Raw genomic sequence first — 143,106 nt, 5'->3', positions numbered from 1 at the left:
CAAGACAACACAGGAGTGGCTTCGGGACAAGTCTCTGAATGTCCTTGAGTGGCCCAGCCAGAGCCCGTACTTCAACCCGATCGAACATCTCTAGAGAGACCTGAAAATAGCTGTGCAGCAATGCTCCCCATCCAACCTGACAGAGCTTGAGAGGATCTGCAGAGAGGAATGGGAGAAACTCCCCAAATACAGGTGTGCCAAGCTTGTAGTGTCATACCCAAGAAGACTTGAGGCTCTAATCTCTGCCAAAGGTGCTACAACAAAGTACTGAGTAAAGGGTCTGAATACTTATATAAATGTGATATTTCAGTTTTGTATTTTTTATAAATTGGCAAACATTTCAAAACCTGGTTTTGCTTTGTCATTATGGGGTATTGTGTGTAGCTTGATGAGGGAAAAATCTATTCAATCAATTTTAGAATAAGTCAAGGGGTCTGAATACCTCCGAATGCCCTGTATATACAGGACATTTTTAAAAAGTCAGATCCAATACCATATTTACATGTGCAGGGATACTGGAGTGATGGAGGTACTGTAGATATGTATAGGAGTAAGGGGACTACGCAACATGATGCAAGATAAACCGAGTAGCAGCAGCTTGTGGGTATGTGGAGTCAGTGTGAGTGAGCAAATGATGGAGTGAGTGTGTGTGTAGGGCCCTGTGAGTGTGCATAGAGAGTACACATATTGAAATAAAAGGTAAATAAAGATACAAGAGAAACTCAGTCCATATAGCTATTTATCAGTTGCTTGGGGATAGAAGCTGTTCAGGAGCCTGTTGGTGTCTTACTTGATGCATCGGTACCTCTTGCCGTGCGGCAGCAGAGAAAATAGTCTGACTTTGGTGGTTGGAAAAACGATTGTAACCATTTCCTTGTTTGACCGCTAGGTTTTATGGGTATTATGACTCATACCGCAGTACTCTATTAGTCCTTATTCCTGTGACTAATCAATTTGGCTATTTAAGCTCTGAATATCAGCTACCCAACTTTATCAGGAGTTATCGTGAGCCTATTTGCAATGTGTCAACACAGCGGGAAATGCAGAAGTATTTTCTTTTTCGCTATGATCAGCTTGTCAAAAATGGACAGATACCACTGATCTTGACAATGGGGTGAAACTCCTGGACAACAGTTGTGTGTCATAGTCGTCATCTAAAAAGGACCAAGGCGCAGCGTTGCGAGCGAACATATTACTATTTATTTAAACGTTCACACGAACAAAACAATAAACAACGAAAACGTGACGTCTAATGGTACAACACGAAACCACACGAACAAAATCCCACAAACACAAGGTGAACACAGACAGTTTAAATATGGCTCCCAATCAGAGATAACGAGCCGACAGCTGACACTCGTTACCTCCGATTGGGAGTCATTGACCAAATAAGGAAACACAAAACCAATGACCACCCAACCAAAACAAAACACAACCAAAAGCGAACACACCCTGGCTCAAAATACAAAGTCCCGGAGCCAGAGCGTGACAGTACCCCCCTAAAGGCGCGGACTGGGACCGCGCCTCAAAACCCCAAATAGGGGAGGGCTGGGTGGGTGTTGCTCCTCGGAGGCGGCTCCGGCTCCGGGCTTGACCACCACCCTACTTCAATCCCCGCATAACGGCCCCGATCCGATCTGACCCAGCTGGCTGGATCAGGACTGACGACCGCGCACCCCTGGCTTAGCGCGTGAGGCAGGAACGGACCGGACCTGGCTGACGATACGCACCCTAGGCTTGGTGCGTGGGCCGAACGGACCTCACCAGGCTGACGCCTCGCACCCCTGGCTTGGTGCGAGTAGCAGGAATGGGCTGGACCGGGCTGACGACTCGCACCCTTGGCTTGGTGCGAGTAGCAGGAACAGACCGGACCAGGCTGACGACTCGCACCCTTGGCTTGGTGCGAGTAGCAGGAACAGACCGGACCAGGCTGACGACTCGCACCCTTGGCTTGGTGCGAGTAGCAGGAACGGGCTGGACCAGGCCGACGACTCGCTTCCCTGGTTTGGTGCGAGTAGCAGGAACGGGCTGGACCAGGCTGACGACGCGCACCCCTGGTTTGGTGCGAGTGGCAGGAACAGGCCGGGTCGGGCTGACGACGCACACCGTAGGCTTTGTGCGTGGAGCAGGGACAGGCCGGGCTGGGCTGGCGACGCACACCGCAGGTCTGGTGCGTGGAGCAGGAAGAGGCCGGGCTGGGCTGGCGAAGCGCACCTCAGACTCGGTGCGGAGCGCAGGAACGTGCCGGGCTGGGCTGGCGACGCGCACCACAGACTCGGTGCGGAGCGCAGGAACGGACCGGGCTGGGCTGTCGGCGCACACCGTAGGTTTGGTGCGGGGAGCAGGAATAGACCGGACCGTACTGGGGACACACACCACTGGCTCTACACCGGGATCTGGAACGGGCCGGACCGGACTGGCAACACACGCCAGTACCTCTCGCCGTGCCTCTACACCTACCATCCCCTCTTCTACCAGTGGCCCCCCGTAACCTGGCGGCCTCCTCTGCAACCCCGCTGGACCGCTCCATAGCGGCCTCCTGCTGCCCGACCGTCGTGAGCCCCCCTAAAAAATTTCTGGGGGTCTCTCCAGGCCTCAACATTCTCTCCCATCTCTCGCTCCTCTGTCTCCAACCCTCTTCACTCAGCTCCTCCATGGGCTTGACCCAATCGAAGCTGCCACGGAGATCTATTAGCGATGGCTCTTGGACACGCTGCTTGGTCTGGTCTTGGTGGGATTTTCTGTCATAGTCGTCATCTAAAAAGGACCAAGGCGCAGCGTTGCGAGCGAACATATTACTATTTATTTAAACGTTCACACGAACAAAACAATAAACAACGAAAACGTGACGTCTAATGGTACAACACGAAACCACACGAACAAAATCCCACAAACACAAGGTGAACACAGACAGTTTAAATATGGCTCCCAATCAGAGATAACGAGCCGACAGCTGACACTCGTTACCTCCGATTGGGAGTCATTGACCAAATAAGGGAAACACAAAACCAATGACCACCCAACCAAAACAAAACACAACCAAAACGAACACACCCTGGCTCAAAATACAAAGTCCCGGAGCCAGAGCGTGACATTGTGAATGGCCATTCTATATTGTCCATTTTACTTTGACATGTCCTGTTTTTAGGATATGTTGTTTGTTAACATGACACATTTTTTATTGATTGGGTGCCATTTAGGTTAGGCTATTTGATCAGATAAACCTGCATGATGTAAAAAGTGTCAGTCTCATTGTCATACATTTTATCTCCAGCCTGTAGTCTACAGCAAAGGCCACATACTCTTTCTGCCATATCCTATATCTGCTACATGATTTATGTTAGATTATTTTTTTGATGGAAGGTTGGTGGAGTGCTGCAGGGATGGCTCTTTCCAACAGCACCCTGAGGCGCGCTGGGAATGGACAAGCAAAATATTTTGGGCCCCTGCCTTTGACAAAGTGGGCACTGCTTATCACAGGGCGGCATCAGCGCTCACCTAAAAAGCCCATATGCCACTGGTTGAGAGAAATTGTCATTGTTTTGGGGAAGAATTATGATGTTTTGTGTGTTGTTTTTGAAGGTGGGTCTTGGTCAGTTTACCTCAGAAAATGCCACCCTCATCAATCTGCCACTATAAACGGCCGCCTAATCCTGCCTAATGAGCGGCCGGCCGTGCTCCCCATTGAGTAGACTGTATGTATCAAGGTGACATCTATATGGCTATCAATATTAGTTATTTATTGTGTAGGCTGGTGCTAACATACTTAAAATAAAATAATGGGAGGGCGGGAAAAAAAGTATTACCGCCGCGACACGAACGTGCAGCTGCGGAGTAGGAAGCACCTCGAAACAACAGCGGTGCACTGGTCGCCAGTTTATCGTCGTGCAGCCCAATCAGCCACACTAAACGATGTCCAGTGCCAACAAATCTGGCCAATAGCTGATTCGCTTTCCATATAACCACCCCTTTCGACACACCCACTCGCCCATACTCCGGTCGCCAGCTTTGACTGCATTTTCGACTAAATTCTTACTTTCGTGATCAGACGATTTCTGGGGGTCTGTTCTACCGAAGTTGTTAACTGTTTTTGTGTTTGCCAGTTAAGAGCAGTTCTCAGCTGCTAGCAGTTTCTTACTGGCAATAAAAACGGATGATTGCCATCATTTTTTAAGTCATTACTGAATTATTGAATGTAACAAATCAAACATTAAACCAAAGATTATTATAACTAACCTCATTGTTCTATCTGTGATTAAACCATGTGTGGATTTTTGTCTCCATTTAGCTTTGTTTCATCTGGCTGTGAACACGTTGGACAATAGTGCAATATTGCATACAGAGTTTTTAAGGAGACTTAAAAAAGCAAGTCTGCTGAAACTTTTGAGGTCTACTTGGAGATACCTGGGCACCCTACTCTGCACTAGGGCATTATCTGAGCAGACATTACATTTACGTCATTTAGCAGACACTCTTATCCAGAGCAACTTACAGTTAATGCATACATTATTATAAATTTTTCATACCCCCTGTGGGAATCAAACCCACAACCCTGGCGTTGCAAACGCCATGCTCTATCAACTGAGCTACATCCCTGCCGGCCATTCCCTCCCCTACCCTGGACGACGCTGGGCCAATTGCGCGCCGCCCCATTGGTCTCCCGGTCGCGGCCGGCTATGACAGAGCCTGGATTCGAACCAGGATCTCTAGTGGCACAGCTAGCACTGCAATGCAGTGCCTTAGACCACTGCGCCACTCGGGAGACTTCTGCCTACAGCTGCTTTCATCCTTCCACTTGACATTGTGCTTTAGATGTTTTTGGACTACTGCCAAACTTGAACTCCACTTGGTTTAGACTACTTGGATTTACTTTTTTTTTTTACTTTAGCACTTGCCTCCCTCCGAGCTTCCACCGGCCTGTACTGGAAACTACTTACCCCCCAAGGTGCTTCTCTCCTGGCTATCATACTGGTAACACGGACTCTTTTGCATTGCTGTTTTGATGGGCCCCAGCATTTAATCACATTAAGTCACCGCTCTCTCCTTGCTGTTGTTATGCTGGCGAGTATTGTGCCTTGGTTGTGTTTATTATGGTTGCTGGCTTGATTCTAGTCTGATTGGGTTCTGGCTTGCTGCCTATAACTGTGGTGATCCTACAAACTGTGTGACTCAATCTAACTAACTATCACACTGTGTGGATTGATTGACTTTTAGCTGATTCCTCGCCAACCTATTTTATTTGTGTGGATTTTAACGGACTTTTTCCAAAATGGAGTCTAACACTTTCCGCCATACGGGGAAACTGACTTTATCCAGATTGGCGGCTACCACCTTCAGAGACTATGGTGATTGTTTCATCCCATGTAGCAGCTGCACCTATGTTGCACAGTTCCAGGATAATATAGAATGGCCAAATTTCCAATGTGGAAACTGTCAGCTTATTTAGGAATATACTGTATGTCTGAGCTGGACATCCAGAGTAAGCAAATTGAGACTGACGTGGAAATTCACCACTAAGGACTCAAACTCAAAGTAAATGAAGCAATATTTATTAATGCACAGAGAGGTTCACAAACTCAATAAGGTCTTGATGAAAAACTCTGAAGGGGAGGTTCCCTTTCAGTCCCTTTATACAAGTTCTAAGTATGATTTACATAATTCATTATTCACATAGGCGTTGGTTCCTGCATGTGACTGACTTATTCCACACGAGGCTTCTTACCTTGAAACTGAGACATTTTATCACTTCTCTAGTTCCCAGAGCAATGCTCTGGGCGTACTGCCAAATTGCTTATGAGGGATAGTGTGGTTTCCTCCTTTGTGCAGTTAACTCGTCACTCGCATGAACCCAACCAAGACAGGTTACTACAAATGCAGCATTGTGCTAAACATACGATCACATAAACACAAGAGATTTCCATCACAAGACATTGGAGTGTATCCTGGATAGGTCCCATTCTAAGACCTTTTCCTTTTCTACTCCTCAGCATGGTTGTCGTGCCACTACCTTGCCACCATGTCGCCACTCTCCGACTGACTGGCCAGGCCTGCCCTTCTTCTTCTTCTTCTTCTTCTTCTTCTTCAATGTGGTTTATCGGCGCTTGTCATCCAACGTTATAGTGCATTACCGCCACCTACTGTACTGAAATGTGGGCCAGCAACAGGGAGAAACTAAATCCTACCTGCCAACCCTGTTTCTCTTAAAAAATATAACAAAATATTTGGAACTATATCTAATGACGTTCTACTCAATATACTATTTAAACTAATTTCCTGTATCCCCTTCTCCCTCATACTAGATCTCATCCTCTCTCTTTCCCTCTGATACTGCCCACACTGTAGCAATACACGCTCCACTGTCTCTATTTCCTGACAATAATCACACTTTCCTGATGGATTTTTTCCTATCACATTTAATGTCTTATTCAACTGGCTGTGTCCCACCGTTAATCTTATAAAAATAGCCTCCTCTCTTCTGTCCCTTCCTGCCGTCCTCCCCTCCCCGACTTTCCTCTGTACTTGAAATAAATGCCTTCCCTTATTATCTCTATTCCACTGCTCCTGCCATCTCTGCACCATCACTATATATCAGTCTTTTTGCCTCTGCCTTGCTCATTGAAACTTCAACATCAACATCCCCACTACTAAGTGCTTGTTTAGCCTGTTCATCTACTGCCTCGTTCCCCTCCACCCCCACATGGGCTGGGTCCCACGTAAATCTTATCTGAATACCCATCTGTTTAATCCTACCATGGGTTTGTAGCACCTCATAAAGCAGGTCTTGTCTGCTACATGAGTTAAAGGACTGGAGACTCATTAACACTGCGCATGAATCAGAGCAAATAACTACTCTGTCTTGTTTGACTTCCTCCACCCACTGCAAGGCCAACAGTATGGCCATCAGCTCCGCCGTATGTACAGCCAGATGATCTGTAATACGTTTCCTGACTTCCACCCCACATTCCTGCACTACAAATGCTGACCCAGTACGTCCTGTCCTTGGATCTTTTAAACCATCTGTGTAAATGGCCACAAAATCCTGATACACAGTTTCCAGACGTCTCTTAAAGAAATCAGCTGGATCAACCCCCTCCCTATCTTTCTGTAGTCTCGCCAACACTTCTAGATCAACTACTGGAGGCAGGAGTAGCCATGGTGGATTTACAGGAATAGCTACCGTTGGATCAAACTCCCTTCCATACAGTCCCATCTCCTTCGCCTGGGTATTACCCATCCACCCAAAGCTTGTGTTCTGTCTTCGCTCATGTTCCCAGCATGCCTGTAAAATCCCTTTCGCAGGATGACACCCAATGTCCTTGTAGGTTTACCCAATAATTAATTGCCAGCTGCTGTCTCCTAATCTGCAATGGCATATCCCCCATCTCCACCTGTAATGCAGCCACTGGGGACGTCCGAAACGCCCCACTACATATTCTGAGTCCTTGCCCCTGTATGACTTCTAGCCTTTCCAGTGAGGTCTGGGCTGCCGAACCATATGCTATACTGCCATAGTCTATTACAGATTGGATCAATGCAACATACATGGTCTTCAATGAGGAACGCCCAGCCCCCCACTCCTTCCCCGTCAGACAGCGCATCACATTTAGCACCTTCTTACACTTTCCCACCACTCTCTCAATGTGTTCTGCACAGGTCAGTCTAGTGTCAAAGTATACCCCAAGGAACCTGAAAGCCCCCACACTCTCCAAGTTTCTCCCATATAACCTCAAGCATACCTCATCTCCCACCTTCCTCCTGGTAAAGAACACTGTTTGAGTTTTCTCTACAGAGAACCTGAATCCCCACATTAATGCCCACCGCTCTACCTCATCAATTGCTTCCTGTACCTTCCTGACTGTGTATTGCACATTTCTTCCCCTCTTCCATAAGGCCCCATCATCTACAAATAATGACCTCCCCATACCCGGCTGTACCTGAGAGTAAACATAATTGATCATGATTGAGAACAACAGAGGACTAATCACGCTCTCCTGTGGTGTACCGTTATCCACCAAGTAGCTGCCTGATAAAGACTTCCCCACCCTCACCTGGATTGACCTTCCAAACAGGAAATCCTTTATCCAGTTGTACGTTCTTCCTCCTACCCCCATAATATCAAGCTTGATTAACAACCCCTCCTTCCACATCATATCATATACCTTCTCCACATCAAAAAAGACAGCTACAACAGTCTCCTTGTTCACCTGAGCCTTCCTGACCTCTGCTTCTAAGCAGAGCACTGGATCCATAGTTCCCCTACCCTTCCTGAACCCACTCTGATGTGGCGATACTAGCCCTCTGCTCTCCAGGAAGTAAGTTAGCCTCTCCGTAATCATACGTTCCATAATCTTACATACAAGCGATGTTAAAGCTATTGGCCGATAGCTTGTTGGCTTCGTTGGATCCTTCCCGGGCTTCCAGATTGGTACCACTACTGCCTCCTTCCAACTGCCTGGTAGTTTCCCCTCCTCCCACACTCTGTTGTACAACACCAATACCTTGTCCAGTGCCTCATCACTAAGATGGGCCAACATAGCATAGCACACCTCATCTTTCCCAGGTGAAGTTAACCCAGCCTTACCTATTGCTCTTTTTACCTCTGCCCTGGTAAATGGTGCATTCAACGCATCATTTACATCCTCCCTCCTTTCCAGCACTCCAGGATGCTCCTCTCTCGTTCTCTCTCTCCCCCTCTGCCCCTCCTCTGACAGATTTACGGAGCTATGCACTTGGACAAATGCTTTGGCCATCATCTCTGCTTTCTCCTCATCTGTTACTTCCACATCCTCCCGACTCGTCAACACTGGATAATCCCACTCTCTTCTGACCCCACTCATCCTCTTAATCATCCCCCACACTTCTCCCACAGGTGTCGCCCTTCCAATGGTGTCACAGAACCGATGCCAACATGACCTCTTTGCCTGACGGATAGTTCTCCTCACCATGGCCTGGGCCTGCTTATACTGAATCAGATGTTGGAAGTTATGCGTCCTTTTCAGTACTCTAAATGCCCTGTTCCTACTCCTCACCATTGCCCCACATTCCTCCGTCCACCATGGGACTGCTTTCCTCCTCCTCCTCCTCCCTGAACTCTTAGGTATAGCCTCAGTAGCTGCCTCCACTAACGCTGTTCTCACCCAGTTATTCATACTATCCACATCCCCTCTCATATCAACCCGAGCCATCACCTGCTCACTCAGCTCCTGAAACTGATCCCACTTTGCCCTTCCAAACACCCACCTGCCTTCTCCATTCACTGACACCTCCTCCTCCCTCCGGCCTACTGTGCATACTATGGGGTAATGATCACTCCCTACTGTCGACTCCTCCAATACCTCCCACTCACATATTCCTGCCATCGCACTAGATACCAGAGTGAGGTCGAAGGCCGACTCTTTCCCTGTGGCTACATCAATCCTGGTCCCTCGGCCATCATTCAGGCACACCAGATCTTTATTTTCTATCAAATTTTCCATCACTTGGCCATTTTCATCCATCCGTCCACCCCCCCTCCCCCACCCCCCCCGCCCCCCAAAGCGTGTTGTGGGCGTTAAAATCCCCACACCACATTACCTTACTTCTTTCCTGGCCAGGCCTGCAGAGACCCCTCCCTAATGAAGTCACCTCTCCCCTCCCATCTCACCCGCCTTTCCTTTCTAAGCGCTATCGTCGTACTGTTGTCTAGACAGCTAGGGGTGTTGTCAATTGTAATCTTGTGTCCATTCGTTTCAACTCCACTCTTAGATCTGCTATTGTTAGCTTAAAAGAGAAGCCCACTGTGGTCTGCTCACCCAGTGCTTTTAGTTCAAATCTTAATTCCATAAACTTGAATACCCCCTCGGTTTTCAAATCACGTAGAGGGCTTAGGCTGTTTCACGATAGCAACCAAAGCCCATGTAAGTCCATTTATAACATTCCATCATTGGTTACTCTGAGAGTTCCCCATATTGACATTGGCTGCGGCCTCAGACCCTATGGTGCTAAACTTGGAAAAGTAATTCAAATTTCTACTCTCCTTTATTACTAATAGGGATAGACCAAATGGTGCCGTTCTATGAAATCTTATAGCCATACCAACTATATCAATATCAACCATCAGACAGGGCCTGCAACAGTCTATTGAACGTAGCTTGTTTGAGTTGGAGACTCCATGTGACTTTAAAAATCGTAAAGTACTTGGGTTGATGCATCTGAACATTAGGAGCTTACTTCCTGAATTACATCAAGATCTGGGCTTGACTGAAACTTGGATCTCTGGGGACATTCTGGACTCTGATATTAATATTGAGGGTTATAATGTGTTCAGAGCTGACAGACAGGGTAGAGGTGGTGTAGTGGCCATTCTTATAAAAAATAATTTATCTGTCTCTTTACTGAAATCCATTTCCCTTGGCCAAAAATATTTGCTACTATCTTTAAGCCTTTGTCTGGGGCAAAATGTATCCATAACTGTTATAGGGGTCTACCGTCCTTCCTCAGCTAACCTTTGTGCACTCGAGGAGTTAACTAGTTTGTCTTCTTTTATTAAATCAGAAGTTATTATCCTGGGTGACCTAAATTATGATTGGGAAATGCAGGCTTCAGACAATCTAAAAGACATGTTTAATGATCTACCTCCATCACTCCAGTATCCCTGCACATTGTAAATATGGTATTGGAACTGACCTTGTATATAGTATGCTTACTTACTTACTTATTGTGTTCTTCATATTTCTCATGTTTTTTTTCTAGTATTACATTGTTATTGATTATTGCATTGTTGGGTTTTGAGTTTGCAAGAAAGGCATTTCACTGTACGTGTGCATGTGACATAAAAAATTACAACTTGAAACTTGGTTAAGAAGCTAAGATTTAAAGTTGGCTTTTTTTACAGAAACAGATCGTGCCTTTCTCTAAGCAGTAGGAAGCAGATTATTCAGTCAACCTTTTTATCTGTTCTTGATTATGGTGCTACTTTTTATCAAAGTGCAGCTGCTACTACTCTTAAACCTTTGGATGCCATCTACCATAGTGCCCTTCGTTTTGTTACAGGCGACAGTTTGGATACTCATCACTGCATCCTGTATCAAAAGGTTTGCTGGACTTTGCTAAAGACCCGTAGATCTCTACATTACTCAATTTTTGTTTACAAGGCCCTACTTCATAAACTTCCATTGTATCTAACTTTGCTGTTGAAGTATAGACACCTGAGTTGCCTAACCCGTTCACAGGATTGGTTAACTCTTGAGGTTCCTAGGGTCTCCACCGAGCTAGGTGAATCTGCTTTTAGGTTTAATGCCCTGTATTGCTGGAACAAAATTCAAAGTTTAATCTTGATGTTCTTGTGATGTTAAAGCAATTTAAAGTATTGATTGGGGACTTATTTGTGGAGGAATGTAACTGTTTTTCTGGTTGATTTGTGATATTTTATTTGTGCTTCCCATGACTGTATTTTTGAATTTTAAGGAAGGAATGAAGACGTTTCTGGCTAACAACATGGAGAGATGGGCAGCAGCCTGGAGTTCATATCTGGAATGTTGGATGCGTTCGAGTCGACCGCGTGATGTTCCCCAGTCCCAGTGTCACATGAAAAACTGGGTTTATCCAATCTTTACATAGGGGACGCCGTAGTAGTGATCGACCATGCATCTCCGTGGTTATCATTTACACAAGTCTAATTTTTTTTTACACAAATACTTTTTACGTGATCACAGTAAAAATGGTGCAATATTTGCCTGGAAATAATTATTTATCCGTTTCTGTTATTTCCTAGATGCACAACACCCCCCCTGCTTTTACAATGAGATGATCCGAGAAAATGACGAACTTCCTCCATGTTAATGCCATTTTGATCGGAAAGAATAGCGTGTTTATTTTTGTCGCAGGTGTGTTTGAGCGTGACTATTTGCTTTAAATGCGCAGTATTACGTGTATGCTAGTTTAGAAAAACTTAGTTAAGACTTAACGTTAATTAAATTATTGCTTAATTTCAAATTTCTTGGACGAAATTTCAGCTTTTAGGACCAACAAGGCACGAGACGCCGTTAGCTCGTTCAAAGCCACATTGCTAAAGCTAGGTCGATGACACAGCCAGCTAGCTAACCTAACAAAGGAACACTGGGAGTGGGACCGAGGCAGCTTCGTTTGCGTGAATATCTCACGAGCTCTAGCTAGCGAAGTCGTTTAAATACAATTTCCTTTAATCAACTTAAGTAGCGTTCATTTTAACATCTGAACTGATATTTTTTTGGCAAAACCGTGGTGTTTTTTCGGGACTATTTTTGTATTGATCAACTTGTGTGGTTAGCGAGCTAACTTGACATAGCCAGCGCAGTGTTTTTGACTGAGAAAGGGCGTTATTGTAGGTAAAAAATGGCGGAGTTGTACATTCGTGTGGCCGAAGAAGAGAATGAGGAGCCCATGGAGATCCCTTCTGAGGATGATGGCACTGTGTTGCTTTCTACCGTGGCAGCTCAGTTTCCAGGGGCCTGCGGCCTACGATTCAGGAGTCCTGTTTCACAGTGCATGAGAGGGGTCCGGTTGGTGGAAGGGATTCTTCATGCGCCTGAGAACGGCTGGGGCAATCTGGTCTATGTCGTCAATTATCCCAAAGGTATGTTGACTAAGCTATTACATGTTTGTTTTTATTAGTCACCAACTAGTGGACAATTGTATAATAATGTTTACATACTCCATTAATTATTAAACATTGAAAGGTTTCCCGAGTGGCGCAGCGGTCTAAGGCACTTCATCGCAGTGCTTGAGGCGTCACTACAGTCCCGGGTTTGATCCCAGGCTGTGTCACAACCGGCCGTGACCGGGAGTCCCATAGGGTGGCGCACAATTGGCCCAGCGTCCTCCGTGTAAGGGAAGGGTTTGGCTGTGGGGGGCTTTACTTGGCTCATCGTGCTTTAGCGACTCCTTGTGGCCGGCCGGGCGCCTGCAGGCTGACTTCGGTCGTCAGTTGAACAGTGTTTCCTCAAACACATTGGTGCAGCTGGCTTCCGGTTTAAGCGGGCGTGTGTTAAGGAGCGCGGATCATGTATCGGAGGATGCATGACTCGACATTCGCCTCTCCCGAGCCGTTGGGGAGTTGCAGTAATGAGACAAGATCATAATTGGGAGAAAAAGGGGGTAAAATACAAAAAAGATAGAAATGTTCCCTATATACATCATGTGGAATGAGTATCTAACTAGGCAAATGTCAGTCTGAAGTGTTCCCTACCACACTATTGCAGACAACAAAAGGAAAATGGACGAGATTGATGCCGCCTCTGCTGTGAAGATGAAGAGAGGGGACATGAAGACATCTGATCTGATTGTACTGGGGTTGCCATGGAAGACATCTGAACAGGACCTGAAAGATTACTTCAGCACCTTTGGGGAAGTCATCATGGTGCAGGTAGTCTCAAATTTGCGATTTCATTCTTTGCAGATGTGTGCTGTTTTTAGGTACCTTCACTATTATTGTTCTCCCAGATTTAAAGTGGAACTGACACTTAACTATTTTGTAAAAATAAAACATAGATAATCCTATCGGTCAAAAATGTCAATTTCAGTTTATGCTTCAAAACTAACTTTTTAAGAGGTTTAAGAAATCGGTTATATTTCACTCAACATTCCATTGCGTAGAGTAAGGTTTTGTTTGCAGAATAAATGGATGCAGCCAATGAATGATTCATAAAATTCACCAATTAATTGCTAGGTAGTCTAATAAATATTCCTATCAGGTTGTAAATCACAGCTAGTATGTTGTTTGATGCCCCCAGTCATTCAGGGGATGAACTGTTTCCGTTTCATTCACCCAATATTTTTGACGAAAACGGATGAAAAGGGCAGTAATTGGTAGTCTGAACACAATCATATGCAGTATGTTGCTAAGGCTATAGCTTATCTATTTATGTAGGCCTACTTATTTAGCAAGCTAGCAATATGACTTGATAGTCATTTTTCTAGCTAGCTAGAACCTAATGACATGGAGCCTAGTACCACAGAACAATGAGCCAGATATTTCAGTGTGAAGCATCCAGTAGGCGTTTCTACTCACTAGCAAATATGGTAATGAGAGGAAGCCCAGTGGGAGGAGATGGAGCGAGATGGATTTTGGCCATCGATGAAACATTTGATCTCAATACAGTTTTCTGTTCCCAAAACTAGAATATGTTGCTAAGAGTGGACTCAGTTTTGTAGATTTTAACCTTTGCCAAAGTAAAAAAAAAATGCGTTGTTTAGAAGGAGTGCAAGGGTGACTTGAGTTATTGCACATGCGCACGTCACAGAGAATGCATTCCCTAATGGAAATATGCAGATACATGCTAGAACGCGCCAATAGGATCTCGCTAGCTCGTGCTTGGCTCTGCCCCCCACTGACACATTTGTTTCCATTGGAAATGACAGGCTGTGGTCTCTTGGGTTAGTTATAAAATAATCTTAGCTTGTACTGTTTGCTAGCTAGCTGTTGGAAGTGGGTGAGTGGCAGACCTTTCCCTCAAGTTTATTTTTTTTTCAGCTTCGGTGGCTACATCTATTGGGATTGCAGTGTCACTTGGTTAGCTACTAAGACATGTGATTCACTAATTAGTTTAAGATAGCTACTCATTTACTAAAACTTGAACGACTGTTAGCATATCTCTTAGTTGTCAATGAAAATGTATTTGACATCGATCAAATTAGCACTGAGCAGGCAGGCAAGCTGTAAATCCATCCACTTGTTAAAACGTGGGTTATTATGGGACTGGGGGCAGGCCGCGCAGGGTAGTCTACTATTCCTCATCGTATTCACGGTGCAATTTTGACTGAAAAAGTTATCTACTGTCCCCTGTGCTAGATTTTGGCTCATCTGGCTCTGGCTAACATCGTTCTGTTGTGCGTCAGCAACTGAGGGAGAGAGAGCCTACCTGTTGTTGTTTTTTTATCAATGTAAAGTTTCCGAAAGTAAGACTGCCGTGGTGTTTATATATAAACGCACAGCCGCTTTCCCATTAAATCTGTGTCAGTTCCTCTTTAGTGTGCAATGCCTTGGTATGTCTGTGGTGCCTTCACTCCATGCTCCTCTTCACAGGTGAAACGAGATGTGAAGACTGGAAACTCAAAGGGATTTGGGTTTGTGAGGTTTACTGAGTATGAGACTCAAGACAAAGTGATCTCTCAACGCCACATGATTGATGGAAGATGGTGTGACTGCAAACTTCCTAACTCCAAGGTAGGTGTTTGTTTCAGTATGGCGTGTAACGTGGATTATTAATGGCAAGAGCACTTGTTTCAGACCACACTTGTCACCACCCCTCCCGCCTCATATCTTCCCCCAAGCCATATACACTGAGTATACAAACATTAGGAACACCTGCTCTTTCCATGACAGACTAACCAGGTGAATCCAGGTGAAAGCTATGATCCCTTATTGATGTCACTTGTTAAATCCACTTCAGTCATTGTAGATGAAGGGGAGGAGACAGGTTAAATAAGGATTTTTAAGCCTTGACATGGATTGTGTATGTGTGCCATTCAGAGGGTGAATGAGCAAGACAAAATATTGACGTACCTTTGAACAGGGTATGATAGTAGGTGCCAGGCGCACCGGTTTGTCAAGAACTGCAACACTGCTGGGTTTTCATGAGCAACAGTTTCCCGTGTGTGTCATGAATGGTCCACCACCCAAAGGACATCCAGCCAACTTGACACAACTGTGGGAAGCATGGGCCAGCATCCCTGTGGAATGCTTTCGGAACCTTGTAGAGTCCATGCCCCGACGAATTGAGGCTGTTCTGAGGGCAAAGGGGGGTGGGGGGGTGCAACTCAATAATAGGAAGGTGTTCCTAATGTTTGGTATACTCGGTGTATATTGTTGATGTGTGAACCTTTAACATTTTTTGTAAAACAGCAAGGTCCAGATGAGCCCATGAGAAGCCGAAAAGTGTTTGTAGGCCGTTGCACTGAAGACATGTCCGCTGATGAGCTGCGCCAGTTCTTCATGCAGTATGGCGAGGTCACTGACGTCTTCATCCCCAAGCCCTTCCGTGCCTTTGCCTTCGTCAGCTTTGCCGATGACCAGGTAGGTGCCACCGCAAATTCAAAGACCTTGTTCTATTTCCTATCTGCTGAATTGTCCCTTTTAATGTCAGACTGACCCGCATGTTTTCTCTCCAGGTTGCCAGTTCCCTATGTGGAGAGGACCTGATTATTAAGGGGGTCAGCGTGCACATCTCAAATGCTGAGCCAAAGCACGGCAGTAGGCAGATGATGGAGCGAGCAGGGCGGTTTGGAAACGGGTTTGGGGCTCAGGGCTTTGGTAGTAACCGCACAGGGTTAGGGAGCAGCGCCAGTAGTAATATGGCTAATTTTGGCAACTTTAGTCTGAACCCTGCTATGATGGCTGCCGCTCAGGCTGCCCTACAGAGCAGTTGGGGAATGATGGGTATGTTGGCTAGTCAGCAAGGGCAGACTGCCACCTCTGGCACCACCTCCACTGGGCAGACTAGCTCCACCAGGGATCAAAGCCAGGCCTACAGCACAGGCAACAGTAACTACGGCACCAGCTCAGCCAGTCTAGGTTGGGGTACCGGTTCTAACGCAACAACCAGTGGTAGTGGGTTTAGCTCAGGATTTGGCTCCAGTATGGAGTCCAAGTCTTCCGGGTGGGGTATGTAAGTAATAGTTTGATGGTAAGTATTGTGAGACGTCTTTCCCCAAATGTATTTCTGGTGTTATGCGTGTCTGATACTTAAACGCTTTTGTGAAAGATGTTTTGTACATTTGAAAATTTAATTTAGAAAGTGTTTGAAGTGAATTATTGTTTACCAGGGTATTCAGCTTAAGTGCTACTTTTGATGTCAAATTGATTTGTTCTTAAGTTTGTTATATCCTGACTTATTTTCAACTGGATTCTTTGATGCATGCATTGTGAGTTGTGATGTTTCTGAATGCATGAGAAATCACTGGTTCACTATCCATCCATATATTTGACAACAATCTTGCATTGGAAAGAATCTGGTTGAAACTTAAATGTTTTAAGTGCGACTTTATTTGCTGTCTCAAGTTCAATGGAAAAGCCTTCACTACAATCTCTTCTGCAGTTCACCTCTCTTCCATTTTCCCGGGAAGAAGCTTCTCTATGGCAGCATTCTTTGGGTGATGTCAGTATCACTCTTCCATCTGTAAATGCTTTGCCATCAAAGAACGGCTTCACTCCGCATGTTCTAAGAGACGGTGGGTGTTTTAATTTTTATCCACTGTTTAATGGAAAGAACTGCGCAACTGACATTTTAAGAACTCGTGAGTGCGATTGAGGATGGCTTGTGGCGAAGAGTGAATCGATGAGTGAGCGAACGGAGAGAGAAAAAGAAAGCGTGAAACGGACTGGTTGTGCGATGAAAGAGCCCAATTTGACTGCTGTTGTGAGTGTGAATGGGATCTGCAGATGCTACAAGCTCCTCCCCCCTAAATGGACTTTCATTTAATAGTACTTCAAGATCTCTATCTGCAATTTGTCCTACCCTCCTTTTAGTATATTGATCAAGTAGTATATTGATCAAGTGCAGATGTAGTACCCAAATGTCGTGTGGAATGTTGTGCTGAATATATGTCTTGTTTATATAACCTACATGACCTGAATGCTGTATGGTGTGTGTGGTTTCTTTTCTTGTTATTGGTGCTCTCTAAGTGTGAACTTTGATGTGGATGACGCCTGCTGAGGACACTGGGGACGTGAGTGTTGGTGTGAGAACGTGGAGTGGTGTGGTTGTCAAATATTTCCCAGTGTGTGATTCTCCAGTGGGTTTTCAAAGGTGTTTTAGACATGTCAAATGAAGGGAGTTCTCTAATAAAACGTTTGAATAGATGTTTATTTGAATACTGGTTACCTTTGTGTCATTTGAATTGTCAAATCTAATTTAATTCACATATCTAGGGACCTTGGACACTGCTGACCGAGGTTTCCATCTGAACCCAGACTGGAGTCAGTGTCCTGAAGGATGAAGACTGAAGTCCTCACAGGCTTGAAATGGGGCCTTATATTTATGGCAACCTAAAAGGAGTCAGAATTGGGTAGTAAGTTTGGATACATTTATGATCTATTCTGTCAGACATGACCAATGTTCTTTTTTTTGTTCAATGGGCTTCATTTAAAATAAATGTGGATGCATTATTTGGGAAGAAGAGTCTTTTATTATGTCTCAAATGTATTCTTTGGGACATAAGACAAATAATTAACAGGTTATGGTATTTCAGATGTGCACACTGGGAAATAGTGTACATAAAGGATATTACAGAATGCTGAAATTAAGCACCGGATAAACCAAAGTATAGATCTAAGCGTTTGTGGAGATGAAGTTGGAACCGTGCTCTTAAATTTCAGCCGATGAATATACTCTCACTGTACCACTTGATGGATGATAATTATGAGTTATTAATAAATATTTTCTACAAGTTGGTTGAGCCAGTTGATGCCCTTTAATGTGAAATATTATTAAATGTACACATGCTATTACCTAGTAGTGTCTGCATAATATAACATATTCACTTAGTACTAGGGTAGCCTTCTAGCTCTAGCATGTTGTTCCTTCCTACTCCGTAGCCTCTGTATCCTTGTTCTTCTTCTTCCCTGCATTCTTCTTCCTTATGTCTCTGCTGGTTTGTGCTGGCAATCTCTTCACTCTTCTGTGAAGAAACACTAGAAAGGGGAATACGTTTATGTCAAACATTAACAACAGTATCATTGCAAATACTTATGTTTCTGTCAAATTATCCCTTGTGAGGGTGCAGCTGTTACTGGTACCATAAAAACATTCAGTAATGCCAAGATTGGGTTTGTGTATGGTTTTCATAAAACAATACATCTTTCCTGTTCATCAGTCCTGTGATGTTGGCATTTATTAGTTATGACGTTGTAAATTATGAGCCAATACCCACCATTGCTGTAATCTGGCGAGCCGTAAACTTCACATCCTCCACAGATACTGTGCTTTTCTTGGCATGCCTACAATTGAACCCCCCGCAACACATTACAGAAAAATGCCAGTCAAAAATGTTATAAATTGATTTGCATTTTAATGAGGGAAATAAGTATTTGACCCCCTCAATCAGAAAGATTTCTGGCTCCCAGGTTTCTTTTATACAGGTAACGAGCTGAGATTAGGAGCACACTCTTAAAGGGAGTGCTCCTAATCTCAGTTTGTTGCCTGTATAAAAGACACCTGTCCACAGAAGCAATCAATCAATCAATCAGATTCCAAACTCTCCACCATGGCCAAGACCAAAGAGCTCTCCAAGGATGTCAGGGACAAGATGTGTAGGTCTACAAAGGCTGGAATGGGCTACAAGACCATCACCAAGCAGCTTGGTGAGAAGGTGACAACAGTTGGTGCGATTATTCGCAAATGGAAGAAACACAAAAGAACTGTCAATCTCCCTTGACCTGGGGCTCCATGCAAGATCTCACCTTGTGGAGTTGCAATGATCATGAGAATGGTGAGGAATCAGCCCAGAACTACACAGGAGGATCTTGTCAATGATCTCAAGGCAGCTGAAATCCTGCAGCGCCCGCAAGGTCCCCCTGCTCAAGAAAGCACATATACAGGCCCGTCTGAAGTGAACATCTGAATAATGCAGAGGAGAACTGGGTGAAAGTGTTGTGGTCAGATGAGACCAAAATCGAGCTCTTTGGCACCAACTCAACTTACCGTGTTTGGAGGAGGAGGAATGCTGCCTATGACCCCAAGAACACCATCCCCACCGTCAAACATGGAGGTGGAAACATTATGCTTTGGGGGTGTTTTTCTGCTAAGGGGACAGGACAACTTCACCGCATCAAAGGGACGATGGACGGGGCCATGTACCATCAAATCTGGGGTGAGAACCTCCTTCCCTCAGCCAGGGCATTGAAAATGGGTCGTGGATGGGTATTCCAGCATGACAATGACCCAGAACACACGGCCAAGGCAACAAAGGAGTGGCTCAAGAAGAAGCACATTACGGTCCTGGAGTGGCCTAGCCAGTCTCCAGACCTTAATCCCATAGAAAATTTGTGGAGGGAGCTGAAGGTTCGAGTTGCCAAACGTCAGCCTCGAAACCTTAATGACTTGGAGAAGATCTGCAAAGAGGAGTGGGACAAAATCCCTCCTGAGATGTGTGCAAACCTGGTGGCCAACTACAAGAAACGTCTTACCTCTGTGATTGCCAACAAGGGTTTAGCCACCAAGTACTAAGTCATGTTTTGCAGAGGGGTCAAATACTTATTTCCCTCATTAAATTTATAACATTTCTGACATGCGTTTTTCTGGATTTTGTTGTTGTTATTCTGTCTCTCACTGTTCAAATAAACCTACCATTAAAATTATAGACTGATCATGTCTTTGTCAGTAGGCAAACGTACAAAATCAGCAGGGGATCAAATAAATTTTTCCCTCACTGTACTAGGCCGTACGCACTACCCTCTGTAGCGCCTTACGGTCGGATGCCGAGCAGTTGCCATACCAGGTGGTGATGCAACCGGTCAGGATGCTCTCGATGGTGCAGCTGTAGAACTTTTTGAGGATCTGGGGACCCATGCCAAAACTTTTCAGTCTACTGAGGGGGAAAATATGTTGCCTTACCCTCTTCACGACTGTCTTGGTGTGTTTGGACCATGATAGTTTGTTGGTGATGTGGACACCAAGGAACTTGAAGCTCTTGACCCACTCCACTCCAGCCCCGTTGATGTTAATGGGGGCGTGTTCGGCCCTCCTTTTCCTGTAGTCCACGATCAGCTCCTTTTGTCTTGCTCACATTGCGGGAGAGGTTGTTGTCATGGCACCACACTGCCAGGTCTCTGACCTCCTCCCTATAGGCTGTCTCATCGTTGATCAGGCCTACCACTGTTGTGTCTTCAGCAAACTTAATGATGGTGTTGGAGTCGAGCTTGGCCAGGCAGTCGTGGGTGAACAGGGAGTACAGAAGGGGACTGAGCACGCACTCCTTAGGGGCCCAAGTGTTGAGGATCAGCGTGGCAGATTAGTTGTTGTCCACCCTTACCACCTGTGGACGGCCCGTCAGGAAGTCCAGGATCCAGTTGCAGAGGGAGGTGTTTAGTCCCAGGGTCCTTAGCTTAGTGATGAGCTTTGTGGGCACTATGGTGTTGAACGCTGAGCTATAGTCAATGAACAGCATTCTCACATAGGTGTTCCTTTTTCCAGGTGTTCCTCTAAGAAAGTGAAATAAAGCCCTAGACACCACTCTCCTCCCCCCACTGCACCACCCAAACCCCAACCCTGTCCAGCCTCTCTAAACCTTTCACACAATCTCTCCCTATCTACGTCATATAATTCACAAAATATCAACACATGCTACGTTTCCTCCACTAAACACTCATCACACAGACCTGTTTCATCTCTCCATATCATCCACAATGTGGCATTCAAACCTGTGTGCCCAAACCGTAGTCTACTCCATTTTTCATTTATGTCATTTAGCAGACGCTCTTATCCAGAGCGACTTTCAGTTAGTGATTGCATACATTTTTCATACTCCACACAACTTCCTCACCCCTACATCGCAAACTCCCCACTTCTTCCTTTACTGACCGGTGCATGCGATAAAATTGCCTCCCCTTAGTATTAGCATCCCACTCTCTTTGCCAAAGATCGAGCCCTTTTGCCCGGGTTAAGGACTTGACTTCCCTGGAGCCCAGCGGGACCAAAATATCTACCCGCTCTATCCTCACAGCACTCACACCACATCGGCCTTCTCATTACCCTCCACACCCACATGGGCGGGAAGCTTAACACCACTCCCATCAACTCCACAAACAAGTCTCCCCTATCCGACCTGCCCGTCTTCACACTACTCAACACTGCAGCCGAATCAGAGCAGATCAACATTCTGTAGTTTCACCTCCTCCACCCATCTCAAACTTAGAATCATGGCCATCAACTTGGCCGCATACACTGACACATAATCAGTTAACCACTTATATACTCTAACATAAAAAATGTGGATATACACCCCTGCCCCCACCCTACCACTGACTGGATATTTTGAACCATCTGTATATATCCTATTAAAACGAATAAAACCGATTATCTATATATCTCTCCACACACCGTCTCACGACCTCACCCCATTCTCTCCTACCCTCAATCATGTCCACATCTACACTTGGTTTCGGAAACAGCCACGGAGGAACGTTCCCCAATGCAATTGCCGGCCCTATCTCTCTCTCCAGTCCATATTCTACCACCTTCTGCCTGATTGTCCACCCGTACGCCCTCTGCTTACCCACTCCTCGCTCCCAGCATTCCCCAGTTGCCATGACCGCAGGGTGTCCCTTTGAACTCCCTTTCAACTTCGCCTATTACGCTAATGCAAGTTTGTCCCGCCTTCTCCTCAGTGGAAGTTCCCCACTAATCACCTGCAATGCCTCAACAAGGTGTCGTCCTGAAGGCACCCACACACAATATCAGGGCCCTTGACTGTATCCTATCCAGGCGCTGTAGTACCGTTCTGGCTGCCAGTCCATATACAAAGCACCCATAATCCAAAGATGACCTGATCAATGGCTGGTACATATGCAACAGTGTTTGTCTATCCGACACCCAATCATATCCTGTCACTGCCCTCATGAGGTTCAGCTCCTTCCTACACTTAATTTCAATATGCTCAACATGCCTCTTCCACTTAAGCCTCTCATCAAACCACATAAATACTTAAACTCAGACACCCTACCTATATCCTGACCGTATATGTGCAGCCTAACATCTTTAACCTTCCTCCTAGAATACACCATAAAGCAGGACTTGGCCACAGACATCCTAAACCCCCATGTTAAAGGCCAATCTTCCACAACTCCCACAGCTTCTTGCATCTTCCTCATCACATATTTCACATTCCCACCTCTCTTCCATACAGCCCCATCATTGGCATACAAGGCCACACCCACTCCCTGTCCCACCTCCTTAAATATGTCATATATGATCAGGGTGAACAACACCGGACTAACCACACTTTCCTGAGGAGTGCCATTGTTCACTTCAAATCCCATTGACAATTCTGACCCCACCCTCACCCGTATGACTCGATCGAACAGGAAGTCCATGATCCAGTTATACAGACGACCCCCAATGCCCAATGCACTAAACTTGATCCCTTGAAGTTCTTTCCTTCTCGTCCATTGTTGTTGACATTTTCTGCTGACACAGTCATGTTAGGCAGCTAGCTAGTAACGTTAGTGGATAGCATACATAGCGGCTACCACACAGGTTTACTAGAGGAATACACTTCTTCACCAGATTATATTTAAAACAGAAAACGATACAATATGTACAATAGTTTCTAGAGTAATGGGCTTGTTAACATGGAACCATCTTCATGAGAAATCTAATTGCAGTAAACTTGAAAAGTTGGATGGTGTCATTCAATCAAACCAATAGGCCTACAGCACCACCTGCTGGGTTGGGGTATTACAACACGATACAATAAATTAGAATTATGGTCCAGTGGTTTATTCATGGTAGTTGGTAAATCAAATTTATTGTAGATAATCATGGAAGTCACTCAAAAATAACAATGGACATACAAATCCTCGATGCACATCAAGCATATGATTACCATTGCTATTTCTATTAATGTTGTTAAAATGTTGACTATCTTTCTTCAAATTCTTTGGCTACTCAAAGCATGTGTTCCATTAACATATCATATTAGTGATATATTTATGATTGAAGCATATTTAACAAATATAAGGTTGCAGAAATATTATGCAAACTTCATGGTGAAAGCATGATCAAGCACTCTTTTTATAAATTTGCTTGCAGACTTTATCCTCACAGGTGATTTCCTATAAGAGAGAGAAACAATGCATAACAGTTATGCCTAATAATGCTTTGCCAATGTCACCAATGTAGTTAAAAGGTAGATATGAGTACATGCTACATACCAGATAGAGTTCATCTCCTTCTATCCAGTGCGTCCACCCTCTGTTCTTCTTCTCTCCCTTCTGAACACACACTAGTTTATCATGGTCCCAGTTGACCACCGTCTGTTATAAAACAGAGCATTTATCATAATGTGTAGTGTAGACCAGAACTTTCAAACATCTGGGAAGTAGCTGCAGCTGGCTTGAAATAAGCACATGGACAGCTCTGTTACATATTGCCCTAATAAAGCCCACAGTTCAATAAGCAACAAGGAGCAACATAAAATGTTTTTCTATTCATCATGATAATCATGACATAAATGATAAAATTACACGTTTTTACCTGGACTTTTCTGTTATCCATGGCTTTGGTCACCTCCTCAAACTCTTCCCCAATCTTGAATGAGACCGTGTAGTTTTTGAAGGTAGTGAGTGTCTTGATGGTGAAAGAATCACCGTCTTGTTCAATCACTTTCTGAGGTTTCAACATGTTTGCAATCTTGCGCGTTGCAAAATCAATGCCTGTAGGTTAAGAAATTCTGCATGTGATACAAATACATTCAAAGAGACTGAACATTCCAATCCATTCTCAGTAGGCTACTGGTGAGCGATGGTAAGAATCCTAACTCCAAAGACAAGGCTTTTTACAAATTTGAATTCTTCAGAATGTCTTTCAAAAGAAGGTGTCATTCATACTGTATGGAGTTATCATTCATTAGCCTGGTTGCCATCTCTGTTCAGCTATTACATTCCACTCTTTGCCACTTCTGTTATTTGTCAAATGAGTGGCAAAGAGTGGAATGTTAGCTAAAAAGACTGCCAGGCTAATAATTCATAACTACTGATGAAGATAGAAGGTATTGACATCTGAAGTAACTCTGACATTGGTTCCCCCATGTGCCCCCTTCCTTAAAAAAATTATAATCTATCAACCTAAAAAAGCAATCATAGAGTTCCAGACAATATGAATCACATACGTTTTCTTATCTGCAACATTAAAAATGTATTTTGAATTATTGACAGAAAAGTGAAATTAGAATTATGAAATGTTATGGGTTTGAAAATTGATCTAATAAATGAATCAAAGTGAATGAATCAAAGAAAATTCATTTCAGTTGAATGAAACTGCACACTGCCTAATGTCATTATGCATGAATGAATTACCAACAGTTAATTCATGATATAATTACCAACAGCTAATTATTAATCAAGAAATAGGCAATATTATTGTAATCAAAGTCACTTGCCTAAAAACATGAGAAAATGTTTGCTGCAATAACCAAGTAAAAAGAGAACTTACCAAGCGCAACCATGTAACCTTCTAAGTTTTCATTACTAGTCATGTCCCATGTGCCACTGTAGTCGGTAGGCATGGTGGATCCTCGTGTGGCACTGTCAAAACTTCAGTTGAAAGCAGTTGTTAAATGAGCAGATTTAAAGTCTCTGGGATGTGTTGTCCCATGGTGTGTTAATATAGGGCAGGGGTTATCTTTCGTAGTTGGTTGCTATTTTGGACAATAGAGTGGAGAGAGTAGCCCAGTGGAGGGCGGAACATGACTTTTTGCACAATTATATGACGAAATAACATTTGAGATAAGCGCCAGCAAATAGAATAGGCTGTAACGCATCAACCGTATGTGCGCATTCTTTAGTCGCTCTCTTTCCAACAATGTAAAGGGTCACTATAAATTAGAATTATATGCAGTTTCATTCAAGGTCGTTAGAGCGCACGCGCAATCAAAGACAACTTTATAACCCCAGAGCGCACATAAAAATAGACCTACTGTAGCCTATTATTTGCAGTTTTCTGTGCGGACCTACAGTTGTTCAGCGGTCTCGTCCAAGTATAACATTTAGGATGGGTTTTACATTTTAACGTAGTGTTCATGTGAGGAAATCTGATCCCTATAGGCCAGTGAAGGCCACGCATGGACACCCCAGGGTATGATGCAACGCGAGGCTGGGGGATTCATTTCACAGTAGTTAGAACTGGAAAGGATGTGTTATCAAAGCCCATCACCTCTCACTCCTTTGGCAGAGTTTCTTCAAAATCTATGCTGACAATGCTACATTACGCCTTAGTAAACATGGCATATCATACCAGCAGATGGCTTCCAAGGGATCAAAGGTTAAAATTGTAAGTTTTTGAGATGTAAAGGTCTAGTCACAGAGCCATATAGATTGGGTCTGGGTCTAATTTCTACTGCATGTCTATGATAATGAAAACTAGTTATTTGAATGCATTCTACTTTTATTGATTACTTTTCGTGTTGTCAAAAATGATTAGATTTTTTACTATTAAATGCACCATCTGAAGCTGTCAAGACTTCACTCTATATATATTTGATCTAATTTTGTCTTCTTTTTTTGTCTGTATACTGCAATTCAGCTTTTAGCTGATAATGTGTACAAAACAGCCTAACTGATAACAAACCCTTGATTTATGTTTTCTATTGGTGCCTTATTCTAAAAGAGCATGAATCTAACTCCAGTGTTATAAACGTTTTATTTTCAGTCAAATAATTAATGCAATCTTTGTGGCACTAGTTCTCATCCCTCAATTGTATGTGCTAACCAGGTAAGTAAATGCAAACTATACAATATGTCAATATTTTGCTACTAAAATCTTTACATTTGAATTCATTTTGACTGCATGTTACATGTGTAGTACTATGTTAGGTTTCTGATTGAGAGTTTAAATCCTTCAGGCCCAAATCCTCTAGATACTGCCAGCAGCCTCTTCTGAACAATCTCACTGCCTTCATTGTCTTGTCCTTCATGGCTACAGGTAGGCTATAGAACATCTAGTCATAGTATAGAGGGAGTACATCCTGTTTTGTAAACATATCTTGGCAGCTATTTCTAATAGTTTTAATGGGGTGTGCTCCTCACGATTGTTTGACTTTTGTCAAAAACAATGTTTGATCATGTTATTTTAGCCAAGATCATAAGAAGTTGATTTGATTATGATGAAAGAGAGATGGCAGTAGAGATCAGCTTTATTCATTCCCATCTTCCTCATAATTTAATCAGATTGGGATATTGCATTCATTGCAACAATCTAAATGTATTTATGAAGTATGTATACACATTTTAGTTATTGGAAACCACTGATCACACATCTACAAATGGTAAGAGACACAGGTAATTGGCCTGTTTGACGGATGAAATTCTGCCTCCTGACTAGGTTTTGCAGTAACATTCACACTGATAGACCCAGTGCCCCAGTGCTTCAGGGCAGCCTACCATGGGTTTGGACTTGTATCTTTTGGCCAGGGACTGTGCACCATCGCCTTGACTCTGACTGCACAACAGTGTGTAAGTAGCATTTGAGATGATCACAATTGTTCAATAGCCTTACACAGGGATGTGACATCTTTGACTACTAATACAATTATTGGCATTATGGTATGGTCAAGAGGTTTTAATGCTCCAAAGGAAATTATGCATAAAGCATTTGAATATTTCTGCATTCGCAGGCGAAAACAACTCCTGAGCTGTATTATTTGTCCCTTATTCTATCATTGGCTTGTATCCTGAGTACAGGTAGGCCTTCAGCACAACATATTTTCCAATCTCTCTGATCCAGACATCATCTTCCCTTCAGTAGTAATAATGCACATATTACAGAACTGATGCCATTGCTTATGTTTCTTCCCAGCCTTCTTCTTGGTGAAGGGAGGACTCTGGGTAACAACCAATAGGCTACCCAGGCCTTGCCAGAGAGGGAACAATGGCTAACTAGTCCAACCAGTCTACAGCTGCGCCAAGTTGCAATTAGATATGTGCCACAGAACCATCCATCCATAATTGATGCTGTTTCCAGGCTACCACCAGCAAGCGATACTGTTGCACAGTATGGTGACTAGTGTAGTATGTAGTGAATTTACATTTCCCATTTCCTTAATTTGATACACTTGAAATCAATTGGTGTGCATATGTTTGTTTGAATTAAATTACTCCGTTTTGAATATCAAATGAACTATTAAAATGGCTACCACTATCATAAAGGGGCATATATATTTTTCAAGCACCCAACGTTACTGCTTAAACATTCCTTAGTTTGAAATCATACAGTTAAAAATAAATAATATGTGCAGAAAGGGTTGTGAAAGCTGTAGTTTATTTCCTTGTGTTAAAATGGTGACTAACTGTTACATTAATTCCATTTGTGTACAGTATGTAGAGAAATGGTGTTAGGTCCCCAGATGTAAAAATAAATAAAATAAAATACATTTGTGAATCCTTTATTCATAGCCTGTTTGAACTCCAAAGTGATAAGGAACAAACCACACTTTCACTTACAGCATTCAGAATAATCAAGTGCTTTAACATTTGCATGTGCAAACATCAAATTGAAACCGAATTACATCCTTTTTCCAGGCACAATAACCTTCAGCTAATACATATATATTAACATACACCTGTCTGTATAATGAATTAAGGCAACGCAGTGAAGCGGTTTAACTAAACTTCATCAACCCATTTTAAATCTATTTCAATATCCTAAAAAGGCACTTTACGTAAGAGGAACTATCCCCATTCAATCCACAAATAAAACATTTATGAACTCAGTTAGTTACACACTTTGAAATGAAATGTTGTGCAGTGAGCAGATCTGTGTGAATGCCAGTAAAGGACATCTCAAACAAGGGGACTCACAGTATCAAAAAAGTACTTCGTTTGGAAGGTCACAACTTAGTTAAGCATTTCACTGTACTTGTGCAGTGACAAATAAAACGTGAAACATCTAAGACCTCTTGTAAGCACCATTTCACTGACATTAAGAGATTATCTGGTACTTTTGTATACTTTTTAGCCAGTAGTTCTGAAAGTAGCACTCACGAGCCAAAAGTGGTCCCCGAATATTGCATACAACATCACATATGTGCACCACACCATTGGTCGCTCTCTCTTTCTCTGCTGTGTCCACTGAGCAGTTGGGCCCACCCTGCAACCTCATTGGATAATGCCGGGCAGGCCTCTTGCTAGCCGTCACTCAAATACGAGGGGCTGAAGTTCATTGGCTAGAACTCAAATTGCTACGGGGCTGGCCCACGTGAGGGAAATGTAGGGAAAATGGCGCCGCATAGCTTCAAGAAAAACAATCACTTTCAAACTAGGGATTTCGTGGCTAAGACAGTAATTCTGCTCATAGGTTATGCATGTATGAACCACACATTGACACATACAGCCCAAAGCGAGAGGTTTAATAAAAATGTTCTGTTGCCAAAGTACCGGAGCATGTCTTTAAAAGAGGAAGTATTAGGAACTACTGGGCTGGCTCATAGGGAAGAATACACACATTAGGGTCAAAGGCTGTGGAAATTGTACATTTCACATTGATATCAAATAATACATTTGATTATATATATATATATATATTTATCCATGAGTATAGATTAAAACAAAAGCAGCAATGGATCAGATTATGCTTTTTATGTCATTTAATCTACTGGACAGTACATTACATTATGTATTTTTATTTAATTTGTCATTGAGGCACAAATACAATAATACATGACTATAGTCTACATTATATGTCGACCATAGGAGCAAAAGATCCAAATCCATTTACCATAGGGCCACATTTGATTGAATTAGATTTTAACCAAAATGATTGGTCTTTCACAGTTTAAAGTCTCCTTTTAACAATCCTATTCTATGTAGGTTCTGTGTGGAATGGGTAGCTTTATGTGAAAATATACTGTTTTTACAACAAAATAAAATATAGTTAGTCTTGATTCATGATGTGAATAACACACTTCCATATCCACTTTGCTTTCCTGAGATGAAATCATCTTATCATTACTTTACATTCTTGGTCAAAATTCAGCAAAATAGTACAATTACAGCAAATCCTTCATTTCCACTTAAATGTACATAATTTCATTGCTACAGTATCACAGAGCCAAAAGCAGCTGTTTGCTATCCTAAAAGAGCATCATAGTCTATGTACCATACTAGCCTGCCACTGGTCGGCCGGATCCCAGTGACGGGCCACTTTTTTGGGTTGTCCTTGACTCGGCTGAGCTGGGTGACCAGCTCATGTTTGCTCTTACCCATCACCAGCACACCTACTTTCTGGGCCTGGTTGATAGCCTTGAGGGTGAGGCTCATACGCTGGTGAGGCTTGGCTGGGCTCTCGGTGAGGGCTACCAGACTGTCCCCATGGGTGTCAAGCTTGCTGCCTGGGAAGAGGGAGGCGGTGTGGCCGTCGTAGCCCACTCCTAGAAGGACAAAGTGGAAGCTGGAGGCGTTAACCAGCTGGGTGATGTCTCTCTCATAGAGCAGCGCTCCACTATCCTCCTCCACACACAGCCGCTGGTTCATCTGCACAGGCATGGGGTGGATGTTGAAATAGGGCATCTTCACGTGTTGGAGCAGGTGGTCGTGCAGGGTGCGGAAGTTGGAGTCCAACTCTGTGAGAGGCACGCATCGCTCGTCCACCATCCACACATGGGTGTCCCTCCAGGGGAAGGAGTAGTGGTGGCGGGCCAGCCTCTGGAACAGAGCTAGGGGACTGGAGCCCCCGGAGAGGGCCAGGTGGAAGCGGCCGCCCTCCCTTACTGCATTCTCCGCAGCAGCCTGCAGGTCTGCGGCCAGCCGCACGATGAGCTCCTCGGGCCAGGCAGACACCATGTCAGCGCTGCGGTACTTCCCCTGCATCACTTGGAAGCTCTCTGCCCCAGATCCGCCCATGTGGCCTTGGGTGATCATGACCACAGCCTCGTTGGCGAAGGTCACCTCCCGTCCTAACAGTCTGAAGTCCAGCAAGTTGCCATTGTCCGCTCCCCCGGGGTACAGGCGGGGGGAGGTTTTGGCCAGACCGTGCAGGAGAGGTGTCCAGAAACCCCAGGAGGCCAGCAGGTTCTCAGTACTGATAAAGCTGTCCTTCCGGCCTTGGAAGATGTGCAAAATGAGTTCTGTATAAGCCTCTCTCTGCACCGTTGGTGTCAGCACATAGTAGTCAGAGATGGGCATACCTAATACACTGACATCTTTGTGTTCTGTTACCTCCTTCCACTCAGTGTCCATCAGGTCTGGCTTGAACAGGTTCTTACTCACGAGAATGGCTGGGTACTGCAGAGTGCCATGGCCAAAGTAGAACACAATCTGCTTAGGCTTGCAGTGGACGCTGTCATGGCTCTGGACACAGAAGATGTCATTCTTGAACAAAATGCGAGCATAGCCTAAGCGCTCATCCAGCATCTTACCTGAGGTCAGGATGATTGGCATTTTCTCGTACTGGGCTATGTCAACATGCACCATGATACCTGAAATAGAAAAACAAAAAGTATGTTTCATCACTACAAATAATCTATGTATCATATGTTATTACTAGGACTGTCAAACGATAAAATCATTTCATCAAGTTAATCGCAGGATTTACTGTGATTAATCTCAAATTCTGAATTTGCTCAAATTGAGCTGTAATTTAAGATTTATTTTATACAAAAAGCACATATTTACGTCTTGATTTTGTCCGAAAGTAACGGTTAGCAAAATCAGGTAAATTGATAAAACACACTTTTCTAACCTCAATGTCAACTTGTTTTGACATTGCATTGTGGTTTTTAACCTTAGATTATGTATTTTGGATGTTTTCAGTGTATTTTGAATGCTTTCAGACAATGTGATTAATCACAATTTAAAAAGCATTGTGCACTAAAATCACAAAAAAAGTTAACTTGAGTTAACTGATTAACTCTGATACCCCTAGTTATTAGTATATTATAATACAAATTCCTTCTGTTATACAACTGGCAACTTTTTTTATTCATGCACAGGCTCAAAGCGAAACTCCTACAGACAAACGTTCTCATAACACTTACCAGCAAAGGTGGGGGTGAGGCTGTAATACTCCTTTGTTTTGTTCAGTTCTTCCTGTACCTCTAGATTGTAGGTCTGGTACTGACCAATGGTAGCACAGTTCCTGTCCAGGTGCTGCAAGGCACTGAAGATCTTCAGCTTGTTCCTGAGGACCTCCTTCACGTCGCTCAGGTTGGCTGGGAGCCCCATGGTCAGAAGGGTCATGACCTCAGTCAGGTGGTTCTGTATCACGTCTCTGATCACACCGTACTGGTCATAGAAGGGAATACGACCTGTGACAAAAGGAGAGTAAATCAAACACTTCATGACAGGTGATATTACTGGCACCATCACATATTCTTATAGATGGGGTTACTACACTTGCTTAAGTGAACATCAAATGTGAAATGGTCCGTTTTCTGGGACCACAGTACCTCTGGCATCCAGGGTCTCCTTCAGTACAATCTCCACTCTCTCAATGTGGTGCTTGTTCCAGATAGGATCCAGATGCTTGCTGTTCTCCCTTCTGAATGGCAAAATCTTAGAGACAACCTTTTGAGTATAAAAGCAAACAATATAATTAAAACAAAGATCTGCCTCAAGGGCAAAGTTTTCTGTGAATGTCTACGGGGGACTGATAAGGAGCCCTAGTACATCACCTGCTTCCCTAAATAGTGGTCGATCCTGTACATCTCCTCATCCTTGAGGGAGGTACCCAGTTGAGTGGACAGTAGTTGGGCACTACTGAAATCATGACCAAACGGCTTCTCCAGCACCACCCTCAACCACGCCCCGTTGGTCGGTCTGCAGCTGTTGTTGATCTTTTCTGCAATGTCCGCATAAGCGAAGGCTGGCACTGACAGGTAGAACAGCCTGCCTGCCTCCACTATGCCCTCCTGCTTCAGCTGCTCTGTCAGGTGTTTGCCCAGGGCCTGGTAGTCCTCTAATGTCTTCAGCTGCCAATACTCAGCCAGCTTCAGAAACTGCTCCTTCACCAGGGCACAGCGCTCCACAGACAGCTCCCGAGGACAGACCACTCCCTTTAGCGCCTCAAACAGGATCGGCGTGGCCTTATCCTTGGGCAACAGGCCTCCTCCATAAAAGGAGAAACTGTAGCCGCTACTCACCTGGTTAGCGTACAGTTGGAAGAAGCCCTGCCACAGGTACTTCTTAGCCAAGTCACCTGTACCTCCCACTATGACCACTGACACATGCCCCACCTTTGGTGCTCCCTTGGTCTCCTTGGCATAGCCTCTCTGGGCACACACAGTGGCCAGGAGCAGCAGTGCTGCCCACACCACTTTCCACATTCTCTGGTCCAACACAGATCAGCTCCTACAGGAGAGAGACAGAGCAAGACGGATCAGGAATAACTTCAAAAGGTGATTTACTGACCTGGTTTGGATTGCTAAGTATTCAGTTGTTACTAACCCATAATCACAATGGCTGATTCACCGGCTTAAAAACACACATTGATTGCAGTCGTGGGTTGGTTTTCTGCCAATGCAAACAGGATTTCTGGGAGGCAGCCTAGCCTACTCTTAATAATGTGGCATATTTGGTTTGTGGGTGGAAACGGTCAGCTCTGAGCTATACCAGGAGCTACAACATATGGACACCACCACCTTCCTACTACAGTCCCCTCCACCGTCACCCTCCTACATGTCTGTGTCAAAGATAGGTTCATCTAAGTCTTTCTTTTTTTGTGTCAAAGAGAGGCAACTCCTCTGTCAGTAGATAACAGGCCAATCCTGTTCTCTACACATTTCCACCTTCATTGTATTTAAGCGGTTGAACCTTTTAGGCCTACATGTTTTGGGGTTCAAGGTTTGAGACAATAGATCAATGGAGAGACACTGGTTTCTAGACTGAACCCATTCAAAGGAGTAAAGTCAACATTAACAAGATACACAGACGAGGCATCTACCGTAAATGGTTTGCGTAACTTTACCGAAACATCTGAAATCATAGTCTAGTATCGATCCAGTTTACACAGCAAACAACAAAGGTCATTGCCACTGAATTATCCTGGGAATCATACTATTGGTATGGATGGACACTCATTAAATCATTAACATTTTTAGCTGATGCCTGATGGTGAGTCAAGATTTGGGAGTTGTGCTATCCCAAACAACCAAGATCACAGCTCTGACTGCAGGATGTTGACCTACCTACAATGTTAATGTACAGTAGCCTAATACATTTAAAAAAAATAAAGATTATCATAGGCTGGGTCATTCAGTGTGAACATAAATGTACGTTTTCTTTCAACTTTGGGGTAACCAAAGCCTTCTTTAAGACGTTTTGGGCGACCCGACCATATTCACATAGAAATTGGAGTTATAGATCTGTGGTGTACAAGTAGCCTAATACTATAGGCTACATACATATTTTGTATACCACCCTTAAATCATAAGTGCAGCACTAACAAATCATTAAATTGATAATTTTGTGCTGACGAACTAGGTAGCCCCGAGCAGCCTGATGAATAACAGTGCTCACATTGTTGACTCTGAGGACATTACAGAGTTGCAACACAGTCCACCAGATGATCTGAAAGGATGGATTTGGCTTTTCACAAATGTATCATTCTTAAATTATACAGTATTTTAAGCCTTAATACGTAACTTTGTAGAAACTCATAATAACCAATCCTGTGAAAATGTATTGCGCCTTGAAGCCTTCACCCAATTCCAAAACAGTACAACATTATCAAATGACTTAACAAATCCCTTCTGTCTAGTGTCTTTACCCACTTCATCCAAACTATAGGATAGAACTTGAATAATAAATAATAAGCAATAATAGCCAGCTTAAGGATGCTATTTTCTACTATTATTCAATTTTGTCTGATAAACAAAAAGGGACAAAGAAAAGACCCCTCAAATATGATGCACTTGTCATGAATAGTGTCCTCTCTACCGTAGCTTATGCCGCTGCATTATGTCACGTGAAGGGCCTATTGAAAACCATGTGCGCTAATGTGCATGGCCATCACTATCCATGTCCATACAATAGGTCTGACAGTTCCACCTGCTAGCTGTATTACTTTAGCTACAGCATGCCGTTGATGCATACAATGTTACCCAACAAAAGCTTTTCCGACAATTTACAATCACAATAAAGTCAGTTTCTATACCAAATCCCTCTCACTCAAACTATTAAATCAAACATAGTCTGAACATTAAAAATTATATGGAAATGTAGCGTACCTGTTCCCGCAAAAGTCGAGTTCGATGAATGACCGCATAGTTCAATATTTGTGTCAAAATATATGCTACTTCCTAGAGCAGTCACGTGACACCAGAGGTTTGCATAAAACATGCGCTTCACCATAAAACCATGGGCGCGTTTGAGGCTCAAGCAACCGACTGTTGACGAAAGTGGAGATGAAGTTGGGGGAGGTGCATCTGTGACAGCCGAAAGTCGGACACTAATGTGGTTTTCCAACACGGCGCTGCTGCCATTTTTTTATACAAGTGTTTCTTTATAATGTCGAAGTAAACATATCACACACTCACAAACTGAAATCATCTGTGTCTAAGTGAGAGAGAGCATTAAATAGTTCATTCATTTGTATATATACACTGTATAGGCTACAATACATGAATGGCGCCAAAGTTGGTTCCTGTTTGAGTCATGTCTTAGGTCACCTTCGTGTGGGTCAAACAAAAATACCCTAAAGATTAGTTGACAATAGAGCCTCCCACAATGCAGGCAATGGCTGCAGAATGAAGTTGGTGAACTGCAGTCAAAACTTCATGACCTTTGATCACATGATTTTTGTCAAGTTCATGCAGTCGATATCTAGGCGCAAATTGGATAATTTTTATCCCCATAATGCAACACACTTTGAAAGGTGGTGACCAACGATGATCACCAACTTGACTAAAGTGATCAGCTCGAATGCGCCCCATCCCAAATAGCCCATACATTTAATCCAAAAGCACAATTGTTCAGTCTATTACATTTGAATCCTACACAAACAATTAGGTTGGATGCAAATACATTTAAATTGTTCTTCCTGTAGGAAGATTCTTCTGAAAATTTCACAAGAAAAAAAATAGTGTGGTTGTTGACTTGAAACTGCACATAAAAAGTGATGGCTGAGTGTTTGCAGTTTGAAGTTGAAAAGGGGGCAACAGCCTACAGTGCAGGTTGTAATGAAAAAATATTCCCAGACACAGGCGATTGCCGACTGAGTGAAGGACCTACAAATCACCTTGCATTATAAATAACTAGCCTACTCATTATAGAGCTCGCCAGCTTGTAGTCCTAAAAGGGGGAAATTAGTTATCTCTGGTTCGTTCAGCCATCCCTATGTGATACATTTATGGGGAAAGAATAGGGGTTTGGAATAAATGCATAAAATAAGGTCTGAATTAACACAGGCCTAGGAGACCTTACTTTAGGCGTTTATCAAAAACCCTCATTCATTTTCCAATGAACCATGGCGGAGTTAGTACCTACAAAAAGACCCCATTCTCTCTATTTGTCTTTTTCTCGTTTCCTGGTTTTCACACCTGTTTAAGGCTTATGGTCAGGGATACCATGTCCACGATATTCCTGGAATTGGGCTACTGATGGGGAGGGTTGGAGGGGTGTGTGTGTGTTGAGAGCACTGGTTGAAATAGCGCTGCAGCAGGCAGCCGAGTCACATTAGTGAGAGGAGACAGAGCAGCAGCGCAACTTTTTACCATTTCAACGTAGGATATTTAGATGGTCATTATGGAGACACCTATTTCGAACCCTTTCTCCATAAAACGTATAAACGCACTAGAACTGGCGCACTTTAGATACATTCGTTTGGAGGTGGTTTAAAGTGAACTGCATTCAAACTTAGTTTTACGCATGCTGAGTTCTTGGGTCTCGAGCGCTGCGCTTGGGAAATGTTTTAATGGAAGTTATGGAACTCCCCCGTGTGCTTCTGTTATGGGGGAAAAACTCCACAATGAAACTGACATTAAATGTGGAGAATGATACATTTGCATCTGTTGGCCATCAAGTAGCCTATTAATGTATATGCCATTGCAGGCTACTGTAGCCTACCATTTGATATAATACATATGTTGAAATGACGATATTGCTGGAGTCATTGCAAATCAATTTGTGCCACTTGTGTACTAGCCTACCTGGAGCTGGCAAACGGATTTAATAAATAGCCTATAACTTCAATGTATTGCTGTTGTAGCCTTGTTATTATTAATGGCCATGTTAAGTTAATTCAATTGGTAGTTATCAATTGTAATCATGGTCACAGCTCTATCGCAAATGTATCATTCTCCACATTTAATGTCACTTTCCTTGTGGACTTTTCCCTGAAATTAGATGTAGGCCTATCAGGGGCTATATGCTACCTGCATCTAGCCCAGCAAACCATGGCAAAGTTGAATTACAATCATAAACCCAGATTTTAGTCAGTAGCCTATGCCTATTAAAATGTCAAGTCAATCTCGCAAATAGGCCATTTATAACAGTTTGTAGTCTTAACATCTGGGACATAATGGCACAATTGCCAGAAAATAGGCTAACATTCGTATTTTTAAGCGTTTCTTGCGCAGAGATTTCGACATCCCCTGTCCAACTTTCATCACTCAAACTCCTGTCGGATTTATCTTTAGTTATGCAAATGCTCAAACAGGATTCATTTATAATCATAGCAATCAAACAAGTTAAATCGACATCTATTGATGGAAAATGATCTGGCGAGTTTAATAACGGCAAATTATATTTTCCCTTGCCACATATTAACATTCATTTAATGTCATGTTAAGCTTGCAATAATTATTCTTGTTGGAAAAACGATATTCCTTAATTCTCTCGTTAACGTTATGGAAGAAGAGTTTATTGGATAAATGTGGGGCCTAGTTTTCAGGCCAGGTGTGCAGGTTTTGAGTGGTCATTGTGTAGACATTTAGATCAACCTGGCAACCCTGCTTATGGTCTTTTCTCAATAGAAATGGCGCAAAAGAGCAAGTCCTGTTGTTGCGTACCCCCTTGCTCGAATTCGATATGGAAAAAACTGCCGTATCTAAAGCCTCGCACTTTGAAGTCAACCCGGGTTGGGCTGGACCGAATTGCGTTTCCACTGCCTCCAGAATATTAATGATGTCATGTTGCTAGCTTGCCAATGTGACTGTGCTACTAGCTTTGCAAATATATATATATATACTAGCTTCGCTAATGTTGCTAGCTAGCTAGAAATTGTAGAAAGTCATTTGGCTACAACTATCTAGCTATATGTTGAAGAATGTAATTCACCCTCACCACGCTGTAACTAACGTTACCCCATACTCCCGATGCCAGCTAGCCAAATATTTAGCTTGCTAGCTAGACGGTTAGCATCGTTGCTAGCATAACAGCCTAGTTAGCTTAATTCTTAACCTTGCTTGGCATGGCCACAGGTAACCAAATGTTTAGCTTGTTAGCTAGCTAAACGGTTAGCGTCCTCGCTAGCATAACAGACTAGCTAGCGGGCTAACCAAACACCAGACGACAGGTTTGATAGGATGTAGTTAGTTAGCTTTCAATCCCTGCTACCTCACGTTAGATATATAGCATTCAGACAGTCTATGGCGTGCCCATTTGCTAGCTAACAGCAACAAACCCAGACGAGATGAGCTTTTTTTTTGTTTAACCGGATAATTACTTTCGAGGCATCGTAACAAAATGTGTATAACTAGCTCATTGTTCTATCTGTGCCCGTACTGTACAGCAGCTGCGAAAGACCGAAAACACCAATTCCCGGAAAATCCCCCGCAATTTGAACCACCCCAAAGCCGCGCGCGCAGCAAAACCATGAAGAAAGATGTTTATAACTAAACCTAGATAAACCACCACTTGTAGTTCAAATTTGTAAGTCGCTCTGGATAAGAGCGTCTGCTAAATGATGTAAATGTAAATTTGATGTGAACAAATGAGTCATAGTGGGCAGAGCCAATATAGCGATATCCCATTGGCCGCCCTATGGGATTCCAGATCACGGACGGTTGTAATACAGTCCGGGTTCGAACCCGTGTCTGTAGTGACGCGTTGCATTGCCTTACCTCTGCACCACTTGGGAGGTGCGCACATAATTAATTCTACCCCAAAACAATGACAATTTCTCTCAACCAGTGGCAAGTGGGCTTTTGATGCCGCCCTATGATAAGCAGTGCCCATATTGTGAAAGGCAGGGATGCAAAATATGTATCTTGTTAATTCTCAGCGCACCTCTCCAGGGTGCTGTTGGAGAGATGCATCGCTGCCGCACTCCACCAAGATTCTGTCAAAAAAAGTATCTAACATAAATCATGTAGCAGATAAAGCATATGGTAGAAAGAGTATGTGGCCTTTTCTGTAGCCTAAAGGCTGGAGATAACATGAATGACAATGTAATGAGACTGAAACTAATAAATAAATAAACATGTATGCTACAACTGTAAGTCGCTCTGGATAAGAGTGTCTGCTAAATGACAAAAATGGACAATATGGAATGGACAATCAGGCTACTCACAACTGCTGTCCAGGAGTTTCATCCAGTGGGCAAAATTGTCATGATCAGTGGTTTCAAGTTTGTATCTGTACAATTTCTACGAGCTGATCATAGCGAAAAATAAAATACTTATGCATTTCCCCTGTGTAAACACATTGCAAATAGGCTCAGGATAACGCCTCCTGATAAAGTTGGGTAGTTCATATTCAGAGCTTAAATAGCCAAATTGATTAGTCACAGGAAAGCCAATGCAACTGCCTGTTTTATAAACAGTGGGCCTACCACATGGATGGGCATTCATAAAATTATATTGTGGGCTGACATGGTAGGCCACACCCCAGTAAACACGGACCGGCGGCAACGTCTTTTTTGGTCCTGACCGGACGTTTTATCTTTGGTGTTTTACAAACGGTAAGCCTACCACATAGATGGGCATTCCTAAAATTACATTTCAGGTGACACTGTAGGCCAGGGATGGGCAACACCAGTCCTCTGGGGCCTGATTGGTGTCACACTTTTGCCCCAGCCCCAGCTATCACATCTGACTACAATAATCAACTAATCATGATCTTCAGTTTAGAATGTAAATAGTTTCATCAGCTGTGTTGACTAGGGATGGGGAAGAAGTGTGACACCACTCCGGCCCCTGAGGACTGGAGTTGCCCATCCCTGCTGTAGGCAATATCTGGCCTAGGGTGGCAGAATGGCCAGGACCGGCCCTGTCAAATACCTCAGGTGTCAACTGCATGTCTCTGAAACAAACAAAAAAAGAACACACCAGACAGGACACACCAGACAGGACCCACTGGACCTAGAGCCATCTTGGGTGGTGCGCACTCCAGGCTGGCAAACCCGGATAAGGTGTTCTTTGACCTTGACGTGATGTTCCCCAAGGTGACATTCTGGTGAAATCCACCCTACTCCTGGTAATGTATTATGTCTGCATATCATCAGTTTACCATCATTCTATCTACAGTATAACTGCATAATATCATACGAAAGCAAATGTGATGGTTTGCCAGGCTGGGACTCCCTGGGAGAGTCAGTCCAACACCTTTGTCCAGTGGTGTCTAACTCAATTCCTGGAGAACTGCATGTCTATTGGGTTATTTCCTTTGAATTCGTGTTTAATTAAGACCTAGAAAACCAGGTGAGGAGTTCCAAACTAATAAACCAACAGACACTCGTCTCTCCAGGAATTGAGTTTGACACCCCTGCCTTAGTCCTTAAGTCAAGATGTCTGAGCATAACAATACATTTTAAATGCCTGAATTCTGAAATAATTTGGGCTTCCAAAAATAATATGGTTGCTGGGATAGGTTTATTTTGATTGCAGATTTTCTGAAGAAACTAAAAGTTATACGGCCCATCTAAACAGCAGCTGCGCCCCGATTTTAAATCGCAATGAGGAGATTTCACCGGGTGAAAAGTGATTGCATTTGTTTCGAAACCGGGCTGCAGCCTGGGTGTGAGCCGGGTGACATGGCGAAGTTGTCTCAAAACAAAGTGAAATATGTCAAGCACGTGGAGTGATGATTACAACACATGCAAATTGTTTGCGCTTGATAAAAACGCATATGTACTTTATCTGCCTTAAACTAGTTGTATGTTTCTGAACGATGCACCATGCTGCCTTGTTGACAATATGACCTGGTGGCGCAGATTAAAGTTATATTTGAGCAGGGCGCTCCTCCCTCACCGCTTTCGCCCGTTCACGTCATGAGCCATAGCCCGGTGCACACGGGTTCAGCTTAATCAAATCAAACTCCCTCATTCATATGCGGAAACAGTGTCAAACAAGGCATATCCACATCGGCAGTAAATGAAATACACTTCAACAAATATTCAGATGCTGCGATTCGATAAGCTAACATGGAAAGTTAGTGTTAAATAGTTATACTGTGGTATGGCATGAGAAGGAGACCACCTTCCTTCAAAACAAAAACAGTGGACTTTTTTGGTGTTTGTGTACTTTATCTGTAAACCTTTTCACATACCATGGTGATATGAAAAAAATAACAGTAGATTGGATTGTTAAGTATGTGCCACTGCACTATACACTACATAGAATGTATCTTCATGTTGCCTTTTTTCTTTCCAGCTGCCAGGACCCAGCTGTCTGGCTCAAAACCAGTCCTGTCTGGCTCAGTCCACTCCTGCTTCTTGGCTCTCACTGTGCTGGGTAACACAGGGTCACAAACCATAACAGGCTGGAAAAGTAAGTGAATAAAGTTGTCAGTGAGTTTCAAGATAGTAGGTAGCGAGCTAAGCAGCTTCAAAGACAAGAATAGGCACACAAAAAGGGAAAGGACGTAATTTCTAACCAGTATGCCTTCCTACCACCAGGGCACAGGATAGTGGAAGTGGCTTTATACCTGCCTCCATAAGGCTACTGAGTGAGTGCTGCACTCTGTCCACTCTGTCCTCCTTCCACAGTATTAATCCAACCTCATAGTGTGGAAATGTACACTGAGTGTACAAAACATTAGTAACACCTTCCTAATATTGTGTTGCACCCCCCTTTGGCCTCAGATCAGCCTCAATTTGTCAGGGCATGGACTCTACAAGGTGTCAAGTGTTCCACAGGGATGCTGGCCCATGTTGACTCCAATGCTTCCGACAGTTATGTCAAGTTGTCTGGATGTCCTTTGGGTGTTGGACCATTCTTGATACACACGGGAAACCGTTGAGCGGGAAAAGCCCAGCAGCGTTGTAGTTCTTGACACAAACCGGAGCGCCTAGCACCTACTACCATACCCCGTTCAAAGGCACTTAAATATTTTGTCTTGCCCCTGCCACAATCCATGTTTCAATTGTCTCAAGGCTTAAAAAAACTTATTTAACCGGTCTCCTCCCCTTCATCTACACTGATTGAAGTGGATTTAACAGGTGACATCAATAAGGGATCATAGGAAAAATTTAACCTGGACAGTCTGTGTATACAAAACACAGGAAAATCACGTTTTTTACTGCACTGGGCCTTTAACCTTCTATTTTTCAGCGGTGGAAAATGTACCCAATTGTCATACTTGAGTAAAAGTAAAGACAACTTAATAGAAAACGACTCAAGGAAAAGTGAAAGTCACCCAGTAAAATACTACTTCAATAAAAGTATTTGGTTTTAAATATGCTTAAGTATCAAAAGTAAATGTAATTGCTAAAATATACTTAAAGATGCACAATGCAGAAATCGCACCGCCATTTCCTGGTTGCTAAATTTCGAATAGTTTGCCTAATTTCAGTTTATGTGAGAAAACAAGCAGTCATTGTGCAGAGCAGAGTTTCCCAAACGCGGTCCTGGGGCCCCCCTGGGTGCACGTTTTGTTTTTTGCCCTAGCACTACACAGCTGATTCAAATAACCAACTCATCATCAAGCTTTTATTATTTTAACCAGCTGCTAGGGCAAAAACCAAAACGTGCACCCAGGGGGGGGCCCCAGGACCGAGTTTGGGAAACCCTGGTGTAGAGAACCGCTGTGAAATATATTTTCCATAACCAAAAATATATATATATATATAGTTGTTTGAAGCTTGTGTACAAAACAGAAAGTAAAAGATGCAAAAACAAAACTTCAGAACTGGAAGCATAGAAATAGCACACATAGAACAGATTTACCGCTTCTTAGATTTGCTTTCAACAGGAATTAAAGATCTATAACTCACATTTCTTTGTGAATTTGGTCGGGTCGCTCAAAAAGTAACATATGGTAGCTTTAAGTATCAAAAGTAAAAGTATAAATCTAATAATTTTTTTAATCCCCCGGCGTTTTGCCTTTTGGTAGGCTGTCATTGTAAATAAGAATTTGTTCTTAACTAACTTGCCTAGTTAAATAAAGGTTAAATAAAAAAATTAACATTTCAAATTCCTTATATTAAGCAAACCAGACGGCACGATTTTCTTGTTTTATTTTATTTACGGATAGCCAGGGGCATGAGGTCAAGTCATGACATCAGTAATCTTCAGGTCAGAAAGTCGGAGCTCTATAAAGAGGCCCGAGTTCCCGAGTTGGAATTCCAAGTTGGATAACCTTCAAAACGATTTTCCCCAGCCGGAGCTCATTTTTTCCCAGAGTTCCCAGTTGTCTTGAACGGACTGAAGTTGGAGATTTCCAAGTTCCCAGTTGTCTCGAACGCACTGAAGTTGGAGATTTCCAAGTTCCCAGTTGTCTTGAACACACTGAAGTTGGAGATTTCCATGTTTCCAGTTGTCTTGAACGCATTGAAGTTGGAGATTTCCAAGTTCCCAGTTGTCTTGAACACACTGAAGTTGGAGATTTCCATGTTCCCAGTTGTCTTGAACACACTGAAGTGAACACACTGAAGTTGGAGATTTCCAAGTTCCAAGTTGTTGTGATCGTGGCATCAGTAGCCTGTAGTAGGCGTACTTCACTGCTTGCGGCTGAACTGACAGTTATTTAATTGTGAAAGAGGTTAATGGCATTCAAATCTACAGTTACTGCCGAAATTATTGGTACCCTTGATAAAGATGAGCAAAAAAGACTATATAACTTACTTTGTGAGACTGTTTAATCCTGTAATATTGTATAGTACATCTTATATAGTACATCTTATATTTTGTATTTTATTTACTTACTTAGGTAGGCCTATGTATGCTGCAATTCAGCTTTTAGCTGCAAATGTGTACAATTCAAAATAAACCTTAACTATAAATATATATAAAATAAATAATACAAATATTGCGCTATATTGTATGCAAAAAATGTTGGGGAAATGATATTATTTTATACTTATACAATTGCTCAGAGAAATATATTTTGTTTAACAAGTAATAATGTTTTTTCTCAAAAAGATGGGGGTCAAAATTATTTCCCCCTTTGTTTTCAATGTTCTGACACTCTTCCCCCCACGAGGATAGCGTCACTGAGCGTTTTATGATATTGGAGAACACATTGGGAGGGATTTTAGACCATTCCTCTATACAGAATCTTTCCAGATTCTTGATATCCTTCATCTGCGCTTATGGACTGCCCTCTTCAATTCAAACCACAGGTTTTCAATGGGGTTCAAGTCCAGAGAAATGTTGTTTTTTTGTGGTCAATTAACACTTTCTTTGTGGATTTTGATGTGTGCTAGGGGTTATCGTCTTTCTGGAAGATCCACTTTATTCATACAGTTTTTTTTGCCCATCTTTATCAAGGGTGCCAATAATTTCGGAGTTGACTGTATGTTGCCCAGTGCTTGACTTGGGCCTATGCAATAATAGTCAATTATTCAATTACACTATTTATAGATCAAACAAATAATGACAAATGTATACCCTCTAATCTATATTATTTCATTTATTTAATTCCTTGTTCTGTTGGCATCATTCCTGTCAGGGGCGTCAAGCACCCTCAGCATTTTCAGCACCCCTACCTCCCACTGCTTCTTTGCATCCCTGCTCAAATCTGGGTAAAAGATTGAAAGGAATGTGAGTCTTATTTAGTTATTGCTTGCTTTTCTAAAGTCTACCAACCTTGCCAGCAGGCAAGCCAGCTAAGATAGTTAGACAAGCTAGCTACTCTAACTTGATTGATAGCCTGAAATGGCTTCTTGTTAACTAGGTATGAGGTTGGGAGATTGGGAACCTATCTGGGCTAGCTAAAGCCAACTTCATAAAATTGCATGTGGCTAGTAGTATTAAATATATATATTTTGTAAAGGACAAATCTGAGGGAGCACGTTCCCTGTATGGGCATGACTCCTCTGATTCCTGTAAATCCCAGCTGAGTTGACAACTGTGGCCCTTGTCTTCTGAACTCTCATTCCTCCAACTCCTACACATGACTGCCCTCTGCTGGTGTACTACAGTTATTTGGATATCCAAATGAGCTACTTTGGAGAGTCGTTATAGGCTATAAATTATAGAATAATATATAGCCTATAATACAGATAAAATAACAAGATTACAAAATATGGTAAAATTGCCTGGCCTACATTGTATCCATGTCTACTTACATGCTAAGAAATCAACTCAAAATGGCCATACAGTGAGGCCTTTTCTGAACCTAGATTAAAATGTTGGTTTCATATCCTGAAACATTTGTGGCTACAGCAACCCCTGTTTGTACCGCATCAGCTGATCAGCTGCCTCATGCCATCATTCAGTGCCTATGGAACCAAGAGCAGGTGCCCTTTTGGCTAAACAGCCAACTGACTGTTCAGACCACAGTGTGTGTTACCTTATGGGCCTGGGTTGTTGCTTTTTTCAATACTTCCACAGTTGTTACCACATGACAGTTTTTGACTTAGTAATCTTAAATCAACCTCCCTGCACTACTTTGCAACTACCAGACTATGTAATGCAATTGTATCCCCGAAAGCTCCACATTGACTTTCAACCACATGAAGGCTACTTCACAGATTTTCCTTATAAAACTACATTAAACCCTACCAACACACACACACACACACACAAACAGCTGTAGGTCCAGTGGTCATTCCCCAGAGCCCTCCCAAGTAGGCATTCTACTGTGAAATGTAAACAGGACAGAGCTTCCTGAGTGTGTGTGTGTGTGTGTGTTTGTAAGTGAATGGGCCCATGCAGAGCCTGCTAGCCCAGCTGTCGCTGCCATAACCCAGGACATGAGAGGCTGAGCAAGCTCTGCAAGACACATGCTGGAGGGCCACTGTGTGCTATCACCTCCTCCTCCCAGGCCTTCTACCCAGCCCCTGGCTTCCTTCCTTCTCTTTGTTCAGACTTCAGGGCAGCCATCGTCAAGCTGAGCACACAAACGATGCATATGAACGTGTGGTCTCATCTTTATTAGGCCCCCTCGGCCAACACATATCACATTTACTAATGACATTTCACTTTCATTTGTGGTCTGGCTACCCTTCTACATCCATTACCAGATGAGGATTAAACAGATCTGGAGGCTGGGGCTAAACCTAAATACACAAACTGCTACTCATCTTAACATGGAGGTGGCTGTTGGAAGGTACTGATACAAAGGACAAGTGCAACATTTAAAATACATGTCTCATAAATGTGTTATAACCTTTCTTTGAAAACGTAATACTGTGGTATTAAATATAGTTCTCAAATAAAACACTTTACCCTTGAATTACTTTAGAGCTCTTTCATTTGGATTTACTGTCATGTAAAACTTTATTTTATCATTGCTTATGTATTTTGTACAATTGACCGAGGATGGGATTTCAAAATGTTACCCGGACTGACTCTTAAACTTGATACCCACCATGAATGTGTCGTCTTGTCTAAACAGTTCCATCACTCATTCCAGAAGTATTTCATTCTGCTAACCACCAATCAGATGCTGGCAGTGATGAAGACTGTTCAAAGCGTGAAGTCATAGTCAAACTTTTCCCTTGTCGGAGTAATGGTTTGTGTGTTTCAACTGCATACTCACGTTTCTTGCATCCATGGAGTGAAAACATGTCTGAACAGGCTCTTTCCTTTGTTTCTGAACACTACACTCCAAAAAAAGTCCTATGTAAAACACATAGACGCCCGCCCAAATTCCAGTTGTGAGAGGAAGTGTTTTGAGGGGTGGTGCAAAGACTTGGGTTTCAGTGTGAGAAACTTAAGAGGACATTGTAAGACAAACAAAGCTCCTCTCATTCTTAGAGAATACATGGGGTCCTTATTGACAGGTAAGCGACACCCCTCTATACTCTAGATGGAAATCTGGAGGTAGTGATCCATGGACCTAGCCCCTATTTGTTTGACCCGGAGCAAGTGACTCGTGAATAGGGTTTTCTGGTCTCTAGTGCTTTATACGCTTTGTGTGTAGTTTGGTTTTAAAAAATGGTGTCATGAACAGTGGTTTGTTCGTTATGTTCGCCTCACGGATTTGCCTTTACGGCTAACTCTGCCCTCTCGCGGCACAGAACGAGGGCCTGAGACGTGAAACAAACTACCCCAGCTCGCAGTCGGCTCAAGTAGACAACTAGACGCTGCTGACAGTGTGTTTGTGAGATGCAGGACAAAGGGCAATTTTAAACTGTCTACAGACATCCCCTTAACAAACAAAAACTCTGAGATTGAATGTACACCTGGTAAATAGTTGCTTATAGATATGTCAGTCAGGTGGCTAGCTACCAGCAGATACTTCTACTGCATAACGTTGAAGGGCTCTGGCTAGTATTAGCCAGCTAGAAGGATGAAGTAAGAAGCAAATGTTAAACGGAGCTACTAAGTTCTCATAATAATGTTGCTTTACAGAGAGTAGGCTACTGAGACAGACATTGATGTGGTGCTCAGTGGTGAGGCTGAGGCAGGCTGCAATAGAGCCCCACAGTGGAGGTGTCATAATACCCATAAAACCTATCTGTCAAACAGGGAAATGGTTCCAATCGTTTTTCCAACATTCATTTTTCCCATCAGGGATTTTAGAAACACTTAAAATAAGGGCTGGGATTCGTGTTTGTAGATCTACTAAGGTGAATGAACCTACAGCAGCCAAGGTGATAATGGCTGGGTCATTTTTGCTTGTTTTTGCTATTCACCAAATAGCATAAAAAAGTAAAAAAGAATATATTTTGGGGGGAAATTGAAGCTCATTTACTGCATCCGGACCTCACTAAAACACAAACCCTGGTTACGGCCCTGATCAGGAAATAACACAGATAAAAATAAAAACTTTTACGGTGTTAGTTTCATCAGCTGTTGTACAGTATGATAGAAAACATAGGAAAAACACGATTCTGACTGCACTGGGCCTTTAACAATGGCTAAAGAGAATTCAGCAACTAGCACAAACTCTTAATATAAACCACTGACAGAGGCGGGGGCTTAAATTCAGTGTTTCATCACACTGGCAAACCTTCATCATTGACTAACTATGTGTCTGGGCGCCCTAACCGTGAGAACCGTGAAAAACAGTAGGCACATTCATGTGGGCATTACACACAATCCGAGTAGCTTCACAATAGTGCTCCACCTCTCTGTTTGCTGATAGCATGAGAGGTGCAAGAAAAGAAGGGGGTGGGAGAGGCTGAATGACATGGTGTTGATGCTGCCGCTGTTCGCTGACCCTCGAAATGCGGGCCCAGCCCCCAGTGTGAAGTACTTTTGTGTTGGCAGATCCCAAAGAAGCATGGAACCAGCAGAGAGGGGGGTGGGATGGGTACCGGCCGGGGGAGGTTGGGGTTCAACACTCTTCTGTGGCCAGCCATCCACTCTCAACCAGGACGCATGCTCCATAGGAGGATTAAGAAGAATGTATTATAATGGTATTTGCATACTGTAATGTATTTGCATACTTCCAGAGGGTGTTAACCTTTGACACCTCTCTGGCACCACTGACAAACTGACAACACAAACCACCTCATTCAGTATCTGAACATTTCCATACTTGAAACAGATAACATCTTGCAAACTGAAGTGAAAATAACTAGAAGCCTTTTCTGAATGCTCAGATGCAATTTTCTCCATATGCATGGAAGGTCCACATTTCAAAGTTAATCAATCTCTGCATTTTTTAAATTTAAAATCTCATTAATCATTCCCAATGAAATGACACTTGTTTGAAAGAAAAAAGTGCATGCAGATTTTTTAAACATGGCTGTAACTATGTTTCCATTAACTTGGCCAGGGATTTTTTTGTCGACATTTAGAAATAGATGGTGCATTGGCATTTAACTATCTTGGGCCAGTAAAAACAGCTGGACTTAATGACGTCACACACATACAAAAAAACATTGCGCAAAAACCTACAGTGTCGAATAAAACTGAAGTGGTTGAAGAGTTTCCATTACCCATTTATGCAAATTGTGCATTAATAAATTGGCGACAATCTGTATGCCCTCCCACCTATTTGTTTCATGTCTCAGGTAGCCCACGAAAGCCAGCATTGATCAAATGCAATAATGGACTAATATTTGCCATATTCTAATCATTCTCATATCGCCACAGTCTGCCATGGTGAAACGTTCACTCATGTAGACCTGAAATAATTGAATGGTGAAATTTGCCAGCCAACCAGCCAACCAGCCAACCAGAAAAGCAAGGTGAAGCAATTCAGGCATTCTTGAACAGAAACATTATTTTAGAAGTTGAAAAATGGATGTGATGACATCATGCGTCCTGGTTGAGATAATACAAATAATATTTTAAAAGTTGAAAAATTGATGTGATGACATCATGTGTGTGGTCCTCTGTAGCTCAGCTGGTAGAGCACGGCGCTTGAAACGCCAAGGTAGTGGGTTCGATCCCCGGGACCACCCATACACAAAAATGTATGCACGCATGACTGTAAGTCGCTTTGGATAAAAGCGTCTGCTAAATGGCATATTATTATTTATTATTATGTGCCCCCCCCCCCCCCACACACACACCTTCAAATTATCAATCATAATCTATTTGAAAAACACTGTTTCCATCATCATTTGTCGCAATAAAGAAAGTTTGACAAAAGAAAAATCCACCCCTGTCGAACAGATAAAAATGTTGTAGATCTTCAGAAAATATCTCCTATATCCACCGTTTTCATTACACATTTCGCAATAAAACATTTTGCGACATTGCTTTTGTCTAATAAACCTGGGTCAATGTAAACCTGCCTAGTAATGATATACAGGCTCTTATTCTCTCTACATGTTCTATCAAGTGAGCTCAACAGGACCTCCATGTGTGTTTATGGTGCGTCGTAACAGGGATGAATCATGTTATATATGCATTCTGGTGTAATGACTGACAGTCTGCATTCTTCAAGCACGGCCCAAAATACACTATTATAGTCCAATGAGCACTTAACTTGCTAATCAATTTTTACCCAACAATGTTTATTCCATCTGTTGTATGATTCATGTCCATGTATGGTAACATAAGACAAGACAATATCTGTTTTCTTCAGTTGATTTTTCCATGTCTTTGTGAGGATGGCTGTCTGTGTTTGGCTCTCAGCTCAAGGGGCTCTCCTGTCCAAGTACACGCAGCTCCACAAAGAGGACATGACTCTGAAATTCCTTCAGATAAGAGTTGCTAGGTGATGCCATTATTCATGCCTTTTTTGTGTCCCTATATTCATACCCAAATTCTGAGGTTCTTTATCAAGACTGTCTCATTAGTAGTCATATATTCATACCAGTCCACCCCCCACTTGACCCCTCCCTTTCCTAGCGTGGGAAAGATGAATTGTTGAAGATTCTTCCAGCTATTTGTAAGTCTGTCCTCCAGCTTGCTAATTTTTCAGAATTCTAACACATGCCAAGATGATCCTAAGAAAAAAACAATGGTTTCTTGACTCTCATGTTCTCTCTTACTGTACTAATAGTAGGTGAGAAGACAAGTTGTCATGTTATAAATCATGTTATTACTATTGATAAGAATATAATACAGATATAATACATATTCAATCAACACTATTTTGGGGCAGAATAGTCTGTTTGTGTGTGTGTATGTACAAAAAGACAGCACACTATTGTTAATTTCATCAAAAAGCAAAATGTTCGAGGGATAGCCTACAGTCATTTAACTGAATACACATCCTCTCTGCGCAGGTAGTACAGAGTCTAATGACTTGACCCTACCCCTTCAGCATACCATATATGGATTGGGCCCACATTCCAAAGGCGGAGCTCATGACGCCACATGTTTCTCAATGGGACTTTCGGCTGTACCAAGGGCAGTAGACGATAGCGCTCACAGAAATTCGGCGATATTACGAGATCCGCACACAGAGGAATTCCCGTCAAAGTTAAAGAAATGGATTTCCGTCGTATTCGTTGTTATTCTTTGTTTTTGTATGTATTTATTAACCATGTATTTATTACTCTTCAATCGAAAGAACGTAAGTAGAATATTTTTCGTTTTAAAATGGGTTTGTAAAGAGCAATGCTTTGTGGCCCCACATGGTTGTGAGGTTTTATGAGTTGTGGGATTGGGTTGTGACATGGCATTCTTGTAATAGTATTGTGTATATTACAGTGTTAATACAGTGTTAACTTCAGCTTTTCTCCTCCAATATTTTTTATTTCCATTTCAGTGCATTCTTATTCCTATGATAACTTGTCAATATGGGGAAAGACCCCTTCCATAGGCTATTGAACAATATTTAATGTACGGTTTGTTCAGTTTCCTGATGAAGATGATTGTAAGTTCTCTAGAAATTGTCTAAGAATTAGCCTTTGTTGACTTAAAGAAAAGAAAGTCAGTAAATTGTACACAGCAAAATCAGAAGTGTTAAACTCGCTGTAGTGTTCATTTTAACACTTTTGCAGTGTGTATATGCATCCACTCTCAACAAAGTGATTTTCACACTTTAAAAAGTGTTAAAATGTTAACATTTAGACAGTGTTTCTGTAACCCTATACAGAGTAGAAAATTAAGACTGGCTGTATGAAATTCACAATACACTGGAGTGAACTAATTAGTATTTCAATCTACTCTGGAGTAGAGTAAAGCCCTCTACAGAGGGCTACAGCTGTGGTCCTCTGTAGCTCAATTGGTAGAGCACGGCGCTTGTAACGCCAGGGTAGTGGGTTCGATCCCCGGGACCACCCATATGTAAAAAAGTAATGCGCACATGACTGTAAGTCACTTTGGATGAAAGCGTCTGCTAGATGGCATATTATATTATCAATATAATGAAATGGTTTATGGAAGAAAGACACATTTTCATATTTCCCAGGGTGCCTTTTTTGGGGGGTGAATTGTAGAGTTACCACCCATGAATGTATTTGTTAGTGACACAGACATGGTTGTTGAATGTTTTCTTTTAAAATGTCTTTCACCAAATGAGTTTGTGGGTGAATGTCATCATTACAATTCAACTCTGACAATATACATTACATATATCATACATATACCTTACTTTGATGGCCTAGTTTTATCCTAACTCAGTGGTGTTAGGAAACTCCTGCGTTACAGGCCACATCAGGCCTGCAAGTCAGGTAGCTTAGTGGTTAAGCTTAGTAGCTTGGTTAAGAGCATTGTGCCAGTAATTGAAAGGTCGCTGGTTCTAATCCCCGAGCTGACTAAGTGAAAAATCTGTCGATGAGCCCTTGAGCAAGGCACTTAACCCTAATTGCCCATGTAAGTCGCACTGGATAAGAATGACTAAAATGTAAATTATGCTGGCTTGCAAAGTGATGTGTAATTCCTATTGGAATCCAGACATAGTTAGAATATTCAACAGTTGTAATTTTTATTTGCCTGCATTCAGAATGACTCAAGATAATGGAAATTGATAAATGAGACTACCTAAACCATTTAAACTGGAACAACCATTTCAGTAATGAGTGCAATAAATCAAACTAACGGATATCTTTGGCTTTGTGTAGCATAACATTCATAAATCAACCAATGTACATGCAAAAATACAGATATTAAAAACAATCCCAAAAAATCTACCCACAGTAGAGCATGCTGGGAAATATGATAATGATGGGCATGGTTTTGATCGGACTGTTTTACTCACCACAGTGTAAAACAATAACTCTGGTTATTAACACTAACATTGGGGGTTCTTTTACACAACTGAGAGTGAATTTAACTCCTGAATCAACACTAGAAATGTAACAATTGATGTGTAGACTATCTTGGCTACTTCAAACATGCAGTAATGATCATTTTCAGTATTCTTCATTTATAAAACTAGGTAATATTGGTATTTGATCATGATTAAAGAAGGAATATTACTCTGCATGGTTATAACTTATAAGAAGCTTTTAGTTTCAATATTGGAGTGGACAGGATCTTGTCCTGAAGAAAGGGGAGATAGGAGTGTAGGCTGTGTCGGACTTGCATTGGTTCTTAGGGACGATCCCAACTATTTTCACTCCCTTTATCATGCTTTTTAACTTCCCACGCTTTTCTCAGCTTTCTTCATCCAAACACGTAATAATTAATAGTTGACAGCTTATTTGATCAGGTTTGTCATGCCAGGGCATGTCCTCTTCAAAGCCGTGGATGGCATGATATTGGACCTATTCGGGGAATCTAGTTCTGGCTATTTCTAGCAGGCTACTGTAATAATTGTTGGCTCAGAGAAACTAAATCACTTTGATAATCCAGTTGTAGAGTAGTATTACTTGTCCATTGCTAATTATATTGCTAATTACACATGTTCAATTGCTTATAAACACCTTATGTCCTCATATGAATTAAGAATGTTTACTAATAGTGCTCTCTATTTGTCTCTCTGTAGAGGTGTTGCTGGATATGAAAGCTTCTGGGGGAGAGTTGGGCTGGTTGCCCTGGCCACATGAAGAAGGGGTGAGTAGTTATATCATAAAGTGAGAAATTGCTGTAGTCTAACCAGATGGTTGATTAGGCCTCAAAAAAGTGTATTGATTGTAAGATGTATTTCCCCTACTAGTACACAAATGGTGGTAAACATAGGCTAGATGTCACACAATGTTGATTCCAAGCCACATTTTAAGTAGCATAACTTGTGCTTTCCAGAGGAATAGAATGCAAGCTATCTTCTCCGCTCTCATTCCTTCAGAATAGTTTTCTGGGAAAGATGGAATGATTGGCAGCTCACAAAGTTAGCCTTCACTGGTTTTAAGAGCTGCATCTGAATGTACATTTTCTTGCATAGAGCCAACAGGTTATAATTCCTACAGTACTTTTTTTATAAAGTGGCGATATAAATGTGGGAGGTTCCTGTCAGACAGTGTGGAACATAAGACTGAGGGAATGAGAAATGAAGGGAGATGGGTTGTGTGGGAGAGAGGCATCCCTCTATCTATAGTTGTGTGGTTGAGTGTCTAAAAAAAGCAACAGGACGTGGTCAGTGGCAGTGTGCAGACTGCTTTTCTTTTGTGACCATGAGGTTTACAGCTCGTCCAATGCATTCTATTGGATTTCCCCCTATTTTATGATGTTTATCCATTCTCACCAAACTTCCTCAAACTTTTGAAACACATTTCAATTTGACTTTGGAGTGGAAGTTTTAAGAATGCACATTGTCCTTGTCTTTGATCTATATCTATCTTCTCTTCCTTCGCACACTCTGAGTTTCTCTCCTACTGTTGTCCCAAGTCCACAAAACAGACGTGGAATAAAGCCAATGAATATGCCTTTATGGAAGCCGTCTGAGGTGTTAAAATAATTAATGATGGATATTATTTTAAAGCCCTGTGCTTAATTAATGGATGCCTTTAAATACTGCTACCAGGCAAGCATTTCCTTATTTTGTCTCTCTTAAAACAGACTTAATTGCAGCCAATATCACTGCCATGTCTTTTCCATGCGCCTATAAAAAAACATTTAACTGCCATAATGCTTGGTATTGAGTATAAAGAGTATTGGTTTTAGTGTTATGTCTGCCTCACACAGGCACCCACATCTGTTTGTGGAAACCACCCACGTAGTGAGCACGGCACATGTCCAGATCAAATCCTTCCCTGGCGTGTGGAAAAAAGTAGCAGGAAATTAAGCTTGAGCATTTATAGGCTTTTCAGCAGGCAAACAGTGGTTTCATGGATAAAACAGAAAATTGATCCTTGACGAGAACAGAACCCCCTTAACGTTATTGTAATTCTCTTAAACCCCCCCCATTCCCTCACTTTTTGTGTCTTGCTAACAGTGGCCCTTGTCCTGTACATTGTGTTAAACTAAACCTCTGTTCTCTCTCTGTTTCAGTGGGAGATAGTTCAGACAGTGGTGAATGGCTCCCTCCTCTACACCTACAGTGTGTGTAACATCGACGCGGGTGAGCAGGACAACTGGCTCCGGACCACCTTCATCCAGCGGCGCCCAGGGACCACCCGCGTCTCTGTGGAGCTGCGCTTCGTCATGCGGGACTGCAACACCTTCGACGGCGCCTCGCTCGCCTGCAAAGAGACCTTCAACCTGCACATGTCCGAGGCTGATGCTGACGTGGGTACCATCTTCCGTAAGGGCCAGTTCCGCAAAGTGGCCACCATCGCGCCGGACGAAATCACGAGAGGCCGCGGTGCGCTGAAGATCAACGTGGAGACACGGGCAGTGGCCCCTCTATCCAGGAAGGGTTTCTACCTGGCCTTCCAGGACATGGGGGCGTGTGTGGCACTGCTCTCTGTGAGAGTGTACTACAAGACGTGTCCGTCCACCGTGCAGAGCCTGGCCGCCTTCCCAGAGACGGTGGCGGACGCCCTGAGGGAGGTGGAGGGAACATGTGTGGAGAACGCCGTGAGCCAGAACACCCCACGCATCTACTGCACAGCTGAGGGAGAGTGGGTGGTGCCCGTGAGACAGTGCCAATGCCGCGCAGGCTATGAAGCTGTCGGAGACTCCTGCCAAGGTAAGACTACAGCCAGGCTTCACATAATGCATCTCTCCACACACCCCAATAATGCATCTCTCCACACACCCCAACCCCCTACCTGTTGTAGTGTTGGCCTAAAACAGGCCCTGTTGTATTGGGCGTTAGTTTTAAACAGTAGCTGTGTTTAGAGCACAGGGCCTAACCACCACCCTGGCTGGGTTTGAGAAATGACTGCATGGGAATGTTAATTGTAGTTTCTTCAGTGATTTCAAACACCTCACAAACAAAACCAGTGCATTTTTCTGGTGAACTAGGTCAGATATAGAAGGATTTATAGGAATGAATTTAGAGAAAACAGGGGAAGGTATTTGGACATATTTTTGTTTGTTTTGTTTTGATTAAGTGGCTCTCTATAACAGCAATAACACTGGCAGAGTTTTAGGATTTTAACACTATTTCCAAACATATTATGGGAGAGGAACAGAGAGAGGGACTGTCTGGGAGAATGTGGCAGAGATAAAAAAAAGCATAGAGGAAGTCTTTGAACGTTTTGACTGCGGTTAAGAGGTCTCCTGGTAATCTTACCTGTTGCTGTTGGCCAACACATTCTTTCCACTGTGTTTGTCTCTCATACTTAGGGATGGGGTGGGTGAGGAGGATACTGTTTTATGGACAAGGGAAACCTGACTATAGAAGCATGAGGCTTAAAAGTGTGTTTGTTGTTTAAAAATGTGCAAATGCTTATAAAACGTCCAGTCAGATTTTTTGAGGCGAGGGGACTGGTAGAATGAGAGACATTAGCATGTTTAAATGTTCTATTTGAGAAAGACACTGAGTATGCCTAGAAAGAACACACTACGGTAATGTATTGGAATTGAAATGGGATGTTTGCTCACATTGTTTGTATGGAAGTTGCAATCTCTTTGGTATTCCGGGGTGTGGTGTGTTGAGCTATCAGGAGGAAACATGGGAGGGAGGAGGGAGGGAGGAACATTATATGACTGTATGCTCAGTGAACTGTGGGGATTTCTGAAAGGAATTCTTTCACCCTCACGTCACCTCCCGTACTGATTGACTAAGGAGAGCAGTGTGACTCGATGTGCCAACTGAATAGTACCTGAGTGTTGTGTCTTCTCCACACAGCTATTTGTGTGCGCCCGTAGCCATGGTTGCGGTGAACCACAGATTACAGGGACTGTGCCGTCACGCCCATCTCAGTCAGGAAGGGTATACTGAGTCAGTCTGTGGTTTATGACGGACAAGAGGCTCCCTTGTTGTACCGCCAGAGATCCTGGTCATCTTGAATGGCAGAACTAGTTGGATTGTATCTCTTTTACTCCATATTACAGTAGTATATAGACCAGAGGTATTCAACTCTTACCCTACGAGGTCTGGAGCCTGCTGGTTTTCTGTTCTACCTGATAATGAATTGCACACACCTGGTGTCCCAGGTCTAAATCAGTCCCTGAACAATGAAAAACTGCAGTGGAACTGGCTTCGAGGTCCAGAGTTGAGATTGAAGGATATGGACCATTAGTACAGTATTTAGGCCAGGTAACCAATTTAGCTCATAGTTTGACATATCGTTACCTTACAACAGAGAAGAGACATTTCCATTTATCTTAACATTGAGAAAGTAGTCCACCATAGCTCCAAGCCTGAGGAACAGTACTTCAAAGGGGCCGATAGTTCCAGGCGAAGGGGGAAGGCCAAGCTCAGGAATGTTCCAGGTCCATGACCGTTGGCAGAGGCAGAGGCAGAAAACCCCACCTGAAGCGGAAGTTGGCAGGGAGTCCTGGAGAGGATAAGGGAATATTTTAATACCAGGAAAAAGTCAGATTCCAAACCCTGCTGGACAACCTTGTGATCAGGATACAGGAAACATGTTTTTGTCACCTTTGTAAAGAAAAAAGAGAGAGGTTATTGTACAGCAGTTGTCATAACGCCTCAAAGCCTGAGGCCAATACTTCCAAAAAACTAAATTAGGGCATTTTGGGGGGAAACTCAATTGTCATAATACCTATAGAGCCCTGGGCCAAAAATCTAATGTCCAGAAAATTGCCAAAAAGGGTTGACATGACAAACCTGTTCAGTTAATTATTACACTGATTCATGACACTGAGTCATATCCTAATTCTCTGTGTAGTCAAGCAGAAACACGTTCCTGTCCATGATAAGGGATTTATGAGATTTCACTGAAGGTCCTCTAGAGAACATCCGCTGGGAACGAGGAATTAAAGGGGAATGTTGGGCCAGGCTGACTCAAATAAGCAGGTTGTCTGTGACTCTGTGTGAAGTCTTGAGGGAGGGGAGTTAGTGGATAGTTGGTGGTCGCATGAGAGGTTGGTTAGTTAGATGCATGGGACCGCCGGGTGCTTACTTAGGTGTGGAGTGTAATTTAGTCAAGAGGATTAGTGTGGAGCAACAGGACAGCTTTTAGAGGATGACATGCCCTGCTTCACTCCATTCATCCGGTCGTTAACACACACAACGAGCTCTTTAATCCTTGTTCCCACTCGTTAGAACAATGGGCCGACACAAAGAGCAAAACACATATTCAATTAATAGAAGCATTACTGCCACTAGAACTCCATTCATTCATAAAGAGCACCACCGCACATAAAGAGATTGACCAGGACAATGTGAGGAATTATTTCAGGCCAAGATCCCACTTTTAGTGAGGCATTATTTGAGTCAGATATTTTCATGTCCTTAGTTTGTAAGAATATTTAAAAAATGACACTCTTAACACAATGCATCAATAACAAACAACCACATTAGTACATGTGTAATAACACAAATATCTTTCAAATACTTTTTAGTCCGCTTAAGTTTTACCCACTGAGATTTTAACATTCCCAGGGTGATCTTGAAAGATTTCTCTCATGCCACTGATATATGCAGCGCACATGCCACCATTTTAGGGCTCTAATGATTAAACGCAATTTATTTATGGCACCACTCAATCCAATCCCAGTCACAATAGATGAATAGGGGTGGGGGTGCGTTGATACGTGACAGGAGTCCTGCTGCTCCTTCTCCAGATGAAATAAGCTGGCCTCCTTTTCTTATGCGTGAGGGGCCCTATACACCCCCACACTCCCCGGGTGACTCCCCAGAGAGAACTTCTGTTGGTACTTTAGACCCTAACCCCATCCCCCATACATCCATCTATTCATCTCAATCCCCCCTACTCAAACTCAAAACTTGTCCCCATTCTTCTATTGTGGGGCTGGTTGTAACGCAAAGGTCCTTCGGCCATAGTGGTTAAGTCACCGGCAGATCCCTCTTGTCCATCACAGTTCACCCTCTTCCCTATAGAGGCCAGATGAAAGACTGATCCCCTGGGGAGACATGAGAATAAAGGGAGAGAGAGGAGATAGCTCAAAGGAGCCATTCTTACATGTTCTTAAAGTAAACAGTCTTCATTCCCATCGATCCCACACAAAAAACGTGCGTTTAGGCTCCAACAACACGGTCGGTCTACAACATCTCCCCTCTAGCAGTTCTTCCTCCAGACTTCCTCTCCCCTTGTTCCATCCTGGCATGTTGTCATTTGCCATCAGAGGAAGCAAGGGAGGAAGGAAGCAAAACTTTATACTTGCATTCCTTGCATCCTGGTTTCTGTCCAATACACACACACACACACACACACACACACACACACACACACATATACACACACACATACACATTAACCCCCACAAGCTCCTCAAACAATAACCACATCTGCATTCACAGTGCTGATTTTATAGTTCAAACGGGATGGGAAGGACAGAGTGATTATCTGCTGTATTTAGTGTTTCCATGGCATCCAGTTGACAGTGTGACTTGAGGATGGAAATTGAGTTGAAAAGGACAAGTGGAAGCAAATCGTCAGGAAAATCCTATTCCATTCTGTTTAAATACAAAGGTTTGGTTACAATTTAACCACAACCTGAGTTTCCTTCCAAACCCCAGGGCACTGACAGAGATACCGTTTTATTGTATTGTAACTGAATCACTCTTGTCCCATTGTGTGTGTCTATACATAGAATACTAGAACTAATAAGCACCCTCCTTTCTCTTTCAGCGTGTGCGCCAGGCTCCTATAAAGCATCCATGTCCAGTGAGTCCTGTAAGGTTTGTCCGGAGAATACTGAGCCATCTACAGCCGGCGCCCCCCTTTGTCCATGTATGGAGGGATTCTACCGCTCCCCATCAGACCCTCTTACGTCAGCCTGCTCTGGTAAGAACCATGGCCAGATAGTCGGCTACAGCAAGGCGTATCACTAACAAAGGGTTAGCCACTTCTATGGCCTTTCCTTCAATGATTCTGTGTCCAACCCATGGTTACCTCATACCCTCATACAATACATTGTCTTATATCATCATCATGGTTGATAGAGGGATCTGAGTATTGTTCATTGGGTGTATTAGCATGTTGGAATGTCTCATAATAACTCTGTCTACTGTTTGCCTCCTCCTTTAGCCCCGCCCAGTGCTCCTCGTGACCTGGCCTCCACCACTCTGTCAGCGGAGGGCAGGCTGCAGCTGTCCTGGAGCCCACCGCTGGTGACAGGAGACCGCCGGGACATCTGCTACAGCGTGGTGTGTGAGCGCTGCGCCGGGGCCCTGTGTGTGCCCTGTGGGGAGAAGATCCGCTTCGAGCCCAGCCCCACGGACCTCCAGGACACTGTGGTGACTGTCAGCGAGCTGGAACCCCACCTCAACTACACGTTCACTGTAGAGGCCCGCAGCGGAGTGTCCCAGTACAGCAGCCAGAGACCCAGCAGCACCATCACCACCGCTCTGCACTTCACTGATCCCCCCAAGGTGACGTCCATCCGTCTGGATGAGCAGAGCCCCACCACTCTGTCTCTGTCTTGGGCTCTGTCCCGCCGAGCACCATCCCACATCAACCACCGCTACGAACTCATGTACCGCAGGAAGGTAAGACAGACATAGGCACACTTCACTCCTCTCGCTTTCTCTTCCATCTCTCCATGTCAGTCCAACATGAAACACAGCATATCTAATAGTATTAGTATATCTCTATAGTGAATCCCTTCTCAGTGCTCCTCTCTCTCTCTGTCCCGTGCAGGAGGACGACAGTGAGCGTGATGTCACTACATACACAGTCCTGGTTCTTGAGAAGAGTTCGGTGCAGATCAGTGACCTCTCCCCTGGCACGGCCTACGTGTTCAGAGTCCAGGCTCTCAGCCCAGAGGGAAAACCAGGGAGCTACAGCATGGAGCATGAGTTCAAGACCCTGCCCATTGGTAAGTGCCCTAGAAACTGGAGACTGTTCGTCTCCACACTATCTTTTTCTCCAACATCCAGACAATATGTTTTTTGCCATTTGAGTGTGTTGTGGTCTAACTGTGTTCTTTGTGGTTGTATTTCAGCGGAGTCTCAGATCCAGAACAACTCCACGGTGGTCATGGGAGCCGTAGTAGGAGGAGGAATCATGCTGCTTGTTGTCGTAGTCGTTCTACTGCTACACAAACGGTTAGAACACACTACTGCTATCATATCCCCCTGTCCTAAGATAGTATATAATTATGAGTGGCTCACAGGCCAGAGCTGATTGAGAATGTAATGCCATGTCATCTCTAAGATGGTTTTATCAGTAATAGCCAGAGTAGCTGTTGAAAACTGTATCTGGAGCTGACTGAGTCTGTGGCTGAAAATGACCTTGCCCTTCCTGATACGGCAGCCTGCCTGTGATAAAATGGGTTTTAAAAGCATGATGGACACTGTTCAACCCTGAGAGGGGATAGAAGAAATGAAAAGCCACGTCGTGTCTCTAGCTAAACTTGTCTAGACACCACAGGAAGCACGCTCATGGGTCTCTAGGCTATTTAGTTATTGATGCCTTAATATGAATGTCTTAACATTGCGTATTGTCTGACCAACCCTAATAGTTACTGTGCTTCCTAACAGGAGACTGAAATTCCGTCACAGACAGAGATCAGAGGACCCCTACTTCTCCAGTACTGGTAAGAACCACAGCACCCATGAAATATGTACCTATATTAGATGACAGATGTGCCCTACCAAAGAGATGATCTCCCATCTCCACCGCCTTCACTAATTGTCTTTCACACTTCCTCAGATCAACTGAAGCCCCTGAAGACCTACGTTGACCCACACATGTACGAGGACCCCAACACGGCTATCCTGAAGTTTGCCAGTGAGATTAATCCCAGTCTTGTCACTAAGCAAAAAGTAATTGGAGCAGGTAAATGTCAAAACAGTTTACAGTAATATTTTGAACATATCTCTCTGATCCCCTACCCCAAGATGATGTATTAGTATTAATCTCTGTGTGTGTTTCTGTTTCTCAGGAGAGTTTGGTGAGGTGTACCGCGGTCTAATGAAGGCTCCAGGGAGAGGAGAGGTGGCGGTGGCCATCAAGACGTTGAAGCCAGGCTACACAGAGAAGCAGAGGCAGGACTTCCTGAGTGAAGCCAGCATCATGGGCCAGTTCTCCCACCAGAACATAATTCGCCTGGAGGGAGTCGTCACCAAGTGTGAGTCCCTGCTCTTAGACACTGGTAGCGTCTCAAATGACACCCTATGCCCTATATAGTGCACTACTTTTGACTAGACCCCTATGGGCACTAAAGGGAATTGTGTGTCATTTGGGGCGTGGCCACTGACTGACTACGGATTGATCCTCTACTCATTCACTGAATAGTTATTTGTTAGTTATTGTCTAGTAGCATCCATATCTCCCATCTCCTATCCACTGTGCCGCTTTTGTTGACATGAAGAACTAAAATTGCCCCTTTTTATTTATTTCTTCAAGCAGTCAAGCATGCCATGATTGTGACGGAATACATGGAGAATGGGGCACTTGACAACTATCTAAAGGACCATGATGGGGAGATTTCATCATACCAGCTGGTGGGCATGCTGCGTGGCATCGCGGCGGGCATGAAGTACCTCTCTGACATGAGCTACGTGCACCGAGACCTAGCTGCCCGCAACGTTCTGGTCAACAGCAACCTTGAGTGCAAAGTGTCTGACTTTGGCCTGTCCCGTGTGCTGGAAGATGATCCGGAGGGCACCTACACCACCAGCGTGAGTCAAGCTTCCATAGTACTGATGTTAATGTATGGGAACAGAGTGGGGGTATCATAATCTACAATGTGCTATGCAATTTGTAGCCTAGTTATGTCTTTACATACTATGGGGAACAACTGATAAATAATGCCATCAGTGAGCCTTCTAAGCCTTTATATTAGTAATAGCAATACATGCTTCTAGTGAATACATTCCCTTCAGTCTCATTCTTATGATTTCTTCTTGTTGCTGTTCCTTCAGGGAGGGAAGATCCCCATCCGCTGGACCGCCCCAGAGGCCATCGCCTACAGGAAGTTCACCTCGGCCAGCGACGTATGGAGCTTCGGCATCGTCATGTGGGAAGTCATGGCCTTCGGAGAACGACCCTACTGGGACATGAGCAACCATGAGGTAGGTCCTATGCTTAATCTGTCACGTCTGTCACGTTTTAGGGAAATGACAGAGTGCTGTAGGCTTGGTTAAACACAAGGCCTCTGTGATGCATCACCTCTGGGTATTTATCCTGGGTGGATAGTGTTTAAAACAACCCACTCAGGGCCTCTAAGTCAAAATAGTTCCCACAGTCCTCTTCACATAAAACTGTTAGTTAACACAAAACATATTCTTGGAGTCTGTTGGCCTACGGTCCTTAAGACAACAGTGGGCTATATCATAAACACAAGATCTGTGAGAACACGGTCTAAACCCCTCTGCCTCCTCTTCCTCAGGTGATGAAGGCAATTAACGAGGCCTTCCGGCTGCCGGCACCCATGGATTGTCCATCCACCGTTTACCAGCTGATGCTGCAGTGTTGGCTCCAGGATCGCTCCAAACGACCCCGGTTCCCTGACATTGTTAACATCTTGGACAAACTGCTCCGGAGCCCAGAGTCTCTGAAAACCATCGCTGACTTTGATCCCCGGTAAGATGCCAATGAATGAAGCTGATCTCCCCTGGACTTGACAGTTTATCTTGTTCAATCACATACTGTGAATATAACGCTTACTTACCAATATATTTCACTGTTCTTACCACACAGTGTGTCCATCCGCCTCCCCAGCACCAGTGGCTGTGATGGTTCGCCCTTCAGGTCCGTGCCGGAATGGCTGGAGTCCATCAAGATGAGCCAGTACACTGAGAGCTTTGCCTGCGCTGGAATCACAACCATGGAGCAGGTGCTGGCCATGAGGCATGAGTAAGTACTACAGACATGTTCAGTAACCACATGGCACAAATGCATTATCCTCACCACATTGCAGGGCTTAGTTGGCACCCTGCCACATTTGAACATACAGTAAGAGTATTCAGATCTTTGTTAAGCATTTGTTGTCCGGTATGCCACACTCTCATCGATGGAATGCAACACTCTCATTCACTGAATGCTGCACTCAACCCCCCGCCCATCTCATTCCCACCATACCATTCCTCACTGCCCCACCCTCAATAACATAATTGTACTCGGCTCCAACGGAATATATGACTTTGAATATTTTGCTGTGTCATGTCCAAGTAGGAAGTTGCAAATGCAATAATATTTTATGTTCATGTGCTACCAATTGGTTTTAATTTGAAAAACGTTTCCCTAACAACTCCTCTCTTTATCTGTCTTCTCTCTCAGGGACATCAGGAACATTGGCGTGCGGTTACCAGGTCATATGAAGAGAATCGCCTACAGCATCCTTGGACTTAAAGACCAGACCAGCTCACTCAGTGCTTGCAGTACAGTGTTTGCAGTGTGAGACCCCCAACCTGAGATTCCCCAGAATAAGACTGCACTGATCATCTCATTTCACTGTCACACTGAATAGGGAAATGGAACAAGTTGGGTTGAACACGGTTGTACTAATGGTGGAGCTATGCTGCTTTAGACTGGTCAGTGACATGACTGAAGACGACCCTGCCTGCCAGCCACTCAGAAAAGACTGACATGTAAAACATTGAAGTACTTCATGACAAGAGACACTGAGAGATGTGGTAAAAGTAATGTATAAAGAACTCTTTACTGTATAATACTGTATAATGGCAGATAGGAAACTACAGCCTTTGAAAAAGCTGTGTGAGACCTGAGAAGAGGAAGGATGGCTCCACTTTGTATTTTTCTCTCAACTGAAGGTCTGAAAAACAAGAGACATTCAAGCTAAGGCACTCCAGGACCGGGGCTACCTCCTCTTCAAGCACTCACTTATTCGACCAGTGACTTCTGGACTCTTATTAGTTTTATAAAGATTTGAGGCTTTGAAATAACAGAAGGATAGATGAGAATGCCTGTCTACTCAAATGACAGGTTTGTTGTTCTTCGGAATATTTCCGCTCAGGGCAAGAGATCAGATACTTTTTATCTTTCCATTTGATTTTGTAGGTTCCAATCTGTCTGCAATCCACCTCATATACTTTTCTCATACATTTTGAAATAGTATTTTTCTTTAGTTTACAGTTTGTCTCAATCTAGTCTTACAGGGGTTCTTCCATTATTATTTAATATTTATAGTATTTTATATTTATTATATTTGTTTAATTAAAAAGACACTGATCTGGCACATGTTTATAAAAATGTATTTTTCAGTCCAATAAAATCAGTGTTGCCTTGTGACTGAATAACTTGTCTGAATTCAATCAACTAGCAGAAAATACATTTTGGTACATAAAACACATGCAACATTTTGATTTGATTAAAAAGAGGCAAGAATGTTTGATTGAAATAGATCAATTGAAATGGGGTTTTCCTCGACACCCACCCTCCAAATCAAAGTTTATTGGTCGTGTACACATTTTACCAGATAGCAGAGGTGGGACAAAGTCATTGTTATGCAAGTCACAAGTAAGTCTCAAGTCTTTGCCCTCGAGTCCCGAGTCAAGTCGAGTCAAAGATGAGGCAAGTCCCAAGTCGAGTCAAAAGTCAAAGCCATCAAGTCTCAAGTCGAGTCCAAAGTCCTACATTTTAGTTTCGAGTCATTTCAAGTCCTCTTAGCAAGCCTTTGCAAGTCATTACAAGTCCTCGTAGCAAGTCTTCTCGAGTCATAAGGCGCAAGTCCAAGTCAAGTCACGAGTCATTGATGTTAAAGTCCAAGTCGAGTTGCAAGTCTTTGTACATTTTGTCGAGTCGAGTCTGAAGTCATCAAATTCATGACTCGAGTCTGACTCGAGTCCAAGTCACATGACTCGAGTCCACACCTCTGCCAGATAGTATAGCAGGTGCAGTGCAATGCTTATTTTACTAGCTCCTAACAGTGCAGTAAAATGTCAAACAAGTACACAAATAATCCAAAACTAAAATCAAGAAATGTCAGAACGAATCCAATTAACATCCCAAATAACACAGTTAGCTAATACAGTTGTCGATAAGCAGAGTCAGCTTCGATGTCAATTGATGATTGTACCATGGTAGTCTGAAATGTCACATCTCCACTCCACTGTACTTCATCAAATATGCATCATCAGCTACTGAGCCCCTGCTAAATTCCCTCACCCTGTATCTGGGGCTTCATGTTCATTCCTCTTCAATTAACAATTCACTCATAATTTTGAATTGGACAGCAATTACAGAATGTCTCTAAATGTAACATTGAGTATTAACACATACAGTATGTTTATCGATTTAAACGTTCCATATCCACCATGTTTATTTTGCATGAATCTATATACTATCTCAAGCCTTTATTAATGTCCAGCTGTATGAACTAATTGATTATTATCATGAATTTACATTTACATTTTAGTCATTTAGCAGACGCTCTTATCCAGAGTGACTTACAGTTAATGAGTGCATACATTTTTCATAATTTGTACTTCTTCAAAAAGAACATGCAGTTTGTGCTCTGGACGGACCTAAATGGCAAATTAAGATAGATGAATAGAGGAGATAGGGGTGTATGGAACGACAGCCACTGGCCCCCAGCTCTCGTTCTCTCTCCTATGATAAATATTGCACATGGTTATCCAGGCAGCAAAACATTCACCCACCCTGACTCACACACACCAACAAAAACGGACTCCCTCTCACACACAGTACAAAGGACAGTACGCGAGGACAAAAGATAGGGCTGATAGTGGAGCCTGTAGTGGACAGTGAAGTCTCCTCACAGTAATGCATTGGATGGATTAATACAGTGGAAACTACTGAATATTTACAATTTCCACCATTTACCTCCTCACGTCAACTGCACTCAAAATCCTGCATGGAGCGAACTCAAGGTAACTTCACACAATATTTAGGATCTTCCTCACACTGTTCCAACAATAACAACAAACTCGCAGGTCCTTTCTGAAGATTTGTTGTATTATCTGTGCTATGACTAACTTTACAGGAGATATTGATAAGAAATAGAGTGGTTTATGTAATACTACATTGTGGTGAGGATGAAAACTAGCTGCAATGTGAGTGCGCATCTGGGTGACAGAGGATGGCTGTTATTTCCAGACCACTCTCATCCTACGGGAAAGATCCAGTCGATGGGAGACATGTACCTGTTCACAGTGGATGTGAGTGAGTTCTCTCCAGAGGATGTCATCATCACATCGTCAAACAACCTTATAGAAGTCTATGCGGAGAAAGTGAGCTGAAGTTCCGGAACATCAAACACTTGTTGTGTATAAGTTATTGTTGTTACCAAATGTACATCTATTCTTATTTGTTTACCTCACTTTCCTCCTCTTGTCATGTTCTTGTCTCATAATTTGTTCCCACCAGCTAGCAGAGGATGGCACGGTTAGGAACACTTTTGCCCACAAGTGCCAGTTGCCGGGGGACGTGGATCCAATGTCTGTGACAACCTCATTGGAAAAAAGTGGTGACTGTCTGACTCTGACTGTCAAAGCCAGAAGAAATTAGTCTTCCATAGGATGTGGGAGGTGTGGAAAAGTTTAAACACACACACAGCAATCAGGTTGCATTCATTCAGATGATTATATTCAATTAATTATTTTAATTTAATTCACATTAAATTCTAACTTGGGGAATGGGGAGGGGCATAATGTCCCTAGGACAACATCTATTCTTGAATGAGGCCCCTGGGAATGGTGCTCCCCAGTGCCTAATTTTTATATAGGATTTTAATATAGCCGAATGTTATTATTAATTATTTTTATTTTTGTAACTTTGTTTTTGAAATTTTTTAAATAATTTTTTTATTTTATTTTTATTTATTTTTATTTTGGGGGGGATGGATCAGCTTAATATTGCAGATAGATTGTATCTTCTATCAATGTAATTGTCTGCATCACTTCCAATCCCCCATGTTTTTTATATATATACTCCCCTTTATTACTTTTCAACCCCGCCATCCTTTCCCTACTTGGAGTAAATTAGTGAACAACAATGCCCAGGCCTCTACTTCCGGTCTATACTTACTATCTACACCTTATGGACAGAGTTAATTTTGCAATAATTCTATTATATATATATATATATATATATATATATATATATATTTTATATTTTTTTTCTTTGCCCCTGAACTTCTTCTACTCTCAACCTCTCTGATCATTTTCATGATGTCCATCCGGTTTGCTTCTATATGCCATATCTTTCTAACTGTGCTCTTTCCCAAAAGCTCCCAACTTACAACCTATATACTTATTATGGACACAGTATGCTTACATTATTAGCTATCTTTGTTATTATTTGTTGTTATTCGCATCCTTCAACTCTATTCAATACCTCCCATCTATCTCTTAACACCATCCATATAGGATTTCTATTTGCCATATATATTTCAACCGTACTGTGATGTTTTACAAAAGTTCTGAACCTTTCTATTCTCATTGCTTCTACAGATTGTGAATTAAAAATAAACATTTTTGCTAAAAGTATTATTATGTTATTGATTGATTGACTATGACTTTTCAGATCACCCAGTAATGCTATCTGCAAGGTTAGCTCCAGGTAAATATTGCAATCCTTTAGCCATTCCTGGACCTGTGTCCAAAAACAAGCTACAAATGGACAGAACCAAAACAAATGATCTAATGATTCTGTCTCTTCACAGCAAAATCTGCAGAGCTGGGAAGATTGTATCCCCCATATAAATAACATTATATTGGTAGCAATAATTTAATATAATAATTTAAATTGAAAGATTCTAATTTTTGAATCCGGTGTCGTTTTGCGTGTCAGTTCATAAACACTATGCCATGGGATCGGTACTCAAAGATCTCTTCCCAACTATTTTGCAATCTATATGGGACGGCTGTCAATCCTTTGGTCCTTAAGTGAAACTGATATACTTTTTTATTTATCACAATATAGCCGAATGTTTGTTTATTATTTCATGTTACATCTGTGTCAGTTCCTCTAAGATAATTTCCAGAATAAACTAATCAAACACCAGCAGTGGAAGTCAATGCAATTGGAAGTTGATTACTTTAACTTTGAAAGTAACCGGAAGTTAAGTCTTTTTTTTATTTGCCGGAAGCTGATTGTCATCAGCGTCACGGCAGCAAGACGGTTTTCGGATATTGCCTTCAAAATAAACGTCCATGGTAAAACGCCATGTGTATGATACGAAATCAATATTTCTTGCAGCTTTGCATAGTTCATAACGTAAAAAATATATAACTACATGGGGAAAAATCTAAACTAAAGAGAATTACTACTTTATATCAGATCAAGAATATTATAAGGTGGAGCACATTGAGAAATGGTTGGAGCTTAAGTAAATGAATGTAAAGAACATAATAAATAGCCTAATGGTAAAAAATATAGGCTTGTTAATTTACTGGTGCTATTTTTCAAGGATGCATTTTTTAAATGTAATGTTTAAGAAAAGTCTTACTGTATTTTTGTTGTATTGCACAAACAACCTGCACTGTACAGGAAAAACGATTGATTGTGTGTCCATAAAACCAGAGTCCAGTCTACTCACTAGAGTCCCTAGAATACAAAACAGATGAACAAAAAGTAAGGTCATAGGAAGTGTTGCTGGACTTTTACTGTGGTCAAACAGCTTAAAATGGGGTGCCTGGACACTATATGGTTCAAATATAGCACTGCATCATAGGACACATTGTCATACCAAAATACATTTAATGTAAGCTACTAATAGCTTATTATCTTCCTTCTGGTGGACACTTAGGAAAATATACAACATACAATATGTTTATTCAAAAAGTCAAGAGAAATGCAAGTAAATTTGGTCAAAAAAAGCACACTTTATTCATAACTATGGAGTTGGTGGAGTAGAAAGTGTTGCTGGGTATTTAGACCAGTCCCCAATGAAATAACATCATATATAGATTCTACAGACCCTACTGAGTATTCCCAACCCCACTTTTACATCGGCACATATAATACTTGTTTCTCTATAAGCCATATGTGTTTCAAATACAGTGTTTTGCATTGGAGGCATTTGTTTGACTTTGAAAATGTTTTAAAACCAACATTTAATGCAAATGTCACATAAATATGAACAAATATGAATAACTGTTAATGTTTAGACAATAATGTTTTATATATTATGAATAAATATAAGTAAATTACACTTTTCTACTACAGTGGGGGAAATTCCATGACCCGGTAGTACTTTTTTTAATGTTGATGACGAGACGCTGGTCTGGTTGTCAAGGTAAGAACGCTTCCTTTCAGTCTCCGGTTCTCTGTTATCGTTGAAACATTTCAAATATCACAATTTAGTCGCGCAGCGCTACGGTAACATCAATAAGTGTCTAAATAGAATCCATGAACTTCAAAAGGTGCAGGTGGTCCGGTCGGGTACTCACGCAGGGACCTCGGTATCGATTCGTAGACGTACACAGAGCTGATGCTTTATAGCAGTCACGCCAGTGCGTAGTCGAACCACACAATATGGCACAAGTCCTCGATTCTGGGTCGGTTGTTGTAGCCGACTGGCACCGAAGTGCAGATAGCAAGGAGTTCTTCAGCAGGATTCTACACAAGAAAAGACGTAGAAACTTTGGTATGTTTCTTGACTTAGTATCTGCTAAATTGCCCTACTTGTATATCATACATAAATCATACTGTACACAGTTAGCCTTATATTGATTCATTAACTTTACATTTGAATACAAAAAAATATAAATATATATTTTTCCAGGTCTTCTGGAGGCTCCAGTGATGCCCCCAAATGTGGCTGTGGACACTGTTCACTATAAGATTTTCATAACAGGAAAGAGTGGGGTGGGGAAGACTGCTCTTGCTGCACGTCTAGCTGGATTGAATATTCCTAACATGCACTATGAAACTACAGGTAGGCCTAGTGCAGCTGTGAACATTTGGCATAATACAGGTAGGCCTAGTGCAGCTGTGAACATTTGGCATAATGCCTGCATATTATGGGTTAAATTAACATGTGTTACAGCACATTTCTCAAGTAACACACCTGTTCTTGTAGGTATTGAGACCACAGTGGTGTATTGGCCCGTGAAGTTGAGGGAGAGCGGTCGTGTTCTGTTTTTCCGCTTGCAGCTATGGGATTGTGGAGAGAACGCCTTACGCCGATTTGACCACTTGCTTCCGGTATGCTTGAAATATCACAAGCTTCACTTAGCACAGGAAAAAAGAATAATAGCATTAAAAGCTGCACAATGTTTTGGTGATTCATATTAACAAAAATGATTAAATTCCCTTTCCCTTTTCATGTGCGTCTCAGTCCTGTAAGGAACAGGTGGATGCCATCCTCTTCCTCTTCTCCTTTACTGACCGAGCCTCCTTCGATGATCTGTCCAATCAGATCGCCAGAGGGTCTGAACCTTGCGACAGAGTTGTGAAATTGGTTGTTGGCACCAAGTATCCTTACATCGTTCCCTGTGGGGGTGTAGTTGACCGTTTGTGACCGATTAATATCCACTACCCAGAATTCTTTGTTCTTGACAGCGATCCTCAGATTTGACCTGTTCATGCACACAGACGTGACGGAGAGAGAGGTGTCTCGGTTCCAGGAGGTCTGGGGGTTGCCTGTGTTCCGTATGGGGGGTGACGTCAGCAACGTCAGTAACCTGGGTGAGGTAGCTCCCCTACTGAACTGCCTGGCAGAGCACCTGTGGCACCAGGACTGTGTGGCTGCCAGGTCTACCATCCTCCCAGTCTCCACACAGTCAGAGGCTGCTACTGTGGTACATGTAGGAAATCAATAGGTTGAGACACCACTGCTGTGGGACACTCAACAGAGCTGTCCTGGATTACCTTCTCACATAGGACTGTGGAGAAACAGAAACTGCATCTGAGTTTTTTGGTTCTTTGAACAACATGTTTTTGTAGAAAACGAGTTCTGTCTGAATGAATATGATAGACTTAATTTATATTGAACTGAGGGCAGGAATAAAGTCTCAAAATATAACTACAGAAATATATGAGCGATTTCAGCAGAAAAAGGTCAACATGATTTTAAAAAAAGACACTATTTATCATGCATAAAATGTACGTACAAATTCAAAACCGCTATTTCCTAAACTCAATTGTGAGCTGGGTAACTGTGATGTGGCCAAGTCATCAATGTGCAAACAAGTGCTGTGGTGTGTGGTCCATCAAAATAACCAAAAGGAAAACCAATACAGTGGAACAGACTGAACATCAATTGAAACTGTGCTGCATCACCTTGTGCAATATCACAAGCTGAAACGTGTCAGTAAAACTGTAAACATTATTTTTCCAATGCAGTAACACTGACTGGCAACTAAAACACTGCTGCTCTTCCAGAAAAACATTAGATCATAATACATCAGACACGTGTCACAGGATCTTCTGTGTTCCCATTGACTTTGTGAGGACAGAGCTTTCATCCAGGCCTCTTTGTCTGACCTGTAAATATATACACATGGAGTCATTTTGTGAATAAGGTGTGAGGGGACAAAGGAATTTATAACAAAATTCTTACCTGGTAGTGGTATGTGGGGTGAGTATAAAGGCAGGGGCATGCCCAGTGTGGTTCTGGGAGAGGCGCAGTACGAAGGACTCTAGGGGCAGACCAAGGGCCTCTGTTTTCAGCTGCTCAGTGTGCACATACAGTTGAAGTCGGAAGTTTACATACACCTTATCCAAATACATTTACACTCAGTTTATAACAATTCCTGACATTTAATCCTAGTAAAAATTCCCTGTCTTAAGTCAGTTAGGATCACCACTTTATTTTAAGAATGTGTATTGTCAGAATAATAGTAGAGACAATGATTTATTTCAGCTTTTATTTCTTTCATCACATTCCCAGTGGGTCAGAAGTTTACATACACTCAATTAGTATTTGGTAGCATTGCCTTTTAAATTGTTTAACTTGGGTCAAACGTTTCGGGTAGCCTTCCACAAGCTTCCCACAATAAGTTGGGTGAATTTTGGCCCATTCCTCCTGACAGAGCTGGTGTTATTGAGTCAGGTTTGTAGGCCTCCTTGCTCGCACACGCTTTTTCAGTTCTGCCCACACATTTTCTATAGGATTGAGGTCAGGGCTTTGTGATGGCCACTCCAATACCTTAATAATACCTTGACTTTGTTGTCCTTAAGCCATTTTGCCACAACTTTGGAAGTATGCTTGTGGTCATTGTCCAGACAGAACGCGTCTCCTTCCTGAGCGGTATGACAGCTGCGTGGGCCCATGGTGTTTATACTTGCGTACTATTGTTTGTACAGATGAACGTGGTACCTTCAGGCGTTTGGAAATTGCTCCCAAGGATGAACCAGACTTGTGGAGGTCTACAATTATTTTTCTGAGGTCTTGGCTGATTTCTTTTGATTTTCCCATGATGTCAAGCAAAGAGGCACTGAGTTTGAAGGTAGGCCTTGAAATACATCCCTAGGTACACCTCCAATTGACTCAAATGATGTCAATTAGATAAAGTGAATTATAAGTTAAATAATCTGTCCATAAACAATTTTTGGAAAAATTACTTGTGTCATGCACAAAGTAGATGTCCTAACCGACTTGCCAAAACAATAGTTTGTTAACAAGACATTTGTGGAGTGGTTTAAAAACTAGTTTTAATGACTCCAACCTAAGTGCATGTAAACTTCCGACTTCAACTGTAGGTGGGGAACACCGCTTGGTTCCACCACACTGAAACACAGCTTCCTGATGGTTGGAGGAGACCGTAGTAACACATGACAAAGAGAAAGTGGTACTTTGTATTTAACAAGCATAGTGCTTGGATGTAGTGCTTGTAAATATTTTTCATAGATGTATGAGGATGTGGAAGCGTACTTTTTCAATGAGATAAGCAACAGGTCATTGTAAAGGTGCAGGTAAAAGTCCATGTAGGAAATCCTGGAACCCGGCACATAGCCCTCTGGAGTGAGCTGTTTTCAAGGGACCATCATGCACCAGAAACCGGCCACTTGTGATGAGAGGAATGGACTGAAAAGAGAAACACTGAGGTAAATGGTGAATCACAATGCTGGGGTTTGCCTTTGAGGAACCACTGCCACCTATAGGTTAAACAGGGAGAAGAAGCAGGCTGTCTTTTTAAAAAATCTATCTGCACTTATTAATTTTTCATAGTTGTGATCTTGGTAAACAGAAGGGATACAATTAGTAGCCAGTGTTGGGGAGTAGTGAACTACATATAGTTAAACTAGTCATTTAAGTACAGTTTGCAGTAGCTTGGTGGTAGTTTAACTAAATTCATATCTAGGTATTGTTTTCAGTAGTTAATTACATTTTTTTGCCATGTAGCAGTGTAGCTAACTACTGGAACTATACACAAGTTTCTTTAGCAAAAATAAAATATGGGTGAAGTAGGCAATAATTTCCTTTTCCGGCATCAGACCTGCCTAATTCTCACTTGAAACAGTTTGTGTGTTTTAAGCCAAATTACACATTCTGTTAACATCTGACTCCAGAGTGATCTGTTCTTGCAATTTGTAGTCTATGACATTTCAGATTTAGATATGATCATTTATCATTTAGTTTGGCTGTAGTGAACAACTTTTTCAAACTAACTTCAGTTAAGAAAACTATACTTTTCTAAAGGGTAGCATTAGTGTAGCTTAACTTCTTCCGGTGTGAAGTAATTTGTAGCTTGGTAAACTTTATTTTCAGAGTAGCTTCCACAACACTGGTAGTTGCACACACAATGTCAAACCTTGACATTGCCAAAATCCATGAGCTTGTCCAGGTACACCAGTTGCTCAATTTGCTAATCCCCCTCATCACACTCCGTCACTACCTGGTCTCCACAGAACATTGGAGGATAAAAAGAAGGTTGTAGGCTAACCATTCGACAATTGACCTCTACCTTGTGTACAGCTTCAATGACCTCTTTCAGACAAGGGATCTGAGTCTTGCTCAGTCAGCTTCAAGATTCTCTGCAATGACATCAGAAACTCCCTGCATTAACCTCAACATGAAGTCTGTTGCATGAAAATCCTCTATACCAAACCCCAACCAGTGGAGTCAGGGACTTGCACCACCCGATACTGCTACTCCTCCTCTGCTGCTGTAGACTCCTTTCTCCGAGGCCTGCTTACCTCCATGATGATCTTCAGACAAGACAGAGACATTACTGACAGCAGTAGAGTGACGAGGGCCTCCTGGTACATCATGTTGGTCACATATGGCACGTAGAGGGATCATAACATAGGGCAGTGATGGAGCAAGAATCTCTCCAACCTGAAAGATCACCACACTTCCCCCAGACGCAACTCCAGGCCCAGCAGAAACCTGCAGGTATCAGAGCAGTCACTCAGCCTAAAGCCCCATAACACACAAGTTGGTATAAAATGTCAAATACATGGAGACTATGGAGGATTTTAGTCCTGTCATTTTACCAAGACTGACATTCAACACAATGGCCCAATGAGAAACCTTGTGGGTCAAGTCAAGCTTGGTATCATGCCAGTCTGGTCTGTCCTGTAAAGTCTAGTCCATTGGCAGTCCTTACCCTTAATTTGTTTCCCTTCATACTGTGCAGTTTGGAGAATAGGATGTGATGCTTCATGCAATGGAGGGTCATTTTCAGTGACTTCGATGCAAAGAAATGATTCACAGCTACCCCCAGGCTTTTCAGGTAGGAGGCCTCAGTACCAGTCATCTCAAACATGGCCTTCAGAGCAAAAACAGTTGCTATTTTCATAGATTACGTCTATTTAGTTCTATTAACTCTATCCTGCAAGCCTCTATTCCACATGAGCTCGAATTGTGCCACTCTGCCCTTCTGTCACCCACAGCTTTTCAATATTCAAATAATAATGCATTCGATTCTTCCACCATCCCAACGATGGAGGATCACTTATAATATAATATATATAATAATAAGCCATTTAGCAGACGCTTTTATCCAAAGCGACTTACAGTCATGCGTGCATACATTTTTGTGTATGGGTGGTCCCGGGGATCGAACCCACTACCTTGGCGTTACAAGCGCCGTGCTCTACCAGTTGAGCTACAGAGGACCACTTGATTTCCAGTTTTTAAGCGAAAGTTTTTTCAAAATGATTGACGAGAAAAATATGGTCCAATCCATTGTGTATCTCACCTCACCCTCATACACTATCAGATAAAGTCTACAGGTGGTGCCGTCTGCCCTATTCATGACACTTCTGCCCATTCATAGTCAGGTTCCCCTCACCCTGCCATAAGGATAGAGCCGACATAAAAACAAGTCTGCTTACTTCACTAACTCATATGTTTGCATAATATGCAAAAGCAACTATGAGCAAAGAATAACAAATATAAAACAGATGAGCAAAACATGGCTTTAATTACAATCTTTAACACCATTCTTTAGAAATACCATAAACCACACAATCACACACATACAATACAAATAACCAGGTTTACTTTATTTGGGAGTTTAAATTGAGTACAAGATAAAACTAAATAATTCGACCTGCCACGATGTTGTTGGTATATGAATATGACCCAGATAATACAATTAAAAAACCAAAGTTGATAATGGATATATGAATAAATGAATGAGCAAATGATCTGACAGCTGGATAGGGTAGACTTTGACTGTGGGAGAGATTTCCAGTTGAGTAATTCTACATGTACAGTTGAAGTCGGAAGTTTACATACACGTAGGTTGGAGTCATTAAAACTCGTTTTTCAACCACTCCACAAATTTCTTGTTAACAAACTATAGTTTTGGCGAGTCGGTTAGGACATTTACTTTGTGCATGACACAAGTCATTTTTCCAACAATTGTTTACAGACAGATTATTTCTGTTATTCACTGTGTCACAATTCCAGTGGGTCAGAAGTTTACATACACTAAGTTGACTGTGCCTTTAAACAGCTTGGAAAATTCCAGAAAATGATGTCATGCTTTAGAAGCTTCTGATAGGCTAATTGACATCATTTGAGTCAATTGGAGGTGTACCTGTGGATGTATTTCAAGGCCTACCTTCACACGCAGTGCCTCTTTGCTTGGCATCATGGGAAAATCAAAAGAAATCAGCCAAGACCTCAGAAAAAAATTGTAGACCTCCACAAGCCTGGTTCATCATTGGGAGCAATTTCCAAATGCCTGAAGGTACCACGTTCATCTGTACAAACAATAGTATGCAAGTATAAACACCATGGGACCACGCGGCTGTCATACCGCTCAGGAAGGAGACGCGTTCTGTCTCCTAGAGATGAACATACTTTGGTGCGAAATGTGCAAATCAATCCCAGAACAGCAGCAAATGACCTTGTGAAGATGCTGGAGGAAAAATGTACAAAAGTATCTAAATCCACAGTAAAACGAGTCCTATATCAACATAACCTGAAAGGCCGATCAGCAAGGAAGAAGCCACTGCTGCAAAACCGCCATAAAAAAAGCCAGACTACGGTTTGCAACTGCAAATGGGGACAAAGATCGTACTTTTTGGAAAAATGTCCTCTGATCTGATTAAACAAAAATAGAACTGTTTGGCCATAATGACCATTGTTATGTTTGGAGGAAAAAGGGGGTCGCTTGCAAGCCGAAGAACACCATCCCAACCGTGAAGCACGGGGTGGCAGCATCATGCTGTGGGGGTTCTTTGCTGCAGGAGGGACTGGTGCACTTCACAAAATAGATGGCATCATGAGGAAGGACAATTATGTGGATATATTGAAGCAACATCTCAAGACATCAGTCAGGAAGTTAAAGCTTGGTCGCAAATGGGTATTCCAAATGGACACTGACCCCAAGCATACTTCCAAAGTTGTGGCAAAATGTCTTAAGGACAACAAAGTCAAGGTATTGGAGTGGCCATCACAAAGCCCTGACCTCAATCCTATAGAAAATGTGTGGTCAGAACTGAAAAAGCGTGTGCGAGCAAGGAGGCCTACAAACCTGACTCAGTAACACCAGCTGTCAGGAGGAATGGGCCAAAATTCACCCAACTTATTGTGGGAAGCTTGTGGAAGGCTACCTGAAACGTTTGACCCAAGTTAAACAATTTAAAGGCAATGCTACCAAATACTAATTGAGTGTATGTAAACTTCTGACCCACTGGGAATGTGATGAAAGAACTAAAATATTAAATAAATCACTCTACTATTATTCTGACATTTCACATTCTTAAAATAAAAGTGGTGATCCTAACTGACCTAAGACATAGCATTTCTACTAGGATTAAATGTCAGGAATTGTGAAAAACTCAGTTTAAATGTATTTGGCTAAGGTGTATGTAAACTTCAACTGTATGATAGATATCTGAAAGTGAACAGGAACTACCAAAACCCCTCTATAAATGACCATATCACATTTCCAAAGATGTTCCTATTACACATGCTGTTATAGTTGAAGACTTCCTTATCTTTTACCTGCACAATCTCACACTGACAATTTCCAGAAATACTAAATACTCTCATAACTCCTTGGTGATGTTGATGTTCCTCTATCAAAAAAGTAGTGTCGAAAGTAAAGGGTGGTGCTGCTTCATTTATTTTCTTGTGCAAGCTGTCTAAAAATGAAAACACCCAAGTTCCCCAAGATTGGCAATAATCACATGACTGAGAAAATGTCGTATTACAAAATGCTAACATCAGCAGAAAAAGACAAAGATCAGCAGTTAGCAATGCTTCTTAAATGCAGTAATTTCCACAGTGTAATATGTTTTTGACTGTCTGGTGGGTTTTATCAGCATAATCTGAGTTGAGTTAAAATCAAACATCAATTTAAAACAAATAAATTGTTTAGCAGAGCAATAATACTCCTCACAAATCTGACATTTTAACATACTATTTTAGGTTATATTCGGCCCTTTAAACAAATGCCATTCAACATACAAATGTAAACATTTACCAACATTTTCTCATTAATGGGGCAGTTCAATTGTGTTTAGAATAAAATATGTATATACAGGGTTAAACAAAGGGGGGGGGGGGGAAATGAAGGAAATCAATCTACTAAATCCCATCTATAAAATCCATGAAACAGGCACCAACTGCTGCATGCAAACACAACTCAGATCATATCGGCTCAATCTAGGAACAAATAAGTTGTTGTTGTATGGTCTGTGAGAAACCAAGAGACAAAAAGCATGAAACCGATGTTGACAAGAGGCTGGGACTCCCATATGATTGTAATGTTGTGAGTGTCTAGGTGGGCACAGTGATCTTGCGGGCCAGTAGTGCCAGCAGAGCCAGCTCCACACTACCCTGGGCCTGTTCCAGTGCCTCTGCAGCCTCCCTGGCAGAGAAGCCAGCTGCCTGGATCCTCTGGATGTGCTCAGCCGGAAACTGTTCAGTAACGGGATGTGGAGCAGAGAAGAGTGGGGCTGTAGAGGAGGAGGAGGAGGAGGGGTGGTGGTGGTTGCCCAGGGCCTGAGGAGGTGAAGTGCGGGGCGAAACGCCAGAGTTGTCCTCAGGTGAACCCACAGCCATGGACAGGGGGCTCTGCTGTGTTGGCTCAGGTTGGAGGCCGAGAGTGTCTGGGTTGTCAATAACAGAGGCTCTCCCGTCTGCCACACCCCTCCCCTGCTGCCCCTCAGGGGGCTCCCTGAACTCCAGGTCTGCTTGGAGTGAAGAGGGAGAGGGACCCTGGACCTCAGACACAGTCCCTCTGCTTTTACTGGCATCTAGCCCATACCTGTCAGCCCTCCTTTCCCCCCAGGAGCTGTCTGGACACTGTGGTTCTAGTTCTCCCTGTCCCTCTTCTGGTTCAGCCTCTGCCCCGTCCCTAGTCTCCAGGCTCTGCTCCTGGCCAGAGGTGCCTGGCAGGACACAGTCAGGAGGAGGCCCTCCGTCAGACACAGCAGCAGCATGGTTGGCTTTGGCATCGCATGGTTCTGCACCAGCTATAATGGCAGTAGAGGGGGATGGTTGTTTGGTGTTTTCAGGTATCAGGGTTTGGGGCTCTGCGGTGGGGTTGTGGTTGTTGTGCAGTCCGTCAGCATCCTGTCTGTGTGAGGGGGAGCAGCTGGCACTGCGGTCCTGGGGGGACAGGCCACAGCTGTTAGACACCAGCAGCTCATGGAGCTCCCGCAGAGCCTGGGCCAGAGACGGGATCTGGTCTGAGTTGGGACAGCGCTCCCCCTCTGGCTGGTCCCGCTCTGATTGCGCAGTGCTCTGGGAGGAGGCAGGGTGAGACTCCATCTCCGCAGATGTGGATCCAGAAAGACAGGGCTCCAGGGTGAGTGATGGGAGATTGGAGATGGGATGGTGGGAACCCCCTTCACCCTCTCCACTCTGCTGACTCGGGGTACTCAGACATGTCCGGGGATCTGTGGTGGTGACTGACATGTCCTCCTCCTGCTCCATGGGCTGAATTGAGAGGGGGGACAGGGAGCCATTCTCTGCCTTCTCAGAGCCATACCCCATCTCTGGAGGGATCTGACTGTCTGAACCTCCCAGGGTGGGAGTGCCAGTCACAGACTTGTCTGCAGGAGGGGCGCATGTGGACAGATCCTGAGCCGGGGGAGTGGGGATGGTGGGTAGGAGTGGCTGGGTGGGGTTGGTAGGGCTTGGGTCTGAGAGAGGAGACTGTTGGGCTGTAGGTGCTATGTTCTGGGCCTGGGATGAGGGCCCAGGGATGGGGAAACCCAGGAAACCAGGCTGGGTTTGGCTCTGGCTCTGCCCTGGTGTTGGGGCCCCGGCCTGGCGCATGTAGGCTGGAGCAGACTGAGAACGGTCCAGGGCAAGGCTCTGGGGGTGGCCGGTGGTAGAGGTGGAGGACAGGGGCATGTTGTTCAGGGGTCTGGGTGTTGGGAATAGTGGGGATTCCGGTGAGGTAGTTTGTCCACCTGCAGTGTGATGGTAGAGATCAGTTTTAGAATAAACAGTAGTTGAACAACAATTGAAACTTGCTACGGACCAAAACACTCTTGCACACAACATGCATAGTTTGTCCATGCCAGCTTCTGAAATGAAACATGAAATTGAAATGCAGAGACCTTAAAAGGGATAATTTGAGATTTTGGCTACTTCCCCAGAGTCAGACAAACTCGTGGATACCATTTTTATGTCATTGTGTCCAGTAGGAAGGAAGTTAGCATTAGCGCAATGACTGGAAGTCTACAGGGATTGCCAAAATCTCTAACTACCCCTTTTAATCAGTGATTGCATCCTATGCTTTTTAAAATAAGTTGAAAAACATGGTAAATACTATTGCCTATTTATTAAAGGATGTATTACTAATATCGTACCAATATTTATTATGTTTTTTCAATAAGCCCAAAATAAAATTTTGCAACAAAATCCCCAAATAAAGAAGAGAATATGGGTGATGGATTTAGCATTGATTCTCTCTGTAGGTTTGCAGTACCTGGTTGGTAAGGCCCTCTCCAGCTGTCTCCCCAAATGCATCAGTGCTGTCCTGCTCAGGGTTAGGCCACACACCACACATCATGCAAAGGGACGCAGAGAGTTAGCACTCGCACACAAAGCATGCACCACGCTGTCAGACTGTTCACATAGTGGTGAACAGTGTCAGCCAAGATAACTTTATTTGACCTATGACCCTAGAGGTCACAGAGTGATCACATGACCTGTCATCTAACCTCCTCCATGAGCTAAATTGGTCCGCAGAGGGATTTCATTGTCTTTTTTACTTAAAGAAGAACGGTTAAACCAAATACATTTACAGAACCAAACAAAGACTAACACCAACTAGACTAAATCCAACCACAGGTCAGATTTTGATTTCATACCTAGGTCTGATTTATAAAGCTTATTTTTCATTGGCTGAGGTGATTACATGCAGTGATCATGTATGTGACAGAATCAGGGGTTGGAACCGGTTCAGGGAACAGAACCGAAACAGATTTTTATTTCAAGGAACAGAAACGGAACCTGGAAGGAAAGTGATCCATACTGTCCCGGAACGGAACCGTTATTTTAAAAGCATGGGAACCGGTTAATAACGTTATTTTACATTCCAGAATTTTTTTTCTAGTCCCACAACAAAACGTAACAAAGCGCCTATGCAAGGCCATCACTCTGTCACTCAGAAACGTATCCAGCGTCTGCCTGCAAGCTGGAAATCTTTGCCTGTGTGTGTTTAGGCTACCTGCCCATCCGAAGCATAAGCTACTGTACTGACATTACAAGCTTGATTCAGAAGATAGGGAGAGAGATTTTTAATTAGCTAGAGAAGAATGGATTAACTTTTTCAATGCTAGTTAAGGATACTATAGGCCTAGTTATCACTTTTCACAATGAATTTATTACCTACAAAAAGGTAAGATATGTTTTTAATTCTGGTGTCGCTCTGCACACACAAGCTTGTTAGCTAGCTAGCTCAAGCTTGTTAGCTAGTTAGATCAAAGGACATTTAAAGTTCCTCCATAGAAGCCGCTCCTCTTAGGTATAATTCTGTGGGCCTAATTCAGATAATGAATGTCATAACAAGATGCCTTCAAGCCTCCTCCTCAGCCCTCTTGCTCGCTCCCCACCTGCAATATGTATGTTGCACCTTTCGCCATAAGCAACACTTGTCTGTCCATCACGCATGTAAACAACTAGCTTGCCTGCTCTATCCGCACTGATTGGTGAAGTAATTTAATGAGCCAAATGTAAAAAAACGGTTGATTTCACAGATTAAAAAAGGAACAGAAAGGAACCATATAAACCAGTACCTTTATTTTGCTGGTTGGAACACTGGAAAGTAACAAAAACAAAATGGTGGTTCTGTTCAGAATGAAACGATTTGAAAAAAAAAAGTGGGTTCCAACCCCTGCTGAGAATGCAGATGACTGTAGAAACAGGGTTCAGGGGTAACGAAGCTAAATGCAAATGTGCTTTCTGGCTCATGTCTCTGCTGCAGTAATGTCCACTACTTTAGAGTGTGCAGACAGAGAGCTGAGGAATCACTATAGCCCTCTCCCAGACCGCGTTCCTTACCACCCTCCTGTACAGATCTCTGAAGTGCCTCCGCCAGCTCTCGGTCTGCGATCTCGTCTGGCTGGGCATCCTCACGCCCCTCCGGCCCGTATGCCAGCCGGGCACACTCTGGCAGCTCTGCCTCAGGCAGGAAGCAGGTCTCAGTGCCCGTTGTCCCGATCAGCAACGTGTTCTTCTTCAGGTCAATTGAACACTGAGGTAGCAGGATATATAAACAGAACAGTAGTTTACACACAGGGATTAGTTTGGATGTCATTTACAGTGCATTCGGGAAGTATTCAGACCCCTTGATTTTTTTCCACATTTTGTTACGTTACAGCCTTATTCTAAAATTGATTAAATCGTATTTTTTCCTCAATCAAAAAATTAATAAATAAGCTGAAATATCACATTTACATAAGTATTCAGACCCTTTACTCAGTACTTTGTTAAAGCACCTTCGGCAGCGATTACAGCCTTGAGTCTTCTTGGGTATGACGCTACAAGCTTGGCACACCTGTATTTGGGGAGTTTCTCCCATTCTTCTCTGTAGATCCTCTCAAGCTCTGTCAGGTTGGATGGGGAGCGTCGCTGCACAGCTATTTCCAGGTATCTCCAGAGATGTTTGATCGGGTTCAAGTCTGGGCTCTGACTCGGCCACTCAAGGACATTCAGAGACTTGTCCCGAAGCCACTCCTGCGTTGTCTTGGCTGTGTGCTTAGGGTCATTGTCCTGTTGGAAGGTGAACTTCCGCCCCAGTCTGAGTGCGCTGGAGCAGGTTTTCATCAAGGATCTCTTTGCACTTTGGTCTGTTTATCTTTGCCTCGATCCTGACTAGTCTCCCAGTCCCTGCCGCTGAAAACCATCCTCACAGCATGATGCTGCCACCACCATGCTTCACCGTAGGGATGGTGCCAGGTTTCCTCCAGACGTGATGCTTGGCATTCAGGCCAAAGAGTTCAATCTTGGTTTCATCAGACCAGAGAATTTTGTTTCTCATGGTCTGAGAGTCCTTTAGGTGCCTTTTGTCAAACTCCAAGCGGGCTGTCATGTGCCTTTTACTGAGGAGTGGCTTCCGTCTGGCCTCTCATCCATAAAGGCCTGATTGGTGGAGTGCTGCAGAGATGGTTGTCCTTCTGGAAGGTTCTCCCATCTCCACAGAGGAACTCTGGAGCTCTGTCAGTGACCATCAGGTTCTTGGTCACCTCCCTGACCAAGGACCTTCTCCCCCGATTGCGTAGTTTGGCCTGGTGGCCAGCTCTAGGAAGAGTCTTGGTGGTTCCAAACTTCTTCCATTTAAGAATGATGGATGCCACTGTGTTCTTAGGGACCTTCAATGCTGCAGAAATGTTTTGGTACCCTTCCCCAGATCTGTGCCTCAACACAATCCTGTCTTGGAGCTCTACGGACAATTCCTTCGACCTCATGGCTTGGGTTTTGCTCTGACATGCACTGTCAACTGTGGGACCTTTATATAGACGGGTTTTATGCCTTTCCAAATCTTCCAAATAAATTAGCAATCATTTCTAAAAACCGGTTTTCGCTTTGTCATTCTGGGGTATTGTGTATAGATTGATGAGGATTTATTTGTATTTAATCAATTTTAAAATAAGGTTGTAACGTAACAAAATGTGGAAAAAGTCAAGGGGTGTGAATACTTTCCGAATGCACTGTATATGTGGTAGTGTTCATGGATTTGGAGGGATCTGACCTGATGTCTCTTGAGCATGTCCAGTCCAAGCAGCATGTCCATAGGTTGGTCCTCCAGGATAGAAAAGGAGCAAGGCAGGAAGTCCCCTTCTATCTGGACCTGAGCTGGGTAGGGAAACACACACACACCTCTCACCTTTAGCCATTATCAGATACAGATGCTACCATCAACATTTGCTTGAGGTTTGAATATATTTTCTTTCGACAGATTGGATAAAACAAGGAAAACATCTCAGGACCCACTTGACTTGTGTAGAGGAACACCATGTTCAGTTTTTTCCACTAGCGCAGGCTGTCGGCTATACAGTTGATTAGACTCATTTTCAGCCGGGTACTTTTTCCACTTAAATTAACTAGGCTACATATAAATTAGCTAGTCAGAAAAAGTCTGCCAAGCCCTCTCCCACTAGAATGAATGATATGCATCTTCTATCGATCTATTGATAGGACCGGTGCTTGTCAGTCACAAAGTGAGCGATGACAGGGAAACACTGCTGGTTTGACAGTCTGCTGTCTGTCCCGCCTCTCGGTACGTGGGTGTGCGTGTTGTGGTTGCAGTCAAATTTCTTTACACGGAGAGAGAGAGTATGAATTTGCACATCCCATATAATGTGGTAACGATGAGTCGAAATCCACTTAGCATATTGTTTTCAGGCACATTCATGTATTTTCTTTCGCGTGCAGGGACAACATTAATGATGGCCCGCTGGCCCAGGGCCAGTAAAAACCTGTGTTGGACCAGTGGATCTTGTCAGTCACTGGTCGAGGGCCAGTAAAAACATGTGTTGGACCAGTGGATCTTGTCAGTCACTGGTCCAGGGCCAGTAAAAACACGTGTTGGACCAGTGGATCTTGTCAGTCACTGGTCCAGGGCCAGTAAAAACACGTGTTGGACCTTTGGATCTTGTCAGTCACTGGTCCAATAGAACCAGTAACCTATCAGCGCATTTTTGCATTCCAGTTCAGCATTTACCTGCTCTGTCGCTGTCTACCATTGAAAACCATTGAAGACTACACGTGTAAATGTCATGCTATTTGTATTTGAGCAATACAATTGGCCGTTCATTCAAGCACCACCACACTCCCGCAAGTCAACTTCCGAGTACGCGAGCAGTACATGAGTTGATGCCTTCACACCGCACACGTGAGCTGTCCAGAGCAAAAAGAATCACCCATCAATCTACTAGCTGAGCTTATTCATTTTAGGGAAAGTGATTTACAAAAGTAAACCTTCAATAGTGAACATACAGTGAGGGAAAAAAGTATTTGATCCCCTGCTGAGTTTGTACGTTTGCCCACTGACAAAGACATGATCAGTCTATAATTTTGATGGTAGGTTTATTAGAACAGTGAGAGACAGAATAACAACCAAAAAAATCCAGAAAAACTCATGTCAAAAATTTTATAAATTGATTTGCATTTTAATGAGGGAAATAAGTATTTGACCCCTCTGCAAAACATGACTTAGTACTTGTTGGCAAAAACCTTGTTGGCAATCACAGAGGTCAGACGTTTCTTGTAGTTGGCCACCAGGTTTGCACACATCTCAGGAGGGATTTTGTCCCACTCCTCTTTGCAGATCTTCTCCAAGTCATTAAGGTTTCGAGACTGACGTTTGGCAACTTGAACATTCAGCTCCCTCCACAGATTTTCTATGGGATTAAGGTCTGGAGACTGGCTAAACCACTCCAGGACCTTAATGTGCTTCTTCTTGAGCCACTCCTTTGTTGCTTTGGCCGTGGGTTTTGGGTCATTGTCATGCTGGAATACCCATCCACGACCCATTTTCAATGCCCTGGCTGAGGGAAGGAGGTTCTCACCCAAGATTTGACGGTACATGGCCCCGTCCATCGTCCCTTTGATGGGGTGAAGTTGTCCTGTCCCCTTAGCAGAAAAACACCCCCAAAGCATAATGTTTCCACCTCCATGTTTGACGGTGGGGATGGTGTTCTTGGGGTCATAGGCAGCATTCCTCCTCCTCCAAACACGGCGAGTTGAGTTGATGGCAAAGAGCTCGATTTTGGTCTCATCTGACCATAACACTTTCACCCAGTTCTCCTCTGAATCATTCAGATGTTCATTGGCAAACTCCAGACGGGCCTGTATATGTGCTTTCTTGAGCACAGGGACCTTGCGGGCGCTGCAGGATTTCAGTCCTTCACGGCGTAGTGTATTGCCAATTGTTTTCTTGGTGACTATGGTCCCAGCTGCCTTGAGATCATTGACAAGATCCTCCCGTGTAGTTCTGGGCTGATTCCTCACCGTTCTCATGATCATTGCAACTCCGAGGTGAGATCTTGCATGGAGCCCCAGGCCAAAGGATATTGACAGTTCTTTTGTGTTTCTTCCATTTGCGAATAATCGCACCAACTGTTGTCACCTTCTCACCAAGCTGCTTGGCAATGGTCTTGTAGTCCATTCCAGCCTTGTGTAGGTCTACAATCTTGTCCCTGACATCCTTGGAGAGCTCTTTGGTCTTGGCCATGGTGGAGAGTTTGGAATCTGATTGATTGATTGCTTCTGTGGACAGGTGTCTTTTATACAGGTAACAAGCTGAGATTAGGAGCACTCCCTTTAAGAGTGTGCTCCTAATCTCAGCTCGTTACCTGTATAAAAGACACCTGGGAGCCAGAAATATTTCTGATTGAGAGGGGGTCAAATACTTATTTCCCTCATTAAAATGCAAATCAATTTATAACATTTTTGACATGCATTTTTCTGGATTTTGTTGTTATTCTGTCTCTCACTGTTCAAATAAACCTACCATTAAAATTATAGACTGATAATTTCTTTGTGAGTGGGCAAACGTACAAAATCAGCAGGGGATCAAATACTTTTTCCCCCTCACTGTATTAGCAAATTGCTGGCTACTGTTGCAAAAAGAAAGCTACAAAAAGACACCTAGCATTCATCTTGGCTAGCCTACTGTAGCCATGTCGATCTCTCTTTTGGAACGTTTTTCTTTAAGGGACAGCATCCTATTTTCACATCTTCTCAAAATAACATACTATAGAAACAAAAACGAATGCAATTAATACAATGCAATTCTAATGAATAATGACATGCATTGCTAAATTATATTAGCTTTTTAATACAATAATAACCAAATGTAGACAATCAATAGCTGGATATAGAGAGAAAGCATGCCAATCGATAGGCCCTGCATGACCCTAATGCATTTAAGAACTACTCCATGTACGGGCCAGTATAAATTCTGTTCGGCCCAGTAGATTTTTGGCCAGTGAGATTTTTTTAAATGTTGGACCCTGGCGTGTTTCATATGCAGCCAATTGTGGTGGAGCATAGGCTATTTACTGTGCTTTAATTGACGAACAGAAAGCTTGACTAGTTTATAGAAGGTGTCGAACTGACTGATCTCATATATCCTTGCAATTCATAAACCATACAACGTAGTTATATGTCCATGGTATCACATCGTGACAAGTTACTTAAAGATCTTGTTTGTATCAGGACTTGCCAGACAGTGCCTATAAAGGGATATTTTGGGATTTTGGCAATGAAGCCCTTTATCTACTTCCCCAGAGTCAGATGAACTCACAGATACCATTTTTATGTCTCTGCCTCCAGTATGAAGGAAGTTAGCTGTAATTTTGCGAGCCAATGCTAACTAGTGTTAGCACAATGACTGGATGTCTATGGTATCTACTAGCATGCTAGCAGTTACCATAGACTTCGTCATTGTGCTAATGCTAGTTATTGCCAAAATCATGAAGTATCCCTTTAAAGTGAGTGACTCATCAGTAGCCAACCGAATCTCATCTGTAAGAGAGCCATTCATTTGTCTCCCTAATTTGCATACTGGTAATTATCTGCAGATAAATTATTAAAATATTTGATGAAGATGGGGAATAAAAGATAAAAGAAAACATATTGAAGTGTTTTAAAAGCTAATGATACTTACAGTGCCATGAAAAAGTATTTGCCCTCTTTCTGATTTTCTTTATTTTTGCATATTTTTGATACTTAATGTTATCAAATCTTCAACCATAACCTAATATTAGATAAAGGGAACCTGAGTTTACAAATAACAAAAAATTGATACTTATTTAATTATGCAACACCCAATTCCCCTGTGTGAAAAAGTAATTGCCCCCTTACACTCAATATGCAAGCACCAGTTAGCCTCGAGCTAGCCTAGAGCCAGGCCCATATCCCGGCTATCTACCTCTCGGTCTACCGGACGGGAGTAGCCAGCTAACTAGCTACTTGCTATCAGCTACCGTTAGCGGTTTTTCACCATTGTCTGTGGCCTGCACCATCTACCAGCCAGCTCTAGCCTGGACTATTATTCGGCCAGTCTGCACTGTCTGCACAGCGCGTTATCGACCCAGAACATATCAGTTTTTCTGCCGGAATCACTGAATCACTGGACCTTTAACTCCGGATTCATTGCTACCAACTAGCTGCAACAAAATGGACGTTGTGGTTTGGCTAATCATCCTGAGCTAGGCCCATCTCCCGGCTATCTACCTCTCTGTCAACCGGACGGGACCACCTAGTGTTGACACGGAGCCCCGCCGATCCAACACGACTGGTCTGCCGACGAAATCGTCTGATGTGGTTACAACAGGCTTCCCGTTACGACGTCGACCACGAAGATTCCATCTGCTAGCCCCGGCCCGCTAGCACACGCTAGCCGTGGCCTCTTGCTCGCTAGTGCTTTAGCAGCCCCCGAACTACCTCCGAACTATCCTATTGCTGTTCACCGGACCTTATGATAACTCAGCTATACAGCTGATGCCTGCTGGACTGTTCCTTTTTATGGTACCGCATCCTGTTTATGTTTAGCCTCAGCCCAAACTGTGTCGTCATTACCAGCTGTTGTCTTAGCTCTCTCAAATTACACCTGTGATTGCTTTATGCCTCTCTCCCATGTCAATATGGTTAGCTTATTGTTGTTTCGGTTATTTCTAATTGTACTATTTCACTGTAGATCCCCCAGCCCAGCTAAACCTGCCTTAGATAGCTCCTTTGTCCCACCCCCCATACACGCGGAGACCGACTCAATTGGTGCCTCCAGTGATGCCATCTCTTTCATTGTTACCCAACGCTTAGGTTTACCTCCACTTTACTCATATCCTTCCATATCCTTGTCTGTACATAATGCCCTGAATCTTTTCTACAACGCCCGGAAATCTGCCCCCTTTATTCTATGTACCCAACGCACTAGAAGACCAGTTCTTAAAGCCTTTAACCGTATCCTTATTCTAGTCCTCCTCTGTTCCTCTGGTGATGTAGAGGCTAACCCAGGCCCTGCAGCCCTCAGTATCACTCCTACTCCCCAGGCGCTATCATTTGTTGACTTCTGTAATCGCAAAAGCCTTGGTTTCTTGCATGTAAATATCAGAAGTCTACTTCCTAAGTTTGAGTTATTCACTGCGTTAGCACACTCCGCCAACCCTGATGTTCTAGCAGTGTCTGAATCCTGGCTTAGGAAGGCCACCAAAAATTCTGAAATTTCCATCCCCAACTATAACATTTTCCGTCTAGATAGAACTGCCAAAGGGGGTGGAGTTGCAATCTACTGTAGAGATAGCCTGCAGAGCTCTATCATACTATCCAGGTCTGTGCCCAAACAGTTTGAGCTTCTACTTCTAAAAAACTTTCCAGAAATAAGTCTCTCACTGTTGCCGCTTGCTACAGACCCCCCTCAGCCCCCAGCTGTACCCTGGACACCATATGTGAATTGATTGCCCCCCATTTATCCTCAGAGTTCGTACTGCTTGGTGACCTAAATTGGGATATGCTTAACACCCCGGCCATCCTACAATCCAAACTAGATGCCCTCAATCTAACACAAATTATCAACGAACCTACCAGGTACAACCCTAAATCCGTAAACATGGGTACCCTCATAGATATCATCCTGACTAACTTACCCTCTAAATACACCTCCGCTGTCTTCAACCAGGATCTCAGCGATCACTGCCTTATTGCCTGCGTCCGTAACGGGTCCGCGGTCAAATGACCACCCCTCATCACTGTCAAACGCTCCCTAAAACACTTTAGCGAGCAGGCCTTCCTAATTGACCTGGCCCAGGTATCCTGGATGGATATAGATCTCATTCCGTCAGTAGAGGATGCCTGGTTGTTCTTTAAAAAGTAATGTGCATCCTGTAGCACTAACTCCAAAAAGTTTTGGGACACTGTAGTTTTGGGACACTGTGTGGTCCTCTGTAGCTCAGCTGGTAGAGCACGGCGCTTGTAACGCCAAGGTAGTGGGTTCGATCCCCGGGACCACCCATACACAAAAAATTAATGTATGCACGCATGACTGTAAGTCGCTTTGGATAAAAGCGTCTGCTAAATGGCATATTATTAATATTAACACTGTAAAGTCCATGGAGAATAAGAGCACTTCCTCCCAGCTGCCCACTGCACTGAGGCTAGGAAAAACTATCACCACCGATAAATCTACAATAATCGAGAATTTCAACAAGCATTTTGCTACGGCTGGCCATGCTTTCCACCTGGCTACCACTACCCCGGCCACCAACTCTGCACCCTCCGATGCAACTTGCCCATGCCCCCCCCCCCGCTTCTCCTTCACACAAATTCAGACAGCTGATGTTCTGAAAGAGCTGCAAAATCTGGACCCCTACATATCAGCTGGGCTAGACAATCTGGACCATTTATTTCTAAAACTAGCTGCCGAAATTGTCGCAACCCCTATTACTAGCCTGTTCAACCTCTCTTTCGTAACGTCTGAGATCCCCAGAGATTGGAAAGCTGCCGCGGTCATCCCCCTCTTCAAAGGGGGTGACACTCTAGATCCAAACTGTTACAGACCTATATCCATCCTGCCCTGCCTTTCGAAAGTATTTGAAAGCCAAGTTAAACAGATCACCGACCATTTCGAATCCCACCGTACCTTCTCCGCTATGCAATCCGGTTTCCGAGCTGGTCATGGGTGCACTTCAGCCACGCTCAAGGTCCTAAACGATATTATAACCGCGATCGATAATAGTCAGTACTGTGCAGCCGTCTTCATCGACCTGGCCAAGGCTTTCGACTCTGTCAACCACTGCATTCTTATTGGCAGACTAAATAGCCTTGGTTTCTCAAATGACTGCCTCGCCTGGTTCACCAACTACTTCTCAGATAGAGTTCAATGTGTCAAATCGGAGGGCCTGTTGTCTGGACCTATGGCAGTTTCTATGGGGGTGCCACAGGGTTCAATTCTTGGGCCGACTCTTTTCTCCGTGTATATCAATGATGTCGCTCTTGCTGCTGGTGACTCTCAGATCCACCTCTACGCAGACGACACCATTTTGTATACATCTGTCCCTTCATTGGACACTGTGTTAACAAACCTCCAAACGAGCTTCATTGCCATACAACACTCCTTCAGTAGCCTCCAACTGCTCTTAAACACTAGTAAAACTAAATGCATGCTCTTCAATCGAACGCTGCTGGCACCCGCCCACCTGACTAGAATCACTACTCTCGACGGGTCTGACCTAGAGTATGTGGACAACTACAAATACCTAGGTGTCTGGTTAGACTGTAAACTCTCCTTCCAGACTCACATTAAGAATCTCCAATCCAAAGTTAAATCTAGAATTGGCTTCCTATTTCGCAACAAAGCCTCCTTCACTCATGCTGCCAAACATTCCCTCGTAAAACTGACTATCCTACCGATCCTTGACTTCGGCGATGTCATTTACAAAATAGCCTCCAACACTCTACTCAGCAAATTGGATGTAGTCTATCACAGTGCCATCCGTTTTGTCTCCAAAGCCCCATACACTACCCACCACTGTGACCTGTACGCTCTTGTTGGCTGGTCCTCACTACATGTTCGTCGTCAAACCCACTGGCTCCAGGCCATCTATAAATCACTGCTAGGCAAATCCCCGCCTTATCTTAGCTCATTGGTCACCATAGCAGCACCCACCCGTAGTCTGCGCTCCAGCAGGTATATCTCACTGGTCATCCCCAAAGCCAACACCTCCTTTGGCCGCCATTCCTTCCAGTTCTCTGCTGCCAATGACTAGAACGAATTGCAAAAATCTCTGAAGCTGGAGACACTTATCTCCCTCACTAACTTTAAGCATCAGTTGTCAGAGCACCTTACCGATCACTGCACCTGTACACAGCCCATCTGAAATTAGCCCACCCAACTACCTCATCCCTATATTGTTATTTATTTTGCTCTTTTGCACCCCAGTATCTCTATTTGCACATAATCTCTTGCACATCTAGTATTCCAGTGTTAATACTAATTGTAATTATTTTGCACTATAGCATATTTATTGCCTTACCTCCATAACTTGCTACATTTGCACACACTGTATATATATTTTCTGTTGTATTTTTTGACTTTGTTTTTTTACCCATATGTAACTCTGTGTTGTTGTTTTTAATCGCACTGCTTTGCTTTATCTTGGCCAGGTCGCAGTTGTAAACGAGAACTTGTTCTCAACTGGCTTACCTGGTTAAATAAAGGTGAAATAAAAAAAATAAAAAATTGGTTGTGCCACATTTAGCTGCAATGACTGCAACCAAATGCTTCCTGTCCTTGTTGATCAGTCTCTCACATCGCTGTGGAGGAATTTTGGCCAAGTCGTGCATGCAGAACTGCTTTAACTCAGTGACATTTGTGGGTTTTCAAGCATGAACTGCTCGTTTCAAGTCCTGCCACAACATCTCAAATGGGATTAAGTCTGGACTTTGACTAGGCCATTCCAAAACTTCAAATGTGTTGCTTTTTAACCATTTTCATGTAGACTTGATTGTGTGTTTTGGATCATTGGTCCTGCTGCATGACCCAGCTGCGCTTCAGCTCACAGACGGATGGCCTGACATTCACCTGTAGAATTCTCTGATACAAAGCAGAATTCATGGTTCCTTCTATTAAGGCAAGTCGTACAGGTCCTGAGGCAGCAAAGCATCCCCAAACCATCACACTACCACCACCATGCTTGACCGTTGGTATGAGGTTCTTACTGTAGAATGCAGTGTTTGGTTTTCGCCAGACATAAATGGGACCCATCTCGTCCAAAAGGTTGACTCAAGTTTGCCAAAAAGCACCTAGAAGTACCTGGATGATCATCAAAACTCTTGGAAGAACGTTCTATGGACAGATGAGTCAAAAGTATAACTTTTTGGACGACATGGGTCCCATTATGCCTGCCGAAAACAAATGTCACTGAGTTAAAGCAGTTCTGCATGCAAGAGTGTGCCAAAATTCCTTCACAGCGATGTGAGCGACTGATCAACAACTACAGGAAGCATTTGGTTGCAGTCATTGCAGCTAAAGGTGGCACAATTACTTTTTCACACAGGGGAATTGGGTGTTGCATAGCTTTGCTAATTAAATAAATGACATTTATTTTGTTATTTGTAAACTCAGGTTCCCTTTATCTAATATTAGGTTTTGGTTGAAGATCTGATAATTCAGTATAAAAAAATATGCAGAAATAGAGAAAATCAGAAAGGGGGCAAATACTTGTTCACAGCACTGTATATGGTATTTTCAAAGATATTGATAAAGGTTTACTGATTTAATCAAAGTGTTGACAATGGAGTAGTCAACTGCTGCTTTCTGTGTAGCAAAGCCCATGTTTAACACCTGCTTAATTCTTCAATCATACCTGTATTGCAGATAGCTGAAGAAATACACGACATGACCAAAAGTCGAACACCTCATTCCACAATCATGGGCATTAATATGGGGTTGGTCCCCCCTTTGCTGCTATAACAGCCTCCACTCTTCTGGGAAGGCTTTCCACTAGATGTTGGAACATTGCTGCGGGAACTTACTTCCATTCAGCCACAAGAGCATTAGTGAGGTCGGGTACTGATGTTGGGCAATTAGGCCTGGCTTGTAGTTGGCGTTCTAATTCATCCCAAAGTTGTTTGATGGGGTTGAGGTAGGGCTCTGTGCAGGCCAGTCAAGTTCTTCCACACCAATGTTGACAAACCATTACTGTATGGACCTCGCTTTGTGCATGGGGGCATTGCCATGCGGAAACAGGAAAGGGCCTTCCCCAAACTGTTGCCACAAAGCTGGAAGCACAGAATCGTCTAGAATGTCATTGTATGCTGTAGCGTAAAGATTTCCCTTCACTGGAACTAAGGGGTCTAGCCCGAACTATGAAAATCAGCCCAGACCATTATTCATCCTCCACCAAACTTTACAGTTGGCACTATGCAGTCGGGCAGGAGGCGTTCTCCTGGCATCCGCCAAACCCAGATTCGTCCGTCGGACTGCCAGATGGTGAAGCGTGATTCATCACTCCAGAGAACGTGTTTCCACTGCTCCAGAGTCCAATGGCGGCGAGCTTTACACCACTCCAGCCGACGCTTGGCATTGCGCATGGTGATCTCAGGCTTGTGAGTGGCTGCTCGGCCATGGAAACCCATTTCATGAAACTCCCGACGAACAGTTCTTGTGCTGACGTTGCTTCCAGAGGCCGTTTGGAACTCGATAGGGAGTGTTGCAACTGAGGACAGTCGATTTTACGCACTACAGCGGCTTCGCGGCTGAGTCATTGTTGCTCCTAGACGTTTCCACTTCACAATAACAGCACTTACAGTTGACCAGGGCAGCTCTAGTAGGGCAGAAATTTGACGAACTGACTTGTTGGGAAGGTGGCATCCTATGACAGTGCCACGTTGAAAGTCACTAAGCTCTTCAATAAGGCCATTCTACTGCAAATGTTTGTCTATGGAGATCGCATGGCTGTGTACTCAATTTTATACACCTGTCAGCAACAGGTGTGGCTAAAATTGCCGAATCTACTAATTTCAAGGGGTGTCCACATACTTTTGTATATATAGTGTACCTCTTAAAAGGAAGCTTGAAGCCTGTGGAAGTCAGCAGACTCTTACAGGATTCTTTAAAGGCCCAGTGCAGTCAAAATTAAGTTTTTACAGTGTTTAAGCTATTTCATATCGTAAAACAGCTGGTGAAACTAACATTGGAAAAGTGTGAAAAAATTTGATCAGTGTTCTTTCCTGATAGTTGCTGGTTGAAAATACAATCTAGCATTAGAATGTACCAGAGGGCACCAAAACTTTCGTAACCCCGGGGGGGCCTGTCTGGAAACTTTTTCTATTTGGCTGGCTACTCCATGTGCTTGTGGAAAACACTGCCATGTCGTGCATCCTTAGGAAAGGTAATCTCTGAGACATGACTTATACCCACCCAAGTGGACTCTGCCAATGATCTTCTGGGTGCCCACTCCCTTGGCGATGCCGGCCCACCGTCGGTCCACCAGACGCATTATGTTACAGCGCTTGGCACACGCCTGACTCATGATGGTCATCTGGGCCCCTGGATGAGCGGGAGCAGGCAACGGGAGAGAGAGGGGTGAGAACAAATAAAAGGAAGAGCTCTACCGACTTTTATTTGGAATGGCAAACCAGTTAAAAGTTAAACAGGAATATTTATATAATGAACATGAGTTTGGAGGGTTAAAACATAAATATTAAGGCATTAAACCTCCCTCTTAAAGCCTCCATTATACCAAAATTATATCTAAACTGGTTTTCCAGCAGGCTACTAAAGCCTTGTTCACATTGGCAGTTTTAGGTGACTCAAAATCCTTTTTTTTGCATATCTGTTTCTTTTTCCTGCAGTCTGAACAGCCAAAAAGCACATGGAATCCGATATTTCAAGCCACATTTCAAACCCCCTTTGTAGGTGGTTTGAAATCAGATACAAATCTGATTCCTGGCCATTCGACTTGTCTGAACGGTCAAATCTGATTTATTTGCCCTCAAGTTGTTTTTAGACTTATTTGGCATATCTTGTTGCTTGCTTGCTACTGTGGCAGCTAACTAGCTTGTTAATTGTTTACAAACAAATGAGTGAATGTGCTAGAAAGCTAAACAGCTACCTAGTTGACTGCTATGGCTAGCCAAAAAGGACTAGTTTTGAAAGTTGGATCATCTTATCCTTTGAGGCTTTAAATGTGTTCTTGCACTATGATTATTACATTCAAAGCAACTGGAAAACATCCATGGCAGGCATTGTTGTCACCGTTGCTTGTTACATAACTTCCGAGATATAGGAAGCACGAGCACCACCACCAATCAGCCTACACCACTGTGCACACAGCCGTCATTACTATGACAACGAGAGTAGATGTCACCAAATGACTGCTGTCTGAACACACACAAATCCGATTTGGTCACTTGTAACTTGCTGTTTGGACAGTCAGTATCCCAAACCGGATTTGAAAAACAAAACAAGGCTTAAGAGAGGCACATCCAATGTTCAAAAGGGGGGCTTTTTGCCATTATACAGATTAAAACCAACCATTTCCGGTGAATTGAAAATGGATTCCTTTTTAAAGTATTCAACTCCAATTTCATCCTCCAGAAGAGGCAGAACAAATATTACAGCAAATAACACGACTAAACTCCAATGTACTGATAGAGGAAATACCAATATATTTGGGGAAAAATGTATAAAGGACGGTATCATGTTTAAAAATTACACTGTAAATAAGGATGGTAAAATTGTCACACAAGCAATTAACAAATGTGTATGGAGATGTATGCTCAATATAAAAGTATAACCAACTCATCGCAGCTCTGCCACAAAAATGAAAGAGGCAAATGCTCAAAAGAGAAATAAATTAATTGGTTTGTCTGCCTCCAATGAAAAACTATGCATGGCTTAAAATGACTAGTACGAATGACTAGTACGAATCGTAAAATGTATCAGTTTCACTTAAGGTCGAGAGGTTTGACAACTATGCCGCATTAAATTTAAGATAGTTGGGAACAGATTGTTTATGTCCCAATACCATGCATGGCATGGGGTTTATGAACTGATATAAAAAATAAAATAAAACAATTGACACATCAATCTGTTCTTTTCAATTTAAACTATTATATAAAATTCTCGCTACAAAAAGAATGCTCAATATATGGGGCATTGAACAGTCAGCCCTGTACAGACTGCCACAAAGAAACAGAATCAATAGATCATCTCTTTTGGTACTTCAGTGGCTCACTTTTGGAGTCCGGTCCAAGAGTGGTTGCTCAGGAATCAGATGTGTGGAATAAATTTGACTAGTTGTGGAAAATACTAGAGGTCAAGAAAAATAAGGTGAGGAGCTAGTGCTGCCTATTACATGTGCCAAACAGGTGCTGTTAGATTACAATATAATTGTGACTGTTTGGGACACTTTAAACACTACATTATAAGCGTACCAGAGTCTGTAGTAATGTTGTAGTTGTTTTGCAAAGACTAAAAACAGTCGTATGCATGCGTGAATGCAATTCCCAAAATGGAACGGTTGATTTATTGTTTATGCTAATTTTTCAAGGGTCGCTTTATTTTGTCAAAACTAAAATGCTTGATTGCATTTTAAAATCATGAATGACTCATATGCTGTGTGATTTCATGAACAAATGAATGATTGATAGATACAGTAGCCTGTACAGGGGGGGGGCAATGTACGGCCCGCCGGGCACTTCAATCCGGCCTGCGAGACATTTTATTAATGTATTAAATATATTTGAGTTATGATTTTTGGCCTATAATTACTCATTCCATGACATACAAACAACCTCCAATAGATGGCGCTGTAGCCTGGCAGCGCGCTCTGTATTTGGGCCTACAGTCAGATTCAGAATGCGCTCAGTCATCAAAGCCACTTCAATGCTTGATGACTTTTGACGTGAAAAATTAGTGCTGCGAAAATGAGAAAAGTAGACTCTGAATGTCGTGTGTTTAAAGAAGAATGGACAGCAAAATACTTTTTTACCAACATTGGACATAAGGCTGATATGCCAAGAAAGTGTTTCCGTTTTTAAGGAATATAATCTCAATCGTAATTTTTCAAGCAAACATGCTAAAAGTGTGCTAAAGCTGGAAAATGTTGTCAAAGTGGTTGTAAAACTTCTCAACTTTATACAGGCAAGGGGGCTTAACCATCATCAGTTCATTCAGCTGCTCAATGACACAGAGGCAGAGCACCAGGCCTTGTTGTACCATTCAAATGTGCGCTGGGAAAAGTATTTTGCTATATGTGGGAACTGAGAGGGGAGATGGGTACATTCCTTGATACGGTTGGTAAAGCTGACGACTTCTCCGAGTTGAAAGACAGACTGGCTGGGCGACTTTTCTTTCAGTGTGGACATATTGGGGCATCTGAACGATCTACATGTGAAATTGCAGGGAAATTGTGTTTTTGTGCATGAACTGTATTCCAACGTGAACACATTCAAGGCCAAACTTATGTTGTTCTCCAGATAAATGAGCATTTTCCGACACTGGCCGCACTGAACGAGCCCACATCGCAGTGCCGCACTGAGACATACAGTAGCACTTTGATCAACCTGCATGCTGAGTTTTCCCACCGCTTCTCAGACTTCACCAAGATTGAGACTGAGCTGGAGCTTGTATCATGCCCCCTGTATTTCGACAGTGAGAAAGCACCACCAGACACACAATTGGAGCTCATCGACATCCAATGTGACAGTGCTTTGAAGGAGAAGTACAAAACAGCAACAATAGACCAGTGCTATGCTATGGCACACTGAATGAAACAACGTTTCCAAACATTAAAAAGCACGCCCAAAGGATGCTTGTTTTATTCAGGTCCGCGTGTGTGAACAAACGTTCTCAGTCATGAATTACAACAAATCCCGTCACAGGTCAAATTTAACAAATGACCACTTGTTAGCTGTTCTGAGAATCTCTACATCAAAGATGACACCAGACTTTGATGCCCTTGCCAAGAGAGGTGACCAGACCCATTGTTCACATTAAGACTTGAATAACCGTGACTGGGGTAGGCAAGGATTATGCTTTCTCATGGTGATGGTTATGCAGTGAGAATTATCCAGCAATGAACATGGATACAGGTAATAACTAATCAGTCAGATTTGGGCTGAGGTGATTGGATAACTGTAAATATGGCTCACAATGGAGATGAGAATTGTTCCTTAATATGCTTTCAAAAACAGACCATTCCAAATGAAATGGATGCTCTTACCATATGTTTAACTCAAATTTTAGAATAGTTATTTTTTTTCTTCACATCTGCGGTTATATTTTGCATATCTCCAGTCATATAATATATATATTTTAAAATGTGCATATTGTGACTAAGTTTGATTGTACTTTACAAGGGTAGAGATGCAGGATCTCTGTGTGCGTTTGACTGTGTCTGTGATGTTATAAATTATATCAATTTTGTGAAAAATGTGTTCACAAAAAAACAAGGGTAGAGATGGTACAAGGGTAGAATTGTTCTGCAAGCATATGTACACCTACAGTGCACTAGTAGTTGCGTGTCAATGTGAAAATGAATAAAGGCCTCACATGTTTTGTCACGCATATAGTATGTGGCCCTTCACTTGGTTTCAAAAACTCAATGTGGCCCTTGAGCCAAAAGGTTGCCCACCCCCCTGCTGTACAAGTATTGAAATATAGGCCTAAGTATGTCATGGTATTAAGACTAACCAGGATGCGCTCTTAGGCCTAGAGCTCGTTGGTGGTTATACAAGGCTGCTATACTAAGCCTACTAATGATAACGACATTACTTATTATTATAATGATGATCATAATAATACAAATAAGAAGAAGGAGATCAAGAAAAAGGAGGGTTGTTATTATAAATATAATTTGTCTGACAATTTAGAACAATGTAAACACTAAAATTATAGGTAATCCCAGAGAAGCTGTTCTAACGAAAAACAAGTTTAAAGCCTTTATTACAGCATAGCAAAGACAAAAAACGTTGTGAAATCATGTGGCTGCGTGAGGCTTGGTGCTCACGGAATCAGTAGGCTATTAAACACTCAGGATCTGTCTTATTTTTTAAGATACAGTGGCTTGCAAAAGTATTCATCCCCCTTGGCGTTTTTCCTATTTTGTTGCATTACAACCTGTCATTTAAATTGATTTTTATTTGGATTTCATGTAATGGACATACACATAATTGTCCAAATTGGTGAAGTGAAATGAAAAAAATAACTTGTTTCCAAAAATGTTAACAAATAAATAACGGAAAAGGGGTGTGTGCATATGTATTCACCCCCTTTGCTATGAAGCCCCTAAATAAGATCTGGTGCAACCAATTACCTTCAGAAGTCACATAATTAGTTAAATAAAGTCCACTTGTGTGCAATCTAAGTGTCACATGATCTGTCACATGATCTCAGTATATATACACCTGTTCTGAAAGGCCCCAGAGGCACCAAGCAAGCGGCACCATGAAGACCAAGGAGCTCTCCAAACAGGTCAGGGACAAAGTTGTGGAGAAGTACAGATCAGGGTTAGGTTATAAAAAAATAGAAACTTTGAACATCCCACAGAGCACCATTAAATCCATTATTAAAAAATGGAAATAATATGGCACCACAACAAACCTGCCAAGAGAGGGCCGCCCACCAAAACTCATGGACCAGGCAAGGAGGGCATTAATCAGAGGCAACAAAGAGACAAAAGATAACCCTGAAGGAGCTGCAATGGATGGCGCTAAATACAGGGAAATTCTTGAGGGAAACATGTTTCAGTCTTCCAGAGATTTGAGACTGGGACGGAGGTTCACCTTCCAGCAGGACAATGACCCTAAGCATACTGCTAAAGGAACACTCGAGTGGTTTAAGGGGAAACATTTAAATGTATTGGAATGGCCTAGTCAAAGCCCAGACCTCAATCCAATTGAGAATCTGTGGTATGACAAAGATTGCTCTACACCAGCGGAACCCATCCAACTTGAAGGAGCTGGAGCAGTTTTGCCTTGAAGAATGGGCAAAAATCCCAGTGGCTAGATGTGCCAAGCTTATAGAGACATGCATCTTCAAAGTGGTAGGCATGTTGTGTAAATCAAATGATACAAACCCCCCAAAAATCAATTTTAATTCCAGGTTGTAAGGCAATAAAATAGGAAAAATGCCAATGGGGGGGGGGTGAATACTTTCGCAAGCCACTGTATATATGGATGATTTATAAAGCCAGGCACATTTAACAGTTAGGCTATTGATTAGAGACCTAATTAAGTTGGGGTTTCACCTCTCCTCACTTTTCGTAGACAATTAAGGCAAGGGCTGTTTTCTCGTCTCCCAACTCTGCTGCTGCCTCCACCGCATTGTTCTCAACAACAATATGCTGGCTAACTTTGCTATTATGCACATAGCAACATTTTCTAGGAAAAGGCACCAATTCAACAGCACACTGATATTTCAGAACCACGGACAGCGACCGCTATCAAACGCAGAGAAAAGTCTGGACTTGAACCCGATCTAACATCTTTGGAGAGACCTGAAAATAGCTGTGCAGCGACGCTCCCCATCCAACCTGACAGAGCTTGAGAGGATCTGCAGAGAAGAATAAGAGAAACTCCCCAAATACAGGTGTGCCAAGCTTGTAGCGTCATACCCAAGAAGACTCGAGGCTGTAATCACTGCCTAAGGTGCTTCAACAAAGTACTGAGTCTGAATACTTATGTAAATGCGATGTCCATTTTTTTTATTATATCAATTTTCACAAATTTCTAAAAACCTGTTTTTGCTTCGTCATTATGGGGTACTGTGTGTAGATTGATGAGAAAAAAAAAACAATTTAATCAATTTAAGAATAAGGCTGTAATGTAACAAAATGTGGAAAAAGTCAAGGGGTCTGAATACTTTCCGAATGCACTGTACACACTGAGTGTACAAAACATTGAGAACACCGGCTCTTTCAATTACAAAGCCTGACCAGGTGAAAGCTATGATCCCTTATTGATGTAACCTGTTAAATTCACTTCAATCAGTGTAAACGAAGGGGAGGAGACAGGTTAAAGAAGGATTTTAACCCTTGAGACAAGGTTTGTGTATGTGTGCCATTCAGAGGGTGAATGGGCAAGACAAAATATTTAAGTGCCTTTGAAAAGCGTATGGTAGCAGGTTCCAGGCACATCGGTTTGTGTCAAGAACTGCAACGCTGCTGGGTTTTTCACGCTCAACAGTTTCCTGTGTGTATCAAGAATGGTCCACCACCCAAAGGACTCCCAGGCAACTTGACACAACTGTGGGAAGCATTGGAGTCAACATGGGCCAGCATCCCTATGGAATGTTTTCGACACCTTGTAGAATCCATGCCCTGACGAATTTAGGGTGTTTTGAGGGCAAATAGGGGGGAGGGGGTGCAACTCAATATTTGGAAGGTGTTCTTAATGTTTTGTACACTCAGTGTATATGCACACTGAACAAAAATATAAATGCAACATGTAAAGTTTCATGAGCTGAAATAAAAGATCCCAGAAATGTTCCGTACGCACAAAAACATTTACTCTAAAACTTTGTGCACAAATTTGTTTACATCCCTGTTAGTGAGCATTTCCCCTTTGCCAAGATAATCAATCCACCTGACAGGTGTGGCATATGAAGAAGCTGATTAAACAGCATGATCATTACAGAGGTGCACCTTGTGCTGGGGACAATAAAAGGCCACTAAAATGTGCAGTTGTGTCACACAACACAATGCTACAGACGTCTCAAGTTTTGAGGGAGCGTACAATTGGCAGTACACGTCCAACCGGCCTTACAACCGCAGACCATGTGTAACCATGCCAGTCCTGCACCTCAACATCTGGCTTCTTCACCAGCGGGATATTGTAAGACCAGCCACCCGGACAGCTGATGAAACTGAAGGGTTTGCACAATCGAAGAATTTCTGCACAAACTGTCAAAAACAGTCTCGGGAAAGCTCATCTGCATGCTCGTCGTCCTCACCAGGGTCTTGACCTGACTGCAGGTCGGCGTCGTAACCGACTTCAGTGGGCAAATGGGCCACTGGCAAGCTGGAGAAGTGTGCTCTTCATGGATGAATCCCGGTTCAACTGTACCGGGCAGATGGTAGACTGCGTGTATGGCATTATGTGGGGGAGCGGTTTGCTGATGTCAACGTAGTGAACAGAGTGCCCCATGGTGGCGGTGGGGTTATGGTATGGGCATATAAATATATAAAAAGGGGGATTAGAAATGATGCAGGTAATGTTATTTGATAGACTTCAATTCTATCTGCTAATTTCATAGGAAGGGGGGCAGGAGAGGAGAAGTAGGGAAGGGCAGGCAAAAACAGATGGGGCACATGTATGGAGTGTGGGCAAGCAAGTTGGAGGGAAATATTTTTTTATCAAGAGATGTCAGAGGTGGTGTAGAGAGAATATGAGCATGTGGATGAAAGAATGGGAAACAGGAGGGAGGAGCCAAGAAGGTTTACAGCTGGGCGGCAAAATACAGACAATTGTAAAATATGGAAGACTGAATAGTAGTGGATATAGCTAGAATATCATCATGAGAGCAAAGCTGTCAAACCTAGCCAAGGCAAACTATACTAGACACCACAAAACAAAAGACAAACCCTTAACTGAATTGTCTCCCTATTGCCCTAGTCAAAGAAGCCTTTGCTTTGCACTGAGGAAGAAAATAATAGCATTCATTACCTGAGTCAACAAAAGCTTTCACATGGTACCCGTTGACTATACAGTTGATGTAGAGCATAACCACCTGGCCAAAGCTCTCTGGGGCCTCCTCCATTGCAATGGTCATATTCTCCTCTACGTTGTGCTGCCTGAAGTACAAATTGTGTGTGATTATGTAAGGAAAGCAACATGTACATGAATACCTACATTTCTCAAATAGTTCAGACAGAGGGCATAAGTCAATACGTAAACTAGCACGTTGTTTCCAGAAGAGACCCTGACTGATGCCGTCTCCCTTTCCCCTCTTGGCTGTGTGAGTGTGTGGGTACCTGATGTCCTCCTCTATCTTGGCCTGGGCCTCCATGTCAAATGGGTCGGCAGTCAGAAGCCGGATCCTCTCCTGCTCTCTGCGAGCCCGATCCTGCTGCTGCTCCAACAGCACTTTGGTGAAACGCTCTACGGGAGGCAGTCAGAAACATGGTTAGAGATCCTAGTTGAACACTTAAAGGGATACTTTGGGATTTTGGCAATGAAGCCCTTTATCTACTTCCCCAGAGTCAGATGAACTCATTGATAGCATTTTTATGTCTCTGCCTCCAGTATGAAGGAATTTAGAGGTAGTTTCGCCAGCCAATGCTAATTAGTGTTAGTGCAATGATTGGATGTCTATGGTATCTACTAGCATGCTAGCAGTAACCATAGACTTCCAGTCATTGTGCTAATGCTAGTTAGCAATTGCACTAATGCTAGTTATCAACTTCCTTCAAACTGCATACAGAGACATAAAAATGGTATCCACGAGTTCATCTGACTCTGGGGAAGTAGACAAAAGGCTTCATTTCCTAAATCCTGGCGTTTCCCTTTAAGGCCCATTAGTCGCATTGATATCTAACCAAAGCCTTTATAATGACAAGATATTAAACACCGAAAGAGAAGGTTTGATGCTATCCCCTATCCCCACTTCCACTCACCCAGATCTCCACTCAACAAGGCCTCAGCCAATGGCGGATTGCGCTCCTTGAGCAGGGACAGCTCGTGTGGATTGGCCAAGAGCATCTGCTGCAGTAAGGCAGGGTCATCCAGACCCTGAGGAGAGGAGGCAGAGCCCGGTAGGGATGGGGGTGCAGCAGGGGGTGGAGAGCGCTGCTGCTGTGAGGTTGAGGCCTGTTGCTGCTGTCTACGGGTGAACCGTTGACTGGAACCAGAAGAGGTGCCGGGGACTGTGATGGAACTGAAGTCAATACGTGGCATACCTGGAGTAGAGAGAAGAAACAGGGAGGGTAGAAGAGTGTCAGCAGGACAGTGGGTTCCAGGTTCAGTGAGATGATGCCAGGTTGACAACTGGGCTGAGATAATAAAATAGTGAGCCATTACTGAGGACCAATAAATAACCAAAATAGTGAAAACTTAAGTGCAGGGTTAATAGATCTGTTAAACACTCCGGCACACCAAACTCTCACTAGAGCAGCCGGACTCCTCCCATAATTCAGACCTTGTAACAGGGCAGGGATCGTTTTCACACCTGTTCTGTCTCGCCCAACAGCGTTGACCTTACCTGGGAAGGCTGATTGTGCTGGTGGTGGCCTTCTGTCTGCCTGTCTAAGCACCACCACATCTCCATCCTTAAGTCCATAGGTCCCTAAAGCACGGGTCAGGTCTTTCAGAGGCTGCTCTGCATATGTGATCTGAAGAGAGGGAAGGGAAGGGGGAAAGGGAAGGGGGGGGGAATGACGCAAAATAAACATTCCCTTTCCACACTGGCCGAAAAATAATGGCCAGACTACCTTAATTGGTTAGCTAGGTGGTTAATCAAAAGGTGGCAAGCAAACCAATGGTCAGCTTGACAGGTAATGTTATATGAGTCAGTAGAAGTTGTTGTGTTCTTAGACTGTTGACACATGATCATAGGCTAGCTAAGTTAGCTAATAACTAACGTTAGCTAGCGACCAGACGAATAATACAGTTAATTCTGACTAGCTACGTTAATTTATTATTTCTAGCTAGCTACTACTGTCAAGTCTGTCTGGATAATTAAAATGTTGAATTAGCTAACTGGCTGATATAAAAAAATTCTAGATGTAACGTTAGCTGCTAACACGTTTATGCTAAGCCAACTAGTTAGCATGTTTTAGCTAGTGGTTCACCTGAATTTCCCCAGCAGGGATTCCTGATTCTAGTTCACACAGAGCAACAAAATCTCTAAGTTCAAGCTCTGGAGACACATCAAGAGCAAATGTGATTTCCGAGCGGTCATTCGGCGCGCAGAAAACGGTTACCAGCATCGCGCTTTTGGGCAGGGTCACTTGAACCCGCTAGTCACTTGCAGTTTGTTGACACTAGCTAGCGTGTTAGCAAATTTTCCGTGGCTAGAATTTCAGTATCGTTGTGAACGCACACACTTCTGTTTCAGTCAAAAGCTCAATGAAGATAATCTAATATGACATTTTGAAGTATTCACGGACAGTAGCTAGCTAGGTAAATAAACGGAGGACTGCTGTGTCTTATCAAATACTGATAGCTTCTTCTTCTTCTTCGGTGATGTTTAACGGCGGTTGGCATCCTAAATGTTGTATTACTGCCACCTACTAGACTGGAGCATAACTCCCTTATATTTTGCGTAAAAAAATGTTATTTTATTTATTATTTTTTATTTATTATAAAATACAACAAATACCCTACCATCTAATACTACACTCACACAAAAAAAATGTTTTTACCATTATACTTTTTATAACTACCATACTCCACTATTTAAATTATGTATTCCTACTTCAGGCCAACAGCCTGAAGGGCTGGGACTCCACCACTTAACAGACCCTGTAACTCTTTTGATGTCAAGTCTCACACACCCAAATACCTCTCTGCAGCTGCCACCCCTGCAGTACAGTTGATAACCATTGCTATAAATGCCAAAAATCAAATCTTACTGAAACATATATCACTTGTTGGTTTATCCCTCTGTACTGGTACATCTCTACTACTCACACCATTCCTCTCAGGATCCCTCCCCCTTGACCCATCTTCCTCTACTTTCTTCACTGCCTCAGCATATGACAACTTCTGCACTACTCTAACCCTGGAAACCTCAACCTGCCTCCCTCGCACCGGACATTTCGGATCCCGAGCCCCATGGGCACCCCTACAATTAACACATACCACTACTTTCCCCAATGCTAGACATTCCTTTGTCTTATGCCCTTCTTCACACCTAGGAACCTCCCTCCTACACACTGCTGCCACATGCCCATAAGCTTGACACCTGTAACAACGTAATGTAATCGGCACAAAAGCTCGTACCGGATAACTTATATATCCTAACATGACTTTGTCGGGCAAAGACTCAACATCAAAACTCAAAAGAACAGACAATTACTATTCTGTTTCTCCACTAACGCCAACCTGTCTGCGTTGCACCAAATGACGAGCATCACAAACACCAGGAATTTTTCACCCACCCTGAAACCACAAATGGATCAGCCAAAAGCCAAGGAATCACTTTTTCCAAAAACTTCACTCCTACTGTCACAGACTCATCTTTATCCTGACCCTCGGTGCAAAGCTCGGGCTCCGAGAACTTCACCACACCTACCACCTACGATACTTCGCCCTCATTCACTTCCATTTCTCCTCCTGTCTTCAACTCACTCTGTTTACACTTCCTACCATTCTTCTTTAACAAACCATCTCCCCTTTCCCCGCCATTTTTTACTGACTCAAACTCACCCTCTTCCTCCCTATCTCTCTTAGACCTCCACTGCCTCTCCTTTTCCCGCCATTCCTCCTATGTATTCTAAGTATGACTCCTTATGATAGTACTTCTCCTGACATACATTTAGTTATTGCCTTGTCAAGGGATGACATTTCTGTTATGTATGGTACGACATGCTGTACGTCGTACTGTACGTTGTTATGGTTTACGACAGTGTGCTGAGTTACGGATGAATGGGTTGTCAGAATGTGTGGCACATGTCATTAAACGACAGAGTGATGTACAATGTGAAACTGTGCAGATGTCCGTTCTTCTACAACTAGGCTAGATATAACATTGGCGACGAGGATGGCTGAATTCAGTTTACCACCGCCAGCACCATTCCTCGCCGTGCCTGGCGAACCTCCAGTCCCGTGGAATAACTGGCTTGATAGTTTTAACACTTATCTAGAAGCTATGGACTTTTCTACAATCTCCGACAAGCGGAGGACAGCACTGCTCCGTCACTGCCTTGGTACAGAGGGACAGAGGATTTTCAGAGCGCTTGGATCGGCTCCTACATTCACTGCTGCAGTCAGCCTCTTACGGAACCACTTCGCGGGGAAAGAGCGAGTGCTCCTCCGACGCTACCGGCTACGGAAGAGACACCAACGGCCGGGTGAGTCCATTCAAAGCTACGTGGCTAATCTGAGGGATTTGGCTAGCTCTTGTAACTACGGGACACTTCAGGACGAGATCATCAGGGATCAGTTGATAGAGGGACGTTATGTGAAAAGACAAGGGAGAAACTGCTTTTGGAATCGGATAATTTACAACTAGATGGAGCTATTAAAATAGCACTCCAGGTTGAAGCGGCGTTGGAATGCTCTTCTATGCTAACAGACAGCTCTGCAGCATACACTCGGCCCCCAGCCATTCTCACACAGCAGCTTCAGCCCGAGCAGGCGCACTACAACGATCACGCGCTGCGCACGCCCTCCCGCGTCGATAGCTGCATGGACACAGACACCGACATGCCCGTGCAGCAGGCACACAGACAAACAAACAGAAGTAGCTGTGGCAACTGTGGGGCTAGCTCTCACAATTCAAGGGCTTCAAACTGCCCAGCCCGTGGAAAAATATGCAAGAACTGTTCAAAATACAATCACTTTGCGAAAGTGTGTCATTCTGCCCCTGCTACTAGCTCCACCCAGAACAGGCCCTTAGTTTCATCTCACTCTCAACATGAACACACGGAAATCCGAACCGTCTCCACCAACCATGTGTCATTCAGGACATGCACTGTGCAGCTGGGTGAGGTGGGTTTGCCTTTGCTGCTGGATACTGGCGCTGCGGTGTCGTTGCTCAACCTTGCCACTTACTACAAGTTTTTCAGTCACCTACCACTCCAACAGCCCTCCACTGCCCTGTGTGGGTACGGTAGATCCAAGATAGACATTGTAGGCACCCTCCAGGTCCCAGTACACTACGGCACCAAACATCTGCCATCATTCACATTTCATGTTGCAAAGCGGGGTGCCAACCTCCTGGGCCTCGACCTCTTCACAGGCTTGGGATTCACACTGAGAGATGACAGTGGGTCAGCTATCTACCAGGTTACCTGCACATGGCAACAGAACTGGCCGACTCTGTTTGATGGACTGGGCTGCCTCACAGCCTTTACTCACAGGCCCCTAGTGAATCCGGAAGTGACCCCCAGTCATGCAGCCCCTGCGGCGCATTCCCTTTGCACTGCGTGATGACGTCACAAAAGATCTCCAGTCACAGTTGGATGCAGGCATCATTGAGCCAGTCAACGCTGCCCCCTGGATTTCAAACTTGGTCATTGCAACCTAAATGTCCGGTGGAATCCGGACCTGTGTGGATCTCCGTGCTGTGAACAAGGCCGTTGTCCCGGATAAGTATCCCTTGCCTACAGCTGAGGAGCTGACCGCACAATTCCATGGCTCCACGATCTTCACGAAGCTTGACCTTCGTCAGGGTTATCTTCAGGTACCCCTCCATGCAGCTAGCAGAGACCTCACGGCCTTTGTCACACATGCTGGCGTGTTCAGATATACACGCATGCCTTTTGGACTTAGCTCCGCCCCCAGCTGCTTCCAGAAGGTGATGAGCACCATCCTCGCTGGAATACCTGGGGTGGCGGTCTATCTGGATGACATCGTGGTCCACGGCCCTGACCTCCACATCCATGATTATCGACTCCACAGAGTATTCAGTGCTCTACTGCGGAACAACCTGACCCTTAACGGTGGAAAGTGCACCTTTGCAGCTCCAGCCATCGAGTTTGTGGGCTTCCGCCTGTCGGCCAAAGGCATTGCCCCACTCATGTCGAACATTGAAGCCGTCCACCGGATCCCGGAACTGACCTCAGCCTCTCAGGTGGCCTCATTCTTGGGCATGACAGCTTACTACCTCCGGTTTCTGCCCCACTACTCTCAGACCACAGCGCCCCTTCGCCAGCTCCTCAAGAAGGATGAGCCATGGGCCTGGACGGCAGCCTCCTCAGACGCGGTCCGCTCACTGAAGAGCCAGCTCACCACAGCCCCAGTCTTGGCTCACTTTGACCCCGTCTGCCACACCATTGTCACATGTGACGCCTCAGCTGGAGCACTCGGAGCTGTCCTCTCACAGCTGCAGAATGGCATTGAGAGGCCCGTCGCCTTCGCCTCAAGGGCCCTGAGCCCCACAGAACAACGGTACTCTGTGGGCGAACGAGAAGCACTGGCCTGTGTCTGGGCGTGCGAAAGGTGGCACCTCTACCTATATGGCCGTCTGTTCACACTCCGAACCGACCACCAGTCCCTCACAACGCTACTGTCAGCATCAGGAACTGGCCACAAGCCACTTCGGCTGCACAGATGGGCCGACCGCCTCAGACAGTATGACTATCAGCTGAAGTTCACTCCGGGGAGGGATAACGTGGTGGCAGACCTCCTCTCACGCTCCTTTGACGCTCCTACTCCGACCGTCTTGCCAGACGACAACGAAACAGAGCTTGTACAAATGCTCTACGCTCCTCTTCAGTCAGTCGTCTCACTGGAGGAGCTGAAGCAAGCATCGGAACAGGATCCCACACTGTCTACCCTGCGCACCTACATACGCACTGGATGGCCAGCACGTGTGCCGGAAGAGCTGGCGACTTTCGCCAGAGTGAAGCACGAACTTTCTTGCTGGGAAGAAGTCTGTGTCTCTCGAGGGTTTTGCACTGTGGTCCCGAGTGGCCTGCGTGCGCGTGTTCTATCCATGGCGCACGAGGGTCACTTGGGCATAGTGAAGGTCAAACAGCGATGTCGAGACCTTGTGTGGTGGCCAGGCATCGACCACGACATTGAAGCCCTGGTCAGGGATTGTGCTGCATGCCTCCTCAGTGGGAAAACAGGACAGTCCGCCCCACCCCCCCTGCAGCCTCTCGCATGGCTGTCCCACCCCTGGGAGCACATCCAACTGGACATCTGTGGCGAGATCCATGGACACGCAGTCCCTCACCATCAGCGCTTCCTGGTGGTGGTGTATGACCTCCACTCTAAGTGGCCAGAAGTGGTTCCTGTCGGAACTGTCACAGCACAGGCCATCGTGGACATCCTAGACAGCCTGTTCACAAGGTGGGGCCTACCCCTCACCCTTACCACGGACAATGGGCCCCAGCTAACCTCTGCCGAGTTCTCCTCATATCTCAGCAACAAGGGAATCAAACACATCCGCACGGCCTACTACAACCCACAAGCTAACGGAGGGGTGGAACGCTTCAACCAAACGCTGAAGAACGGCATCAGAGCGCACCTGGTCCAGGGGTGCACGTTCCAAAATGCTTTGAATCAAACGCTAATGCACTACAGAGCAAGCAAACACACAACAACACAGGTCTCCCCGGCATCCCTCATGCTAGGTCGTGAGATGGAACTGCCACTGGACAGACTCAGAACACAGAGAGTAGCAGAACCGGCGACTAGGCGCACCCAAGAACAGCAGGCAGTGACCAGGCACCAAATAGCAATGAAACAGCGTTTTGACAAGGCACACAGGGTGAAGAAGTCGATCATCCAAGTGTCAGACTGGGTCCGAGCCCGACGGCCTCAGCGGTGCAACAAAATGGCCTCATTCTGGTCGGACCCCTTGCAGGTCAGTCGACAACTGGGGCTCTCCACATTCATGATGAGCAATGGATCACGCTGGCACGCCAGCCGCCTCAGAAAAGTCCCTGCCCCTCAAGGAACACGAAGGCACACAAAACAGACATGCAGGCCAGAGACGCCACCGGATGGACCTCCTCCACCACTACCACCTGAGCCCCAGCCTCTGTGGGTTCCCCAAGGGCCAGAGCCACAAGCGGTGGCGGTTGAAGAAAGGCCTATGCGGGCACGAACTCGCCCTGCTTACCTGGGGGACTACTTAACCTCTTTTCATTCTTAGGCTCCGTTAGGTGTCTTAGTCAAACTCCAGGTTAATGGACTGAACTGGCTAGTTTGGAGAGTCCATCCGTTTAAGGGTTAATGTTTATTTCTTACAGGTATCACTCTAGGTTCTTGCCCTATGGACATTTTATATATGGTACCAGTCCCTGGTTTTGGAAAGGGGGGGGAAATGTTATGTATGGTACGACGTGCTGTACGTCGTGCTGTACGTTGTTATGGTTTACGACAGTGTGCTGCGTTACGGATGAATGGGTTGTCAGAATGTGTGGCACATGTCATTAAACGACAGAGTGATGTACAATGTGAAACTGTGCAGATGTCCGTTCTTCTACAACTAGGCTAGATATAACAATTTCTCCTCCGACTCCCCCTACTCTTCCAATTTCCCCCACGTCCAATACGATAAATTGTACTGATTTCTTCATTATGTAGACCCTCAAACGCTGAAGTCAGACATGTTTGTTTTCATGTGACGCGCATCAGTCATCCTACTGATAGCTAGCCTATCTGGTTCCTTTACGAACCAGTTTCTCATTGCCTTATTCTTCTTCTTCGTGTGAATTTCTGGCAGACTAGACGCTGTGTTGCGTATTGCTGCCTTTCACAGGTCGGAGCGCGGGATTGCACATTTTGGGAATGTGAAAATCTTAAATTGCACCACCATCTATCCCTGCACCTACATTGAACTAAAATGTAAACGCAACATGCAACAATTTCAACGATTTTACTGAGTTACAGTTCATATAAGGAAATCTGTCAATTGAAATAAGTTAATTAGACCCTAATCTATGGATTTCACATGACTTGGAATACAGATATTCATCTGTTGGTCACAGATACCTTAAAAGGTAGGGGTGTGGATCAGAAATCCAGTCAGTATCTGGTGACCACCATTTGCCTCATGCAGCAGGACACATCTCCTTCGCATAGAGTTAATCAAGCTGTTGATTCTGGCCTGTGGAATGTTGTCCCACTCCTCTTCAATGGCTGTGCGAAGTTGCTGGATATTGGCGGGAACTGGTACACGCTGTGGTACACGTCGATCCAGAGCATCCCAAAAATGCTCAATGGGTGACATGTCTGGTGAGTATGCAGGCCATGGAAGAACTGGGACATTTTCAGTTTTCAGGAATTGTGTACAAATCCTTGCAACATGGGGTTGTGCATTATCATGTTGAAATATTAGGTGATGGTGGCGGATGAATGGCACGACAATGGGCCTCAGGATCGCGTCACGGTATCTCTGTGCGTTCAAATTGCCATCGATAAAATGCAATTGTGTTCGTTGTCTGTAACTTATGCCTACCCATACCATAACCCCACTCCAACCATCAGCAAACCGCTCTGCCACACGACACCATACACGCTGTCTGATACAGTTGAAACCGGGATGTGGCCATCGAAGGTGATAATTTGCCCACTGAAGTCGGTTATGACGCTGAACTGCAATCAGGTCAAGACCCTGGTGAGGACGACGAGCATGCAGATGAGCTTCCTTGAGACGGTTTCTGACAGTTTGTGCAGAAATTCTTCGGTTGTGCAAACCCACAGTTTCATCAACTGTCAAGATGGCTGGTCTCAGGTGAAGAAGCCGGATGTGGAGGTCCTGGGCTGGCGACGGATACACTTGGTCTGCGGTTGTGAGGCTGGTTGGACGTACTGCCAAATTCTCTAAAACGACGTTGGAGGCGGCTTATGGTAGAGAAATTAACATTAAATTCTCTGGCAACAACTCTGGTGGACATTCCTCCAGTCAGCATGCCAATTACATCTGTGGCATGGTGTCGTGTGACAAAACTGCACATTTTAGAGTGGCCTATTATTGTCCCCAGCACAAGGTGCACCTGTGTAATTATCATGCTGTTTAATCAGTTTCTTGATATGCCACACCTGTCAGGTGGATTAATTATCTTGGCAAAGGAGAAATGCTCACTAACAGGGATGTAAACCAATTTATGCACAACATTTTAGAGAAAGAAGATTTTTGTGCATATGGAAAATGTATGTGATCTTTTATTTCAGCACATTAAATATTGGACCAACACTTTACAAGTTACGTTTATAATTTTGTTCAGTATACATAACGCCTACTACCTCTTGTGCTTACAAATAAATATATTAAATGAGATTGACGCATTGATGTAATTGACAGTTGTAAACATATTTTGAAGCTATACTTTGTTCACTCAAATGACAACAGAAACAGAAACTACCTACAACCTTACCTTTTACTTTATGATAAGCATAAGGCTGTGTTTACACAGGCAGCTAAATTCTGCTCTTTTGTCCTATTGTTAACCTAACGTAGCAGGTGTAAAGAAAACACCTGAGTGAAGTTCTCACATCCGGTTTTCAGCGGAAAAGTAAGCTAGGTTGAATTGGCTGTATCCCTGAAAACCGGATACATCCAGTTGTTGGCAATTTCGCCAAGGGTGCCCTATTATTGGCCAAAAAATGTTTAGTGATCCAATTGACATTTTAGCAGACGCTCTTATCCAGAGCGACTTACAATTAGTGAGTGCATACATTTTTCATACTGGCCCCCCTTGGGAAACGAACCCACAACCCTTGCGTTGCAAGCGCCATGCTCTACCAACTGAGCTACAGGAGGGCCAGGAGAGCTGATTTGATTTGTCTGAAGACCAATTAGTGGCAAAAGATCAGAATTGGTCTGCCTGTGTAATAATGCATTTACATTACTAATTTAGATTTTATAACTATTGATTTGTATTTATTTAATTTTAATTTATAAGTATTCATCAAGAATCAATGGGTATTTCTCAATTTAAAAGACTATTGCACTGCAGCAGTAAATATCCCAGATTGTTGCCTTTAATCACAAGGATATACACCTCTGTTTCTACTTTTTGTTCATTTGTTATTATAATTGTTTTAATGTTTTAAGATGAGCTATTTAGATGATGAACTACAAAATACAATTCTCTATAATTTGGTGGCATGTTTTATTTGAGATGTTCCTGTATGGATGGTTGATTGATTGTATATGCTTTATCTGTTGCTAATCATAGAATAACATCAGAATTTTTTATAATGGCTGATAGAGAAAACACAACATTTTGAGTGTACTTCCTCAGGAAGATGCGTGGTTGTAGGCCTATCTTGCAGATTAGCAAGAAATGCGGTTATTTCCGTCTGTAAAAGCAATCAAAATACTGGCACTCCCTGAACTTACTGGAAAAACATATGGTTAAACAGCACAGTTTCCATGAATAGGCCCACAGTCCCTGACATGTATTTCCCCAGAAGCCATCTCCTCATTTTCTCCGCCTTAATGTTCTGAATACAACAATTAGGGAAAAACATAAATAGGGGCAGCTTGGTGTTACATGGTGATCAAATGATCAAATGTACAGGGCCATATCCTACCCGTTCACCATGAGCTCATCTAACAGAATAATAACCACCTTGGGTCAAAGAGAGAGCCAGGCGGAGCTTAGCTTCAGCACCTTACTGGTCCAAAGAGGAGTAAGATAGAAAGTAGGCTAAAAATACTAACCCTAACCCTAAAATGGTAATACATTGTACTCAAAGCAGTAACCCTAACCCAAGCCACAAACATAACCCTAACCCTAGGTCCATGTCCACACCCTGGTTTAACCCTAGCCATAACCCTAACCCTAATCTTGACATAACCCTAACCCTAGCCCTCTTCTGCAAATACTGTACATATACATTTTAACTTGAGAACCTCATCATAAAGAACATTCAACTGGGTGGTTCGAGCCCTGAATACTGATTTGCTGACAGCTGTGGTATATCAAACTGTATACCACGGGTATGACAAAGCATTTATTTTTACTGCTCTAATTACATTGGTAACCAGTTTATAATAGCAATAAGGCACCTCTAGAGTTTGTGGTATATGGCCAATAGTCCACGGCTAAGGGCTGTATCCAGGCACTCAGTGATGCGTCGTGCTTAAGAACAGCCCTTAGCCGTGGTATATTGGCCATATACCACACCCCCTTTGGCCTTATTGCTTAATTATATCACTATGCAACAATGTTGAAATGAATATGAATGTCTCTTCCTTCTAGTCATGCCAGATAGCATATTATCAGTAGCATTATTTATGCATTGTTTTATTATGCAGAGCTTTTATTGTTTTGATCAACCCATAACTTTAACACAGTGGATGATACCACAGTACTTCCGTGTCTCTCCATGAGTCTGTTAGATGTGGTAGAATACATACACTGAGTGTACAAAACATTAGAAGCACCTTCCTAATATTGAGTTGCACCCCCTTTTGCCCTTAGAACAGCCTCAATTCGCCAGGGCATGGACTACAAGGTGTCGAAAGCGTTCCACAGGGATGCTGGCCCACGTTGACTCCAATGCTTCTCACGGTTGTGTCAAGTTGGCTGGATGTCCTTTGGGTGGTGGACCATTCTTGATGCACACAGGAAACTGTTGAGCGTGAAAAACTCAGCAGCGTTGCAGTTCTTGACACATTCAAACCGGTGAGCCTGGCAGCTACTACCATGCCCCGTTCAAAGGCACATCATTACTTTGTCTTGCCCATTCACCCTCTGAATGGTACACACACAAAACATGTCTCAATTGTCTCAAGGCTCAAAAACCCTTCTTTAACCTGTCTCCTCCCCTTCATCTACACTGATTGAAGTGGATTTAACAGGTGACCTCAATAAGGGATCATGGCTTTCAACTGGATTCACCTGGTCAGTCTATGTTATGGAAAGAGCATGTTCATATTGTTTTGTACACTTAGTACATGAAAACCATGCAGATAGTAATCTTGGTCAATGCCTGCATGCAGTGGAATCATCATGGAGTGTTTTGCAGAGGGTAGGGAAGGAAATTATGTACAATATATTTTTGAAGATTCAATGTTTCTGGTTGTTTTTCTTGCCAAAATGTCAACTATAGCATGTACAGTACCAGTCAAAAGTTTGGACACACCTACTCATTCAAGGGTTTTTCTTATTTTTAAAAACTATTTTCGACATTGTAGAATAATAGCGAAGACATCGAAACTATGAAATAACAGATATGGAATCATGTAGTATCCAAAAAAGTGTTCAACAAATGAAAATATATTTTATATTTTAGATTCTTCAAAGTAGCCACCCTTTGCCTTAATGACAGCTTTGCACACTCTTGGCATTCTCTCAACCAGCTTCACCTGGAATGCTTTTCCAACAGTCTTGAAGGAGTTCCTACATATGCTGAGCACTTGTTGGCTGCTTTTCCTTCACTCATCCTAAACCATCTCAATTGGGTTGAGGTCGGGTGATTGTGGAGGCCAGGTCATCTGATGCAGCACTCAATCACTCTCCTTTTACATTTACGTCATTTAGCAGACGCTCTTATCTAATTAGTAAATTTTTAGAGTATATTTAAAATTTTCATTTGTTATATATATATATATATATTTTTTTAATAAAATGTGTATTATTATTATTATTATTATTATTATTATTATTATTATTTATTAATTTTTTGTAGGGGTGGGGTGTAGGGTGGGGTGGGTAGAAGGATACCTTTTATACTATCCCAGGTATTCCTTAAAGAGGTAGGGTTTCAAGTGTCTCCGGAAGGTGGTCTGGAGAAGAGAGGAGGGGATAGGGTCAAGCGGGCAGGTTGTTGGGCGGCCGGCCATCACAAGTCACAAGATTTCATCTGGAGAGAGAGGGGAGAAAGAAGTCAAAGCATAGGGTAGGGCAGTGAGAGCAGGACCAGAGGTGTCATTTGACTTAACAAATGAGGATCGGATGTCGTCAACCTTCTTTTCAAAATGGTTGACGAAGTCATCCACAGAGAGGGAGGAGGGAGGGGGAGGAGGAGGCGGATTCAGCAGGGAGGAGAAAGTGGCAAAGAGCTTCCTAGGGTTAGAGGCAGAGGCTTGAAATGTAGAGTGGTAGAAAGTGGCTTTAGCAGCAGAAACGGAGGAAGAGAATGTAGAGAGGAGGGAGTGGAAAGATGACAGGTCCTTCTTGGTCAAATAGCCCTTACACAGCCTGGAGGTGTGTTGGGTCAATGTCCTGTTGAAAAACAAATGATAGTCCCACTAAGCGCAAACCAGATGGGATGGCGTATCGCTGCAGAATGCTGTGGTAGCCATGCTGGTTAAGTGTGCCTTGAATTCTAAATAAATCACAGACAGTGTCACCAGCAAAGCACCCCCACACCATCACACCTCCTCCTCCATGCTTCACAGTGGTAACCACACATGCGGAGATCATCCGTTCACCTACTCTGTGTCTCACAAAGACACGGCGGTTGGAACTAAAAATCTCAAATTTGGACTCATCAGACCAAAGGACAGATTTCCACTGGTCTATTGTCCATTGCTCATGTTTCTTTGCCCAAGCAAGTCTCTTCTTATTATTGGTGTCCTTTAGTAGGGATTTATTTGAAGCAAATCGACCATGAAGGCCTGATTCCCGCAGTCTTCTCTGAACAGTTGATGTTCAAATCAAATGAAATTGTATTTGTCATATGCGCCGAATACAACAGGTGTAGACCTTACAGTGAAATGCTTACAAGCCCTTAACCAACAATGCCATTTTAAGAAAAATAAGTGTTAAGTACACAATTGATAAGTAAAAAATAAAAGCAGTAAAATAACAGTTAAAAAAACAGTAGTGAGGCTATATACAGGGGGTACCGGTACAGAGTCAATGTGCGGGGGCACCGGTTAGTCGAGGTAATTGAGGTAATATGTACGTGTAGGTATAGATAAAGTGACTATGCCTAGATCGTTAAAAGAGAGTAGCAGCAGCGTAAAAGAGGGGGTGGGGGTGGGAATGCAAATAGTCCGGGTAGCCATTTGATTAGCTGTTCAGGAGTCTTATGGCTTGGGGGTAGAAGCTGTTAAGAAGCCTTTTGGACCTAGACTTGGCAAGAGAGAACAGTCTATGACTAGGGTGGCTGGAGTCTGAACATTTTTAGGGCCTTCCTCTGACACCGCCTGGTATAGAGGTCCTGGATGGCAGGAAGCTTGGCCCCAGTGATGTACTGGGCCGTACTCACTACCCTCTGTAGTGCCTTGCGGTCGGAGGCTGAGTAGTTGCCACACCAGGCAGTGATGCAACCAGTCAGGATGCTCTCGATGGTGCAGCTGTATAACTTTTTGTGGATCAGAGGACCCATACCAAATATTTTCAGTCTTCTGAGGGGGAATAGGCTTTGTCGGGTCCTCTTCATGACTGTCTTGGTGTGTTTGGACCATGATAATTTGTTGGTGATGTGGACACCAAGGAACTCTCAACCTGCTCCACTACAGCCCTGTCGATGAGAATGGGGGAGTTCTCGGTCCTTATTTTCCTGTAGTCCACAATCATCTCCTTTGTCTTGATCACATTGAGGGAGAGGTTGTTATCCTGGCACCACATGGCCAGGTCTCTGACCTCCTCCCTATAGGCTGTCTCATCGTTGTCGGTGATCAGGCCTACCACTGATTTGTCGTCAGCAAACTTAATGATGGTGTTGGAGTCGTGCCTGGCCATGCAGTCATGTGTAAAAAGGGAGTACAGGAGAGGACTGAACACGCACCCCTGAGGGGCCCCCGTGTTGAGGATCAGCGTGGCAGATTTGTTGTTACATACCCTTACCACCTGGGGGCGGCCCGTCAGTAAGTCCAGGATCCAGTTGCAGAGGGAGGTGTTTAGTCCCAGGGTCCTTAGCTTAGTGATGAGCTTTGAGGGCACTATGGTGTTGAACGCTGAGCTGTAGCCAATGAATAGCATTGTCAAAAGGTGTTCTTCTGTCCAGGTGGGAAAGGGCAGTGTGTAGTGCAATAGAGATTGCATCATCTGTGGATCTGTTGGGGCGGTATGCAAATTGGAGTGGGTCTAGGGTTTCTGGGATAATGGTGTTCATGTGAGCCATGACCAGCCTTTCAAAGCACTTCATGGCTACAGACGTGAGTGCTACGGGTCTGTACTCATTTAGGTAGGTTACCTTAGTGTTATTGGGAACAGGGACTATGGTGGTCTGCTTGAAACATGTTGGTATTACAGACTCATGTTGAAAATGTCAGTGAAGACACTTGCCAGTTGGTCAGCGCATGTTTGGAGTACACGTCCAGGCAATCCAACCTGCGGCCTTGTGAATGTTGGCCTGTTTAAAGGTCTTACTCACATTGGCTACGGGGAGCGTGAACACACAGTCGTCCGGAACAGCTGATACTCTCATGTATGCTTCAGTGTTGCTTGCCTAGAAGCGAGCATAGAAGTGATTTAGCTCGTCTGGTAAGCTCGTGTCACTGGGCAGCTCGCGTCTGTGCTTCCCTTTGTAGTCTGTAATAGTTTGCAAGCCCTGCCACATCCGACGAACGTCGGAGCCGGTGTAGTACGATTCAATCTTAGTCCTGTATTGATGCTTTGCCTGTTTGATGGATCATCGGAGGGCATAGCGGGATTTCTTATAAGCGTCCGGGTTAGATTCCAGCTCCTTAAAAGTGGCAGCTCTACCCTTTAGCTCAGTGCGGATGTTGCCTGTAATCCATGGCTTCTGGTTGGTGCATGTACGTATGGTCACTGTGGGGACGACGTCACCGATACACTTATTGATGAAGCCAGTGACTGATGTGGTGTACTCCTCAATGCCATCGGAAGAATCCCGGAACATGTTCCAGTCTGTGCTAGCAAAACAGTCCTGTAGCTTAGCATATGCGTCATCTGACCACTGGTGCTTCATGCTTTAGTTTTTGCTTGTAAGCAGGAATCAGGAGGATAGAATTATGGTCAGATTTGCCAAATGGAGAGTGTGGGAGAGCTTTGTACGTGTCTCTGTTTGTGGAGTAAAGGTGGTCTAGAGTTTTTTTTCCTCTGGTTGCACATTTAACATGCTGGTAGAAATGAGGTAAAACGGATTTAAGTTTCCCTGCACTAAAGTCCCCGTCCACTAGGAGCGTCGTCTCTGGATGAGCGTTTTCCTGTTTGCTTATGGCCGTATACAGTTCATTGAGTGCGGTCTTAGTGCCAGCATCGGTTTGTGGTGGTAAATGGACAGCTACAAAAAACATAGATGAAAACTCTCTTGGTAGATAGTGTGGTCTACAGCTTATCATAAGATACTCTACCTCAGGCGAGCAGAACCTCGAGACTTCCTTATTGGATTTCGTGCACCAGCTGTTGTTTACAAATATACACAGACCGCCACCCCTTGTCTTACCGGAGGCCGTTGTTCTATCTTGCCGATGCAGAGTAAACCCCACCAGCTGTATGTTATCCATGTCGTTGTAAAGCCAGAACTCGGTAAAACATAAGATATTACAGTTTTTAATGTCCCGTTGGTAGGATGTTCGTGATCGTAGCTCGTCATTTTGTTATCCAATGATTGTACGTTGGCTAATAGGACTGATGGAAGAGGCAGATTACACACTCGCCGTCAGATCCTTACAAGGCAACCCGACCTACGTCCCCGATATCTCTGTCTCTTTCTCCTGCGAATGACGAGGATTTGGGCCTTGTCGGGTGTCTAACGTAAATCCTTTGCGTCCGACTAGTTGAAGAAAAAATCTTTGTCCAGTATGAGGTGAGTAATCGCTGTCCTGATATCCAGAAGCTCTTTTCGGTCATAAGAGACGATGGCAGAAACATTATGTACAAAATAAGTTACAAATAACGCGAATAAACACACAAAATAGCACAATTGGTTAGGAGCCTGTAAAACGGCAGCCATCTCCTCCGGCGCCATTAGAGATGTGTCTGTTACTTGAAAACTGTGAAGCATTTATTTGAGCTGCAATTTCTACGGCTGGTAACTCTAATGAACTTATCCTATGCAGCAGAGGTAACTCTGGGTCTTCCATTCCTGTAGCATTTCATCATAGCACTTGATGGTTTTTGCGACTGCACTTGAAGAAACGTACAAAGTTCTTGAACTTTTCCGGATTGACTGACCTTCATGTCTTAAAATAATGATGGGACTGTCGTTTCTCTTTGCTTATTTGAGCTGTTCTTGCCATAATATGGACTTGGTCTTTTACCAAATAGGGCTATCTTCTGTATACCAACCCTACGTTGTCACAACACAACTGATGGGCTCAAACACATTAAGAAGGAAAGAAATTCCACAAATTAACTTTTAACAAGGCACACCTGTTAATTGAAATGAATTCCAGGTGACTACCTCATGAAGCTGGTTGAGAGAATGCCAAGAGTGTGCAAAACTCATCATTTTGATTTGTTTAACACTTTTGGGGTTACTACATGAGTCCATATGTGTTATTTCATCGTTTTGATGTCTTCACTATTATTCTACAATGTAGAAAATAGTAAAAATAAAGAAAAACCCTGGAATGAGTAGGTGTGTCCAAACTTTTGACTGGTACTGTATAATATAGAACAATGGACAACAATGAGTCATCCCATAACAAGAAATGAGATCACTTTAAGTGGACCTAATGAGAAACTAACATAGTGGGATGAGATGACATATCATGCAAGAACAATAAAATACTTTCTTGTCTGAAATATTTAGATATTTTGCTGTCAATAAAACACAACAATACATTATATTTCTACACCTCAACTTATCTTGAATCTTAAATTCTTTACATAATAAAGCCTAGGAGAAGGTGGGTTATGCTGAGATGTAGTATACATGGCATGTCCTACCTACCTCTCACAAACATAGAGGAAAACAACAGTTTTAAATGACTGGAAGTGATCAATTTATCGGCTGAAGGAAATATAATGAATCTTGAATGACAGAGGATTTTCAGTTGAAAGAATTAGAAAAATATAATTGATTTACCAGTCTTGGGGCGTGGATAACTTCAGAGGGACAGGAAATCATGATTCATCACAGAATGTTAACGCAGACATGGTACAGCTGAACTACACCACATCAAATATCAATATAAACTGTAGATATAAGTGAGTCGTTTTCATTTAGTTTCACACCCTCCCTCTACAGGTTGACAGACAGGAGATACCCTTTCTATAGGGAGAGTGATATGATGATCCTGTCTAAATTCTGGGTGCTCATCTATTTATGTATTTTTACTTGTAATGGATTTTTAAATCCTGTGGCGGCTGCTTACCAATGCAAAAAAGGTAAAGTATGAGTTATTGAATATTAAGGGCTATTGTGTAGCTTCTCTCTATGTTTTGCTGGGAATTATACTCTACTAAGTAATGCCGATGAATGTAGATGTAGACTTATCTTGAATATTTTTTTATTTACCATTGATACTATTAAGGTTACTCCTAATTTGTTGATACTTAGAATAAAATAATGACTCTGGCCGATATTAAGAAGAATTACAGTACAATGACAATAATGTGATTGATATTATCAAGGTGAGAGGATAAGTAGGTCTAGACATAACAAGGAACTGTGTGAACCGTGCCCTGACGAGTCCTTCCAGGCAGTACCAAATGAATCTCAGCAATGTCAACCCTGCCACTCCTGCGTTGAGGGTAAGTTATAATTATGCAATAAGAAGTTATAATCAATATGAATACATTATGTAAACAATAACCTGTTGATGTGTAAATCATGACAGAAGAGGATATTTTTTAAATGTATAATGATCCCACACCAAATCTTGAGTTGAATCTAAATAGCCATGAAACATGCCAGCGTAACCCACAGACAATATGATTGTTTCTATGCAGACACTGGGAGTGAGGTAATATCAAAGTGCTCAAAGACTTCTGATGTTATATGTCAGTGTCGTAGAGGATTCACTAACAGGGTCAAAGACTCTTCGCGATGCAAGTGTGCCACGGGTTCTGGGCTGGATACATCAGGTAAAGCGGAATCACATAATACTGATGCTTTTTAGTGGATTGATTAGTAAATCTGTAAATAACTGGCATGCTGCCTCATTTCTTGATTCAGGAATAATACCAGTATGCCGTGAATGTGAGCATGGATTCTTTACTACCGGCATGGACTCTACATGTGCGAAATGGCGAGAGTATGTAGAACAACTAACTAGCATTTGTCCGATTTTTGCTATTTGCAAAAAAGTATCAAGCAGTCTACTTGCATTTACAATATAACGTTGGACTTTCTGTCATCCTCTGCAATTGATTTGGAATCATTTTAACTGCAGTTTGACTCAGCTATGTATCTGCCTGTGTCTTAGATGTAGGAGTGGAGTGAAGATTCCGGGCACTACGATGTCAGATGTGATCTGTAATGAAGAGTCCGAGCCAGAGGGGAAGACCCTCCCATCCATGCAGCCCACTTCCCCCTCTGGCTCTATCCAGACCTTATCTAAGTCATTGATCCAGAACCAGAGCCAAGGGTCATCTCCTCATCCCAATGTCCCCACTGTAACACCAGCCCTCACTGGTCACAAGTCCTCAACGGCAGACTACAGCCAAGGTTGCATGCTGTTCTTGACTCTAGGGCATGACATTATAGATCCATGTATAACATTGTGTTACAGTGGATAGTGGTATGGCATTGTATGACTAATTACTTATTTCTAACTTTCAGTTATGACACTCATTGGAATTGTCCTGCTGCTTACTTTTCTACTTACCGCTGTGACCTACAACCTGGTCATCATTCCTTGCATCAACAACTACAAGAACCCGGTTGTCAGAACAGGTATGTGCAAATGTTAGTGAAATTATTATGAGAAGTGTTATGTTTGTTTCTTTAGCTATTATGTGTGTTGTAGTTTGGAATGTCATCTGTGTATATTTTGTGTGTTGTTTGGTTTGGGCATACTGACTCTATTATTCTACCCCAGCTCAGGACTCAATGTGCCGGAGGCCAGTTGAAGAAAGTGGGGACAGCAGTCTCTCTTCCCTGGTAAAACCACCAAGCTTGGGGGAGCCATGAAGAAAATACCTGTCTGTCTGTCTGTCAAAATGCTGTAGTTATTCTCAATGATACTCAGAATAAATGTATTTTAAACCAGAAACAACTTCAAACACCTGTTTGAACATTTTAAAATGCGGTCAATATTTGATTCCCATGTAATCTCTTATTATGGAAAAGCATGCCTCCTTATCAACAAAATGGTTGTTCTTTGCTGCTCTGGGAGATCTGCATGATGTTATTTTCACAAATGGGCTACTGACAAACTTCTGAGAAGTAGGCCTACTACTTCCTTCCTGTGTCTGGTTAAGATTTAGAGGAAAGATAATGTGATAATATTGCCAGTCTGGCAAAATAATGTGAAATATTGTACAATGTGTATTGTGTTAAATGTGGTTGTCTTTTATGTCTTTGCAAATAAAACCTTTTAACATTTTACATGATCCTAATGCCAATGTGCCATTCTTAAAAATTAAGACATTTGCATGCGCTATGACTCAGCAAGAACAGTACCAGGATGTATAGAATGTACAAGAAAGACTTTAGAGACACTGACGCTGGATCGGGGCTTCCCCATGTGGATAGGCTATACCGTTGCCTCTTTTTTTCCGTGAGAGAGATACTTCCACTCAGTCTATATGACTTCCACTCACGTTTTCAATCAAAACCATCAATTCAGACACAGAGGCTGCTTCCGTGAAAGACATCATATGTTGTTGATCACTGTTCTGATACTTCAGCTCAAAATTTCCCCTAATGCAGAGGTGTTCACCCTAACGTTTGGGTGGAAACAAAAGGTTCCACTAGTCTTTTCTTCACAACATCATCACTTTTCACATATTTCAGCAATGTTTGTTAACGTGGTTGTAGTAGAGATGTAGCCTAGTTTTACTAAATAAAGGGATATTATGTGCATAATAGAGGATGGAAAATGAGTGTTAGGTGATAAAAAACATTTAAATCCACATCAGTCCCTAATAAAACTGATTTGGGGTTGAGTTTATTGAAAAAGATAAGATTTTAGCCTTAACCCTTTTTCATCATTAGTAAACTGTCAGATGGGTGACTGCTATGTACCATGACTAGTTTTAGGTTTATCACAGTAGGTGCCAAGGATATATGATGATGAATCTTGATTAATTATATGTAGTCTGGATCTTGATTTAAAGCCTCATCTAATAGATTGTCACACCCTGGCTCTGGGGACTCTATATGTTGAGCCAGGGTGTGTAGATTCTATATGTTCTAGTTCTGTGTTGTAGGTCTATGTGTTATATTTCTATGTTGGCCAGTGTGGTTCTCAATCAGAGGCAACGAGTGTCAGCTGTGGCTGGTTGTCTCTGATTGGGAACCACATTTAAACAGTCTGTTTTCCCTTAGTGTTTGTGGGATCTTGTTTCCGTTTGGTTTGTTTCCGTGTTGGTTGTGTAAACCGTAGGACTGCATGTTTCGTTTGTTGCTTTGTTGTTTATATTATCACTAAAGATAATAAAGTTCAAGTATGTTTGCAACTAACGCTGCGCATTGGTCTACTCCGTCTAACGATCGTGACATAGATGGAACATTTTACAGTACAGGATGCCCATCACTGGACTTATTATGAGCTCACCAAAGGGACTAATGCCGGCGGTTGGCATCCAATGTTATGGTGCATTACCTCCACCTACTGTACTGGACCGCTCCCGCTTCCCGCCTGCGTACTGAAGTCCTAGCTTAAAAATGTACCAATAGAAGTATAAAGAGGGGTTCCTGCAGATGCAGGAATGCCTACATGCAGGAACGTCATGAATTGCCGGTCACAATTACACACCATTCTCGTTTCACCCTTACCGAAAAAACAGGCTTCTGGCAAACAGTTGTGGCATACCTTTGGCCAATTTTTAAGCTCATATTTTCACATGCAAATTAGTTTTGTGGCAAACTGTTGCGGCAAATTTGCGTCAACTTGTGAACTTCTGGCAAACAATTCTGGGAAACTTGTGGCGAACATTCTGTTTGCTGCAAACTCTGTATGAATATGCAAATTAGATCAGGTTTTTGGTAACTGTGTGTTAAACAACATTGAAATGTATACATAAACCAAATCACATAACTTACTTTAGAGAAAAAAAACGAAATATACTAAATGTGGTAAATATACTTAACATGTATTCAATGTCTTTAACAGATAAAAATAAATCCAATATAACTTAAAATCATCAACATGGTAATGAAAAAAAGAGCAGTCCAGATATTTCCCAAATAAATTGTTTATTTAATATTTTATGTAGCTACAATATTTACATGAGAGGAATGTGAACACTATGGGGATGTTGACCTTCGGATGTTTAAAGGGACAACAGAACTATTTACATGAGCCAAGTGACACTGAGCAATAGATTAACCAATGGAAGTTTAAAAAGATAATTAACACAATTGTAATAATTAAAACAACAAAAATTAAATCAAACCCAGTTCAGAACTATTGCCTTTCTTAGTGAACTTTGGAGATGGCGGCTCTGTGGAAGTCCTTCGTCCAAAGCTTGTTGAATGCATGCACTGAAACAATCTGAAAACAAAATTAGGATACTGAAAACAATCTATTTTGGCCTCTTAAAAAGGAAGACATTTAGTTTTTTAATTTACAAAATAACTTATTGTTACTCAAAAAAAATGCTGGATTAAAAATAACCCAATTTGGGTAATTTCATCAACCCAGCGCTGGGTCAATTGTCACGACTTCCTGCCTCCCCTCCTTGTTCGGGCAGGCTTTCGGGGTTCGTCGTCACCGGCTTATTAGCCACTGCCGCTCCATATATCATCATTCCATTTGTCTTGTCTTGTCAATTACACACACCTGGTTCTTATCCCCTCATTAGTCTGTGTATAAGTGTTCCCTCTGCCCCCTTGTCCTTGTGGGTGATTGTTTATTGTGAGAGTAGTGTAGCTCGGGGTAGATTATTCCCCTGTGCCTGTATTTTGTTAGATCTACCCGTACCTTGTATTGCCGGGGTAGATTGTTCCCCTGTGCCTGTATTTTGTTGTCGCTATCCACCACAACTGTGTACGACGGAATAAACTCTGTATTCGATGATATACCCTCCTGCGCCTGACTCCTAATCACACTCATCACATCAATATTGGACAAACACAGCATTGAGTTAATTCAACCAAGCATATTTGGGTTGTGCTTCTAACCCAGCGCAGTGCTTCTAACCCACTGTTCTTCCTCTGTTAACCATGGTTACCTGCAAGGAAACACGTGCCGTCATCATTGCTTTGCACAAAAAGGGATTCAGGGGCAAGGATATCGCTGCTAGTAAGATTGCACCTAAATCAACCATTTATCAGATCATCAAGAACTTCAAGGAGAGTGGTTCCATTTTTGTAAAGAAGGCTTCAGGGCGCCCAAGAAAGTCCAGCAAGCGCCAGGACCGTCTCCTAAAGTTGATTCAGCTGCGGGATCGGGGCACCACCAGTGCAGAGCTTGCTCAGGAATGGCAGCAGGCAGGTGTGAGTGCATCTTCACGCACAGTGAGGCAAAGACTTTTGGAGGATGGCCTGTGGAAGGGCAGCAAAGAAGCCACTTCTCTCCAGGAAAAACATCAGGGACAGACTGATATTGTGCAAAAGGTACAGGGATTGGACTGCTGAGGACTGGGGTAAAGTCATTTTCTCTGATGAATCCCCTTTCCGATTGTTTGGGGCATCTGGAAAAAAGCTTGTCCGGAGAAGACAAGGTGAGCGCTACCATCAGTCCTTTGTCATGCCAACAGTAAAGCATCCTGAGACCATTCATGTGTGGGGTTGCTTCTCAGCCAAGGGAGTGGGCTCACTCACAATTTTGCCTAAGAACACAGCCATGAATAAAGAATGGTACCAACACATCCTCCGAGAGCAACTTCTCCCAACCATCCAAGAACAGTTTGGTGACAAACAGTGCCTTTTCCAGCATGATGGAGCACCTTGCCATAAGGCAAAAGTGATAACTAAGTGGCTCGGGGAACAAAACATCAAATTTTTGGGTCCATGGCCAGGAAACTCCCCAGACCTTAATCCCATTGAGAACTTGTGGTCAATCCTCAAGAGGTGGGTGGATAAACAAAAACCCACAAATTCTGACAAACTCCAAGCATTGATTATGTAAGAATGGGCTGCCATCAGTCAGGATGTGGCCCAGAAGTGAATTGACAGCAGGCCAGGGTGGATTGCAGAGGTCTTGAAAAAGAAGGGTCAACACTGCAAATATTGACTCTTTGCATAAACTTAATGTAATTGTCAATAAAAGCCTTTGACACTTATGGAACGCTTGTAATTATACTTCAGTATACCATAGTAACATCTGACAAAAATATCTAAAAACACTGAAGCAGCAAACTTTGTGAAGACCAATACTTGTGTCATTCTCAAAACTTTTGACCACAACTGGACATTTACAATAACATTAGACAACTTAACATTTACATACAGTACCAGTCAAAGAGTGTGCAACGCTGTCATCAAGGCAAAGGGTGGCTACTTTGAAGAATCTAAAATATAAAGTATATTTTGATTTATTGAACACTTTTTTGGTTACTACATGATTCCATATGTGTTATATCATAGTTTTGATGTCTTCACTATTATTCTACAATGTAGAAAATAGTACAAATAAAGAAAAACCCTGGAATGAGTAGGTGTGTCCAAACAACTGACTGGTACTGTACATATCCACAAACATTAATGACGTCACACTTGCTCAGATCCACATTCACGCCGTATTCACACCCAATGCTGTTTCTAATGCTCGTGAGACTCTGCCCCATATGACTTCAAATTGTTGTGGCCAGACAAACAATTACTTTTCCATTGCAGTTAATCACTAGTCTGGCAAACATCTAACTTTTGAAGTCCTCCTGACTTCAGAGTCTGGAATGGCTCTTTGTTGGCACAATGCGTCGATAATGAAGGGGGCTGTGCTTTTACTGGTTGGCTCTCTTCTGTGTCTTTCTCACTCAAACACCCACAGCCACACACAGCCCCTGAATGCCGCCCCCTTGTATTACAATAGTTGGATTTTTAAATCCAAATAATGAGAGGTCTTAACCCCGTCACACAAAAAACATTTCAGAGAACCAATCAAACCCTGTCACACAATTTATTAGCGAATATTGCATTAACCCCCTAGAGTCGATTAACGCACCGGTGTGTCAATCTAAGTAACATAATAAAATAATCAGATCAAAATCCGTCAGTTTAAGCTAGAGATATCTTTTTGCTTGGGATGCGTCTCAATCCACGCATCCGCCGATGTCGCACTTCCGCGGTGAAAGGTGGCAGAGCTAGTGCGGTGTTTGTCAGATCATGAGACGTACCAAAACATTTCTGTAGCGTCCGAACATGTTCCCCATTTTGCTCTACGCACCCACAAGTGTCAATGGACTCGTCTGAAGGTAACCGGTACTGGTTTTGAAAAAATGTTATGTAAGTATGAAGGTAGTTTTATGCCTACACCCCAAAAAGGGGTTAAATGTGTAAAAAAACTAAAAAATACTTCCTGAGCTAGATATAGGACAGACACTTCAAAACCTTGTTTCTTATGAATTATTATTTTTTTTTTTAAAAATTGCCATTCGTGAAAGTGTTATTCAATGCGTTTCTCTGGGCCATAGTAGTAAAGGCTAAATTCAATATTTTATCAAATTATTCTTTCTTATTTTTTGATACCTAAAGGGGTCCTAAAATTCAAAATCAAATAGCTAAATGATCCATAGTATGACCATCATAAAACAATCCCCCCTCCCACGTCAGCCAGGCTAGTTAATCACAGCAAACAGAATCAAATTCAAGTCTAATGTTTTTGTAAAAAATGGAACCCACCATGCCTGGAGTATCCCGCAGATCAGGATACTCTCTGACTATCTCGACTGTCTTGGCCCCATTCTGTCTGGTCCACTGAGCCCTCTGGAACATGGTCTCCTTCATGTACTCCACAACCTGGTTTGCCAGCCAGATGTTGTTCAGCCACTTGGTCATCTGGGCTGCCCTCTCACATTTGACTCTGTTGTGAGCACAAAGTATTCAATGAATTATAAATTCCTTTTAACAATCAGTTTTCCAAATTCACAAATCTTTCAACATGTACCTGGCAAGACCGGGCTACTGCTCAACCTTGGTGTGTCTACAGTCCTAGGTATTCATGTGTGTCCTGAGGACCTCCTCTCGAGTATAGAAAAGTGGCTTTTACAGAATACTCACTGCGTGTAAGGATTTTATGTTCTTCTTTAGCTTCAGGCTATAGTCGAGTCGTCCAAAAGCAAGAGCGTTTCCTGGTCCATCTCTTCCACTGCAAAAAGGAAAGTGGGTACCTAATCAGTTGCACAACTGAATGCATTAAACCGAAATGTGACTTCTGCATTTAACCCAACCCCTCTGAATCAGAGAGGTGCGGGGGGCTGCCTTAATTGACATCTATGTCTTCATCGCCCGGGGAGCAGTTGTTGTTGGGGGTTAACTGCCTTGCTCAAGGGAAGAACGGCAGATTTTTCCACCTTGCTGGCTCGGGGATATGAACTAGGGACCTATCAGTTACTGGCCCAACTCTCTTTACCGCTAGGCTTAACCGCTAGCGGGGAGATTTTAAGGGATAGTTTCACCCACATTTCTAAATTAAGTACTTTGAGGGAGGAGTTGATAAGCCAGGTCAAATGGTTGAACAAAGGCAGATGAGGAAAGAGCTAAATGAATAGGGGTGGCAGTAGCTTCGAGGTTAGAAAGGCAGGGCAATATCTGAACCCCCGAGCTACCTGCGGGGAAATCTGCAGTAAGTGATCCATCAGCCAGAGGGTTACCGGCTACAATATCTCTGTATACTACCTACCGCTGTGGTATTTGTATTTATCAGGGATCCCTATTAGCTGCTGCCTCGGCAGCAGCTACTCTTTCTGGGGTCCAAACACATTAAAGCACTTACGTTACATAAAAAACAAAAGATAAAACAGTACATCATACAACATTATTACACCACTACATATCTACAATACAAAACGTACAATACAAAATGTATAATACCACCATACAACAATATTACAATGTAAGCGTGTGCGTGTGTCTGTACCACACTACTGAACAGTAGTCTAGGTGCGACAAAACTAGGGCCTGTAGGCCCTGCCTTGTTGATAGTGTTGTTAAGAAGGCAGAGCAGCGCTTATGGACAGACTTCTCTCCATCTGAGCTACTGTTGTATCAATATGTTTTGACCATGACAGTTTACAATCCAGGGTTACTCCAAGCAGTTTAGTCACCTCAACTTGCTCAATTTCCACATTATTCATTACGAGATGTAGTTGAGGTTTAGGGTTTAGTGAATGATTTGTCCCAAATACAATGCTTTTAGTTTTCAAAATATTTAGGACTAACTTATTCCTTGTCACGCATTCTGAAACTAACTGCAGCTCTTTGTTAAGTGTTGCAGTCATTTCAGTTGCTGTAGTAGCTGACGTGTACAGCCCCCACAATATTTTTTATCATCAATTTTTCTCAGCCAATCATCAGTCATTTGTGCAAGTGCTGTGCTTATTGAATGTCCTTCCCTACAAGCGTGCTGAAAGTCTGTTGTCAATTTGTTTACTGTAAAAATAGCATTGTATCTGGTCAAATACCATTTTTTCCCCAGAAGTTTACTAAGGGTTGGTAACAGGCTGATTGGTCGGCTATTTGAGCCAGTAAAGGGGGCTTTACTATTCTTGGGTAGCGGAATGACTTTTGCTTCCCTCCAGGCCTGAGGGCACACACATTCTAGTAGGCTTAAATGTAAGATATGGCAAATAGGAGTGGCAATATCGTCCGCTATTATCCTTAGTAATTTTCCATCCAGATTGTCTGACCCCGGTGGCTTGTCATTGTTGATAGACAACAATATTTCTCTCACCTCTTCCACACTCACACTACAGAATTCAAAAGCACAACGCTTGTCTTTCATAATTTGGTCAGATATACTTGGATATGTAGTGTCAGCATTTGTTGCTGGCATGTCATGCCTAAGTTTGCTTATCTTGCCAATGAAAAAGTCATTAAAGTCTTTGGGAATATCAGTGGGTTTTGTGATGAATGAGCCATCTGATTCAGTGAATGATGGAGCTGAGTTTGCCTTTTTCCCACAAAATTTCATTTAAGGTGCTCCAAAGCTTTTTACTATAATTCTTTATGTCATTTATTTTTGTTTCATAGTTTAATTTATTTTTATTTAGTTTAGTCACATGATTTCTTAATTTGCAGTACGTTTGCCAATTGATTGGGCTGCCAGACTTATTTGCCATACCTTTTGCCTCATCCCTCTCAGCCATACAATTTTTCAATTCCTCACCAATCCAAGGGGATTTAACAGTTTTTACAGTCATTTTCTTAATGGGTGCATGCTTCTTAGTAACTGGAATAAGCAATTTCATAAATGTGTCAAGTGCAGCGTCTGGTTGCTCCTCATTACACACCACAGACCAGCAAATATTATTTACATCATCAACATAAGAATCACTACAAAACTTATTGTATGACCTCTTATACACTATGTTAGGCCCAGCCTTTGGAACTTTGGTTTTCCTAGATATGGCTACTATATTGTGATCACTACATCCTATGGATTTGGACACCGCTTTAAAGCAAATTTCTGCAGCATTAGTAAAGATGTGATCAATACATGTTGATGATTTCATTCCTGTGCTATTTGTAACTTCCCTGGTAGGTTGACTGACAACCTGAACCAGGATGCAGGCACTGGTTACAGTTTGACGTTTTTTCTTGAGAGGGAAGCTTGATGAAAGCAAGTCAATATTTAAAATCACCCAGAAAATATGCTTCTCTGTTGATATCACATACATTATCAAGCATTTCACACATATTATCCAGATACTGACTGTGGTGCCCTTGAGCAAGGCACTTTACCCCTAAATGCCCATGAGCTGCTCCCAGCCTGTGATGTGTGTGTTGTGTGTTAGGTTGGTCACTGACAGAATATCTGTGCTAATGAACAATAAAGCAAGTATGGTAAATTGAAGGCCAGACTTTCTATGGTAGCTGTGCATGTAATGTATCTAGTCCCAAAGTGGCTGCATGGTTCTAAGAGGCTCTGGTGAAGTTAAGTCTTTCAAGTTTCCATTAAGGTTGTACTATTGGTTATCAATGACAATGTGGAAGACGTAGATGCTGTTTTACATAGGGTCAATGAAAATCAGTGTCCCCCCACCCCCCCACCCCCCCAAAGCTCTGTCCCCACTCTCAAAAATGAATTTCTCAGTTTCCACTCATTCAGCGTATCTTTTTTTTTACAAAGCTGTCCATTAATTGGCTTTGACCTCTGCATTTAAGTACAGAAATAAATACATGTTAGAAACATAGCTAGCTAGCTAAACTAACTTGGCTACATCGAATTTAAGGTAAACTCTAACGTTAGCTAGCTAACAGAATTAGCATCCATCCTCCTCAACTTCACAAGTCCGATTAAAGCTGCCACTGTCAGAAACCATTGAAAACCAGTACAGTAACGCTAAGTCAATTAATCACCATGCAAGCATGAGATAAGCCTGCCAAATAGCTTGGTTAAATTAACCCAGATGGAGAATAAATTCAATCTAGCTATGGTAACTTAGCTATCCAGCTTCCCCCCAACATCGGACACCCCCTAACTTCGGACACTCTCTAGCGGTTGGAGGACTAAATCACCTCGAGCTCAACATTTAAATGGACTGGAAAATAACGGTACGTTTTGCGACTAACGACACCCTTCTAGCTAGCTGACCACCGATTTTCAGTGCAATTTATGTAAGTTAAGTTAGGTTTTGAGAGTTTAAAAAAAGTTATTTATGTATACATTTTGTGGAACACGCTGCATATTGTAAAATTCGACTGCGCGACAGACCACACATCATTTAATATCCAACTTTTTACCTCTGAAATATAGCTAACGGATTTTCTAATGTTGCTAGCTTAGTTGCTAAATGTTGATAGAACTGCTAAGTAAGCAAAAAGGAAAGAAATTGTAAGCGTTAGATAATACATATCACGAAAACAGCTGAATGTTGTCAAGCTTTACCGTATCAAAATTGGAGTCCTCTGACGGAGGCGTTTTGCACAATCTGCAAAAATGTATTTGGAACTTTGAACCATTAACTTTTTGACACCTATCACTGTTGGCTATGTTTCATCTTACAACAGCTACATAGAGGCAGTATTTAGTCAAATGTTACAATGTATGCATCTATATTAAACTAATTGGGACACTAATTTTCATTACAGATAACATCAAACAAAAAACGTGGGTACACTTTCAGTTATTGTGAAAACTTTCATCACCTTTCAATGCCTTAGCTTTGAAATGTAAATGTTTATACATATTCAGATTGAGTTATCTTTCTAAAATGTGTATAGTATGCCAAGTTATTTAGCTACATGTATTAACACCACAGCATGGAGAAAGTCAAGAGGAAGCAGTGGAGTGAGGTGGACATGTTCCATGCCATGGAGGACTGCGTGGCAGGGATGGCTATCCGCCAGGCTGCCAAGGTTAGGCATCTTTTGTTTTTAGGAGATTACCATGTGTATGTGAATTGTATCTGCTAGTAACAGTTTTCTTTTCTTATTTACCAAGGTGCATGGTGTACCTCGGCAGACCCTGACGGACAGGCTGAGCGGCCGGGTGACCCATGGTTGTCGCAGTGGACCACCCACATTGCTTGCACTAGAGGATGAACATTCTCTGGTGCAGTACTGTATCTACCGCGCCAGCCATGGGTTCCCCTTCACCAGACAGAGGCTGATGAAATACGCCGACAAAATACACAGGTATTTGGTGTTTTATGTGTTTATGTATGTAGATTGGTGGACTGACTGTTCTCAATGTGTGTGATGTAAATGTGGATGTGTATGGTGATGCCAAAACAAACATTTTCATCCTGGATGGACAATTATATATTATATTCTATTGTAGGTTTCGGCACCCAGGGGAAACAATCCCACCACTGGGGAAGAACCTGAGAACCTGAGCTTGAGGAGGCCGGACACCCTGGACAGGGGGAGAGCTGAGTGTGCCACACGTCTGACGATGGACACCTTCTTCACTTCTTATGAGAAGCACTTGGAGGAGAGTGGGTTGAGGGAGAAACCCAGACAAATCTATAACTGCGATGAGTCTGGGTTTCGTAGCGACCAGAGCAGGCACAAAGTGCTGGCTCCCCGGGGCGCAAAACACGTGTACCAGCAGGCTCCGGGGACCAAGGAGCACATTACAGTGCTGGCCTGCTTCAACGCAGCTGGGGAGGACGTCCCCCCATTTATCATCTACCCCAAGTGTTTCCCCGGTGGACAGTACACACTGGGAGGCCCCCCCCCCAAGCCACTGAAGGGTCCCATTTAATGCTGTTTCGGTCCCTACCGGGTCCCACCACCGCCTCTCCTGGAACCAGCAGCACTGTGCCGTCCATCAGCACCTCCTCTCCAGTTACCACAGGAGGACCCTCAGCCCCTGCTCCAGTCCCAGCCCTAGCTCCAGAAGAGCACCCCCTAATAGAGGGGGGGCTGATAGCGAAGGACCTGGTGCACATCCTCACTGTCCTGAAGTATCGGCTAGACCGATACAGAAGACTCCCTGTGGTCGCCACATGCCTCACCGGGGAGGAATACACGCGCCAGTGGCAGGAGAGGGGTGAGAAGGAGAGGGCTGAGGCAGAGGAGAAAGAGCGTCGGGCAGCCCTCAGAACACAGAGGGCACAGGAGAGGGCTGCCATGGATGAGACCATTGACGCCGTCGCCTCCGCTGTACCCCCTGCTGGAACCACTCCTGACAGCTGCATCACCACTGCCAGTGCCTCCCAGTGTGCAACACCTGTAGGAGCCGCCGGAGTACTCAGCTGCAGAAGAAGGCCACGTGCCTACTCTCCCGGCCACACCATCGTTGGCCTCTCAACCCCACCATTACAAACACCAGCTCCTCCAAGCCATCGTCGGCGGTTTTGTCCACCTGCTGCTACTCTGTTAATGATTTATGCATAGTCACTTTAACTCTACCCACATGTACATATTACCTCAACTACCTCAACTAGCCGGTGCCCCCGCACATTGACTCTGCACCGGTACCCCCCTGTATATAGCCTCCCTACTGTTATTTTATTTTACTTATGCTCTTTTTTTCTCAACACTTATTTGTTGTTGTTGTTTTATTTTACTTTTTTACTAAGAAATAAATGCATTGTTGGTTAAGGGCTGTAAGTAAGCATTTCACGGTAATGTCTACACCTGTTGTATTCGGCGCATGTGGCAAATATGATTTTAATTTATTTATCAGAAACAACTTGTTACTAGTGGCAATAAATATTATTGTTGCCAAAGGTTAGCCGCAGATTCACCATTAGTGGCAAACATTTGCAAACTTCTGGCAACATTGTGTGGCACACTATTTAGTTTGCAGCAAATTTGCCAGAAACGTGTAGGAAGTTAGCAGCAACAAATTCACTTTTGTAAGGGCAGTGGTCTCCCATTCAATTACTGCTCAAGGCTAGCTGGCTCTGCTTAACTCATGCATTTGCCAGCCGACAAGATCTGAGAGATGTATAGCTTCCTTCTGCATGCAACCATAAGAACCAGACTTTTCTCAGACACCACAGTAGGCCTACGACTATAATGGTTTGCTCTTCGTCAGGCAGTTAGACTACGGAAGCCACATAATAATTTTCAAAAAAAACAGTGGGGGAAAAAAGTATTTAGTCAGCCACCAATTGTGCAAGTTCTCCCACTTAGAAAGATGAGAGAGGCCTGTAATTTTCATCATAGGTACACGTCAACTATGACAGACAAAATGAGAATAAAAAAATCCAGAAAATCACATTGTAGGATTTTTTATGAATTTAATTGCAAATTATGGTGGAAAATAAGTATTTGGTCAATAACAAAAGTTTCTCAATACTTTGTTATATACCCTTTGTTGGCAATGACACAGGTCAAACGTTTTCTGTAAGTCTTCACAAGGTTTTCACACACTGTTGCTGGTATTTTGGCCCATTCCTCCATGCAGATCTCCTGTAGAGCAGTGATGTTTTGGGGCTGTCGCTGGGCAACACAGACATTCAACTCCCTCCAAAGATTTTCTATGGGATTGAGATCTGGAGACTGGCTAGGCCACTCCAGGACCTTGAAATGCTTCTTACGAAGCCACTCCTTCGTTGCCCGGGCGGTGTGTTTGGGATCATTGTCATGCTGAAAGACCCAGCCACGTTTCATCTTCAATGCCCTTGCTGATGGAAGGAGGTTTTCACTCAAAATCTGACGATACATGGCCCCATTCATTCTTTCCTTTACACGGATCAGTCGTCCTGGTCCCTTTGCAGAAAAACAGCCCCAAAGCATGATGTTTCCACCCCCATGCTTCACAGTAGGTATGGTGTTCTTTGGATGCAACTCAGCATTCTTTGTCCTTCAAACACAACGAGTTGAGTTTTTACCAAAAAGTTCTATTTTGGTTTCATCTGACCATATGACATTCTCCCAATCCTCTTCTGGATCATCCAAATGCACTCTATCAAACTTCAGACGGGCCTGGACATGTACCGGCTTAAGCAGGGGGACACGTCTGGCACTGCAGTATTTGAGTCCCTGGCGGCGTAGTGTGTTACTGATGGTAGGCTTTGTTACTTTGGTCCCAGCTCTCTGCAGGTCATTCACTAGGTCCCCCCGTGTGGTTCTGGGATTTTTGCTCACCGTTATTGTGATCATTTTGACCCCACGGGGTGAGATCTTGCGTGGAGCCCCAGATCGAGGGAGATTATCAGTGGTCTTGTATGTCTTCCATTTCCTAATAATTGCTCCCACAGTTGATTTCTTCAAACCAAGCTGCTTACCTATTGCAGATTCAGTCTTCCCAGCCTGGTGCAGGTCTACAATTTTGTTTCTGGTGTCCTTTGACAGCTCTTTGGTCTTGGCCATAGTGGAGTTTGGAGTGTGACTGTTTGAGGTTGTGGACAGGTGTCTTTATACTGATAACAAGTTCAAACAGGTGCCATTAATACAGGTAACGAGTGGAGGACAGAGGAGCCTCTTAAAGAAGAAGTTACAGGTCTGTGAGAGCCAGAAATCTTGCTTGTTTGTAGGTGACCAAATACTTATTTTCCACCATAATTTGCAAATAAATTCATTAAAAATCCTACAATGTGATTTTCTGGAGAAAAAAAATCTCAATTTATCTGTCATAGTTGACGTGTACCTATGATGAAAATTACAGGCCTCTCTCATCTTTTTCCCCCCACTGTATTATTCTAAACTTTGGCATGAGTGGTAGTCTTTATTTAAAAGTGCTGTATATTTGATAATAATTATACTGGTTGCGAGAACTTGCCAGAAAAGAACTCATTATGGTGATTAGAAAAACAGTACAGAATTGTAATGTGCAGGGGTAGCTGTCTAGCTCTCTGGTAAAGAAAACATCAAACATACAGTAATGTTTTTAACCAGTAAACTTGGCAGTGATCATTACTTGAGTCTGAAAATAATCCATCTCTGCAACACTGATGATGACTGTTTCTGCGTGAGATTCTATCGAAATATAATCTTACAGAAATGTGTCAAAATTCATGTCTTCAACAGGCCAAAATGGTAAAGACATGAGTTACAAAGGCTAATATCGTTGAAATGTTGCATTACTGGCTTCATAAACATTTCTCTTGGGAGCAGCAAAGAGTGACCAGACATGAATTTTGTTCGTGTCACTTCTGTAAATCTTTTTTGTAGATTATTCCAGTTTGATCAACATAATCAACCTGTTGTTGTACTTGGGCAATTCCATGGTAACAGAGTGACGCTGAGACTCACTTTTTCACTTTAAAATGTATGCCAAGCAAAACTTAACTATTTCAAAGTATAACATTTACATTTTAGTCATTTAGCAGACACTCTTATCCACAGTGACTTACAGTAGTGAGTTCATACATTTTAATACTGGTCCCCCATGGGAATCAAACCACAACCCTTGTCACGATCGTCGTTAGATGAAGCGGACCAAGGCGCAGCGTGATAAGCGTACATTCTTTATTGAAGTACACAACACGAACCAAAACAATAAACCAAACGATACGTGAAGTCCTAGGTTAAATAACACAAACCTTCCGGATCAAGATCCCACAATAAACAGTGCCAAACAGGCTGCCTAAGTATGGTCCCCAATCAGAGACAACAAGCTACAGCTGCCTCTGATTGGGAACCACCCTGGCCAACATAGAAATACACGAACTAGAACACAAAGCTAGAAAACTAAACAATGAAACCTACACACCCTGGCACAACATATAAGAGTCCCCAGAGCCAGGGCGTGACAATACCCCCCCCCCCCCAAAGGCGCGGACTGCGACCGCGCCAACCAAACACAAGAGGGTAGGGGCCGGGTGGGCATTCCGCCTCGGAGGCGGATCCGGCTCCGGGTGTGACCACCACTCTCTCTCTACCCCCCCGTAGCGCCCCTGGTCTGGTCCCGCTGGCCGGAGCTGGACTGGACACCGGTGGAGCGGATTGCTCTGGCTCCGGTGTGGAGCAGCTGACCGGTGCCGGACAAGGCACCGGTGGAACAGGCACGGACCGTGCGGACTGACTCACGCGCACCACTGGCTTGGCGCGGGAGCAGGAACGGGCCGGACCGGGTGCGACGCGCACCACTGGCTTGGTGCGGGGGAGCAGGAACGGGCCGGACCGGGCTGACGACGCGCACCACTGGTTTGGTGCGGGGAGCAGGCCGACCGGCTGGCGACGCCGCACCACTGGCTTGGTGTGGGGGGAGCAGGAACGGGCCGGACCGGGCTGACGACGCGCACCACTGGCTTGGTGCGGGGAGCAGGAACGGGCCGGACCGGACTGACGACGCGCACCACTGGCTTGGTGCGGGGAGCAGGAACGGGCCGGACCGGGCTGACGACGCGCACCACTGGTTTGGTGCGGGGAGCAGGCCGGACCGGCTGGCGACGCCGCACCACTGGCTTGGTGTGGGGAGCAGGAACGGGCCGGACCGGGCTGACGACGCGCACCACTGGCTTGGTGCGGGGAGCAGGAACAGGCCGGACCGGGCTGGCGACGCGCACCACAGGCTTGGTGCGAGGGACAGGAACAGGCCGGACCGGGCTGGCGACACGCACCACAGGCTTGGTGCGAGGGACAGGAACAGGCCGGACCGGGCTGGCGACGCGCACCACAGGCTTGGTGCGAGGGACAGGAACAGGCCGGACTGGGCTGGCGACGTGCACCACAGGCTTGGTGCGGGGAGCAGGAACGGGCCGGACCGGGCTGGCGACGCGCACCACAGGCTTGGTGCGAGGGACAGGAACAGGCCGGGCTGGACTGTGGAGACGGACTGGAGGTCTGGAGCAGAGAGCTGACACAACCCGTCCTGGCTGAATGCCTATTTCCACACACTCTGTGTGAGGCATCAGCACAGGACGTACAGGGCTGTGCACTCGTACTGGCACTACAGCACGTGGCACTGGCGCAGGATATCCGGGACCGAGGAGGGGTACTGGAGGCCACGAGCGTTGAGCCGGCACACTCCGTCCTGGCTGCATGCCCACCTTAGCACGACACGTGCGTGGTGCTAGCACAGGACGTACAGGACTGTGCCGGAACACTCGCGGCACAGTACGTGGCTCCGCATAACACGGAACCTGCCCAGTCTCACGCTGCCTAGCCTGAGTACGGGGAGTTGGCTCTGCTCTACCTCTAGGCTCCGCCAACCACCCTTCCAGCCCCCCAAACCTGGTGGCCTCCTCTCCTAAATCGCTGATGCGCCCTGTAGCTGCCTCCAGCAGCCCCGTCGTCCACGCCGTGTACCCCCCCCAAAAAATTTATTGGGGTTGCCTCTCGCGTGTCCGTCGTCGGCACGGTTGGCGCCGTTTCTCCTCTCTTGCCAGGGCCTGTACCTTTGCCCAGGGCCCTCTGCCCGCAAATATGTCCTCCCATGACCACCATTCGCCCACCTGAGCCATCGCCAGCTTCTCCTCCTGGGCACGCTGCTTGGTCCTTTTATGGTGGGATCTTCTGTCACGATCGTCGTGACACACCCTGGCTCAACATATAAGAGTCCCCAGAGCCAGGGCGTGACAACCCTGGCATTGTAAGTGTCATGCTCTACCAAGTGAGCCACATGGGACTAACAAACCATCAACCTATAGGCAGAAGTCTACTTTTAACAATTTCACTGAACATTCCTACTAAAACACATTTACTTGAGGAACGGTGCAGATGCAAAGTTTGGTAAATGACAGTAAAATCTCCCTCAGGCCTTTATGTGACCAAGTTTTCCAAAAACTGTTAAATCTCTAAGATTCAAAGATGTCTGTAGAAAGAATGGGGTGTCAGCTATGATATGACACATTGAGGTTGAAAATCTATTTTGGTTATTGAACTACAGTAACTGAAGTGAATCAACACCCGGTAACATAATTACAGTTACAGAATTACATCATGGGTCATTGATCTGTACTATACAGAAACACATATGAATGTCTTTCTCTTCATTACATTTACATTTTAGTCATTTAGCAGACGCTCTTATCCAGAGCGACTTACAGGAGCAATTATGGTTAAGTGCCTTGCTTAAGGGCTCATCGACAGATTTTTCACCCAGTCGGCTCGGGGATTATGGTGATGTATCCTGAATAGGTACACAAAGGTAGAAACATTTTATATCTGACTTTGCATGTTTGGGTATTATTCACACTGCCTATTTTTCTAATGAGCTCGGCCCCCAAACAAGACCAAATGTGGTTGGACCATACTAAATCTGTATCCAATCATAGACATTTATGTTTGGACATCACAGTAAGGCACATTAGAGCACAGTAGAGTACAGCACAGCACAGAAGAGCAGAGTAGAGTAGAGAACAGTACAGTAAAGTAAAGTAGAGTAGAGTATAGTTCAGTACAGTACAGCATATTACAGTGTAGTAGAGCACAGTAAAGTACAATACAGTAGAGTAGAATATATTACATTATACTGTACTCTACTCATGTGTGCTCTACTGTGCTGTACTGTGCTCTACTGCAACTCTGGTTTGTGACTACTATAATTTCCCATTGTGGCCAATTCAATTGCAGTCATTCTGTTACAGATTTTTTGGTCACTCTGTTACTGATTTGGTAACAGAGTGACGTGTTTTCATCACTTAATAATTCATAAACAAAATTGTTATCAGTAAAAACACTATACGTAATTGGTAGGTCTACCTTTACTTGTTACTTCTGTGAACTTTCATAATGGTTGAGAGAAATTAGAAACTATCTTAAAGATATGTGGGTGTTCGCTAACAGAATGACAAGACACTAGGCAATATTTCTTCAACTTACAGAAGGCAAATAAATTCTCCAAAACTAAATATAAATGTTGGGTAACACTTTAATTGACACCCAGTGTCATACAGTAACACATTATGACATGGTCATAACCATGTCATAATATGTCATAACAGCTGACATAACATGTAATAACCTGTAATAATATGGTCATAACACTGTCATGACAGTAGGTGCATGTCTGACATCAATGTGTGTGCAATTACAATGATAATTGTTGACATGTAGGCTATGGTG

At 43.4% G+C, this 143,106-nt stretch overlaps 9 protein-coding genes across 15 annotated transcripts; 6 read left to right on the top strand and 3 right to left on the bottom strand.

Annotated features, from left to right (window-relative positions):
* Positions 1–11,815: 11,815 nt before the first annotated feature.
* On the top strand, positions 11,816–18,406 carry LOC121578403 (TAR DNA-binding protein 43). Of its 2 annotated transcripts, XR_006002768.1 has the most exons (6): positions 11,816–12,592; positions 13,218–13,381; positions 15,041–15,181; positions 15,860–16,030; positions 16,126–17,184; positions 17,885–18,406. XR_006002768.1 is itself a non-coding variant. In XM_041892765.1 (5 exons), the coding sequence occupies exons 1-5, from the start codon at positions 12,352–12,354 to the stop codon at positions 16,624–16,626; spliced, it is 1,218 nt and encodes a 405-aa protein (XP_041748699.1). In that variant the 5' UTR covers positions 11,816–12,351; the 3' UTR covers positions 16,627–18,406. The 2 variants fall into 2 exon arrangements, 1 of the variants encoding a protein (XP_041748699.1); XM_041892765.1 differs by having other exon boundaries at positions 16,126–18,406.
* A 5,053-nt stretch (positions 18,407–23,459) lies between these two features.
* On the bottom strand, positions 23,460–25,339 carry rbp7b (retinol binding protein 7b, cellular). The gene is made up of 4 exons (XM_041892764.2): positions 25,164–25,339; positions 24,207–24,385; positions 23,885–23,986; positions 23,460–23,785 (listed from the first exon to the last, which is right to left on the bottom strand). The coding sequence occupies exons 1-4, from the start codon at positions 25,234–25,236 to the stop codon at positions 23,732–23,734; spliced, it is 408 nt and encodes a 135-aa protein (XP_041748698.1). The 5' UTR covers positions 25,237–25,339; the 3' UTR covers positions 23,460–23,731.
* A 146-nt stretch (positions 25,340–25,485) lies between these two features.
* Positions 25,486–28,098, top strand: LOC121578401. Of its 2 annotated transcripts, XM_041892763.2 has the most exons (6): positions 25,486–26,000; positions 26,379–26,441; positions 26,572–26,651; positions 27,051–27,181; positions 27,343–27,409; positions 27,525–28,098. In XM_041892763.2, the coding sequence occupies exons 1-6, from the start codon at positions 25,792–25,794 to the stop codon at positions 27,602–27,604; spliced, it is 630 nt and encodes a 209-aa protein (XP_041748697.1). In that variant the 5' UTR covers positions 25,486–25,791; the 3' UTR covers positions 27,605–28,098. The 2 variants fall into 2 exon arrangements, with proteins under 2 accessions (XP_041748697.1, XP_045079836.1); XM_045223901.1 differs by lacking the exon at positions 26,379–26,441.
* LOC121578400 (GDH/6PGL endoplasmic bifunctional protein-like) lies at positions 28,095–35,011 on the bottom strand. The gene is made up of 5 exons (XM_041892762.2): positions 34,888–35,011; positions 32,335–33,010; positions 32,110–32,227; positions 31,699–31,968; positions 28,095–31,140 (listed from the first exon to the last, which is right to left on the bottom strand). Exons 2-5 carry the CDS (start codon positions 32,983–32,985, stop codon positions 29,792–29,794), a joined length of 2,388 nt encoding a protein of 795 aa, XP_041748696.1. The 5' UTR covers positions 32,986–33,010; positions 34,888–35,011; the 3' UTR covers positions 28,095–29,791.
* Positions 35,012–50,748: 15,737 nt separating this feature from the next.
* LOC121578399 (ephrin type-A receptor 2) lies at positions 50,749–64,940 on the top strand. 3 transcript variants are annotated; one of them, XM_041892759.2, is made up of 15 exons: positions 50,749–50,905; positions 53,264–53,331; positions 54,706–55,345; positions 59,382–59,537; positions 59,781–60,241; positions 60,393–60,570; positions 60,697–60,799; positions 61,235–61,290; positions 61,407–61,532; positions 61,639–61,824; positions 62,106–62,377; positions 62,621–62,770; positions 63,088–63,281; positions 63,399–63,554; positions 63,978–64,940. In XM_041892759.2, exons 1-15 carry the CDS (start codon positions 50,821–50,823, stop codon positions 64,096–64,098), a joined length of 2,952 nt encoding a protein of 983 aa, XP_041748693.1. In that variant the 5' UTR covers positions 50,749–50,820; the 3' UTR covers positions 64,099–64,940. The 3 variants fall into 3 exon arrangements, with proteins under 3 accessions (XP_041748693.1, XP_041748694.1, XP_041748692.1); XM_041892760.2 differs by having other exon boundaries at positions 62,103–62,377; positions 63,420–63,554; XM_041892758.2 differs by having other exon boundaries at positions 62,103–62,377.
* Positions 64,941–66,346: 1,406 nt separating this feature from the next.
* LOC121578727 (heat shock protein beta-7) lies at positions 66,347–67,467 on the top strand. The gene is made up of 3 exons (XM_041893114.1): positions 66,347–66,550; positions 66,777–66,910; positions 67,047–67,467. Exons 1-3 carry the CDS (start codon positions 66,535–66,537, stop codon positions 67,185–67,187), a joined length of 291 nt encoding a protein of 96 aa, XP_041749048.1. The 5' UTR covers positions 66,347–66,534; the 3' UTR covers positions 67,188–67,467.
* Positions 67,468–69,901: 2,434 nt separating this feature from the next.
* cplane2 (ciliogenesis and planar polarity effector 2) lies at positions 69,902–71,649 on the top strand. Of its 2 annotated transcripts, XM_041893113.1 has the most exons (6): positions 69,902–69,918; positions 70,046–70,269; positions 70,408–70,560; positions 70,705–70,829; positions 70,963–71,099; positions 71,197–71,649. In XM_041893113.1, the coding sequence occupies exons 2-6, from the start codon at positions 70,158–70,160 to the stop codon at positions 71,444–71,446; spliced, it is 777 nt and encodes a 258-aa protein (XP_041749047.1). In that variant the 5' UTR covers positions 69,902–69,918; positions 70,046–70,157; the 3' UTR covers positions 71,447–71,649. The 2 variants fall into 2 exon arrangements, with proteins under 2 accessions (XP_041749047.1, XP_041749046.1); XM_041893112.1 differs by lacking the exon at positions 69,902–69,918 and having other exon boundaries at positions 69,925–70,269.
* A 6,487-nt stretch (positions 71,650–78,136) lies between these two features.
* LOC121578396 (protein DDI1 homolog 2-like) lies at positions 78,137–106,194 on the bottom strand. Of its 2 annotated transcripts, XM_041892757.2 has the most exons (10): positions 105,786–106,194; positions 105,197–105,326; positions 104,613–104,894; positions 103,971–104,097; positions 103,663–103,790; positions 95,414–95,542; positions 84,242–84,345; positions 82,552–82,744; positions 80,975–81,025; positions 80,406–80,453 (listed from the first exon to the last, which is right to left on the bottom strand). In XM_041892757.2, exons 1-9 carry the CDS (start codon positions 105,921–105,923, stop codon positions 81,015–81,017), a joined length of 1,242 nt encoding a protein of 413 aa, XP_041748691.1. In that variant the 5' UTR covers positions 105,924–106,194; the 3' UTR covers positions 80,406–80,453; positions 80,975–81,014. The 2 variants fall into 2 exon arrangements, with proteins under 2 accessions (XP_041748690.1, XP_041748691.1); XM_041892756.2 differs by lacking the exon at positions 80,975–81,025 and having other exon boundaries at positions 78,137–80,453; positions 105,786–106,192.
* A 16,410-nt stretch (positions 106,195–122,604) lies between these two features.
* Positions 122,605–124,978, top strand: LOC121578725 (tumor necrosis factor receptor superfamily member 4). Its single transcript, XM_041893111.2, has 7 exons — positions 122,605–122,816; positions 123,063–123,182; positions 123,381–123,515; positions 123,607–123,685; positions 123,857–124,098; positions 124,213–124,326; positions 124,472–124,978. Exons 1-7 carry the CDS (start codon positions 122,717–122,719, stop codon positions 124,561–124,563), a joined length of 882 nt encoding a protein of 293 aa, XP_041749045.1. The 5' UTR covers positions 122,605–122,716; the 3' UTR covers positions 124,564–124,978.
* Positions 124,979–143,106: the final 18,128 nt, after the last annotated feature.

The sequence above is a fragment of the Coregonus clupeaformis genome, chromosome 12, assembly GCF_020615455.1.
Source record: "Coregonus clupeaformis isolate EN_2021a chromosome 12, ASM2061545v1, whole genome shotgun sequence".
In the NCBI taxonomy this organism is placed as follows: Eukaryota; Metazoa; Chordata; class Actinopteri; order Salmoniformes; family Salmonidae; genus Coregonus; species Coregonus clupeaformis.
This window is presented reverse-complemented; position numbering and strand designations above follow the sequence as displayed.

Coding starts and splice junctions, on each gene's coding strand:
- LOC121578396 (XM_041892756.2), bottom strand. CDS start 105,923: ATGCTGGTAACCGTTTTCTGCGCGCCGAATGACCGCTCGGAAATCACA. Junction 104,098..104,612: donor CTTGTTGAGTGGAGATCTGG/GTGAGTGGAAGT, acceptor TGCCTCCCGTAG/AGCGTTTCACCAAAGTGCTG. Junction 82,745..84,241: donor ACATGCTCAAGAGACATCAG/GTCAGATCCCTC, acceptor CTGCTACCTCAG/TGTTCAATTGACCTGAAGAA.
- rbp7b (XM_041892764.2), bottom strand. CDS start 25,236: ATGCCTACCGACTACAGTGGCACATGGGACATGACTAGTAATGAAAAC. Junction 24,386..25,163: donor AGGTTACATGGTTGCGCTTG/GTAAGTTCTCTT, acceptor CTTAACCTACAG/GCATTGATTTTGCAACGCGC. Junction 23,987..24,206: donor TGGATAACAGAAAAGTCCAG/GTAAAAACGTGT, acceptor GTTTTATAACAG/ACGGTGGTCAACTGGGACCA.
- cplane2 (XM_041893113.1), top strand. CDS start 70,158: ATGGCACAAGTCCTCGATTCTGGGTCGGTTGTTGTAGCCGACTGGCAC. Junction 70,270..70,407: donor GAAAAGACGTAGAAACTTTG/GTATGTTTCTTG, acceptor ATATTTTTCCAG/GTCTTCTGGAGGCTCCAGTG. Junction 70,830..70,962: donor GATTTGACCACTTGCTTCCG/GTATGCTTGAAA, acceptor TGTGCGTCTCAG/TCCTGTAAGGAACAGGTGGA.
- LOC121578725 (XM_041893111.2), top strand. CDS start 122,717: ATGATGATCCTGTCTAAATTCTGGGTGCTCATCTATTTATGTATTTTT. Junction 122,817..123,062: donor TGCTTACCAATGCAAAAAAG/GTAAAGTATGAG, acceptor GATATTATCAAG/GTGAGAGGATAAGTAGGTCT. Junction 123,686..123,856: donor ACATGTGCGAAATGGCGAGA/GTATGTAGAACA, acceptor CCTGTGTCTTAG/ATGTAGGAGTGGAGTGAAGA.
- LOC121578727 (XM_041893114.1), top strand. Junction 66,911..67,046: donor TAGAAGTCTATGCGGAGAAA/GTGAGCTGAAGT, acceptor TGTTCCCACCAG/CTAGCAGAGGATGGCACGGT.
- LOC121578399 (XM_041892758.2), top strand. CDS start 50,821: ATGGATTTCCGTCGTATTCGTTGTTATTCTTTGTTTTTGTATGTATTT. Junction 53,332..54,705: donor CCTGGCCACATGAAGAAGGG/GTGAGTAGTTAT, acceptor TCTCTGTTTCAG/TGGGAGATAGTTCAGACAGT. Junction 61,291..61,406: donor CCCCTACTTCTCCAGTACTG/GTAAGAACCACA, acceptor ACACTTCCTCAG/ATCAACTGAAGCCCCTGAAG.
- LOC121578400 (XM_041892762.2), bottom strand. CDS start 32,985: ATGTGGAAAGTGGTGTGGGCAGCACTGCTGCTCCTGGCCACTGTGTGT. Junction 31,969..32,109: donor GGAGACCCTGGATGCCAGAG/GTACTGTGGTCC, acceptor CTTTTGTCACAG/GTCGTATTCCCTTCTATGAC. Junction 31,141..31,698: donor CCTCACCCCCACCTTTGCTG/GTAAGTGTTATG, acceptor TTTCTATTTCAG/GTATCATGGTGCATGTTGAC.
- LOC121578403 (XM_041892765.1), top strand. CDS start 12,352: ATGGCGGAGTTGTACATTCGTGTGGCCGAAGAAGAGAATGAGGAGCCC. Junction 13,382..15,040: donor GGGAAGTCATCATGGTGCAG/GTAGTCTCAAAT, acceptor TCCTCTTCACAG/GTGAAACGAGATGTGAAGAC. Junction 15,182..15,859: donor GCAAACTTCCTAACTCCAAG/GTAGGTGTTTGT, acceptor TTTGTAAAACAG/CAAGGTCCAGATGAGCCCAT.
- LOC121578401 (XM_041892763.2), top strand. CDS start 25,792: ATGGACACCCCAGGGTATGATGCAACGCGAGGCTGGGGGATTCATTTC. Junction 26,442..26,571: donor CAATTGTATGTGCTAACCAG/GTAAGTAAATGC, acceptor TAAATCCTTCAG/GCCCAAATCCTCTAGATACT. Junction 27,182..27,342: donor CTCTGACTGCACAACAGTGT/GTAAGTAGCATT, acceptor CTGCATTCGCAG/GCGAAAACAACTCCTGAGCT.